The sequence below is a fragment of the Bactrocera oleae genome, chromosome 2 (assembly GCF_042242935.1).
Source record: "Bactrocera oleae isolate idBacOlea1 chromosome 2, idBacOlea1, whole genome shotgun sequence".
Lineage (NCBI taxonomy): Eukaryota > Metazoa > Arthropoda > Insecta > Diptera > Tephritidae > Bactrocera > Bactrocera oleae.
In genome coordinates this window covers 70,629,973-70,769,779 of record NC_091536.1, presented here as the reverse complement: position 1 = coordinate 70,769,779, position 139,807 = coordinate 70,629,973, and the positions used below count along the sequence as shown (strand labels likewise).

General features: G+C 34.5%; 20 protein-coding genes, 1 long non-coding RNA gene and 1 pseudogene across 31 annotated transcripts in view; 15 read left to right on the top strand and 7 right to left on the bottom strand.

The window, feature by feature from the left end:
* LOC106624833 (lysosomal acid glucosylceramidase) overlaps positions 1–4,636 on the bottom strand; it is a 6,317-nt gene extending 1,681 nt beyond the window's left edge. The window contains exons 1-9 of one of the 2 annotated variants that reach the window (XM_036368168.2): positions 4,431–4,636; positions 4,227–4,360; positions 3,934–4,096; positions 3,735–3,879; positions 3,331–3,651; positions 2,935–3,064; positions 2,746–2,859; positions 1,918–2,260; positions 1,685–1,850 (exon numbers count right to left, since the gene is read on the bottom strand). In XM_036368168.2, the coding sequence (XP_036224061.2) occupies positions 1,685–1,850; positions 1,918–2,260; positions 2,746–2,859; positions 2,935–3,064; positions 3,331–3,651; positions 3,735–3,879; positions 3,934–4,096; positions 4,227–4,360; positions 4,431–4,488 (1,574 nt within the window). In that variant the 5' untranslated portion in view covers positions 4,489–4,636. Of the gene's footprint in view, positions 1–1,684; positions 1,851–1,917; positions 2,261–2,745; positions 2,860–2,934; positions 3,065–3,330; positions 3,652–3,734; positions 3,880–3,933; positions 4,097–4,226; positions 4,378–4,430 lie in introns of both variants that reach the window. The other variant, XM_070105601.1, reaches the window with a different exon arrangement.
* A 1,459-nt stretch (positions 4,637–6,095) lies between these two features.
* Positions 6,096–10,178, bottom strand: LOC106626563 (lysosomal acid glucosylceramidase-like; annotated as a pseudogene).
* Positions 10,179–13,469: 3,291 nt separating this feature from the next.
* Positions 13,470–15,045, top strand: LOC106624832 (uncharacterized). The gene is given in 8 exon segments (XM_070105600.1): positions 13,470–13,629; positions 13,719–13,864; positions 13,944–14,043; positions 14,102–14,176; positions 14,179–14,239; positions 14,299–14,537; positions 14,604–14,769; positions 14,835–15,045. Coding segments are annotated over 8 exon segments (951 nt in total). The 5' UTR covers positions 13,470–13,565; the 3' UTR covers positions 14,935–15,045.
* Positions 15,046–17,780: 2,735 nt separating this feature from the next.
* prt (putative mushroom body vesicular transporter portabella) lies at positions 17,781–22,724 on the top strand. The gene is made up of 9 exons (XM_036368153.2): positions 17,781–18,328; positions 19,122–19,805; positions 19,879–19,982; positions 20,064–20,226; positions 21,300–21,340; positions 21,423–21,725; positions 21,790–22,012; positions 22,074–22,198; positions 22,529–22,724. Exons 1-9 carry the CDS (start codon positions 18,139–18,141, stop codon positions 22,619–22,621), a joined length of 1,926 nt encoding a protein of 641 aa, XP_036224046.2. The 5' UTR covers positions 17,781–18,138; the 3' UTR covers positions 22,622–22,724.
* A 154-nt stretch (positions 22,725–22,878) lies between these two features.
* Positions 22,879–23,990, top strand: LOC106622000 (ciliary microtubule associated protein 1B). The gene is made up of 4 exons (XM_014241039.3): positions 22,879–23,002; positions 23,058–23,276; positions 23,345–23,531; positions 23,603–23,990. Exons 1-4 carry the CDS (start codon positions 22,984–22,986, stop codon positions 23,865–23,867), a joined length of 690 nt encoding a protein of 229 aa, XP_014096514.1. The 5' UTR covers positions 22,879–22,983; the 3' UTR covers positions 23,868–23,990.
* Positions 23,991–24,713: 723 nt separating this feature from the next.
* LOC106622008 ((E3-independent) E2 ubiquitin-conjugating enzyme) lies at positions 24,714–31,083 on the top strand. Its single transcript, XM_014241048.3, has 13 exons — positions 24,714–25,513; positions 25,809–26,062; positions 26,118–26,331; positions 26,409–26,658; positions 26,709–27,346; positions 27,399–27,547; positions 27,605–28,031; positions 28,094–28,183; positions 28,252–28,884; positions 28,945–29,588; positions 29,658–29,995; positions 30,054–30,326; positions 30,391–31,083. The coding sequence occupies exons 1-13, from the start codon at positions 24,983–24,985 to the stop codon at positions 30,579–30,581; spliced, it is 4,632 nt and encodes a 1,543-aa protein (XP_014096523.3). The 5' UTR covers positions 24,714–24,982; the 3' UTR covers positions 30,582–31,083.
* A 914-nt stretch (positions 31,084–31,997) lies between these two features.
* Positions 31,998–42,545, bottom strand: SPE (Spatzle-Processing Enzyme). The gene is made up of 7 exons (XM_070108286.1): positions 42,342–42,545; positions 42,081–42,265; positions 40,672–40,858; positions 39,861–40,598; positions 34,751–34,938; positions 34,518–34,683; positions 31,998–32,942 (listed from the first exon to the last, which is right to left on the bottom strand). The coding sequence occupies exons 1-7, from the start codon at positions 42,406–42,408 to the stop codon at positions 32,212–32,214; spliced, it is 2,262 nt and encodes a 753-aa protein (XP_069964387.1). The 5' UTR covers positions 42,409–42,545; the 3' UTR covers positions 31,998–32,211.
* A 730-nt stretch (positions 42,546–43,275) lies between these two features.
* Positions 43,276–46,058, bottom strand: eIF3d1 (eukaryotic translation initiation factor 3 subunit d1). Its single transcript, XM_014241054.3, has 5 exons — positions 45,734–46,058; positions 45,119–45,266; positions 44,576–45,057; positions 44,212–44,504; positions 43,276–44,143 (listed from the first exon to the last, which is right to left on the bottom strand). Exons 1-5 carry the CDS (start codon positions 45,930–45,932, stop codon positions 43,583–43,585), a joined length of 1,683 nt encoding a protein of 560 aa, XP_014096529.1. The 5' UTR covers positions 45,933–46,058; the 3' UTR covers positions 43,276–43,582.
* Positions 46,059–50,419: 4,361 nt separating this feature from the next.
* LOC106622001 (organic cation transporter-like protein) lies at positions 50,420–53,803 on the top strand. 2 transcript variants are annotated; one of them, XM_036368162.2, is made up of 2 exons: positions 50,420–51,416; positions 51,484–53,803. In XM_036368162.2, the coding sequence occupies exon 2, from the start codon at positions 51,507–51,509 to the stop codon at positions 53,217–53,219; it is 1,713 nt and encodes a 570-aa protein (XP_036224055.1). In that variant the 5' UTR covers positions 50,420–51,416; positions 51,484–51,506; the 3' UTR covers positions 53,220–53,803. The 2 variants fall into 2 exon arrangements, with proteins under 2 accessions (XP_036224055.1, XP_014096515.1); XM_014241040.3 differs by having other exon boundaries at positions 50,420–53,803.
* A 6,500-nt stretch (positions 53,804–60,303) lies between these two features.
* On the top strand, positions 60,304–63,998 carry Orct (Organic cation transporter). The gene has a single exon (XM_014241037.3). It carries the CDS (start codon positions 61,479–61,481, stop codon positions 63,183–63,185), a length of 1,707 nt encoding a protein of 568 aa, XP_014096512.2. The 5' UTR covers positions 60,304–61,478; the 3' UTR covers positions 63,186–63,998.
* A 114-nt stretch (positions 63,999–64,112) lies between these two features.
* Positions 64,113–66,643, top strand: shps (sheepish). Its single transcript, XM_014241044.3, has 3 exons — positions 64,113–64,661; positions 65,423–65,605; positions 65,676–66,643. Exons 1-3 carry the CDS (start codon positions 64,249–64,251, stop codon positions 66,538–66,540), a joined length of 1,461 nt encoding a protein of 486 aa, XP_014096519.2. The 5' UTR covers positions 64,113–64,248; the 3' UTR covers positions 66,541–66,643.
* A 3,633-nt stretch (positions 66,644–70,276) lies between these two features.
* On the bottom strand, positions 70,277–78,487 carry Sur-8 (leucine-rich repeat protein shoc-2). Of its 3 annotated transcripts, none has more exons than XM_036368159.2 (4): positions 78,252–78,487; positions 75,941–76,457; positions 75,305–75,878; positions 70,277–75,249 (listed from the first exon to the last, which is right to left on the bottom strand). In XM_036368159.2, exons 2-4 carry the CDS (start codon positions 76,323–76,325, stop codon positions 74,379–74,381), a joined length of 1,830 nt encoding a protein of 609 aa, XP_036224052.1. In that variant the 5' UTR covers positions 76,326–76,457; positions 78,252–78,487; the 3' UTR covers positions 70,277–74,378. The 3 variants fall into 3 exon arrangements, with proteins under 3 accessions (XP_036224052.1, XP_069961700.1, XP_069961699.1); XM_070105599.1 differs by lacking the exon at positions 78,252–78,487 and adding an exon at positions 77,936–78,043; XM_070105598.1 differs by lacking the exon at positions 78,252–78,487 and adding an exon at positions 77,840–78,021.
* A 383-nt stretch (positions 78,488–78,870) lies between these two features.
* Positions 78,871–79,970, top strand: Lipt2 (Lipoyl(octanoyl) transferase 2). Its single transcript, XM_014241053.3, has one exon. The coding sequence runs from the start codon at positions 79,059–79,061 to the stop codon at positions 79,728–79,730; it is 672 nt and encodes a 223-aa protein (XP_014096528.2). The 5' UTR covers positions 78,871–79,058; the 3' UTR covers positions 79,731–79,970.
* Positions 79,971–82,235, bottom strand: LOC106622011 (tRNA (guanine(10)-N2)-methyltransferase homolog). Of its 2 annotated transcripts, XM_014241052.3 has the most exons (8): positions 82,123–82,232; positions 81,845–82,044; positions 81,724–81,786; positions 81,278–81,664; positions 81,030–81,219; positions 80,761–80,973; positions 80,375–80,573; positions 79,971–80,309 (listed from the first exon to the last, which is right to left on the bottom strand). In XM_014241052.3, the coding sequence occupies exons 2-8, from the start codon at positions 81,908–81,910 to the stop codon at positions 79,973–79,975; spliced, it is 1,455 nt and encodes a 484-aa protein (XP_014096527.2). In that variant the 5' UTR covers positions 81,911–82,044; positions 82,123–82,232; the 3' UTR covers positions 79,971–79,972. The 2 variants fall into 2 exon arrangements, with proteins under 2 accessions (XP_014096527.2, XP_014096526.2); XM_014241051.3 differs by having other exon boundaries at positions 81,845–82,235.
* Positions 82,236–82,532: 297 nt separating this feature from the next.
* eIF3a (eukaryotic translation initiation factor 3 subunit a) lies at positions 82,533–86,755 on the top strand. The gene is made up of 5 exons (XM_014241046.3): positions 82,533–82,734; positions 82,886–83,970; positions 84,039–84,827; positions 84,906–86,316; positions 86,371–86,755. Exons 1-5 carry the CDS (start codon positions 82,686–82,688, stop codon positions 86,418–86,420), a joined length of 3,384 nt encoding a protein of 1,127 aa, XP_014096521.2. The 5' UTR covers positions 82,533–82,685; the 3' UTR covers positions 86,421–86,755.
* A 695-nt stretch (positions 86,756–87,450) lies between these two features.
* On the top strand, positions 87,451–94,202 carry LOC106622010 (CUE domain-containing protein 2). The gene is made up of 4 exons (XM_014241050.3): positions 87,451–88,237; positions 88,303–88,540; positions 89,538–89,704; positions 89,779–94,202. Exons 1-4 carry the CDS (start codon positions 87,924–87,926, stop codon positions 89,963–89,965), a joined length of 906 nt encoding a protein of 301 aa, XP_014096525.1. The 5' UTR covers positions 87,451–87,923; the 3' UTR covers positions 89,966–94,202.
* Positions 94,203–96,811: 2,609 nt separating this feature from the next.
* On the top strand, positions 96,812–110,907 carry LOC106622009 (V-type proton ATPase 116 kDa subunit a 1). The gene is made up of 6 exons (XM_014241049.3): positions 96,812–97,017; positions 107,663–107,808; positions 107,911–109,797; positions 109,882–110,116; positions 110,196–110,367; positions 110,432–110,907. Exons 2-6 carry the CDS (start codon positions 107,692–107,694, stop codon positions 110,523–110,525), a joined length of 2,505 nt encoding a protein of 834 aa, XP_014096524.1. The 5' UTR covers positions 96,812–97,017; positions 107,663–107,691; the 3' UTR covers positions 110,526–110,907.
* On the bottom strand, positions 104,174–111,099 carry LOC118681828 (uncharacterized). Its single transcript, XR_004977577.2, has 3 exons — positions 110,960–111,099; positions 104,585–104,885; positions 104,174–104,526 (listed from the first exon to the last, which is right to left on the bottom strand). It is a non-coding gene; the product is annotated as an uncharacterized lncRNA (long non-coding RNA).
* Positions 111,100–111,150: 51 nt separating this feature from the next.
* On the top strand, positions 111,151–118,535 carry LOC106622005 (V-type proton ATPase 116 kDa subunit a 1). Of its 3 annotated transcripts, none has more exons than XM_014241043.3 (6): positions 111,151–111,696; positions 115,615–115,738; positions 115,801–117,663; positions 117,740–117,938; positions 118,004–118,175; positions 118,236–118,535. In XM_014241043.3, the coding sequence occupies exons 2-6, from the start codon at positions 115,622–115,624 to the stop codon at positions 118,327–118,329; spliced, it is 2,445 nt and encodes an 814-aa protein (XP_014096518.3). In that variant the 5' UTR covers positions 111,151–111,696; positions 115,615–115,621; the 3' UTR covers positions 118,330–118,535. The 3 variants fall into 3 exon arrangements, with proteins under 3 accessions (XP_014096518.3, XP_069961698.1, XP_036224018.2); XM_070105597.1 differs by having other exon boundaries at positions 115,610–115,738; XM_036368125.2 differs by having other exon boundaries at positions 115,583–115,738.
* Positions 118,536–120,575: 2,040 nt separating this feature from the next.
* LOC106622002 (V-type proton ATPase 116 kDa subunit a1) lies at positions 120,576–123,691 on the top strand. Its single transcript, XM_036368124.2, has 6 exons — positions 120,576–120,655; positions 120,748–120,881; positions 120,971–122,836; positions 122,914–123,157; positions 123,222–123,393; positions 123,459–123,691. Exons 2-6 carry the CDS (start codon positions 120,765–120,767, stop codon positions 123,550–123,552), a joined length of 2,493 nt encoding a protein of 830 aa, XP_036224017.2. The 5' UTR covers positions 120,576–120,655; positions 120,748–120,764; the 3' UTR covers positions 123,553–123,691.
* A 949-nt stretch (positions 123,692–124,640) lies between these two features.
* On the top strand, positions 124,641–128,091 carry LOC106621995 (uncharacterized). 2 transcript variants are annotated; one of them, XM_070105596.1, is made up of 5 exons: positions 124,641–124,892; positions 124,948–125,088; positions 125,140–125,270; positions 125,353–125,539; positions 125,602–128,091. In XM_070105596.1, exons 1-5 carry the CDS (start codon positions 124,705–124,707, stop codon positions 127,898–127,900), a joined length of 2,946 nt encoding a protein of 981 aa, XP_069961697.1. In that variant the 5' UTR covers positions 124,641–124,704; the 3' UTR covers positions 127,901–128,091. The 2 variants fall into 2 exon arrangements, with proteins under 2 accessions (XP_069961697.1, XP_014096507.2); XM_014241032.3 differs by having other exon boundaries at positions 125,350–125,539.
* Positions 128,092–130,240: 2,149 nt separating this feature from the next.
* On the top strand, positions 130,241–138,109 carry LOC118681824 (retinol dehydrogenase 14-like). Of its 3 annotated transcripts, XM_070105593.1 has the most exons (4): positions 130,270–130,386; positions 133,886–134,023; positions 136,994–137,132; positions 137,199–138,109. In XM_070105593.1, exons 2-4 carry the CDS (start codon positions 133,886–133,888, stop codon positions 137,927–137,929), a joined length of 1,008 nt encoding a protein of 335 aa, XP_069961694.1. In that variant the 5' UTR covers positions 130,270–130,386; the 3' UTR covers positions 137,930–138,109. The 3 variants fall into 3 exon arrangements, with proteins under 3 accessions (XP_069961695.1, XP_069961694.1, XP_069961696.1); XM_070105594.1 differs by lacking the exon at positions 133,886–134,023 and having other exon boundaries at positions 130,241–130,386; XM_070105595.1 differs by lacking the exons at positions 130,270–130,386; positions 133,886–134,023 and adding an exon at positions 135,247–135,390.
* The last annotated feature ends 1,698 nt before the right edge of the window (positions 138,110–139,807 follow it).

The following is a 139,807-nucleotide window of genomic DNA, read 5'->3' as shown; positions in this document are numbered from 1 at the left end:
TGTATACCAAATAACAGACTTGTATCTTATTGCGGAGCTTAGTTATGGCAATTTATTATTTTTTTGATTAATGGCGTTTTGTGGGCGTGGCAGTGGTCCGATTACGCCCATCTGCAATACCAACCGTCTTACGGTACCAAGATAAATGTCTACCAAGTTTTATAAAGATATCTCAATTTTTACTCAAGTTACAGCTTGCACAGACGGACGGACAAACAGGCACCCGGATTTCAACTCGTCTCTTCATACTGATCATTTATATATACATAATCCTATATCTAACTCGATTAGTTTTAAGAGATACAGACAACCGTTAGGTGAACAAAACTATTATAGTCTGTAGCAACATGTTCCGAGAGTATAAAAAGGATCGATAAAGAGGAATTTGGAAAGACTTCATCCAAAATTAGTAGCGGCGCTAGTTATGTGTCAATAAATTATGATGGATACCGTATAAGCTACTATTGAGGCACTTGGATACAATACTGATGAATTTTCTATAAGTAAGTCCTCAATTCCTGAAGCTATTATTGAGGCACTTGGATAAAATACTGATGAATTCCCTAGAAGTAAGTCCTCAATTCAAAGAATTCGCACAGAAAAGGACAAAGAACGTGCGGAACCCATTAAAACTGATTTTCATAATGGGATGTCACAGCTTGTGATGGTTCACTTTGATTGCCTACTTTAGGCTGTTCGCAAATCAAAAGAAGAACGTCTTCCGGTAGTTATTTCATATGGAAATAAAGAATAATTGAGAAAACTCATCAGAAAGAGAACAGGCAAACGCGGCTTCGAATACTATCGAGAACTAAGTGATCTCTCAGTGATAATTTTAGATGGAGATAAAAATCGAAAATTTAAAGGTCGATATCCACGTGCCATACGCTAAGTAAAGTAGATGGCTAGGGCGATTTATGCACTGAAAATAGCACTTCTTAGCGCTCAACTGAAAATTACAAACAATAATAATGCGACACTGTTTGATATTTGCTTGCCCTGGCTTCAATGTCTTTTTATTGTAAAAGCACTTTATCAGGATTTATGCCTTTTGAAATCAATGAAGACAAATGAAAAAGGTTTCGAAGGTGCATTACAGAAATTCAGTCACCATCTTTGGTAATTAACCATTGAAAAAGCTGTTTTATCATTATTTGATGACAACGCAGACCAAGAAATTAAAATAAAAATGGTTGTAAGCTTAAACAAAGAGAGTCCGTCAACCCATGAAAGAGCGGTCAAAATGATAATGAATTTCATGGTTTCATTGCAATCGATACATACATATAATATGTATATGTATATAAACAAAGCACTTTTAAGAAAATGTTGCAATTTAATGACAATGAAGTGGGTCGCACTTATAGATGCAGGCGTGCCAACATATCAAGGGCGCACGTAAGTACGCCAAATATTTAGAATGTATGTACATACATATGTGCATTGCATAAGTACAGAAGTGTGTTAGTGCCTTACATCTTAATTGCATTTTAATAAACTCGCCATAAAAGTGTGTTAACATTAAGTTAAGTAGCAATTCAACAACAAAAAATGAACAACAAATGCGTTTGAAGACGCATGGCAAACACTCCCACTGCTACATAAATTGACTTTTACGCACTTAATATTGTAGTACGAAGATATATATATACATATATAAATATGCAATGGCATATGTACATACCCATTGAGCAGTACTGCAGCGATGCGTTGATCGGGCCGCTTGAAAGCAACCACCTCCACGGCCAAACTCAACATTCTCGCCTCAATACGCACCGAACCCTCGGGCACGAATTTCGAAAAGTGGCCCATGCTATAAAATATTGGTTGCTTGTATATTTCCGCGCGATCTGTTACAAAAAAACATCGTACTTTATTACAAAAAAAACTTTCACTTACTTAAATATTCGCACTTACTTGTGGTATTCACAATCACCGCCGCGTCAACATAATTATTCACATAACTCGGCCCACCTTGCTCATCTAAAACGATATTCCAATCGATCCAGCCATTGTAGGAATGTTGCAGGTTGTGCAGAATATCACGTGCGTACTGTTCACCCCGTTCCCATGAACCAAGTTCGGGTCCATGGGTTTGCCATGGCTTGTCTCCTATGGAGGATTCAGTATTAAGCACGATTTTGCCTGGCAACTGCGTAACTGTCAAATCTATTAGATTGGGTGCAAACATTTCATCCCAATATGAGTGTACTGCGAAGCCGTCTAGGTAGTTAAGAACACCTGGGCGCGTGCGATTCATCTAAAAAAAAATAAATCAGTGAAAGTTTAGTTTAAAAATATGGGCAAAGTACTGTAGAGTTACAGGTCACATCTAATTATGGACTTGAAAAGGCAAGGAATTTCATTTAAATTTTTTAGGTCTAGATCCAATAAATTAACGTATTTGGTTTGAATTTATCATGGCCATATGGATTTCTCTTAATAAAAGGTCGAATTATTATTATTTTATACAGGAAAGATCAAGCGCCGTTGAAAATGTGACGATATTTATACCGTCCGATTTCTATTGATTCTAAACAAGTAAATGCCAGGTTTTAAACGAGTGGATAAGAAAAGATATGAATAATCTTTCAAGAGTAGAACACTTTTTTTACTTACAAAATAAATATACATTAAAAATTGGTTGGTGCATGTGTTGTACATATGCGTCGTTGTAGTCAGTTCATGAGAAGCTTGTTCAGTCTAGTTTTGATCGTAAACAACATTTTATATTCGCGTACTCACTTGAATAAACCACCAAGGATAAGAATATCGTTGATCGTCATTTCCGAATATCAGAACATTTTTATATTTGGATTTTCGGATTGTTGGTCCAAGGAAGTCATTCAGCCAAACTGCCTAAGAAAGTGTAATTTACAACAAATTGTATGTGTAAGATTTTGATATAAGTGTCATTATATTTTTAAAAAGTACCTGGTTCCTTGGTATCCAACCAAGGCTCATGAAGTGCACGAAAAAGAAAAAGGCGATTCCGTTAAGCGGCTCATTACCAGTTGATATAGCCCAGATCGGCATATTTTTAGCATCCATTAACTCTAAAAATCTGCAAAAAGAACAAATATTTAACCATGTTTAGATGTATGATTAATGTTTGTACATAGCAACCCTTTCTTCGATCATTTATAGGCTATATATTTATTTATATACGCATCTGAAACGTCGACACAGAATAGATGAACGCAATTTTGGGTACTTCTATGGATATTTTGAGATTAGGAACTAACTTTTATGACTACCATGACCCCGATTAGGGTAATTTATGCTTCTGAGATCTAAAATATATTATATGTATATAATCTTTCAACTCACCTCAGATGATAATCAGCCCAAGTCTTATAATATACAGTCTTCAACAATCCTATGCCTGTCCACTTTCCGTTTGTCTTCATCCAAGTTGGTGAACTCCAAGCCGCAGCCATGATTTTTAAGGTTTCCAAATCGGATACTGACTTTAAACGCTCCATTTGTTGCACTTTAATTTCATCGCGGGGATCTAACTTTTGGAAATTTGAAAGTTTGATATCATCACGAGGCTCCTCATTATAAGCCCAAGGGGCAAGATCAAAATCACAGCCCCCAATTGGGGTACGTAGCATATTGAAGCCGATACCATCTTTATGATAATATGACCTACAGTAACCAAATTGTAATAAAAAAATTATTTATTTCGAAGAGTTTCAGAGAAGTCAACTGTTCAATCAATTTACGCGTACTTGTAAATGTGATCTTGAAGCTTCTGATCCAATAGTCCCAACAAAAGTGAAACAGTACCGGTGAATGCACCACCAAAACCTGTAACTTTTTGATATTCCACTGAGCGATTCACTCGCAGTTTCGGTGTGAATCTGGAAGTTGAACCTGTGATGAACACTATTTAATAAAAAGTGAAAACCAATTTCTAAATAAACTTACGTTCGCTCGTATCAATCAAAAGCTGTACAAAATGTTGTCGATTATCGACGATCACCGCTGAATTTTTGAAATCGTCGTTGCTTTCATTTAAACTTATCTCTGTATTTGTTTTTGTATTAATTTCGCCAAAACTTAATTTACTTACAGCAAAGCGTAGGCCTTCCTACGCGTGGGGTTGGTAGGTGTGGAAAAGAAATAAGAAAGTTTTACAAAATATAACAGTGTGGAAGAGTAAAAAAGAGAGCAAATTTATTAAGATTTGCTTTTAATTTCACATAAACAATGACTGGTACCTTGCTTGAAGAAATTATTAAAAGCTCGTTTGAGCTTGGCTGGGGATTCTCCAAATAATCGCAGTGATCTGCCGTGCAAACACACACTAAGCCGTATTTTGTTTGTCGGGGCATACAATAACTGCTTGCGTTAGCTGAGATTACAAAATCGCTTTAATGATTATATTATCAAACCTTTTTTTTCATATTTCAAATATTTTTTACCAGTAAACTTATCGTAGTTGAAACTTAATGACAATAAGAAAATTATTTTATAAATCATTTTCACAATTGCTTTTGTATTTTGTATAATTTTTAAGTTTCGGAGCAAACACGACTTCAATCGAAAAACGTATATCTCTGAATAATAATGAACTTGCGATTCGTACAACCCACACTCGTTCGCAATTCAATACCTACTGGCGTGACAGCACTCTCAGGCGTTTATACTTTGGCTTATCAATTCATTATCTCTACGTTTGTTATTATTATTTTTTTACATACTTTCCGATTCGCTCAATTTTACATTTTTGTATTTATTTGCTTTAATGGTTTTTGTTTTGATAACCTTTTTCGTGCTGGAGAGTAAATATAGTTAGGATTCGTTTCATTACGCTGGCGATAATTTTTAAAATGAATGATTAAAATACTTATGGTGAATACTTTGATGGCGACAAGGTTAGAACACACCTTCTTTTGGAAATTTCCAAGCCTTAAAAATTATTTATTAGATTATATTTTGTATAATTTACTTACAAACAAAATTTGAGTTTATGTACTAACCGACTTGTTAAAATTTTGCTTTCAGTAGTTCTTTTATAATACTGTTACAAAAAATAGCTTGTTTAAAAAAAGTGAAAGAACAATTGTAGTACATCATCAATATCAAGCAAAAAGTATTCAAGAGGTTTTAATTAGACATATGTATTCTTAAATAGAGTAGTTAACGCATACAACTTCCCGGAAAGTATTCGAGCAGACTTCCGTTCAATTGTTATTCTCGGACAGTTTGATTCAATTTCCCCAGTTCGTTTTTTATGACCTTCTTTAACAATATTTTTAACCAACGATCCCATTGATTGCTTCGTTAAATATTTTTAAGCATTGAAACATCTTGAATTTTTATTTTTGAATACAGTTATCAGCTTTTTAAAAAATTTAGGTTGTTGCAAAAACAAAGCTTCTAAGAAAGTCTTCCGGAAAGTTTAAGAAAAATTTAGATATTCTAAAAATTAATTAAAAACAAGAAAAAACGGTAAATATAGTCGGTTTAGGTCCAACGGAAACGTTATAGTTCTTTCCAGGCAGTTCTAGTTGTTTGATATAGACAACCTTGAAGTCCAATTAAGTTTACTTAGTAAGGAAAAAGATCTATTTTTAAAATCTTTATCTCGATTTTGATCGGTCAGTTTTGAATGGCAGCTATGTGCTATGGTGGTCCGATCTAAGCAATTTGTTCGGAGATTGTACTGCTACTTTGGAATATATATTATATAAGTATTGTAAGCCTCTTCGTGAGGGAGCAAAGAGCCCGTACCATTAGACAAGAATTTATGCCAAATTTCGTGAAGATATCTCGCCAAATAAAAGAGTTCTCCACATAAGAACTTGAATTTTATCGTTCAATTTTTATGGCGGCTACCATATAACTTGTAGCGCTCAGATATACATTGGCGGTTCGGAAAAGTGAACCGTTTCTTAGAGAGAAAATGACTATCTCAAAAACGGAGACACTAATTCGCATATATATAGACAGATGACATGACTAAATCGAATCAATTATAAATATACTTAATTTAGAATCTAATATCTATGAGACAATATTGCTCTGAGTAACATTAATTAAAAACTATTATACTCTGTAGCAACAGGTTGCGAGAGTATAATTATGGAAATTCTCAAACTCTGTAAGGCGAAGGATCTTCCCGTTACAATTAAGATATCATATTTGGGGAGTTTCTCAGAGTACGAAGCGAAATATCTATGTGTGTATATATCAGCAATCTTTAGTTAATAACTTGTTAATTTATAAAAAATTGGATATATTAAATGATTAATTATAAAGAACAGTATGAATTGATTTCAGAGGTATATTAATCTTAATCGAGCCTTGGTTTTTATCCCTAACTTCAACGTTGTCGCTGGCGTAACCATTGAAAGTTAAAAAGTACGCCATTAATTACCACATTAATGTATGCATTCCACAAACCGCCACGCTGCCATCCGGTCTTAAAAAGGCAACTTTATCCACATTGACGTTTGTACGCTCTGCAGCAATACGAGTTGAACCTCCTGATATGAACTTTGAAAAATGACCCATTGTATAAAACATCGGTTGTTTGAAAAACTCATTAAGATCTACAAGTGAAGCATACTCGTACTTAATAAAAACCACCATTTGGGAAAACTTTAGTATATCGTCCCAGGCCGAAGGAAACTTATAGTTTTTGTTGCAAAATGTCAAATAACCAGTGTTACCTTATCGACATCTTTTGTAATTAAACTGAAAGAATTTATAACAGATAATACCCCAAATACAGGAATCCAAAACATAGAGAAATAAACTATTACAGAGCATTGATGTTAAGTATTACGTTATACCCTCTATGACAATCTTACTTTTTCCTAAACTTCTTTATGCGTTGGGGGCCTTCGGCCGCGCTTCAAAAAAAATAGCCCTGGTCGGTCCAACACCGAGGTGTATCAAAATATTTTTCGCGCAGAACTTCTTTTTGCGTTGGCGGCCTTCGGTCGCGCTTCAAAAATATAACCCTGGTCGGTCCAACACCGGGGTGTATTGAGGTTTTTTTGCGCAGAACTTCTTTTTGCGTTGTTTCCTGTATCTAGGGTATAATCTCTCTGTTTATTTTATTTTTCTTCGTTTACAAAATATATTAGTATGGCAACACTGGTGTTTTGACATTCACAACCATTTTGTTATTGTCAAAATTAATAAAATTGAAGAATGATTTAAATATTGAAATAAAGCTATTTTTGCAGCATCTTGTATAAAAAAAAAATTTCTAAAAACGAATTAGTCAAGTGGATATAAAAGTGAAAAATATAAGTGTATAATTCATTTTAAATCGCAAAAATACGTACTTTAAATAGTTGAAATTTTCAACTTTAAACGTAAATATCTCGAAAACTATAAGTTTCTCGCGGCTATATTTATATATATTCTTGATCTGGAGGATCTTCTCTATCCGTCCATACCCATTTTGTCCCCGAAAGCCTATGACGGTATACTTAAGCCGACCCCACCATTCACCAAAAGTAATACAAAAATACATTTTACTTGTCATATTGGCAACTGACGGAGCATTGACGAAATTGCTCACATAATTCGGTCCGCCCTCTTCATCCGAAACTATGTTCCAATCGATTCACCCTTTGAAATCGTGCTGAAGATTTTGCTGAAATTGCTTGCAAACTTCTCACCACGTTTCCAGGAACCCAAGAGAGGTACAGCTGACTGCCATGGCTTATCACCGATACAGGATTAACAATTTTGTCTGGCATCTCTTTGCGAGCGACGTCAATGAAAACAGGCTCGAAAATATCATCTCAATACCAATGCATCGACAGCCCTGATCGACAGATAACCATACGGCCTATTATAAAATATATATTAATAAATATTTTCTAAATTCTGAGCAAAGTTTCAGAGCTTGAGTTTTCAAAATTTAAAAATTTTCAATTAAACGTGTAACAAAGTTTTTATTCGAGTTACGACAACTTTTTCTATTTACCTGCTGACTTGGGGTCCAACCTAAACTTAAGAATTTTATAAATATATTTAAAAATACACCGTTTGTTGGCTTATTTTCGGTCGATATGGCCCAAATCGGTATTCCGGCCTTTTCATAAAGCTCAAGCCAACGTAAATGATAATCAGCCCACGTCTGATAGTATTCTTTTTTCAAGCGACTTATTCCAGTCCATTTATTGTTGGTTTTCATCTATCGTGGCGAACTCCATACGGTGGCTTTTATACACAAATTTTCCACGTTCGATACGAGCTTCAAGCGTTTAATTTGTTCAATTCGCTGTTCATAACGTGGATCAAATTGTGTGAAATTGCTGAGGGTAGTATCGTTTTCGGCCAGTTCATTATGCGCCCAGGCTGCCAGTTCAAAGTCAGAACCACCGATTGACGTGCGCATTAAATTGAAGCCAATACCGTGTTGGGAGTAAAATGATCTAATAACTAAATTGTGCCATAATTTTAGAACTCATTTAAAAACATTAGGCGTAAGTTCATACTTATATATGTATATGATCTTGTATATCTTGGGATAATTTATCCAAAATACAGCTAACGGCGCCGGTAAGCGAACCACCAAGGCCGGTGATGTTTTGAAAATGCTGCTCACGATCCACTTGAATGGTCACCTTACGAGGCAGGGCTGAGAGAATATTAAGTAAATGCGAATTAATATGCAAGGTTCTGTATTTTGTATAACTCTGATCCACAAATTTTATAAAATGTCTATTCGACTCCAATATTGGTTATTTATCAAAAAATGCACTTTAATTTTCAACACTAAATTATTTGGGTAAATTTTTATTTTAATTACCTTTCTTAAACACAATTTCACCTTGTGTGCCATTCTTCAGATTCTCATTGTAGTCAATAACTTGAGTAAAGGCGGATGCATTGGTTGCACCGCTTGTAGTGTCAAAACGTTGACCGCACTAACAATTAGATTTACATTGTAAAAATATATTTATACATTTACATGTATCTAGAATATTGTTATTTTGTTTAATTAGCCTAAGTCTGTATAGAATAATAGTAACAGTCTGATTTTTATTTCGATTTACAGAAAAAACAAATGAAGCTTATGACAGTTATTTGCAACTACCGATTTTCGGCCGATGTCTTCAGAGAAATAAATATTTCAAAAATGCTTTTAACTAATTTTTCAAACGGCTGAAATCGATAAAAAAAAAGATCCGAGCAGCCTTATTATATATCAAATTTATTAATATTAATCATTTTCCCACTTATTATAAGAACCCTTAAGAACCTATAAGTACATTGGATTTTGTTTTGGAATGGAATTAGTCCAACTGAGGTCCAGAGAAAATTGTATGGTATATATAAACGAAAAGTAAAAAATAAAATCAGAAAACATAAGCTTGTTTATCACTGGGATGTAAAATAATTGTTGAATCTTTAATTGGAGAATTTATAAAATTGAAATTTCTGAAGTTTACCTGTGACTAGGAGACAATGACAAATTCATTTCATTCTCCGGTGATGGATTATCTAAATACTAGACCTGTTGGATATTCTCTCAATGCACATGAAGTACTTACTTGACTTGATAGTGCTGAAATTAGTAGAGGACAAGATAATCTTAACAAAATTAATTCATAATTTAATTAAAAGTCAATCAACAGAGAGAGTAGGGTTTAGTACTACAAAAAATATTAAATATTTCAAAAGAAATCTAACTCTTTTGATTAGAAAATCAGCTATTTCGACCTGTAGCACGACAACTCATATATCCAGTAGGGCCAAATCACCCAGCAATTGATCTTGCTTTGGTGAAAAGCTTTCGATTTTTGAATATCCATTCCGACGTTTTTTTTTGAAATATTCCTCACGGTCGAGTTACCATCTCCCGATTTCAGAGGTTCTTTCAGGTTCTACATCTTCACCAGGCCATTATATTTCCAGTTAGAAGTGTTCAAACGATTTTTCTTAAATTAAGTACATTCTGAAAATCAGTTAATTTTTTTCAATTTGTTTAGTTTTTTTTTAAAGTTTTACAATCTTCTGTAAGTTCTGGTACTTACTTGTATTGGATGAATTTTCAACCACTCTTAACGTCGTCTAATATCTTGAAGCTCTCACTTCACTTACTTGACTCGAATAGAGAAAATATAAAAATACTCACCTACAAAACCTGCTAAAAAGCATAGAGCAATTAAGTTCTTTAAAGAACCTTTTGGATCCACCATTTCGATATTACTTTTATTAAGTGGACGTTGACTTGTTACCCCAATGCCTTTAACACACCAATAATCAAATAGTAGCGAAAATTCAATGCTTAACCCCTTAAAATTACTATCATCTTAATACCATGTTATCAAAAAATCGAAGTAATCATTACTATGTACTTTATTCCACTGAATCATGTGTACCCATAATGTACTAATGTTCACATGTATGTCTATTGATCATCATATTGCATTATACTTGTAGGTTTATTACATTCTGAAAAGGTGTGCAAAAACTTGCAATTGAATATTAACTAACTGTAAACTTGATATTTACCTTTATACCCAATGACCAATCACAATTCCATATTCCCTGATTAATTGGGTGCCCACTTTAATGGGAAGCACATATTTAAGGTTTTGTGAATCACTTACACTCCCGGTTAATGTTACAAGTGAAAATACATAATATTTATAATAAATATAAAATATGCGAAAATTTATTTTTTACACAAGTTTATGTTACACGTAATCTAAAATATAATAAAATGAATCACTTCATCCAAAAGAGTGCGGAACGTAGTCGAAGAAGATGGTCGAAATAAATCCGTCGATTGATGTGGTAAACCAATGGTTTGACGGATTAAAAAATGTTTGTAGCGAGCTGGATTGTACAAGTATATTACGCAGTGTCAAATCGCATTGAGGTGCGCGCAGGATCGCTATTACTTCGAATGAGGTGAAAAAGCTGCGCTGATCATCCCTTTTGTTAGCTGGTGATGTAAACGCGCGGTGTTGTGGTGTGTTGTACTGTCCTGTGTGGTGTCATCTGGTGTGGTGTATTGGTGAGAATGTGGTGGGCATTATTAGGGTGCGCCAGTTTTTACCGAATAGAGTGGTGTGGTCATTTACTGAGGCTTAGCTCATTTAAACATTCCCTTTAATTAAAATCTGTATATGTATACGAATTTGAAATATGAATAAATAAACTAGTTTAAGCATATCCAATTTATCCGCTCTTTGGTGTCGTTCAATGCATTCACACGAGTGACTCGAGTCCGACAACTTGAGACAGACAATTTTCTGCATTTTTTCATAGCGCATTCCCAAATTTTTAGTTAGTTTTTATTCTTATTCAACCTTTTCTATAATATTACCAAATACATTGTAAATATTAATTTGAAACCGAGCGTAATTGCAACCATGCATTGCAGCAAACTGTTACCAGCCTCTGTGCCAGCCGAGCACGAGCGGCAGGATTCCTTCGCCTCGTTGTATCTTCGCCTTCCAAAAATCGGTTTGAACGACAAATGACTCCATGTGTGAACGCAGTCTAAGAATAAAATACAAACCGGAGATAATGAACATAGATAAGATTTGCATTTAAGAAATACCAAAATATATATAAACTCCAGTAGACTATAAGTATTAACTACTACACAAATGTACTTTCATTATAAGGCGACCCCAGCAAACAAAATTTATTATACTAGCCGCCTTCCATGCTGCTAATCTCTTGATTAATAATAAGATTTTTACCAGATGTTTGTGCGAATCACTACTCTCCAAGGTTAGGCAATCCGAAGAAAACCGCTGGATTTATATTATAACCAATATTTTAATGTTGAAAGTATTATATTTACTCACATATTTAGTAAACTTTAAAAAATTTCACCGTTTCAAATTGAAGAGAAAAGTGGGGTAAGTTTAGTACGTTAATCATAAGCCAATAAGAACAAGAGTATAAAAAACAAACAACATGTGTTCCATACATTTAATCAAATCAATTAAACTTCTGTGCAGCCTCAGGTAACTGATCGCTATGCCTGCACGCAAATTTCCAATTATTCATAAAGCTCTAGAAATGTATTAAAATATATAAATGCAGACATACCATATAGACATGGCTTCATAATATTGTATTATAGATCTGTTCTAGTTCCAAAGTGACACATTTGACCACCTCAGACACTTGAGAATTTGATTATCGGGTTGAGGATTACAAGATGTAGAACCGATACACTTTTAAATTCAAAAGTTCACATAAATTACTTCCTTTTGTACAATTTAATACTCTTTTATTTTTATATTTAGAAAATCGTAAATCAAATGCTTCAGTCATTAAGAAGGTAATAAAGTTACGCGTGTGTCTCCCATGAATACGGCAATGCTAAACTATAAATAGAAGTAACTACTAGAAACTTGTTAACATTTAAATAATAATTTAAGTACAATATAAAAAGCTTATCTTTTGATTAAAAAGATTGACAATAAAAAACACAAGTTGCTGATAACTTAAGCACTTTTATGACATCAACACTGCGAATAGACTTCACCGATTTTACTAATGAAATCTTTTTTACCGGGTATTTTTATCGAATTTTATTAATTATGCATTGAAGACTTTTGAGCAGTTACGATTGAATGAATAAATCTATCGCTTAATTTTGATACTTGGTGAATCGAACAAAAAAAATAAGAGATAATATAGAACAGGATTATGCCACTTTAATGAGATATCCATTTCGTTTCATGTATTTATTACGCTGAATAACTTTGGTTGTTGCTTTTTTGAAACCAGGGCTCAAATATGGTGAGCAAAGAAATGGCTAACGAGCAGGGATTTGAACCACCGCCACTAGTAAGCTGGTGTAACACCAATTCAATCGGTACTACGTCCGTAGTAAAAATACAATAGTTAGGTACGTCTACTGTTATCAATATATTATTTATTTATTAATTTATAACAATCATTTGAAGGAAATTCGAGGGTAGTTGCACTTTTATTATTTGGTTCATGTAGACAAGCATTCTAGTTTTCACTTTCAGAAATAATAATGCAATAATGGTAAGAACTCCGTGTGTTATGGAGAAATTAGGGCGATTGAAACAATAAGCGAGATCATGACTAAGAAATTTGTTGTATTTTCAAAGTTTGTCTGCCAAAGACTTAATAAATCAATCGTTTTTATTATTTGATAGTTGGTGGCTCATTTGATATAATAATTAACGTAGACTTACTAGTATTTCTTTATATTGTTTATGTTCAAGACTATTAAAGAATCTTATTTAAAGACCTACCTGCATTTATAACACATATAATATATTTTACGCTACTTCAAACAATCGAGAGGTCCATAAAGTTCTAATAAATCCGTGCATATACAATACTTGTGCTCGTATATTTAAAAACGAAAACAATACACTCATATAAGCTTTTTAATTTCTTACTTATCTCAGTCGAGTACAAAAGGCACAAAAAAAATTATAAGACATATCTAAGAACAAGCCATGCATTAACCAATTTGTTCAAAACAAATCATTTTTAATCTTTTTCCATTGGCAGTTGGGGGGCGATAGCCATATATAAATAGCAACTCAAACGCCACAACGGGAATTATTTAACAAATGGCGCAGAATACAAATTCTATTGGGGTTTTCTTGGCTATCAGCTTAATTGGTATCCTTGTATGTGAGTATCTAAAATGTATAGTTCAAGGATATATAATTACATTTATTGCTAAATTGATACTGAATAAACAAATGTTATTGTCACCTTAGCGCATTCTAATCAAGAGACTCTGCCATGCGCGCTGAAAGAGTATAGCACTGGTCTCGTATGTGTTTGCAATTCTAAGTATTGTGACTATTTGGATGATCCGACGCCAAGCGAAGAATATGTTTTTGCTGTTGTCTCTTCGTCAAAGGTAATTAGATCACTATTGGGTTTAAGTGAAACTTTAAAATATTTAACTCTGAACTATTATTATTATTTTTGGTTCTTAGTCGGGCCTGCGCTTCGAGACGACACGTGGCCAGTTTAATCTCTACAAGAAATATTATATTTTCGATTACGATCAGCTCACCGTCAGATCTATGCAAGCTCGTAAGTTGCTTTTATTTGTGATTATTTTCCTCTTTCATATCAATTATTTAACATTTAGCGGCTACTGAAAGTATTGAGATAGAAGTTGATAGAGAGAAACAATGGCAGAAGGCTCAAGGTTTTATTGGTTCGATACCGAATCAATTGAAAATACTTTAAAAATCTTCCCAAAAACATTGCGAAAGCATATCTATCAGTGAGGAAAAAGCAACATTTAAGTGTTCGACAGTTTATGAAATGCTTCTCAATTTGTAGATCCTTCTTTACGCAACACGGTATTGGCGTCGATTTCATGCGTGATCTGGTATTTGGTGTTAGCGAGAAGTATATACAGGATTTGGATCCTATTTTTGGATCATGGGAGCGTGGTGAGGATTTCGCACAAACCTTATTAACACACCTTAAACACGATACCAATGAATCGGAACGGATAAGCTGTAACATTTTGTTGGACCATGAGGGCGGCGATGCGCCAATGATTGCCAACACCACAAGTAATATACATACATATACTTATATTTTACGAATACACATTTTAACCAAACGTATACCTTGATCAGATCACCTTGAGGTTTACAAACAACCGCTGTTCTATACAATGGGGCATTTCACGAAATTCATAGCTGGAGGTTCGGTTCGTATTGCTGCTGAAAATAAAAATAATAATGTGAATGTGGTGGCCTCTTTGAGAGCAGATAAAAGTGTGGCCGTCATCATCTTAAACCGGTATTCATATATCAACAATAATTTTGAACAGTTAAATTTACTTTACTTTTCATTTCTTACACTAGTAATCCCGTTAGTGTTGATGTTGGCATACAAGACACCTATCGCGGAGCTGTTTTATTCAAAATCCCTCCACAGTCGATTCACACTGTCCTATATATTTAAATATATACCACATTTTTAATATAATATATATATTAATATGTACTTAGTTTTTATACTTTCAAACTGTAAATATTAAAAGGAACCAACAAAGCATCCGTTTCAGAATTTAAATCATCTACATTTAGTATATTCTTATCGGTATATACTCATAAAAATAAGAGGGTTGCTTTTTATATTTCAGGATTCGAAAACAAAAACAAATATTTATTATCGAAATTGCTTTATTGTTCTTTAAAATATTCTCCATTAAGATCTACATCGTATCTTTAGTTGTCGAAAAACGTTGACCTCTTAGTTAACGTCTTTACGTACGTAAAGAAATTACCAACGAGTAATAAGTAAACACACTAGTTAGTATACATTTGATAGCAGTTAGATCTATGTAACAAGTTAGTCTTAAGAATATCAATAAATAGTACACATTTCGGTGCAGCTCAAAAGTATATTTTTAATGTTTCATATCGTTTAAATGATATTAACTTGCGCGAACAACTTTTTTTGGATTTGTCTCATCTCCCATACAGGCTGCTGTTAACTTTCATGCTAATATTCATAAATCTACGATCTATCATCTGTCACGATATCATAGACGTGTTTCAAAGCACCGCTATCGAATTTTTTAACATTTCTATCGACCAAACGACACGAGCTTTTTTTTGAGTGATTGACAAGCTGTGTGGCATCTAACGTGAACAAATTTTTTTACAGTCAAATGTTCGTGAAATATTGACTATATGCTGGTCCCACTAATGCCTATAGTTGTCTCAATCTCACGATAGGTCACAAGACGATCTTGCAATATCAGTTTGCCCACAGCATCAATAGTTTCCGAAACAACAACTGATTTTGGACGACCTTGACGATTTTTCTTTGTGTGATTTACGACCCCAATTAAATTCACCATACCATCGATAAACACTAGTCCTTGATTTAATATGTTCATCGACGTACTGTTGCTGCGTTAATCCACCTCGACAGTTGCAAAAAATGATCGCGCGAAAATGTTCGCGATTTAAATCCTTTTTTTTTGGTCGACATGAATATTTTAAGTTACTGTTAGCAACACAAATAACGCTCGTATAACAAAATGTTCTGAATATGTATAACATCAAAAATGTTGTGAGTTGCCAGATTGCTACACTAGGGTTGCCAAGTCCCGAAATATCAAAGGCAACCTACATACATAAGTCTAGCTTAAATCTATCTTCAAACGGTAAGCCAAAATGGTGTATATTTTAAGCACAATTTAATCTGTAAAGATATCCACACTCCAGTTTATTAATTTTTTTCCGATGTTCCATGTTGTTGGGTTTGAATATGCTTTGATTACAGACATAACTCTTATGCATTCAACAACAATAAAGTGAAACATTTTCGACATGCTCAATACTTTGATCTATTTTTAGGCGTACATTCTCCAATGACGTCAGTTCTAACGCAGATCGATATGTTTGTGTATACATTAACAAGCCTCGAGTTTAGGTTAATTAAAAATTTAATTTGATTTTACCAACACACATGCATGCCTGTACACACGCACATCCAGCTCACACTGAATGAAAAAGGCAGTTAATCCTTTGTAGACATCCTGTTTGAGACATTGTTATGTTTTTATGAAGTGTTCAAGAGCACCCAATATGTGTATATATGTTTAGTTAAAATAGTTCAGGCATTGATTGTTTCTGTAATATATATCTATGTATATAAAAGTGGAAAATACATATATATGTATGTGTGTATGAATAAGCATATACGTATTTAGTGCTACGACATATATATATGTACATAGTATATTATTATTTAAGTTGAGTTTGGCTACAAAATATTCCATATTCCTTTGCATTTAAAGCACTGGCTCTGCCACAAAATAGAACTTTCTTTTCAACATTATTTGCTTCCACAGCGATGATAAAGCGCTTTAAAATTAAATGAACTGAAAAATTGCTTTCGGAAAAAGAAGACAAGGAATCCATAACCAGCTGTGATCCATTGCGCGCAGAAGGAAATTTACACATAACTTCTCACACACACATTTATATGCACACATGTATGTTTGGCATAGTGTGTATGTGGGTCAAAGGCGTCTGGCGGCATGCAAGTTATCTGCCCTGTTAGCCGACACAGATATGAAAAGTGCTCTACAGTATTTATAGGCAGCTAATTTTTTTTACTCCAGCCTCAACAATGGCAAAAAATAATAAAACTCGGAACTTCAGGATACACAATAAGGCAGTGTTGCTATTAACAAAGTACTCGCTTCAGTAATAAGGGCCTAGTGCAAGGTTGTGATATACCGTAGTCCTCAGATTATTGTTGTCTATTTAATGTGAAACTCGATACAAGAGCAAATATAGCTATGTATGTATGAAAAATAGGTGAATTCCAAAGCAAGAGGGCGTGCTTTTATTCAAACAGAAAGCAACAGAGCAACCAAAGTAATAATTCTTTATGTATTACGACTTTTTACTAAACAAAGCTGCATCAATTGTCGATCTCTGAAATTTACATCATAAGCTTGTCCAAAGAAATAACAGGCTTCATATGTAACTTTCACCCACTGGTGCCAAGGAATAATAATTTTCAGAAATTCTAACATCATCACTCTTTTTGGCATGCCTAATGTGTATGTACATCACGGTCACTTTTTCCGGCTGAATATATTTTGCTGAAAAACTCCTTCCACGCCACGGGTCGTTTTGTTGCCACCTCAACGTAACATGTCAATGGATAAAAGCCATAAAAAGCACACCCGAGTGAGCACTGTAATGAATGGTAGCATGCAACAGGCTGTCGCTTGCGCCTTGCCGCCTGCTTGTGACTATAAAATGGCTCGGCGAAGTGTCAAAGCTTTTCAATTGTTCGTCCACTGCCGGAGCGGTGACACCTGTTGAGTTGCGAAAATAGAAGGACAAACGCGCGTTTTCCCACCACATCCATGCCGCCGATTTGTTACAATAAATGGAAGTGAATTGCTTTTGTTGTTAGTGGTTGTGATTTTGTTCGTGAAACAATTACCGTTTATTGAATTTTTTCAACCAGCATATGGCAGCAATCAAAAAAGCTATAAAAACCAATTAACAGGCGCGAGCGCAATTAATGTGTGTGTATACAAAATTATATACATATGTGTGTGTATTGAAATCGGCATATCATTAAATTCCTGAAAATTAAGCTGATTCCAACTAAGTGGGTTGCAAAACTAAAATGTTTGAAGAACGATCTGCCGAAGCGGATGACGATCGCAAAAATGTTGCTCGCACAGCATCGGCTCTGAACACATCGGAAGCTGAGAGACGCTCATCGACACCGAAATTCGGAAATACAAATCGATGTATAATTGCCGTTATCGTCTATCTGGCATTATTACTGGATAACGTTCTGTTAACTGTGATTGGTAGGCCATCAATTTCGTTGTGCTTATCAATTTCTTTTACAATTGGACAAACTTATTTTTTATATTATTCTTGTAAGCCAAAAAGTTCGTATCGAATATTATAGTTTTATTAGTATAATGAATCAAAGGCAATACCATACATTAAATTATAATATTTTAGTTTAATTAAAATCGATTTCTAAGTTTTACTAAAAACCATAATCATTGTGAACAATGTTTACTGAAAAACTTGTAATCCCACATATACTCTTCATTTGAGATAAACTGTTTTACAAAACTATAATAGCTCGAGTATATAAATTATAATATGTTCTCAGAAGGAAGCTTTGGTTTGTTAAATTCCGATCCATATTACTATAAAAAAGGTACGATAAAGACATTTTTAATATAACAGAAATTACTGTTATGGAGCTTGTGATATACTCCAGATAGACAAGACGACACCTTAAGGAGAAAAATTATGGCACACTGCCTCATATTCACGAATAAATTTCTGGATTGCAAATGTTTTCCTCCGATATTTGAACCAATAATAATCCGTAGTTCGGGTAAAATGCGAACGATATTCAGTTCCGTTCTTCTTTCATATTAGATTTTTGATATATATAGTAAAGCTCGGTTTTTAAGTAAATCAACTTTTCTCGCTCTTTTAAACATCAACGAATTCATTTATGATATATATGTATGTATGTGTTTAAAATCGGGTTTTCCACATTTACTTTTCGTTTACCCAATTACGAACATCTTATCTTTATACAAAATGCACTCATATTCGCATACAATCCACACGCAGTGCCCATATTGCCCGATTATCTGGCGACTATAAATAACCGGGCACATCACACTCCATTGGAGATGTTCAACAGCCACAACCACACAAGCGATGCTGCCAGCCTTGGTATCGCCAGTCCTTTTATGGCACCACCCAGTTTGGCTCATCGATATATCGATGGCGCACATCAATCCATACAAACAGTTATGACGAAGCATCCGATACCCGGCAAATCGATGGTGAACTTTACGCTGCCGCATGGCGATGATAAAGCGACGTTTTTGTCTGCGGAACATAAGCAATTGCGCTACATAAACGCGGGTGCGGGGGTTGACACAACAGCTGGTACATTGACAAAAAGCTCAACCACCGGAAATACCATAGGCGCCGGTGATAAACCGGTAGAAAACCAGATCGATGAGACAAATTTTAATGAGTACAGGGCTCGTAGTGACGCCAATCCCGCCCTGGGTACCACTACAGCAACCACTGTCACCGACAGCAACCCTGACGGCAAGGACACGAAGGCACATACAGATTCAAATGATAGCTTGACCAGCGAAAATAGCTCCATTGGCATGCTGTTGTCCATGAAGGCGCTAGTGCAGTTAATATTCAATCCGATCGTCGGTAATCTAACTGCCAAATTTGGTTACCGTTTGCCGATTGTGGCCGGCACATTTTTGCTGCTCCTCTCCTCATTAGGTATGTGTGTGTATATTGGTATTTTAATTTCGGCTGTAAAACTAAAAATTTTGGATTTACACTTCGCGCATAGTGTTTTCGGTGGGTGAGACTTACGTAGAACTGTTGATAGCGCGCGCAATTCAAGGAATTGGTTCGGCTTGCATTGGTGTGTGCGGAATGAGTCTGGTGGCTCAGGTAAATAGATGTTCAATTATATTATACATGCCAGAAAATGTACGAGTGTGTCAACACATTTTTCGATATTTCATGTTGCAGCACTATCCGGAGGAAGACCGTCGTTCAAAAGTGATGGGCATAATTTTAGGTAGCATTGCCTTGGGTGTGTTGTTGGGATATCCTTTCGGGAGCATACTTTATGATTTGATCGGAAAGTCAGCACCTTTTATAATACTGTCTACAGTGATATTTCTGAATTTGGGTAAGTGAAAAATATATAATTTAAATTATAGTAGTTTTAAGAATAAATGATCGGCCACGTCGAAATCTAGAAGCGTAAAAACCTTATGTTTTTAAAAGCTGTCGGTAATAGACCGCTCTAAATCTCAGACAGTATTTTTAAACTGAACGGTTTGAAGATGAATGTAATTATGAGATTTTGATGATGAAATAAATATGACAATGTTAATGGTGACATGAACTGTGAGTTAAAAGGTACGACTGATCCACTACTACTAAGAATTTAGAGATCCGTATATTACTAAAACACTTTTTACAACTTTGGTTAGACCTATATTGGAATATGGCTAAGTTGTCTTCAAACCTAGCTACCAAATCCATTCTGACAAGTTAGAGTCTGTTCAAAAACATTTTTTTCTTTTCGCCTTAGGGCATTTCCGATGGGATTCTAGGGTAAGTCTAGCTCCATACACTAGTCGTTTAAAACTTATAAATCTACCTACACTTTCTAGTGGTAAGGAAATGCTTGGCATAATACTCTGAAAATCTTGAATGGAGCAGTTTACAGTTCTTTTCTCCTGTCTGAAATTAAATTTAATATCCCGGTTCGCTTTTCGAGGCAGTTTATGACATGACATATACAAGATTTTAATTCTCATTCCAGCACATTTGACTTATCTGACTCACTTTTCAAAATTAAAAAGACTTTATTGTTTTCTCTTAATAAATAAAAATGTAACAATTTATTATATCGTAACTAATCTTGGCTGTTGAAGTTTTTGTTTCTGTAGCTGAGCAGTTTTAGATTTCAACACTGAAAAAACTCTATTGTATTGTAATTTTCTGACTCGGCTAACTCCGCACGTATGCGGATTGCCCCCTCGCGTTGGTTGGGCGGGAGGAGGGTAATCGTTGGGTTATTATTATTATTATCCAGTAGTTATTTCGAATCACCACGACAGTCGGTCATACGAAACAGACCCTGATTTCACTGTTTTCTTTGTTGAAAATTAGTTGGGTTACAAAAATATTAATCAATAAATCATGGCGCCGACGTATGTATAATGTTCTTTTTTTTTAATACTTACCATATAGGAATGCAGCTCCTAACTATGGATCTCTCCATTCAACCCGAGGTAATACATTTTTTTTTATAAACGAATGTCAATATTTAGCATTTGAGTTTTTTAAAATTTACACGTGTTCTCCACAACTCAGGTTACAATTGACAATGATGAACAGCGGCCAAAATGGCGTCCTTTGCTCGAAACTAAAATGATACTTGCAATTGTTGTGGCAATATGGTTTTCCACCTCTACAATGGCTATATTGGAGCCCTGCTTGCCCATTTGGTTGATACAACATCTTCACCCCACCAAATGGCAATTAGGTACGGTGTTCATACCGGATTCCGTAGGGTATTTTATTGGTACCAATTTCTTCGGCACATTCGCTTATGAATATGGACAAGTAAAAATTTCATGCATTGCCCTGCTGTTGGTGGGCATTTCATCGATCTTGGTAAGTAATTACCTATGAATCGGCGAAATGCAATACTAAAATATATAAAGTTGTGTATTCGCAGATCCCTAGCGCCATAACAGTCAGCCAACTACTGTTGCCACACTTTGGGTTAGGACTTGGTATTGGTATAATTGACGCTGCCTTAGTGCCGCTGTTGGCCACTTTCGTTGATGCCACTTTAGCGCAGGAGGAGCAAGACGGCACTGGTAGCGGCAATTCCATGTCAAGCTATGGTACTGTTTATGCCATCCAACAGACTTCTGTCAGCTTAGCTTACTGCCTGGGTAAGTATATACTTTTCGGAATACACAATATATTCTTTCTACTAGTGCTTTATCCGCGTAGCTCCTTTACTGGGCGGTGAGTTGGCACAAACTTTTGGTTTCTCTTGGCTAATGCGCATCGTCGGTTTCTTCAATATATGTTATGGTCCAGTTTTGGTGTTTCTACATCAAAATTATAATCCGAAGGTAAATAAAAACTGGTAAATTCTGTAATAAATAGTTGAGCTACAATACCAGGTGGTTCAAATTCAAGCTTCTTTAGGTTTTAGGTATTTAAAAAGAAAATAAAGGAGAATATAACAGAAGTGACAGTCCATTCTATTACTTGTGTTATAAGAATTTTCAACTGGAGATATTGTGATTTCATGGACGATTTCTACGTTTTTCCTAAGAAAAATAAAATATAAAATTTCCGTAAAATCAGAAAATTTTTATCACCATATGTATTACATACCTACATTTATATACGAGTATGTATATAATGATTGTACATTTCGTTATCTTTTTTTATACCAGACTATACGTGAAAAGCATAACGAGCTGTTGCTAAGGAACAGCGGACGGGACTCTCAATACAAACAGCTTTACAATTCGATCGACATTGAGTAAAAACGCAGCGAAGGATCACTTACATTAGAAATCATTTAATCTTTTATATCATTTATTTAGAAAATATTGTAAATATGCAAATAACCTTAGATGTAAATCATTTAAATGTCGATTAAAATCAAATTAATATAATAGTTGGATCCGATCTGGCCGCATTCCCTAATGTATATCCACCTGTGAAATTATTTTGATTATGTCGTGTTTGCCAGCGTCGGCGGTTAAAAAAGTGTCAAAAAATGTAGAAAAAAGATTTAGATAAGTTTTCGACACTTTGAAAAACATATATAAAAATCTTTTCTTTTCTAAATTCAAAATTCTAAATTTTTCAACTGATTTCCTTTTGACATTGCAAAAACAGTAACATGAGTAAAAGGCCTTTAGGTGAGTATTTGAATTGCACATTGTTAATTTTGTTACCGGTTTTTCCTCTCCATAGGTCCCGGACCCGGCGCTTACATGCTGCCGCCGAATGTCGGCTATGACAACCATGATGCTCGTAAGCAACGTATGCCACAGTACTCGTTTGGCACGCGCTCATACAAGCACGAAAAATTAATTGGCCCAGGACCGGGAGCCTATAAGGTGGATACCTTGACGCGTTATGGCATTAGTCGTGGAAATCAATTTACGATCCAAGGCAGAACATATGTGAAAGGTATTTTTTCCATCCATTTTTTGGCATGTGCCTTCAATTATTTATGCATGTTACTATTGTGTTTGCAGAAAAACGATTTGGCCCAGGACCTGGTGCACATGATGTACATCTAAAGCCGTTCTTTAAGGGCACTGATGCGCCAGCATATTCTATGTCTTGGCGCAATGCCTATAACTTCAAGAGCTCTACACCTGGTCCCAATGCATATGGTGTGGATGTGTCACCAATTAAACCGGGATTTCCAGCATACAGCATGTAAGATATACACATTTATAAATCTCTGAACATACTTTGTAATTTCATATATTGTCTCGTATTAAATACAGGGGCATGCGATGTGGTATATCGGGTAAACAACATTCTCCCGGACCAGCTGCTTATGGTGCTGGAAATCTCTCGGTGAAACTACCACGAAGTCCTGAGTATTCAATTGCCGGACGAAATCCCTACTATTACAAAAAAATTGGACCTGGTCCAAACTATTATGATCTAATGTACTATCGTCCCGGTAAATCGGGACAGGCTTACTCGTTCGGTATACGACACAACGAGTTTGCGCCACCAATGATTGTTAAGTGTGATAATATGTGATTGCAATATTAAGAAGAAATCATATTTCTTATATTTGGGTTCTTATTTTGAAGATAAAAGTTATGCAAGTTTTACTAGATTATACAATTGATTATATGGCAATAATAAATTAAATCGAAATCAGTTCGCTAACTTTTTCAATGCAGTGACAACCTTTATTTACTAGACAGGTTTTCGAACGTCTTTTATACGCTTAAGAAGCTTTTACACTTAATTTAAAACTGGGAATTACATTTTAAACTGGGAAGGCAAAGAAAAGGAAGGGTTTCAATTGGAGAATATCTAGTACTCGGAAGTATGTATGTATATTTATCGTGTAACAACCGGAAATACTGGTGTTACCCAAAGCAAATGTTGGGATATTAAGATAATTTCTTCAGAATACTAAAATTAATAATTTATAGATAAGACCGTAATTACGTTATAGCAGAATTTAGGAGTGAAAAATTGATAAAATTCGAAGCTCTAGTGTAATTGATGAGGCCAATGTAATTATAATTTAATTACGCGAATAACTTTGGTCCGCTATACAACACTAAGTTTGTTCTGAACAGCTGATTATCAATTTCTCTACCGAAATGAACAGAAACAAAACAAAATGTATACCACTAATAACAAATGTCATGCTCTAAACTCTTGCCAAGGCAATTTCTATCACAAAAGAATCTATTTACTTATAAGAATATTAAGGGCAAACTAAATATATTTTAAAGTAAATTCATAAAATTTACATTTAAGACATTATCCTGTTATTAATATATTAATTGCTGTTCATATAAAAAACTAGAATTTATGGTGTTGAAGTTATATCATTTGTGTTACCCTTTGCTGCTAATTGCATTCGCTTTCAATTTTCGTTCGTTTGTGAAGGCAGAAAAATTAATTCCGTTAATTTTGGCACAAAAAATCGAACAAAACAACAAAAAAAAATTAGCAAATAGGGGAAAAAATAGTATAATTATAAAATCTTTTTTAGCAAAAAAACGGTAAACACATTATTAAAAAGTGCCCATGTGCATATTTGTCCGAAAACGAAAGTTAACACTAAAGAGAGTAAAGTGGGTGTAGAGTGAGTTATAATTAAGGATCAAGACACGTAAAAACGAAGTTGTTTTATGATGGCAACGAATGCAGATAGTGACCACAATCAGCAGCAGTTGAGAAGCGGTGAACACGAGCTACAACCCAATGATTCGGAAAAATTTCTTCAGGATAAAGGGGCAGCAACTACTAATAAATCAATAGAAGTAAACTCAAACAATTGTTGTGTAAATTCCATTGGATGCACATATGTTCAAGAAGACGAGTCTGTAGAGTCCGAATTTTTGCCTGTAAAACTTGGAACACCTATTACTCGAGAACAAATGCCAACCGACATATCAACTGATAGCGATGCTAAAGGACAAAAGAGTCCTGCTTTGGGGCGTGGTGTTGGCGGCGACTTGCCTGCGGACAATCAATACTTCTTTGAAGATGAAGTTTTCCGCGTTGATAAGAAGGGTCGTGTCAAATTTGGTCTTGTAATTGAGACGTCTGAAACATATTCCGGTGATGAAGATGACGATTTCGATGACGTGCTTCTAAAAGGTGAAGTACGAGTAGCATGGTATCCTGATGGCAAAGAGGAGGTGCAGCCTGAAGGGGCGGTAAGTGGATTAATTTTTCCGAAGACAACCATTTCAAATACTTATTCACATTTTGTTAAGTAAAAAGCATGAAAATAAGCTACAAATACTACGCAATTGATTATGGGTATTATACTCACACATATTCTTTACATTACAAAATAATGATGAGGTTATGGCCACATAAATAAATTTTGACTTGTGTAACCGTTATATAAAGTTAGTGCCTGATTTACATATTGCTGTTACAAATACTTTACCCCTATCAATTAATTATACATTAAAAGAAGTTTTGGTTTCTATTTCATCCAAAAAGATTGCATTAGCTGATCGCACTTTAATGCCAGGTGATGTTGTGCGACGATTGGTGCCGGGCAAGGACACTCAACGCGGTTACTGTCGTGACATTAGCATGCATGCCGATGTCAAAGTGCTGGGAACAAAGTATGTTATTAAAAACGTAATGACAGAAAGACTGCGTCCGATCAATAATTGGCAACGAGATAGCGCCGTTTGCTTAGATTCATGGGTGGGAAGCACCAAGGATGTAGAAGAAAAAGCTGTATTAAGGTTACCGGCAAAACAAATGTAAAACTCAAAAGACTTACATTGATTTATTTTACAGGTCAACTGCCGGCGCTCGCATGGAAATCTCATCCCACAATTTTTTTGGTTTTACTGATTATAATTCCCGCAATACACACGGCATATTTAATCCTCATGTATTTTATCCCGGGAACACTGTGGTCGGACGATTGCCATCTTTAGATGATGTCAAACTATTAACACCTAATATACCGATACATAAAAACAAAAAAGGCAAACCTTTCAAAGCAAAAGTGAGTAGAACTACAGAAAAGATATTGTGTTTTAGAACGAAAGTTTTGAAAATATATATAATAATTGAATTTCATAGTATACTATTGAATCAGTTGAGACCGATTCGGTTTGGGTTCACTGGCAATGTAAGGCTCTCTCTGAAGAAAATGCTATTGACACCAGCGTGTTAGAGCAACCAAATCCTTGTGTGAGCGGTGAAGACTTGTTGCGCCTAAAACGCCTGAATCTCTTCGAATCATGTATGGTACAAATAAGTGATCGCAACTACTTAAAATTCTCTAACCTTGATAACTTTATAAAAAAATCACAATGGGAGAAAGAGCAAGGTTTGTCTTATTGTCTTTTATAGAGTATATTTGATTTCTATTATTTTCAGCTAGTAAATTTAAAGTAGCGTTAGCGCAAATCCAAAAAACCGAAAATCAGTATGGTGGTTTAGTCAATTCCGTCGGTCAAACTAATGCCGGCAGTAATAGTTCACATCATATGGAGAAAACCAAAAAGAAGTCAAGTTTAATAGATGCTGATACTAAAAGCGCGAAGCCCAAAAAATCTACATTAAAAACTGATAAGCTAGGCAGTTCAAATAGCAGAGACAAAACATCAAACGAAACTTCTGTCGATCATAGTGCATCCAATTTTCCATCGAGAAAAGCTTCAAAAACCAGTGGAGAACCAGAATGGGTAACAGACGATGATGACGAGGACGACGATGAAGACGTTTACTTCAACGATGATTTCTGTGAGGATCGCGTCAGTACTACAACCTGCTCAAGTCCTTCTCCTCATCATAGCCCGAAACATAGCAAAAGACATCTATTAAAAAAGAAAAGTAAAGTACCTACCAAACGTTCCTCTTTGATGGTTCCAGAATTTCAACCGAAAGACGGCGATGAATTAGTTACCGAAGCTCTTTTAGTATACAGTACTGCCACAGTGGTTTGGCAGGATGGTACCGTGGAGGCTGGCATATCTTCTACACAGTTGTACCCCATACATCATTTAGATAATCATGTATGCTGGCACAATGTAGTACTTTAGATAAATTCTAATAATTTATTGTTAGGAGTTTTTCCCTGGTGACTTCGTTGTATGCGGCAAGGAAGATGGTGATATAACTTATCGCGACTATGGCGTTATACAAATGGTGGATCATCAGGGGCGCACAGCACGCGTCAAATGGTATACAACATATACATCTGCTGATGAACCGAGGTAAGGGTTTATTTGCGTGCCTGGGTTAACTTAATACGAATATGAAAATTTTTACAGGCCGAAATACAATGGCGAGACAGAAGTTAGCGTGTATGATTTAAAAGATCATCCTGATTTTCAATATCGTCCTGGAACTATGGTTATACGCGTTGCAAACTTTGTGGGTGCGGATGCCACATGTACCGCAGGTCAAATCATAGATAATTTCATTGACGGACGAGCGAAAGTGTGGTGGGTTGACGGACATATAAGTATGTGCTGGCCGCAAGATTTATTTGAAGTTGGCCAATACGACCACGCTGATTGGGGACACGAATCGGATGACTCGTGGGAGACTGAGTCTGAAAATAGTGAACTAGGAGGAAGCACGCCAATAATAGCGCTGGAAGAATCCCACATCATAACAAACATTGAGCGTACACGCATTGCTATTGCACGCCTTGAGGAAATTTTCAATATGAGTCCGAATTTGCAGAATGCCGAAGTAAGTCCGATTAGTAATTGTTGAGGTGGTCAGTGACAGTTTCATGTTGTGTGCATATTTAGGTTATGCGTAATTTGTTAAATGTTTACAAAGGTTGTCGCTACTTGGATCGCTTATTAAACACCAGCTTCTTTCACGAAGACAATTTCCAGGTAATAGTTTTCTATTTACGTGTAATAAAACTAACGAAATATTTAAATAAAAACATTTTCACTGTAAGGGTCTAATTGAACGTGTACGCAAAGGCGGAACTCAATCGATTGCGGAGCGCGCACAAGACCGAAAAAATCGTCTATTTAGTTATGTGCAAGCTACCTCACCAAATGTCAAGCATCAAGCTATTGCGCCTCTGGATAGTGTAGAAAAGACGCCGCCAAAACAACTTACCGATGATAAATACGCCGGCGGTGCGCACGAAATCGCCACCATCACTAATACACCTAAGGAATATGCGCCGAAGATACTCTTCAACATCTCCCCAACACCGTTTAAATCCCCATCGTCCGGCACAGGTGGTGGACCATCGAGTACTATCACTTCTCCGTTGGTACTACCTGTGCTGAGGTTAAAATCAACCACATCGATTTCTACTGTAACACAAGCACAATCCACACATAATTTGTTCGAAAACGCTGGGGTAAAGAAAGCCACTTCAAGTACTACTGAGGCACAGTCAAGTGTTCATAATAGCGGAAATGCAGATATTAAGACCTACACTGGTGGCGCCAATATATCCACGCATCAAAAAAATATTCTGGCACAGAATAATCAATTGCTTAACTCTGCAATGCTCAACATTGAAAGAGCATTTGAGAAAACTTGTCAATTAAAATCAGCAATAGGATCATCACAGGTAAGCTGTTTATAAGTATTGAACATATATATACATATAATTTGTATATGGTAATTACAGGATGACTCTGGCAACTGTTCACGCAATGAGAACTGTGATGGCAGTTCCACCAGTTACTCGGATCTCACTAACGGTTCGGTGAAAGTTAATGACGATCAAAACTCGATGTCCTGCAGCAGCATTGAATTTAATGAAGACGCTGCACCTGAAATGGATTGTGTGCGCCTTTGTGCTCTACTAAAGGAACAATTGGTTAAATGCATACAACAGATTCGGGAAAAATACTACAAAGGCGAGAATATTAACTTAAGTGAAGTATTCAGTTTTGACGGAATTGAGGAAACACAAATTGAGGACCCTATGGAGGTAGATGATGAAGAGTCAACGGAAGGCCAGGATCCTGAAACGTCCACAATAGAATATAAGCAACAAATAAACCTCACCAAATGCGACCCAGTTGCTATGAGTACACCATCGGAAGCCAATGCATGCATATCGCTGGATTCTGTTCTAAGTTCACCCATTGAGGCAATTTCCACTCCAATCGCGAACTCTGAATATTTTCAAGTTTTACCTCAAGCACCGCCCGGTCACAAGTTTCAATTGACTATTTTTCATCCGAATAATACCCAACAATATTATAGAGCTGTACAACGTGAGCATCGCATGCTAAAGACTTCACTGCCGCCCGGCGTATGGGTTAAGTAAGCATATAATTTTTTAAATAAATACGATATATATATTTACATAAATTATTTGTCTTAACTGCGTAGAGTTTTTGAAGATCGTATGGATTTACTAAGTGTCATGATTGAGGGCCCGAAGAAAACACCGTATGAAGATGGCTTATTTTTCTTTGATATACAACTTGGTCGCGAATATCCGAAGAGTCCGCCATTGTGCCATTACATCAGCTATTGCTCCGATCGCCTAAATCCGAACCTATACGAAGACGGCAAAGTTTGTGTATCTTTGCTAGGCACATGGGCTGGACGCGACTCGGAGGTTTGGGGCGCAAATAGCACTCTCCTACAAGTGATCGTGTCTATACAGGGTCTCATATTGGTGCCCGAACCGTACTTCAACGAGGCTGGTTACGAAAAACAAAAAGGCATGTGTATTCACATAAGTAAGGCACACATGTAAATCTTTAATTATCTATTACATAGGCACTCAGCAAGGTAGTGAAAACTCTCGTATGTACAATGAAATGGTTATTATAAAAATGGTGCAGTCATCCACGAAACTGCTGCAACAGCCACCAGAACTCTTTCGACAAGAAATATGCGAACATTGGAATCAACGCGGCCTTTCAATGTATGAACGCATTAATGGTTGGATGGAATTATCCAAGGCCACGACAAATAACCAAAACGAAGAGGCTACAGCGAAAACTGTATCGGAAGAGATGCACCAGCCGAAGCAAACAAATACAAATGAAGGTAGGCAAAAGCGCTTATTTAAGCTCATATCGGTAGATAAATCATTTACAACTTGACATTTCAGTCAACGCTGAAGAACCCAAAGTTACGTTCGCTTCACCCGATTTTCCACTTGTACCTGCAAGCCGTGGCTTTTGTCTGACATTAGCTGGCCTCTTAGAAACTTTTAATTCAAAATTAGTAGCGTTAAAAGCGGAACGTAAACTACTAGTGGGGAAAAGTGACGCAACAGCGACTGAACGCCACCTTGAATAGAACGCGATATCGGCGCCGTTCATGATAACTTTGAGCCTATTGCTGGCTTAACGGCTTTAGATTTTCAATACTACAATTGAAAATTGTAAAAAAAGGAATAATTTATTTTGTATTATTATTATTATTATTTTTTAAATAATTTTGCCTTTTTATGGTGCTTATGTCCGTTTACTAAACATTAGTGTGAAAATCACAATTGCATTGCTGTTTAAATGCGCTTAAACGTTGTCATATTTATATACATACACATAGTATATCGCTAGTTTTTGTATTAATGCAAAGTATTAAATGATAAATTTAAGTCACACACTGAAACTCACAAATAAGCATGTTAATTTATAATCATGAAAATTTGTTTATCAAAATTGTAACAAGATAAAATACTTTAGCACTAAGCGAATACAAAATCATTATCACGAGTTTGTTAAATTCTTGGAATCTCAAAAATGCTCTTCTATGTATTTGTAATGGAAAATAAATTGCTAGCAATTCTAATAAACAACTGTATATAACTAAGTATATGCGTGGTGCGTAAATTATGGCACAATTTCAGCAGCAATGTTCGAAAAAGCCTAAAATTTTTGTTAACGATTCAAAATTATTATCAATTATAAATAACTCATAAAGGAAGTAGATTACATATGGATTACTGCACCGTTTCTAGTATTCTTTGTTTATTATTGTATTTATAAAATATGGTATACCGTTGGTGTTGAATATTTCAAATTGTGATCTTCATTATTTATAATTTATGCGAAATTAGTTTACATCCACCTGATATTTTAATATTAGTTGTTCTGCCAAAGTAATGGTTTGAGATTCAATTACACTTATAATTAATACTAACATTATATCTTAAATACCATTGGCAATTTTTAGTTATTTACACAGTCTTCAGCACTATTACTAATTAGAAAATTTTGTTTCATATAAAAGTAACTGTAACTAATGTTAAGTGTAATAGTGGCATTACACAGATATATGCATGTATTGTATGTTAATATTTATGAACACCATAGATAAGTATATATATTTATTCGAGTATGTTCTCTCCACTTTGCAGAGAACTGAAGTTTCTGGAGAAACCTAATACATTTGCAACAGAAAGTTGTAGACTTAATTTGCAATCCTTAAGAAAACGTTAAAAATAAAAGTAAAACCAAAAAGAAATAATAATAAAGCGCGAAGTGAAGCTAAGAAATGAAAAATATACCAAAGAATGTTGCCTTCTAAAAAACTCTTAAATGAAATTTTATTAACCAACCGGTAATTCACAGCTAAATATGCCACTAAAAGAATGTTTTCCTTATTCAAGTAATTGAAAATAAGCGTAAATGGTGGAACACTGTAATTATAAACAATTAAACAAAGAATTAAAAAATAAATAAGAAATTTATAAATTAAAAAGGCGTTCAGTCCATACTACAAAGTTTACACAAATAGTTTAATTTATTTTTATTTAGCTACAGACGTATAATGCAAAATAAATACAATATTTTCGTCAAACAATAATATATTGTTCATACTCGTACACAACACAAGCAAACACAAACATCACATACATACATACATACATACATACACACATACACATGCTCCGAGCTGTCTTCACAGATAGCACCAACAAGTGTTAATCCTCCAGATTGTTCAAAATCCAGTCTACATAGTAGGTGACGCGCGTGTAAATGCCTGGCCAAGAAGCCATACCACAAGGCTGAATACCGAACGATACAATACCTACTACAAAGTGTGGTGAATTTATCAGACGCCCACGCATCGTCAGCGGCGCCCCGGAATCGCCCTGACATGTGTCCTGCATCGGCTGTCCACCTGCACACAACTGCAGTGTCTTATTCACTGGAGTTTGTATGGTTTGGAACTTTTGCGCACACACATCCGTATCCCAAATTAGCAGTGAGATGGTCCTTTTCACAGCACTATAGGAGCTCACCTCCGTGCGGCCCCAACCAGCCACATCGGCATATTCATTTTCAAATGTCATTTGTCGTAATACGTTGGAAAGTGGCAGACAAATGGGTCGTATGGTCTCTGAATAGTTAACATTGTCCGCCATGCGTATTAGTGCAATGTCATAGAATTCCGATTGTGAATGTGGTATATACTTATCATGGACGATGATACGTTCGATCTTCACCTCCACATATGGAGGCCAACAGTTTTTATTGCCGTCGGCAGTTTCATAGCAATCAGGATCTGTTCTGGTATCCCACTCACCGAGACGTACACTGTCGAGCTTCCATGTGATCGGTATACTAGGATTCCTGAGACAGTGCGCGGCGCTGAGCACGTAGCGTTGGTTGATGAGCACGCCGGCACAGTTTAGTGCTGTGGCATTGTATGCTAAACAGATATATATACAGAGATTAGGTGGTATTTCGTGAAACTAGTATAAATTTAACATATCTTAATCTGATACCAGAAATTGCCTTTTAGCTATTTTATACGCAACATTAAAAAAAAAAATACTTCGAAATATTTCACAATTATTGCACTTTAATTATTTAAAACTGTACCACACTTGCCATACTACGTAGTATAATAAGTAATTGTAAGTAAGTAACATGTTGCAGCAGCGAATAATAGTTTAGTTCACGTAATGGTTGTTTGTAACACCTAAATCTAATTGTGAAAAATTTTGAGTTAGGTATAAATGATTAGGATGTTCCTTGGCACCATTGCCACACCCACGAAATGCCATTACACGAAAAATTGTAGAAGGCTATAACTGAGCCCCATATTAAGATAGGAAACTGTAATTTGGTAGAGGATAGACACCACATTCGTGGTGTGAAAATTTGTAAAAAAGTGGGCATGTCCCGCTCTCCAATAAGTTTACACAAACCTCACTAAATAAATACACCAGAAGCAATTAATTTCAAAGTCAAGAAGACAGGAATTAGAATAAAAATTACACAATAGACGTGGCATCAAATAATGAAACGCCTAAAAAACAGTGGCAATCGGATTAAAACTTTTCAAGACCACAGGTATCAGTTATATGGACTTTACAATATGTGAGTTATCTTTCTTCTGTTAATAATATGTCGTGATGCCAAAAATGAATAAAATCGACAAAAGCTCCCATTTACTTAATACGTAAGATATCTTAGCAAAGATAAGTCTACATATAATATCTGATATACTACAGTTCAATTCTGAAAATGTGTGAAATCAGTCCACGAATGACTTCAGCATTATATTGCATATAATGATTTTCTTTATTTTAGCAGACTTTATGGTATACCTAATATAATATATCGATCTACATGTGTGTGAATTATCTTCATAAAATTATGTGGAAACATGTTCTCGAGTACACTTGAGTAATGCCAAACGTTGTTGAGATAAGTTGAGACCTTCCATTATACTCCTAACTTCAATATACCCGTTATAGTGATTTCCAATTTTCCAACTACCGTTAAACCGTTTATGTCGGTCAATATGTGTGATATTGTAATTAAGTAAAGTTTTCTAAAAATGATGTAGCACTAAATATGAATGATGATTCGTCTAGATCTTAGCCTAAGCCTCATAGCCTTAATAAAATGATTTCGGATCCTCTGGTTATTTCCTTATATACATAACTTATGTACATAAATACCTCGGACTCGAAGCAAAATGTAGTAATAAAAGTTAGTGAGTCTATGACCTATAACTATAAGTTAATAAGATATCCAATATGATTGTAATCCATTCAAAGTTTCTTCGGATAATTAAAGTTGAATGTTTATGCAATATGTTTTAATATAAAGTTTTGCAACAGCTAAAAGTATTTCCCCGGCTTGGATATCAGGTTACAAAATGGTTATACCCGAACTTAGCGCTTCCTTACTACTATAGAGGTATTAAATATTTGTAATGACTTTATTGATCTCTCATAACTACAGAAATGAGCTATTTTTATACAGAACTTACGTCTCTGGTACTTTATCAGTGCCGACCACGGATACTCATCCACCTGGGATTCTACGCCGCCAAAAATTCGCATACTGAAAGTGATTCCGCAAGTGCCTGGTGGTGGTAACATTTTACCCGATTCCCTATCGTTATTTTCCGCATTTGGATTATCTGGACAGCAGACCTAAGCAGAAGTAAAGCCCCGTTTATTTACATAGTTTTTTTATTCACATCATAGCAGATGGGCTTACACGTGTCTTATCCGCTCCTGATGTGGCATTGACGTCAGAGCCACAGAAACTATTACGCAAATGATTTAGTATATTATTGTCTTTAAGAACAAAATCGACTAAATTAAGTAAACTTGGGCAGTCGGACAACGGTACGCAATGACCTGGAACTCCGACAGGTGTGTTGCAAACGCCATAACTCACAAACACTAAAAGAAGATACGAAATTATATTAGTCAAAGAAGCGCTATTTTTTTTTTTTGTTTTTTTAACAAAAACGCTCTAGCATATTATTTACAGTATGTAACATTTAACTTTCATAAGAGAATTTTAAAATCAACCGTTCTCGAGTGTTTCGCTCAGAAAAAACGGTTCTTAATTATATATTAGTATAGCTTGGAGGAGAACCGCTTACAGAAAAATGTCTAAATAAATTTTAGCTCTGATAAGGGATTTTCCTATTTTTTAGCTAAGTTTCCACCTTTCGTTCTTAACTATTTGGTCTATAACTATAAGTCTTGTATATTTGTGCTGTTAACCAAGAGATAGCGTAACTTGATTATTATTACATTGTTCTAATATTCCGAACATGCTTTGGAAAGCTACGGCCTTTGCGTGTCTGACATATACTGAGTCAACCATTTAAAGTTTAAACAACAATAACTTATTTACTCAAATATGTCGAACTTTGTGCTTGAAAAAGGTCTTTTGCGGGGAGTTTTTCTTCTTTACTTTAATATGAAGAAAACCTCAACTGAAAGTCATCGTATTTTCGTAAAAGTTTATGCTCGAACTGAGCAAACGTGCTAAAATGTGGTTTGCACGATTTAAAATTGTGATTTTGGCTTGGAAGACGGAGAACGTCTTGGGTGACCAGAAGAAGTTTGAAAATGAGTAACCGGAAGCATTACTCGATGAAGATTATTCCCAAAAACAAAATGTTTAAAAGCAGCCGAATATATTCATAAGCCAAGAAATTGGGTGTCATATGAATTGAAATCAAAAGACCAAAAGAGAAATACCAGGGAAAATGCTATTGCTTCAAATGGACAATACTTTGCATAACTACTATACATATTAGAGAATAAACGCACGAATCTGTATAGTTATAGTAGTCAGTTTATTATGTAATAAATTTATACACAAATATGTAGCACAGTAATTAAATTGCAATAATAATAAATTTATTTTCATAGTGCTAGTGTTTAGCTATTTAGTCGAAGAGGTCGAAACCGCTATATAGCTGTGGAAGTGTTATTGTATTCCAATAAATTTTGAGCTGGATTTAAAAAATAGCTTCTAAAAAAATAATATTGACAATTTCCCTTTATTTTTAGATCGACTAAAATAAGCTACATATTTAATATAAGTACGCTGGTTGAATCCAACGTCCGATTAATTTAAGAGTGATTCATATTAAAATCTGGGTATTTATTTTATTGATCAACTTTGTACATCATTAGCGTGCTAATTACGTACATAAATACATGTTATTATTCAGCATAAAAAATAAAGAATTGTAAATAACTAGACAACTTGTTCATGCAGTGCGAAACATTCAATTCAATTGTAGAGAAAAATGAAAGCCCCATTGTAATAAAGGGGTTTTAAATTACAACTGGTTAATGGGCAATGCGAATATTTTTCAGAAAGTGAGGGAATAAAAATTTAAAAACTAATATAAAGTCGATTGCAACATAAAAAATCTGAAAAGTAAATTCTAAGGATTTCTGCTGAGTATAATGATTGAAACATTATACATTTATGAAATGATAAACATTATATCAATACCAATACCCTACATTCGATATAAGCTACTTGTATACTTATATATACGAGTATGTATAACCGCAGTAATAATTGCCAGTTTATAACTCCATATTTTAATGAGGTTTTTTGAGGTTAGACATTTATTAATTAAACTGTTTTGTGGTTTCTAAGGGTGTTAGTGATATTTTTGACCACATACCCGAAATCTGCGTAGAACACGCGTTTGCGATGATAACCTCACAATACCGTGTATTCCATAGCATTAATTTTTAACACAGCGATAATAAAAATCTAGTAAATTTATTCGAAAAACAGGGATCAATACTGTCGACATTTTAAGAAAAACATTACAATTGGAAGAAAAACGAAAAAAAAACATGGCAAAAGTTAATTATTTGGTTTCTTAAATTAACTGGATTCTTATTTTAAAGAATACCGTTGGGTGAAGAAAATAATTAGAATGGATAAGCCTATTTACATTAATGTTCAATTCAAATTTTGGTGAAGATTTAATATTATGGGATAATTTAACGTGAATACAGTTATTGGTAAGCACTTCAGGGTTTGTAATCACGAAAAATGTATAAAAGCACAAGCACACAACTACACAGAGGCTGGGAAACCCCATTCGCATTGTGGTTTGACTGGATACCTACCAGTGTTTACGGCCAGTATGTAGACAGCGACGAAGAGACAAAACAATAATTCGATTGCCCTTAGCATCATTGCTACCGAGAAATCACATACAATTTATTAATTATATTATTGCATATAAAAAATAAAAATGCGCTCTTGGAAAAATCAAATCCGTAAGTGGATGTGTCAATGCGTCAACTTAATAATAATCGCTAATTTTACGACACTTTGGCTGATACTAATCAAGTATTCCGAGACTAATTACCGACACGTCCGAATCACCCTATAGCACTGCCGCCGTCTACTAACTAGCAGCAACCCAGCTCAAGCTCGAACTGAACAATAATATTTACTGGCAGTTTTAAAAGCTTACGCTCTGTATTTTTTACAAATAATCTATAAATATACGTGCATATGCATCTAACCTATACATAAGTGCATACTCGTACATACGTGTACCATATACCTACATATATGTATGTACGAGTAAGCGATAAGCTAGGGCGCTTAATCAGATACTCTTAACATTTTAAGACCCTTTGCTTCTCATTCAAGGAGTTTTATCAGTAATATTCAACTTATATCAGATATGCTCAGCCAGCATCTGGGCTATATGCAAATGTAGTATATTATATATACATTGGTGGGTACAACAGCTGTTGAGGTAATTTTGGAAGTTACTTATGGGTATGTTGGAATTTTATCGGTAGGGGTTTTCAGTTTGAACCCATATTAAAGAGAAATTTTTCGAATGTATGAGTACATATAGATTAAGATTTAAGCAGAAATAATGGTTTGCTTGCACAATTATTTTGATAACGTGTTTTATTTTTCAATCGATATATGTATGTTCATACATATACATATATGTGCATTCGTGCCTAGGAAATATTATAATGATTAATATTACTATAAATAAATTGAAGTTGCTAAGATTTCTCGGAAACTCTATATAGTCTTCGAAATCTAATGAAATTCTAACTAAAATTTTAGTTATTGATTTAAACGGGGTTAAATAAAATGCTGATACCATAATCACCACCATCAAATATATGTATATAATATTGTATATGTTATATGCAGCGAATATACCATATGTATTTGAATATATTATATATGTATATATACATATATTGTATAAATCTTAAAAGCGTTTTCTTAATAATCATAAATGGTGAGCTTAGTTTGTTAAGTTTCTCAGTTAAGATTTTCTATAATACCTGGAGCAATCTTGCTCTCAAACATAGACCTCCACTTTAGAACATACATACATATCGGTATTTTATACATTATCTACCTCAAATTTTAAACTTAAAGATGTGCCACATATTGCCATGGCCTTTTAGATACAAAAAGGTTGGGTAAGAAAGTTTGACCGTTTTAAGCTGGTATACAAATAAGTTTTGTCCGCTAATACTACAAGTATTACCTCAATGAATCAATATTTATTTTGACGTTTAATATAACCGTTTCATCTTGTTAACAATTTGTTTACATTTTAAGTTCATTATGCCACTGCAAAATACAAAGTAATTTTATAATGAACATTATGCTTTTAAATGTTTTAATGTATTCAACTTGGCAATTATAGAACTCTTTCCATTATCCGGATAGAGGGATAACACACGTTCCATATTAAGATTGAAAATTTCTGTTAGTGAATTCAATTTGATCTGTAATACATTTTTTCTGAACCAGTAGTCCAAAAGTAAATTTATTTTAAAAAAGTTCGATTTTGTTATCGATTTTTATACCTCGAACGAGTTTGGCATGACATTTGTAACACCCAAAGGGAAACGTCGAAGACCCTATAAAATTTATAGTTATCTACGGCAACTAGTGCCACAGTTTTTGAGATATCTTTTTAAAATTTTGCACACAACATTTTCTCCCCAAGAATCTGCGCAAATTGCCCATATTGGAACACTATAGCATATAGATGCCATACAAACTGAACTATCGGAATCAAGTACTTGTATGCAGAACTGACCGATCAAAATCAAATTCTGTAAAATATTCCTACATTTGTGAAGGGTATTGTAGCTTTTGTACCACCTAAGTTAACGTTTTTTCGATATTTTTTTTCTTCTTTTTTTAATTTTGTGTCGTGATCAACGCTTAAATTGTGATAGTTGGAAATAAATTATCGTGCGACATGTTTAATAAAGTGTGAACAAATTATTTATTGAACACGTCTACAGTCTAAGAGATTGATCGAATTCGATTAACTTCCATCTCAGTTTAAAACAGGAGTGTCTCCTTACTGTTATTATTAACGGAAGTCACTGATATAACCATTGCGCCCAACAATAGTCTCTCTTTTTAAGTTTATGTTTGTATTGAACTGATGTGAAAGTACACAATTTACACATTAAGTTCGATATCTTGGTATAAAAGGCCTCCTAATAGGGGATATTCTGTGCCACAAAATATATTGTAAGTAATGGTTCCGTCCTTATTTAAAATCCGGTAAAGTTACTAATTCATATCCACTTGTACTACATATTGAATGGATGTATATATCATGTAATGTGAAGAGTCTCTATGCGCGTACATGAAATGAAAATCTTCATAAATTCTACACCAATCACACATTTTAATTAAAACTTCAAGTACAATAATACAATAGCAATGAAATGTCTCAATTATAAAATATACTTATGTATATTTCTTTTCATAATTAAAAATATTCAATCTTTTTACAATAACTGTTATTACTGTTGTTAGGGCTCCATTGCACCTTTTATCCATTCCACGTAGTTACCCACGCGCGCGTAAACACCTGGCCAACCGTTATAACCACATGGTTTTGGACCAAAGGAAATAACGCCTGCCACAAAATAAATAAAGCGATTATTTATTAACTCAGGCATCATCAGTGGTCCACCAGAATCACCACGACACGAATCAATTCCACTCATGCCACCAGCGCACAATTGGTGCGTGCCATCGATAAAGCGATTCGACGATTTATAAATGATTTTACACTTATCCGTTTCCCAGATCCCCACATTAATAGCCATTTTTACTGGCGATGAGGCAGCTTTGGGTTTGTTTGTGGCTCCCCAGCCAGCCACTTCCATTGTGCTGTTCACGAACATGCTGTCACACAAGTCGGTAGATGCCGGTAAACAAATCGGACGTATAAAATCGGTATATGACACACTCTGCTCCAGACGCAGTAAAGCTATGTCGTAGAACTGTTCATTTGAGTTGCTTATGTAGTTGGGATGTGCTATTGCCTTTTCTATGCCCAACTCAGTGAACGGCGGTGCGCAAGACTTCTTGCCGTTTATGTCCACCTCACAGTCAGGATCCGTCCTAATATCCCATTCACCCAATCGAACACTATGCAAAACTCTTTCGTTGTTCGAATTGCTTCGACTTATGCAATGCGCAGCCGTGAGCACATAACGGGAATTGATTAAACTGCCACCGCAGAGAAATTCCAGTTCATTACTACCTGTATTAAAGGGCAATATACAAGTAGCCTTGATTAAGTAATATTAAGTGAGTTAGTATTTAATGCCACATACGTGTTTTATATCGAAGTAAGGCCATCCATGGATAGTCTAAAATTCTTGTCTTATTACCGCCATATATAAAGTCTGAAATCGTACTACCGCATTCACCGGCAAAGGGTAAAACATTTCCAAGGCCCTCTTGCCTCCCGATCCTTATATGTGAAGTTGGGTCTTTCAAGTGTTTTTCTGGACAACAAACCTGCATCCAAAGAAAGATCAGAAAGTCTAATATATTTGAAATATTTGATATTAGTTCAATATAACTAGAAATAAGTAATAAAACTCATCAAGCATATTGCCATAGTAAATAAAGTTGTTGCAGTTTGCAGTGCGACACATTCGTTTTTCATCTCACGAACAAAATCTTCAGTAGCTCTTTTCAAATGAAAGAGAACTAAATTACAACCCCTGCGTATGAAGAGTCGGAGTTTTCACGAGAAATAAATGAAACCCTTTTATCAATATGCAGGGGATTTTGTAGGCGAAACTTATACGCTTGACTATAACCACCCGTGTATTTGCCCCCTCGCACCTTCGTAGATATGATCTACCTTTCCCTATAATCAAAACAGCTCTTTTCTAAAAAGTTAGAAATTTCGGGATTTCTAATGACCATATTAGTCAAAACAAATTAGCATTTTCTGTGTTTTTTTTTATGTAATATTGATCTAGCAATGCATCAACGACTTTCTTTTAATTAATTGGATAACTGTTTTGTTTATGTACCATAAACCTCAGTGAAGTGACATATTTTGCTATTTGCTTGTATATATGTATATTTATATCTACATAATTGACGGTTCAACTTTCCCGAGATTCTCTTATTCGGAGTTTGCGCCTTGATGCCATCCGACAAATGGAATGAACTATAAGTTTTAAGACTACTCTACTAATGGATTTCATTGAATAAATTTTAAACATAGGATATTTGGCATTGCCTGTCTAGGGGCTACCACTATCAGAACAAAGCCGGAACTGGGATCGAAGCAGCTCGTTGTTGTTTTTCGTATAGCAGGGAAATGTAAGTCATGGAAGTCATTTAACGGTAGGTCCAGGAAATGAACGAGTTCAGCTGATCAAGCAGAATAGTTGTTGTTGGTATATCGACAGCAAGTCATGTTTTGTTGTCTGAATTCACTCAGATTTATTCAGGTTGTCATTAGCGCTAATTACCGTCAGGTTGTAGTCAAGTCGATTTTGAGTAGGAAGGTGCCATACGAGTGAGTGTAAAGGATATATAAAGATGCTGTTAGTTGTAAGTTGGGTTGTAATCTACTAAAGTGTCTACAAAGCAGAAACCTGAGGGTTGCTCTTGTTATTTTGACAATCGAACCTAATAACATATGTAAGATCGAAAGCAAACCCAGCGCAGCGATAGTACATGCAGCACAGAATGCTCTCTCAATGCTAAGTTTACTCACCACAATTCGGTGTGAATTATCTTTGAAAGTGTTGTCATAGCCACATTGACTTTTTCGGAGTTTTTCCTCATTTTCGGCATTCAAAGGCCCAGAAATGATGTCCACAATAAATTGACACTCGATTAACTGCACACAGGTACCGTTGCCATTGAAAGGTGAGACGCAACGGCCATAAGTAATCGCGGCTGTTGTAATACAAAATCAAATGGTCAATGTGGAAAAAGTAAACCGACATCAGCGCCTGCTTTGTGATGCACTTACAAATGTTAGGCACAGTGTAAAAAAACATAAGCAATGCAATGACACATGCGTTGATTAAATGCAACATTTTGCTAAATATTTAAACAGCAATAACAACTGCAATCAATTAAAATACTAAACGAGTTCTTTAACTACAGCTAGTTGAGAACTTAAACACGTCTACGTCCAGTACCTATCACAGGCATAACTAAACTCTAGCAATGACTTGAATGCAGCTGAGCTTGGAAAATAAGACAACCAAACAGCGACTCTCATTCGCTATCTACACACGCTTGCTTATTGATTTCGTCGAAACGCTCGTTATATGCATTGTATGCCGTCTTGATGACGATAAGACGCCTACTATGAGAGTGGGGTTCTCCGAGTTACCTAATGCCTCTTATAAACATTACTCACGGCGCTTAGCTCTTCTAACTGCATAATGATGGACAACGAAAGTGTTCAGAAATCATGGCAAAAACTTTTTCTATTTGAATTGAAAGAATACACCCGCAGCGCCCAGTTTAATTCAAGAATGAAATACGTTTTTTACTCTCTGGTCGACATGGTTTTCGACCCAATACATGTGCTACACTTATTTATTTATGTATATTCATGTTGATTTAAACATGCGTATTTTAAACACCGTGCGCTACACTCGCGCGCTTTTTTTATTGATTGCTGAACGAAGCTTAATCGGTCATTTCCATTACTTCCGAAATAAATGTGTACTTACAAAATACAAATAAAAATTTCCTACGGATTGGATTTGCAGTGATGAATAGTATTTCGGAAATTCCCAATATGAGTAAAACGGCCAATTTATTTCGTTATTGGTTCGAACCCGAATGCGACTTTGAAACTTCTTTTGTTTTTGAAATTAAGAATAAAACTCCTTTTTTTTGTTTTTTGATGCCCACCTTTTGCGTTGTTCATTGGTTTTATTCCAAATATCTAATAGCACTAAGGATAGGCCGTTATTTTTATTATATTGTGGAATAATCATTATAGTTGTTTAAGATACTTTGAATGTATTTTGAGTCTGTGCTGCTTGAATTATCGATTATACAAATATGTACGAGTTGTCTGTCTTTAATCTCTACAAATAACTACGATTAACAATTCAATTTAAATATTTTTGTATATAAAAAATGTTTTTTTGCAATCTAGATGCTGGCTTTTCTCTTATCAAAAAATAAACAATCGAATAGCAGATTCCAATTTCATACACATAAAATTAATTTACTTTTGCTGTTTTAAATTTAAATTCTCTTGTTATTGCCGTATGTGTAAACTGGTTGGAAAGCTTCACCATCATCTCCCTCGCCATTATCGGAATCTTCGCTATCGAAAGTGTTGTCTGGAATATCGTACAAACGGATCATGGGCTTGTTGGGATCCTTCATAATCAGATATTTGCCATCCTTCTGTTTCATTACAATATCGATAATGCACCGTAGAACACCCCAGGCATTATCCATGCTCAAATTGATTTGCGTAGCAAATTCATGTGGTTTAAATTGTTGGGTTCCCAATATGACATGTCGTGAGGGATCTCGTGGATTACTACGGGAAACATAACCTAGCTTCAATTGATCGGAACCGGCAAGCACAGCTTGTACGGTCCATTTGGCTAGTTTGCAGGCATTATTACGCAATTCGTTTGCCAACACAGCGCCGCGTTGGGTATCCAATTTCTGACGCCATTCAACTCCATTCGCCAATTTTGAGTCCCATTCGTTTAATGCTTTGATCGATAAGAATTGAGGTTCTCCATTTGGTGATTGCAATACACCATCGTGTTCACAGCGAGCAACTAAAACCTATAGTGATATAAGTAAATATTAAATTCCGCACTTTAAACGAAGTATTCTATATTTGTTATACTTACAATGTCACTGCCCAAGTTCCACTTCTTATAACGGTAGCCAACACTAGCAACTTCAACATCTTCATCCTCAGTTATGAATGGATTGGCTTCTTGGAACTTATACTTAGGTTCCTTGTCGCCGGTTTTCAGCACTTGCTGACTGAAATTGTGGTTTATGAATGTTGCTTCGATTGCCAAATTTCGTGGTGAATTGGGAGAACTATCGTCGTCAGTTGGTGGTTCAACAGATGTTTCATTGACGGTCAACAAATCAAACTCAGTGTTGTCTCGCTTATCCATGAAGATTTTATCACCTGGAATTATAGAGATCATGCCATAAAATCAGTACCTTAAATAAATTAATAAGGTTGACAATAAAACTCACCAAACTTTTCAATAACAATATCCCAAGAGTAATTAGATCGTGTGGAACACATAATGGTGGCCAAAATAGCATCGGTAGCAAAAACGTTGCCCACAGTTTTGGAAAGACGACGAATAACGGGATCATCGGTAGTAGTGACAGTATGTACAATGCGATCAATTTTCTGTAGCGCCTTCTCATTCTTCACATTAATGCGGTCATAAGTTTTGTCATAGTATTCAAGAGTACCGCACGTTATTATGTCCTCACCCTCTTTGATATTTGGCAGCGAAAGTTTAGTCAGACGTGGGAAGTCCATTTCTTCAATTGAGGTCCAGTCTGAACGGACAGCAACAGACGATTCCCGAATCTTAGGTGGCACACCACGCGATCCAAACTTTTTACCCATACCGCGGCGAGGATCACGGGCTTTGACATTTTTCCCACCCAAAGTAGTCATACCAGAATTCAATCCTCCACGTTGATTGCGACCACGGGCGGACCTGTAGCGAGTGACAATACGTTACAAATATACTTTATTAGGAAAATAATGTGGAAACATACCTGTTGTTGCGCATGTTTGAACGGAAGCGTCCACGTTGATGAGGTGGCTTCTGTATGCGAGCCGTATCAACGAGATGGAAAGTAGTCTCATCTTCCTCATGATAATAAGCATATTGATTGCCAGTACCGAATGACGAGGCGTACTTATCTGTAATAGTTAATCAAAATCAAGATTTATGATAAAAATGTTTTCGCCTCGGTTGTGGGGAATCATTAAGCAAAATATAAACTTATTTAAAATATACTGATTTTTTATGATTTTACAAAAATGTTAACAAGCATTAGCGGAAAACTACCGTATAAGTAATAATAAATGATTTTTTATATATTTAAGGAATTACGAAATATTGCAAACACGAAATTGCTGCTCGCCTCTGTAAATGTCGTTATAAATGATATGTAAACAAAACAGCGACACGCTTTTTTTATTTTTGCTATTTTACAGATTTGCAGTCAAGATACGTTTGACATTTCTCTTTCAAGGGAAATTTTAAGCTTGCAAAGGTGAATATGGCTGCCACGATTCACCAGCCAGACAACATAACCTCACAATTTAAAAAAAAATCGACCAATCCCTGTTCCACAATTTATACAACACTTTAATACAAAACTCACTTTGGTATTTCTTGTCGTTATTAGAACTGCTGGTCCAATCACAAATCTTCCCTAGGCGATCGCTTTTGCTGAACGGCTGGTATGGCATATCGCGAAAAGTCTCCGGCAATTCACATGGCCCCCAGCCATTTTCATTAAATTGCACTGTCGGCTTTTCAAAGTGCGGAAACTGTTGACTAGTATTTATAGTCTCACTCATTGTTGCTATTTTTACTTAATTTCGCGTAATAAATCAACCTTTTCTATTAATTTTAGCACTTTTTCTTGCTCCACCGTTCAATTGATGACAAACGAAATGAAAGAAAAAGAATAGACCAATACGTCAATATCATGGTATAAGGGAGTAGCGAATGTGCCCATTCACAGTACTTTTCCCTCTGAGGCGTACGTTCACAATATAAACAACATGGCTGAGAACGGGTTGCGCATAAAAAAACCAAACAAGCAACACTGTTACGCAATGCTCAAGTTTGGTAATACTGGCAACACATTTGAATATTTTTGACATGAACAGACTTATTTTGTTTTTAATATAATTATTATTTTTGTATAAATTTATAAAACTTGTCTCCAGGGTCGTTGAATAAGCATTTTGTGTATCCCGTTATTTGACAGCTTGCTAATTGCACTTACATTTTTCGGTGGTGAACACTTATTAATTTACTACAGTTAAAAAGAGGCATAATATATATCTTAATTATGCTGGAATTTTCCAATAATAGTCGCTCATTTAAGAATATATATTAAAATCAATCAAGAATATATATATTAAATCTGACTGATAAAATACTAAAATTTTACATAAAACTAATATTTTTGGGACAACTTTTTCATAAATTAAAAGAAAATATCAATATGCAACCATTTTCCGGTCAAAAGTCGGCCATCTTGGATGTTAATAGAAACTCAACCCTTAAGCAGACTTTACGTATCTCGATTGAGACTCAGAGAATGTATCTTTGTTTACATCTGATCAGCTGATAGTTTCTCTTCTCCCTTTTTACGATGAATACTATTTTGCAATTTTGCTTCTTCTTCCCATAAATGACAATCCAAATGGATAACTGATTTAGCCAGATATTTAGAAATAACCATGATAGAATAGGGTAGCAAGTAATAAAGAAAGTTACAGTCGGCAAATCTGTTAAATATTGTTCTTTAGTTACTTGAAATTAAGTTGTGAAATTATTGACTATCAACTTTCTAAGTGAATATTAATTTTGTTGTTGCAGTTATTGAGCTATGCAAAGCTTGTTTTAGTTTAATGGTATCATTTAAGAAAAGTTACAACACCAAGTCCTTTTAACGGGGTTGGCCCATGGAAAGAGGTAAGCTATCAAACTCTCCATTTATAGATAAGTTTGATATGTCGAGATAATTCTACCTTAATTTTGAAGGGTTTTACCTGCAACAAGTAAAAGAGAAAATGAAGATTTTATTTATCTTTCTGTGAAAGACGTCGATTGGGTTTGTAGGTTTATAAGGGTCATGCAGGTATTGTTGTAAGGTGGTGTTTATCAGACATGAATAGCCATCTTAACACTGTCCAACGTAGAGTCCTCGTAGTCCATATCGGTGTAGCGTAGTTCATTATTATGTGGAGTGCAATTCGCTGAAAGGGCTGTCCAATAAGTACTTAGCCTAACCGCCCTATGGGGACACTATCGCAAAAGATCGTCAAAAATTGGTTTGACAAATTTCATGTCGGTTTTTATGAACCTGTAATTTTTTAAGATGAAAACTATTTTAGAAATAATTCGCCAATTCCAAAAATTTTTCCGGCTGTCGTGGGAACCGTATAAAATTATGTTCCCAATACCAGCTACGCTCTGCTCTATTAGATATCAAACGTTAAGTCTCCCCCGAAGGAAACTGAATTGTTCCGTCTGCTTCCAATCAACATATGTATCTTTTTTTATATAAACATTGATATCAATTGAATTGATTTGATGACAATTGAATCGAATTTTTATTGCATATTTAATAATATTGATGTGGTTGTTTAAGTATTGGTGGCGAATAAGCTTTATTCTGAATTATACCTTATTCTCTTAGTACATTGAAGCCTGAGCCATTCGACTAGTTAGAACACGAATTTCTCAACTATTTGTAGTTTAAGCTGAATAAGCGGATAAGCAATTGACTATCTGAATATCAATAATATATAATGAAAGATGTTGCCAAGAGTTTTAATTTAAGTTTCAATGCCAATTTAGATGAAAACATATTGCACACAATTTTGAACCATTCCATTGTCCAATTGAAATCATTAGTTAAGTGACGTACACTATATAACGAAGGGCTAACTTAGTTCAAGAATGGAGTCTGGAATTTCTTTTTCAAAGTATAAGTATATGTATGTAAGTAAGTATACCTACCTCGATGCAAACATTTTATAGCATAGAGTTATAACGCTTGTTGCGTTTTTGAAAACACATACAAGTATAAGTATGATTAAAATATATTTTTCTATCTATAATCCTACATCTATTCAGAATATACATACATAACTATTATACTCATAGAAAATTATTGCTACTAGTACCTTAGTATTACTAATAAAAAATTTATTCGCAAAAATTCAGTGATCAAACGATATGTTCCACGATTGCAATGCTTACAATTTTGTAGAGAAATTTATTTTTTTTAAATTACGCAATTATTTATTCATAATTCCCAAAATTGTTGATCTAGGTGAATATTCATTAACTTTGTTTAGAGTTGTTAATAAATTGTGTTGTTCGTTGATTTACAAATATTTTGATTAATATTATAATTATTTATCTTTAATGATTCACATAATGATATTATTCTTATTATTTATTGTTTCATACTTTGTTTGCTAGTTTCAATGATTACGGTAGTTTTCCGTTAACGAACAATATTTTTACGTTAATTGAGAAAGCATTTTATGTAAACATTTTTTATACATGTGCATATTTTAAATATTAAACGGTTTTATGTATATTTGTAGTTTGTTATTGTATTGCTCATTTCATATTTCCACAAAAAATTTATATACATATGTATACCCATATACTTGTATGTACTTACATACCTCTTTCTTCTTCCATCTCTGATATTTTCATTAGCAATAGTATTTCAATATTAAAAAAAAAAAGTATTTATTTAATGTAGAAATTGCATGAATGAACGCTTTTAGAACACATATAATCTGATACAATTTGACTCAGACTGGCCCATATTAACTGCGCACGCAAGTAGAATCGATTGATAAAACTTCTTATATGTTTGTATGAAGTTTTATCTGCGTGAAAAATTTTTCTGTCTATTTTTATCATGAAAAATAAATCGATCAACGAGTTTGCATGAACCTATTTGTTTCCATTCGAATCACGACTTCGAAATCGTTTAGAAAGTTGTAGAAGACTTAGGAGAGTTTACTTTATCACGAGCACATGTATTTGAGTGTCACAAAGCATTCCGTGAAGATCGTGAAGTCATCGAAAATTTGCTTCTTGCGAATCGTTCAAACGTCAGCGTTAATGGCGATAACTTTTGGTGTCGACAAATTTATAGAAATAGTGCTTGAAAACGGTCGAATTGGTAACAGAAAGATAACAGTGGATCTCAACACAACTTACAGACCGACTCAACATACCTATTTAGGGTATGAAGAGTGTCAATGCTAGATTTGTATCAAAAAGCTTGAATTTTTTTCAAAAATGACATGGAGTAGAGATCGCAATAGAAATGCTTGACAACGTAGCTGAAGATCATAAATTCATCAAACGCATATTTGCATTTAGGAATATGACGTTGAAAATGTTGAGCAATCTAGCGAATGGCACTCTAAAAATGAGCCGAAACCGAAAAAACCTAAATTCGCTGAGGGCCATTCCAGCCGAGCCTTGTAACAAGTCTATGAAAAATGGATTAAGCGTTGGCATGCTTGTTTTGGATCAGGATCATATTTTAAAGGCGGTAATTAAGTTTTGTATTAAGATACGTGAAAATCTTGGTTTTGTTTATTAGTCCGGGCCAAATTTGATCATATGGTATCCACATATTTACGTTGGTTGGTATGTATATATTCAAAATATCTAAATACTCGTATAACTATGTCGTTATTGAGGGTGGTTTTAGTCTTTGAGTTTCACTCTACATAATTAGGGGTGCCTATCACATTTACTCAAATGGTTACAACTCCATTTCACATATTTTTATGCAAGCTTGAGTCACTCGATTAAGTGCGTCGCTCTCAGCGTGATTTATAAGGTAATAACATATTTATATATATATATTATATATCCTATATATATTAATGTCACTATTGGGAACATAAAGTTTTTCCAAGCATTTCACAAACGAATTTACCATTTACTTACATACTTATAAACAAATATTGATAACGAAAGCGTACACATACCATAGTCTGCTCATAAGGAGTTACGCGGCTTGTAAACAGATACAATACGTACTCGCACTTACGCATTTACTCCATAAGTACATATCTAACGTATTTGAGTGCACAAGTTAAGCAGCGTTAAGCTTATTTTGGCAAGTGCTCATCGTTCTATCGGCAACGTCTACGTTCATTTGTAAAATGAAAGTAGAAATATATGTACAAATGTAAACTTCTGTATGTGTACATATTTATGTACATACACATGTATATATTATAGAATATGTATAACCGTTCTACGCCAACTCGAAAACCAACGAAAGTTCAGTCAGTCACATTTTCGAGTTCTAACCATTCAGATCTCTTTGGCGAAACACCCGCATAATTAAAAACTTCGAAAATTACACAGTCTATATTTGAAACATCAAATTAGCAATACTTTAATGAAATTACAAAAGGGGTTTAGAATTGTTGGGCATAATGAGCGGTGTAGTGGTTATTTTTAGCAATATTTTAATAGAATTGTATGTATAAACGCATACATACCTAGTATATTTGAATTTCGTCGCATATGTGCAGTTATAGTATGAACAAGCTGATGAAAACACAGTGCGAAGTACAGAAGTGACGCATGAACTCGTAAAAATATTTAAGTAACATGCATATATACACCAATAAAAAGAAAAACAGTAAACAAATATGTATCTAGTTGCTCAACTGATTGTTTGTCGCTATCAATAGTATCAGCCAGTTCTGTGCACATTTACCGCTTCGAGAAAATTAATTCACATTCCAATTATATGCGAAATCGCTATTGGAAACGGGTCGCACGTGAATATCTACCATTGAGCCGAACGTTCTTAGCCGGCCAGCGCACACCCGCCGGGCTACGAGTACAACATATATTTATATATATATATATATATATGTATGTATATATGAATTTCAAATGCCGGCAGCATATACAGATAAACGAGTAAGCGAACGTGTTTATGAATAAGCATGAGTTTGCATCGGTACATACCGAAAATAAGGTGATTCGTCTGCGTAGCGTCTCACGCTCAACAGTTCGCCAGTGACGTGGTTGTTGCGCCACTTTCCGGAGAGTGTAATACCTACAATAATTTGTGAGTGCTGAGAGCTTTACGCAATACAAATCGCAAAGAGCACAGGTAGCGGTTTTTATAAGTTTATACCTTTAACCAATAAGACGAAATCTCGCTAGCAGATATTCAAACTAAACATTAAAGCCAGTATACGCAAATCAACAGCAGCCGCTTTTGCACATAAACAGTTGCAAAAATGGGTTACGATGAGGTGCTTGTGCCCTTGGGAGATTTCGGCAAATATCAACGTCTTATATTTTTTTTACTCTGTCTTACAGCTATTTCTTGTGCCTTTCATAAAATGTCGCGTACATTTATTTTTGCCAAACCGAACTTCCGTTGCCAACTTCCTTTTGAGCACCAGGCAAATGACACTCATCTTAACGACAGCAAAGCAAACGATTTCGAATTGCCGGCTCACCTGTGGCGCTTAGCGTATCCAGCAGATACAGCTGATCCGAATATAGGACGTTATGAGGCTTGTAGCTACTTTAATATTGAAGATAAATACTATCAGTTGTTGGGTAGTAGTGTGCTGGCGTATAATGACAGCAACTCGCTACTGCATCAAAATATTACATTGAGTAATGAAACGGTGCCTTGTAACGGCTACATTTATGATCGGTCCAAAATTACAAACAGCGCCGTCACAGAATGGAATATGATTTGTGATCACAGTTTCTTGGTAGCCACTAGTGATGCGATATTTATGTTTGGCGTTTTAGTTGGTAGTATCGGTTTCGGACAATTGTCGGATAAGTGTGGCCGAAAGCCGGTCTTCTTTGTATCGCTGCTGATTCAAGTGTCGTTTGGCATACTGGCCGGTATTGCACCAGACTATCTTACCTATATAATTGTACGCTTCATAATTGGCGCCACAACTTCGGGAGTGTTCCTCGTTGCTTATGTCATTGCTATGGAGATGGTGGGTCCAAAGAAACGTTTATATGCCGGCATATTCTTGATGATGTTCTTCTCCGTTGGTTTCATGCTTACAGCGGTATTCGCCTACTTTATAAACGAATGGCGCACACTACAAATAGCAATTTCATTACCGGGTCTTTTATTTATCGGCTATTATTGGATAATACCAGAGTCTGCTCGTTGGCTGATTTCGAATAACCGTAAAGAGGCCGCGATCGCCAATATTCAAAAAGCCGCTCGTTTCAACAAAGTACACTTAGACGCGGCTGAAATTAATCGATTACTAAGCGATGAGGAAAACGTAGAAAAATTGAAAACCAAGGAAACACAAGAGGAAACTGCTACGACTACTAACAGAGCAGTATCCGTTTTTGATTTACTACGCTATCCGAATTTACGTCGAAAAACGTTGTTAATTTTTTTCGATTGGTTTGTGAATAGTGGTACTTATTATGGACTTTCGTGGAACACAAACGCTTTGGGTAACAATATACTGTTGAATTTTGTTATTTCCGGCGCGGTTGAAATTCCAGCATTCACCTTTTTGCTTTTTACACTCAATCGGTGGGGACGACGCACCATACTCTGCGGCTGTATGTTGGTAGCCGGATTCGCGCTGCTGCTCACCATTGCCGTGCCGAAAGAATGGAATTGGCTGATAATTGTACTGGCAATGATTGGTAAACTCGCTATCACCGCTTCTTATGGCACAGTTTACATCTTCTCAGCTGAGCAATTCCCCACGGTAGTGAGAAATGTGGGTTTGGGCGCGTCTTCGATGATGGCACGCATTGGCGGAATTTTAGCGCCCTTCATCAATATGCTGAGCAATGTATGGCGTCCATTACCGCTAATCCTTTTCGGAAGCGCTGCATTCATCGGTGGACTACTGTCGTTGCTGCTGCCTGAGACACACAATAAGCCGACGCTGGAGACCATAGAGGAAGGTGAACATTTTGGTAGAAGGGTAAATACGAAGATTGAGCGATCTAATAAAGACATATTTATTGTGGATAACATGGAAAATGTGCCTTTGAACAGTAATGGTAATCATCCTGACAAAATACCAATAAAAAATTTGACTAGTTGAAAAGTTAAGGATATACTTGTATACTCAAATTTTAGTTTAAAAAATTTGATTTCATTTTGCGCCCAGCTGTGCAGATATGTAGAAACCCAAGAGCTTATAATAACATTCTCGTAAACCTTTCGATTTAATCTAAATATATATTATTTTCATATATTAATTTGGAAAAAAAAAGTTTCAACTTTTATACATTGTGTTCCGGCTATTTAAATTATATAACCAAACTTTTGGGAACTTCAACCAAATATGTTATACGATGTATATGTATGTATATATTAATTTAGACTATCGTACTAGTTATCATAATTTTCACATTTATCAAAAAGTATTTAAAGTATTTAACTGCTTTCAAGAATTACCCTGCTGTATAACTCAACTGTCGTAATTTTGCATTTACTTGCAGTACACTCTATCTGCTTAAATATTATCAAATTGTGATGAGTTATAAATATGAATTCTACAAACTAGCAACAATAATCTATATTATTTTATGAATTGTTAATTATAAATGGACATTTATGTAGTGGATGTACTAAATAAATGAAAATCGATTAATATATATAAATATAATTCTTAGATCTCAAAAATATGATTTTTATATTGATTCAGGCGAAAAAAATGCATGGCGCTCAAACTACAATAGATTGAATGTGGTTTTTCGAAATATAATTGAATTGAAAAATTTTATAATCTTGAAGTTGTTACCATTTACTAGAAAACTAATTTTTTTTTGTAAATATTCAGGCAGTAAATTGTATCTACCTATTTGTATTGCATTTTTTAATTGGTTCTTCTGTAATTTAAATGTTCTTGTTGTCAAGCTGTCTCGATTTTTGCACCAGACCAATTACAGCTACGAAGTCACATCCATCAATCCCTCATCCATTTGAAATTTGTGTCTTCCTCTGTTGCCACCAGCATGTACCGCATCGGAAAGCTTCAGGTCATAGCATTTGGAAATATTGGAACAAAAAACCTGCTACAGTAAAGGGTATTATACTCGTAGTTTCGGTGCAGCCGAAGTTAACGTTTCTTTATTTTAAATTATCCTCTAATCAAAATATCGGCCCAATGAAGTCAAAGTCTTTCGCACTGTATATGTATCGGACAATAACTTAAAAATAACTTCCACGATTTTTGCTTTTTTTCTTAAACTCAAGGAGCGTCTTTTTCTGGTAACAATATGTCTTCATACCAAAACTGTGTAAAATTGGGTCAATACCTCCCCGTGTCCCTATGTACCTAATGCAAATATATGAGTTATCCTATTGAAACTCAGGGTGCATCTGTTCCTAATAACAGTGTTCCCTTGTGCTTAAAATAGATCAAAGCGGGTGAAGGGCCCTCATATACCTAATATAACGATTTTCCAATATCCGTTTGACTTTGTACTGGTATGCAGATTGGTTATTCTGTGAGTTATCTTACTTATATAACGATATGTCGTAATGCCAAAATTGGACAAAATCGGGTAGTTTAAGCAATATTAGAATTTTAAATTTCAGGATGGCATATACCGTACATAATGGTCAATATGTAAGATATCTTAGAAGCATTAAGTGAACGTATAACACTGGATATACTCGTATGTATGTACATTAGTTTAATGGCAAAAATATGTGTAATCGTTACCGAACTATCCCAGTTCCCATACATATATTATATCTAAAGATTTTCCCAGACTCTATACAGAATATGTACATATATCGATCAATAGTAAGGTCAATTAAAACATTTGAAGTGACATAAATTAACAACAAGAAGAAAATTGGTGAGATAATTATACATAAAATTTCAAAGTTACCCATCTTTCCCTTGTATAGAAAAAATTATATTCAAGGTCAAAAGTCAAAAATTATCAAAACATAAGCTTAATTGTTTGCTTGTTTTACCAAGATATTGATTTTCAGCAGTAAACTTTTCTTTTAACATTGAAATAAACCTAGACTTATTGTGGATCGAATACGACAGTAACTCTGGAACAAAAATGTCGACGTATGTACCCAACGTATTTATCTAAAATAACGTTGAACGTTTCTTCGCTATCCCACACAATAGTAAGTATCCTCCGTCAATGATGTATGCCGAATCATATCAGTATTGCTAATATCATTATTAACTTTTTGATAATTATCTATTAGACATATGAATGGTGATGCTCCGGATATCTTAGTGATAATAAGTTTCTCACCATACTTTAGTTTCAGTCGTAGCTTAATCGTTCTGTCTACATACTAAACAGGAGACAGATGTTCCCTGAGGGTCACAATGGCGTATAACATAAAATTGTTTATCAATGAGTAATTTTGAAAGAGTGTGCAAAACAAAAGATTTCGGTATTAATTGCTTGCACGTGTTCACTAGTTAAATTGTTAACATCAACAATACATACATATGTATGTCACCTATTGTTTGCTTTTTCGAAATTCTTTAAGGCTTTGCGGTGGTTAGCCTTAAGGTAACAACTAACTTGGCTCATAATCATAAGTTTTTAATCCTTGTCCTGGAAAATCACAAAAAATCGCAAAAAAATCATATTTTGACCCTTGACCTTGAATAGAATTCTTGCCATATAGGGGATTTTCAGCTTGTTGTGAATTTATGTAACTTCACTCTCATTTTTTTGGTCTAATTTGACCGGACTTCAATATGTCAGTAATTTTATATGTTTATATCGGTCAATATGTGGTATTTTTTAATTAAATTAAGTGGACAATTTCTCTAAAAAATAAAGTAGTTTAACGCTGAATATGGTCTAGACCAAGGTTAATAATAGAAAATAATAACAGCTGAAAGTATTTCCTCGCTTTTGACTTTTACAAATTGCGAGAGTATAAAATGTTCGGTTAATCCCGAACATAGCCCCTCCTTATTTGTTTTTGAGTAGCGTTTTATGAATTTTTTTTCAGGTTTCTTGGTTCATAAAATAATGTTATTTGTAGTATTCAAGAATGAGTCATTATTTTATTTATGAAATGACCACAAGGATAGAAATTGTGACGACGAGAACTCGGCATTTTATCCCCTCTACTTAAAGGTGCATAACTTAATGAATTTTTATTTTGAACTTTGTTTTGAAAATTTTTGTTTTCTTGAAACATGAAAAAACAACTGATAAGAAATGAATAGTTTACTCCTACGTAATTTAAATCCCGAAGGCCAATGTATACTTTTATTATAAAAGAAGTACCCAGGACTGCATCATTCATGTAACCCTTATACTAAGTTCAAATTCAAAATGAACAAGTAAGGAAGGGCTAAGTTCGGATGTAACCGAACATTTTATACTCTCGCAAAGTCAAATAGTATACTCGTTTGAGATTTCTTTGTGGATTGGCTGATATTTTCGGTAGAAGGTCAACTATAGGCACTGGGGTCCACATATTTAGTACTTAGGGGCTTAAACAGTTTTGATTCGATTTAGACAATTTTTGGCCACAAGGTGGCATACTTTAATCGCATTATTCACGCAAAGTTTTATCCCGATACAGTCATTGTTGCCTGATTTGCATAGTGGAAAGTGAAATAATCAGATGGAATTTAAAATGGTGTTATATGGAAAGTAGGCGTGGTTGTAGTCCGATTTCGCCCATTTTTGCACTGTGACATAGAAACATGAAAAGAACGTTATGCACCGAATTTGGTTGAAATCGGTTAAGCAGATCTCAAGATATGGGTTTTCACCTAAAAGTGGGCTGTGCCACGCCCACTGTCTAATTTTGAACGCGGTTCCTATAAGGTCATCTCATACCATCCCAGAGATAAAATTTAATGACTCTGGCGTGTTTAGTGCTTGATTTATCGCGCTTTTAGTAGTTTTTAACAGTACCGTTATATGGGGAGTGGGCGGAGTTGCAACCCGATTTCAACTATTTTCACACTGTCAATAGAAGTGCTAAAAATATTTGCTTCCAGTGAATTTTGTTATTATAGCATTAGCGGTTTAGGAGATATGCACATTAAACCTATTAGAGGCGGGACCACGCCCACTTTTTTTAAAAAAATTTTAACTGCAGATGCCCCTCCCTAATGTGATCCTGTGTACCAAATAACAGTCTTGTATCTTATTGCGGAGCTTAGTTATGGCAAGTTATTTGTTTTTGATTAATGGCGTTTTGTGGGCGTGGCAGTGGTCCGATTACGCCCATCTGCAATACCAACCGTCTCACGGTACCATGAAACATGTCTACCAAGTTTCATAAAGATATCTCAATTTTTACTCAAGTTAGAGCTTGCACGGACGGACGGACAGACGGACAGACGGACAGACGGACGGACAGACGGACGGACGGACAGACAGTCACCCGGATTTCAACTCGTCTCTTCATCCTGATCATTTATATATATATAACCCTATATCTAACTCGATTAGTTCGGACGTGCACGGACGGACGGACAGACGGACAGACGGACAGACGGACGGACAGACAGTCACCCGGATTTCAACTCGTCTCTTCATCCTGATCATTTATATATATATAACCCTATATCTAACTCGATTAGTTCGGACGTCCGTCCGTGCAAGCTCTAACTTGAGTAAAAATTGAGATATCTTTATGAAACTTGGTAGTCATGTTTCTTGGTACCGTGAGACGGTTGGTATTGCAGATGGGCGTAATCGGACCATTGCCACGCCCTCAAAACGCCATTAATCAAAAACAAATAAATTGCCATAACTAAGCTCCGCAATAAGATACCAGACTGTTATTTGGTACACAGAATCACATTAGAGAGGGGCATCTGCAGTTAAATTTTTTTTAAGTGGGCGTGGTCCCGCCCCTAATAGATTTAATGTGGAAGTCACTGGAAGCAAATGTTTTTAGAACCTCTACCTACAGTGTGAAAATAGTTGAAATCGGGTGGCAACTTCGCCCCCTCCCCATATAACGGTACTGTTAAAAACTACTAAAAGCGCGATAAATCAAGCACTAAACAAGCCAGAGACATTAAATTTTATCTCTGGGATGGTATGAGATGACTTTATAGCAACCGGGTTCAAAATTAGACAGCGGGCGTGGCACAGCCCACTTTTAGGTGAAAACCCATATCTTGGGATCTGCTTAACCGATTTCAACCAAATTCGGTGCATAACGTTCTTTTCATATTTCTATGCCATAGTGCGAATCCACAAAGAAATCTCAAACGAGTATACCATTTGACTTTGGGAGAGTATAAAATGTGCGGTTACATCCGAACTTAGCCCTTCCTTACTTGTTTAAACTCGTATTTTTATAAAATAATAAAAACAAATTTAATTCAAATGTTAATTCAATTATTATTTTTAATACATTATTCAAGTTACAAATACACTCGAAGTTTTGATATTATTTTCCATAGTATGACCGTTATTAAAAAATCTTTTAACAGAAGGAAACATCGAACACCATATAAAATACAATATATACAAATATGGGTAAGTGTATATATGTATACTTATATGATCAGCATAACTAGTTGAGTTGGTGTAGCCATGTCCATCTGTCCGTCTGTCTGTATATATGTGAAGACTAGCTCGACCGCAGTTTTGAGATATACTTGTAGGTCTGAAATTATTTTATTTTTTATTATAGAAAATATTTTCACGAAATTTGGCATTAATTATTGTCTAAAGTAACGCTGAAGAAATTGTTCAGATCAAACCACCACAACATATATGTATGTAGCTGCCATACAAATTGACCGATCAAAATCATTTGTGTACTATAGCTTCGGTGCAACCGAAGTACACTTTGCTTTGGCAAAATCATGGTTTTTATATAATGAAAGTGAATTTCTCAATATTTTTGGAGAAAACATATTTTATAAATTTGTGCTAATGCCACACTTTTTTGTTGAATTTTCTAGAGATAACAGATGATTGCCATTTAGTGGCAAATAAAAAATTTTTATTTTATCTCGAAAATTGTGTTCTTATTTATATTAAAATTTGTTATTTGTTAGTATTTGCATATATGATTCGAATATACTTGCTATATATAAGCAGGTCTTTGTTGTTTAGTTAATTAATTTAAATGAAATAGATAAACCATTCGATTACGAATTTGATATGTTAATTCCTTAACGCTTTAATATGAACACTAAACTAGCAATGTGGTTTCTAAAAATGTATTCAAAATCATCACAGCGCTTCATTTGGGAGTTGTCTCAACATATTTATATTTAAGGTAACAAAATATACACGTGCCAGGGTATAAAAAACGATTTTAGGCGCCAAAACCAACCCTTAAAGTGCTCTCTGTGGATTTACTATACTCAAAATCAAGTATAGGCTGAAATATATTTGCACATATGTATGTCTACGAATATAGATATAAAAGTATTAGAGAGCGCATAAACTAGAAAAAACTCCGCAATCAGCTGTTTTATCTAGCAAATCACTAAGTTCGCTTAGTAGTTCTCTGTTTATATGCATTTGAAGGCCATGTGAGTGACTGAGTGAGATTACTTATAAATACTATAGTACATATTGTATATACCATAGTTTGATAGATGAGTAAGTATAAAGCTTTGTATGCACAGAGTTGAAGTGTGTGTACGGTAATTGGCAGCAACCCCGCTCATTTGGCTTGACTGCCACAACTACCGGCCTTTTTAGACAATGAAACTACTAGTTGACGCTGTTATACCTTCTATGAAAAAGTCGGATTTTTTCAGTTGCTGAAATTAAATTTTTAAAAAGCCTTAACTGTACTTACTCAAAAGTTGTGCGTGAAATATGTGTATACACTTGTGTGTATATTCGTAACATATTTAGTATAGTCTGACTAGTCGGACTAATTGCATTAGCTAAACTTCAAAATATCGATTTTTTAGTTTTTATGAAACGATAATTTTGGAAACCAAACCATTTCTAAACTATATTGACGTCTTAAAATAATTATTGTCACAGATTATTAAACATTTTTTTAATTTCATGAAGGGTATTTTGAATTCGGTATAACTGAACGGAATTGACGTTCCGTTGATTGTTTGATTTTTGATTGAATGAGAAATAAATACTATGGTCAATAAAGCAATTTTGAGTAGATCGCCAGTTGTTTGTTGGCGTTGAGCAAATGAGAGCATTTAGCGTCGCATTGTAAATTAAAAATCAACAACTGTGTAATTTAGATTTCTGTTGCGAATATTGACTATAGATGTTTGTATGTGTATGCCTTTCTGGCTATGACTTTAATGACGGCATCAGATGGCAATTGGAGATACGCTTTAAGTATTTGCTGTTAGTCGTCTATTGGTAGAGATCGTGAACGGTTTAACTCGAATCGTTCCGTGGCGCGCGAATAAATAAAGTCATACAATTGAAACCCTGCACCTTATAAACAGAATACTTAGCCGGTAGTTTCATGTGGTATCTACATAAACACAGACGCCAAGTGAATTGAAATATTAATTTATTACGAAAACCAAATGCTTGTACAGTTGTGATTAATTTATTTGCGCAAATTACTTGAGTACATATGTATGTATGTACATACAAATACTCTGAAGTATGTACTTATGTGTCTTTTGTGGGGCATAGACTTTGAACGTGTCAGTAGGTGACGTATACGCAACGTATGATAACCATAAATGCGTGCACATAAATATGTATGTGTGTATGCGCTCTATACAAAAAAAAAATTGCATATACAGAGTAAGAGCCGTCATTATCAACTACATTGTAAAACTAGTTACTTTACAGTTATATCGAAAAACGTTCTTGACATACATATGAATTTGGAAGTACTGAAACTTTGACTGTGACAAAAAAGACAACAAATTAACCAAAAGCTGTATCAGCAAAATAACAAAGTTTATTGCCATAGCTGCGGCAGCACATCATGCCACCAACGGAAACCACAAATTAAAGTCATAGTGAAAACTTCGCATTTTGTGCACAAGTTGAAACATAGTTGTAGCAAAGACTACAAAGAGTGATCAATCTAGCACGCGTTGTGCGAAATTCTAGTGAAGTTGTTAACAATTTGGCAAAGTCATCAGCAGGTATAGTTAAGGCAAGCGAACTTTCTGAAGGCCTTTCACACAAAGCGAACATACGATTTGCTCGTTTGGCGCACATGTGGACACGCACACTGCAGTAACACATACACACACACATCAAGTGTATTTATGTACATCTAGACATAATAAACAGAGCAAAGAATTTAGTTGTTTTGGTCGACTTTTAATGGTGTGATTATTCGGCTGCTACCTGCTCGCAGTTTGGAAAGATAGTATATTTGCGAAAAATTCGACAATTTCTTCTGTATAACAGCCGCCACAATGAGTTATGATGACGTCATTAATTATTTGGGCGATTTCGGCAAATATCAGAAACAAATTTATTTTTTACTCTGCCTACCGGCTATTTCCTGCGCTTTCCACAAGTTAGCTGGTGTATTCCTTTTGGCGCGCCCAGAATTTCGTTGCTTACTGCCGTTTGAGAATCCGTTAAATGCAACATATGACTCTTTTCCACCCGAACATTGGAATCTGAGTTATCCTATAGACGATCTAACCGGTAAATATCAGAGGTGCGAATATTATAATACTGACTATACAACGGACTATTTGGAGACGGCGACCATGCCGGCCACAGGCAATGGCACTGTCAAATGCAGTCACTACGTTTACGATCGTTCAAAGTACGAAAATAGCGCGGTTACCGAGTGGGATATGGTGTGTGCACGCGGCTTATTGACCGCCACAAGTGACAGTCTATTTATGCTTGGCGTATTGTTGGGCAGTATTGTATTTGGACAGATGTCGGATAAATATGGACGCAAACCCATTTTCTTTGCCTCTCTGGTTATACAAGTTATCTTCGGCGTATTGGCTGGTATTGCTCCTGAGTACTTCACCTATACCATATCACGCATGGTTGTGGGCGCTACAACGTCCGGTGTCTTTTTGGTCGCATATGTCATCGCTATGGAAATGGTGGGCTCGACATATCGACTTTTTGCCGGCGTGACCGTACAAATGTTCTTCTCAGTTGGTTTCATGTTAACAGCCGGTTTTGCATATTTCATACATGACTGGCGTTGGCTGCAAATCGCTCTCAGTTTGCCCGGATTATTATTCATGTGCTATCATTGGGTCATACCGGAATCGGCCAGATGGTTACTCTCTAAAGGTAGGAAAGAGGAGGCAATCGTAGTTATTGAGAAGGCGGCACGCATAAACCGTGTGACCATACCGAGTGAAGTATATGACAATCTAATCGATGAAGCAGCTGAGCGTGAGAAAAAAGAGGACACTGTATCTGAAGGCGCAGATGAAAAGGCACCCACCGTATTCGATCTTCTGAAATATCCGAATTTGCGTAAAAAAACACTTGTTATTCTCTTTGATTGGTTTGTCAACAGCGGCGTGTACTACGGGCTATCGTGGAACACAAATAATCTTGGTGGCAATGTTTTACTAAATTTCATGATTTCTGGTGCAGTTGAAATTCCTGGTTACACATTTCTGCTATTTACGCTTAACCGTTGGGGTCGCCGCACAATACTTTGTGGTTGTATGCTGGTCGCTGGTGGTGCCCTGTTGCTAACCATAATTGTACCTGCAAGCAATAATTGGCTTATAATATTGTTTGCCATGATTGGCAAGTTGGCCATTACTGCATCGTATGGTACTATATACATTTTCTCGGCGGAACAATTTCCTACAGTGGTGCGTAACGTTGGGCTAGGCGCAGCGTCAATGGTAGCTCGTGTCGGAGGCATCTTGGCGCCATATTTAAATTTATTGGGTGAAATATGGCGTCCTCTGCCATTGATCGTGTGTGGCTCCTTGGCATTCTTTGCGGGGCTCTTGTCTTTGATGCTGCCGGAGACGCTTAATAAACCGATGCCCGAAACGATTGCCGACGCCGAACAGTTCGGAAAACGTACACGCAATGCTAAGTTCGCCGAAGCAGGCGGTGAGGAGTTAGCCAGAATTGTTACACCGGAGGAGAAAAATCACGTTGCGGATGGAAATACATGATAATATTGCCTAAGTTTTTTAAGCGAATTTATTTTAATATCAGTAAACCGTTATCTTAATATGGAAACTTCTTAACTGATACAACATGTTAATTCAATGCGAATTATTATGTTAAGCAAAAAGATAAATACAATAATTTAGGAAAAGGATAATGCAAGCACAAACCGTACTTTTAATCTTTTCTCGTTAAGGTAACGGTATACATACCATACATTTATCATTAGGATTACTATTGTATAACTCTGGGAAAACGTTTAAAATAACCAAAGAATCTTCAAAAATGTATTGTTTTATGTGTTATGTGAATATTATCGTCGTCGATAAAAAATATGGTTACATGCAATTGTACTTTTATCTATAAATTTTCATAATTAGATTTCTAACTAATGCATTATTTTACATAAATTACATTAATTAGTAATTACATTAATGTTAACTTAATATTGCTCTCCAAAATAAAGAGTTCTCTCTAAAATTATTTATTTTAATAAAGACATAACAATTATGTTATCTACTAAACCCCCCGGTTCACTTACAAATAATATAAGTACCATTTACTGTAACTAACCTCAATATTTGCAGTTCTCTCAGAACAATTTCTATATACTTATGTACATTTATGTGTATGTATGTCTCTGCACAGACAATTTCTTTCACTTGCATTTATTATATTCTATATTAGATTAAAACATTCTTAAGTGCATAATATTTAAAATCTTATATAAATTTATTCAAGTACCAGAGTAATACGACACATATTTTTAATAAAATTAAGTGAAGTTCGAAACTTCGCATTGAAAAGTTTATGAAAAACACTGTTATAACTTGACCATAATTAGGAAAACACTTCGGTCAAAAAAACCCTTAACATAGGCTTTTAACTTAACCATTACTTCACCTGCTTTTATAGTATTCTTAACTCTGTACACTGTATATTATATATTCGAAAAATGTGTCTGTTTTTTGATTCTTTCTGAAAATTTGACCTTTCATTTCTTATGAAAATTCTGACATCGCCTTAGATTAAAAAAAAAAATTACGAGTATAATTCTAAACCTTTAATATGGAAAAAGATTGCGAACTGAGACTCGGACCACCTGAGCGGTCACAAAGGATTGATGTTATAATCGTGGGGGCGGGCATATCAGGATTAGTGACAGCCTATAGGCTTTTGGAAAAAGAACCCTCATTACAAATAAGAATATTAGAAGCAAGTGATACTATTGGTGGCAGTTTGCAGCAAACACCTCAGGGTGAAATCGGTGCCAAATGGTTCGAAGAGTCGCAAGCTCATGTCTATCAATTGCTGCAGCGTATGGAAATACCAATACAGCAGCGTTCTATTGTGGATACAACATTGCCACGTTGTTGGGAACTCGATCAAACTGTATCTTCAAATTTGGCAAAATACGAGTTGCAACGTTATATAAACGAATTACAAATAAAAGCACCTTTCTTTAGACCGGGCCGATTCAGGTTGGTCCCAAATTTTTGTTATATTATATTATATAACCCTGCAGTAATTCGAATCATTCTAGAATTCATAGTACAGTTTTTCATATACAGGTCATTTGACAGTGACCTAAGCTGTACCAGTAGCATGTTAATTTCAATGAGTTTTCCGACGTTTAAAATTAAAGATGGTTGGAAAAAGTTCCTAAAATAGTTGTAAGCTATGTATATGGTTTTAGACGAGATAAAGTCCTAACAGCTGATAAAATACTGGTTCCAGAAAAATATATAAAAATATAAAATGTTTGATAAATGGTTATATATTTCTCAACATAGTTTATTTTAGCTCACACTGTCTTAAACACTTCCAATTAACGATTTATCAATACAAGATTGTGAACTTTTGTCACGTTATTCTCCAAGGTAGTCATTTTTGGTTCTCCGATGCTTTGAAAAACCAACGTACTCCCACGTGTTAACCAATATTTGACAGTCGCGTTGAAAGGCAGAGTAAAAAACCAAAACCGAATCATCGAACAATATGATTCTTTTTGCATTTTTTCAAAATCCGCAGACATTAACTCATTCACTCGCGGTCAAACCAAAATCACAACTCCAATTCGGTTGAAGTTTTGTTAGCAGTAGTCTACAAGAATCTAGGCCACGATAGTGTTGGGGCCATCGAGAGTACTTTTCGGGTCACCTTCGCATTACTGCAGGCTAATAGCAGTTCAAAAAGTATAATAATTGCTCTCAATTGCAATGACTACCATGATTTCTTGCAGCATTAGAAAAAACTCAACAAAAATGGATAAACATATACACAACCGATTATTTTTCAATGAATCGCGCAAGTTTATGACCAATTTAGTGGAGTTGGTTTGTGGTTCGAAAGCCTCCGATATTACTTACAAAGAATTCATGAGCCTTTGCTACGGTTGCGGTAGCTTACAAAACATAATAAATATGTAAGTTCAAATAAGCTACCATCTTTAAAATATATTCTTAAGGAGAAATGTTTAATAACTCACATTTCAGCTACTTGGACTGTCCGAACACTTTACTGGAGTTCGATAGTGCTCATCTACTCAATGTGCTTACACAGCGGTTGCAAGGCACGGAATTTCTAGTCTCGCGACAAGTGAAATCCATTTGCCATTATAAAGACTATATTGAAGTGCATGATTCAACGCAGAAGGTACACACAACGGATGTGCTCATTTTGGCAATACCATTGAACTCTCTCCAACAGATCAACTTCTTACCGCCAGTGCCCATGGAGTTACGTAAAGTAATGAACAACAAACTGAAGTTGCGCTTAATGTTAACAAGCTTTATAGCTGGCTACGGCGATGCTCATTGGCGGAATGCTGGCTATTCGGGTAGTTTTCTTAAGAATGAACCATTTATAGTGGGTTACGAATACCGACCCAATGTTTATGGCGGTATGATGATACATGATAGCGGTTCGGAATCTTTGGTACGTTCCATTGCGCTAAAAGCATTCGCAGAAAATTTTGGTGATGCTATGGAAACACCGCACACCTATAACCAACATACATTTGAGTTGAGTTCATTAGCACATGTGCCACTCACTACACCGTGGCATCGTATTGTATGGTCATCATCGGCCGCTGCATCCACCTGCTATCGCGGCTTCTTAGGTGGTGCGGTGCAAAGTGGGCTGCGTGCGGCATTGAATGCTTTACTATTGGTGCGACCACAGGTGGTGACATGGACCGATGTGGCCGATGTACATTGTCAAAATTGTCCGAATATTAAAGATGTGGGCGCATTGCAATTATGGATGAGTGGACTGAACCTATATAATGTCGGCTATTATACCCTTTACGCTTCGAGTGTAATTTTAGCACTACAGTTTGCCTTTAAGAAGTTTGGTTGAGACTTAATATGAACATATGGTGTATACATATTTTTGAAATAAATAAATATACGAATGGAGGTGTGTATATACTATTGTACCTCTACGTAACTAAAGTCAGAAACCTAATCGTGTTGTATTTTGATTAAGTATTTATTTATTTGTCTTATAGTTATATGTTCACGTGTCAGAATTTGCAATTTTATATACTCCTCGTTTATTATTGTATTTTTGCAATACGTAAATGTCACGTATTCTATTAATTTAGTATTTATGAATAGTCTAATGCTGCAAACAGTCACCGACATTACGCCCGTACTTACCGCCCGTATCAAACGAAATTTGTCTAAAGCTATGTCCGTAGTGGCACCGTAGAAATCAAGTGTACCCTTTTGTTTTCATTTCACCAATAACGCAATTGCTCAATTTGTATACATGAGCTTGCATACATTTAGTTTTTTAGTTACAATTTTTCATAATGTAAAAGCTCAAAACTGAAATCCAAATATTAACAAGTAAGGATGGGCTAAGTTCGGACGTAACCGAACATTTTATACTCACGCAAAGTCAAATGGTATACTCGTTTTAGATTTCTTTGTGGATCTTGCCGCCTTGTTCTATGTTGATCGATATTTTCGGTAAAAAGTCAACTATAGGCACTGGGGTCCACATATTCAGTTCCTAGGGGCTTGGACAGTTTTGGTTCAATTTAGATAATTTTTGGTCACAAGGTGGCATACTTTAAACGTAAACGCAAAGTTTTACGCCGATATAATCATTGTTGCTTGATTTGCATACTGGAAAGCGAAAAAATCAGATGGAATTGAAAATGGTGTTATATGGGAAATAGGCGTGTGTTTCGCCCATTTTCGCACTGTAACATAGAAATATGAAAAAAACGTTATGCACCGAATTTGGTTGGAATCGGTTAAGCAGATCCCAAGATATGGGTTTTCACCTAAAAGTGGGCGGTGCCACGCCCACTATCTAATTTTGAACGTGGTTCCTATAAAATCATCTTATACCATCCCAGACATAAAATTTAATGTCTCTGGCTTGTTTAGTGCTTGATTTATCGCGCTTTTAGTAGTTTTTAACAGTACCGTTATATGGGGAGTGGGCGGAGTTGCCACCCGATTTCAACTATTTTCACTATTAGGGGCGGGACCAAGCCCACTTAAAAAAAAATTTAACTGCAGATGCCCCTTCTTAATGTGATTCTGTGTACTAAATAACAGTCTGGTATCTTATTGTGGAGCTTAGTTATGGCAATTTATTTGTTTTTGATTAGTGGCGTTTTGTGGGAGTGGCAGTGGTCCGATTACGCCCATCTGCAATACCAACCGTCTCACCGTACCAAGAAACATGTCTACCAAGTTTCATAAAGATATCTCAATTTTCCCGGATTTCAACTTGTCTCTTCATCCTGATCATTTATATATAGACCTATATCTAACTTGATTAGTTTTAGGTGATACAAACAACCGTTAAACGAACAAAACTATTATAGTCTGTAGCAACAAGTTGTGAGAGTATAAAAATTACGATTTTTTATTACATTGTAAATGCATATTTCATTCTAAAAGGTATAGAGAACACTGTTTCTTAAAATATACATAAAATTTTGTTTTAAAAAACCATTTCACAAAATTTCAAAAAAAATTATATAGATGAATGAATCATAGTTAATTGTTTTTATAAGATTTAAATAACTTTTTCCTCTTTTTACTTAAAATATGAATCGGAAGTGCAAGATTCTTCTTATCAATGAAAAAATACATATATCAAAATACATGTATGTACATATGCATATGTGTATATGTAAGAGTCATTAGATATTGTAAAAAAATGAACATGCTACGAGCCTTTTTAGAGCGCACATTTTTCTCTGGGTGTTAATGTAGCATTTCTAACCGATCTGAAATTTGCAAACGTCGTTTTTTCGCCAAGAAGCTGCTTGTCGGAACCGCCGATTTTGGATCACTATTAGATATAGCAAGTTGATCGATCAAAATCAAGTCCTTGTAAGGAAAACTTCTATATTTGACAAGATATCTTCACGGGATTTCGCATAGATTTTTACCAAAGGCGACGATACAATTTTCGAAAAAATTGTTCAGATCGGAAGACTCTACTACCTATACTCTCTCAACATGTTGAAACAGATAGCATATTAGTTATATTCCCCTAACGGTGGTTTGTATCATCTCTATAATATATAATGATCAGGATGACGAGGCGAGTAGCATTTTGAGTGACTTTCCGACTGTCCGTCACTCCGTTCAAGCGATAACTTGAGTAAAAATGAAGATATCTTGTGAAACTTCGTACAGGTGTTCCTTGGCCCCCAATGAGGGTTGATTTTAAGGATGAGCGGAATCGGTTCATTGCCACGCCCATTAAAAGCCGTTAAGCGAAAACATATAAAGTGCCATAACTAAGCACTAAATTAAAATACAAAACTGTAATTTGGTATAACGGGTCAAAGTAGCAAGAGACAGCTGTAGGCTAAAAATGTTTTAAAAGTGGGCGTTGAAAATAATTTAATTTCCATATCTTCCATACCGCGAAGTTAATGCAAGGAAACTTTCAGAGAGAAAATCTTTTTAGCACTTGCACTATAGTGTGAAAATGTATAAAATTAGATAATATCAACGTCTACGCCCCATATACTGATTATGTTGAAAACTTTTAAAAGTGCGATAACTCACTGAATAAATGCGCCACAAGCATTAAATTTGACACCTAAGATGGTATAGAATGGCTTTATACTATGCGAAAATGGGCGAAATCCAATGACAACCACGCCTAATCCACATTAAACTAATTTTTAAATTCCATCTCATTCTTTCACTTTGCAATATAAAATTCAAACATCAAAAACTTTGCACAAATAGTGCCCTCAAAGTATTCTTACACCCAAAAATGTCGAAATCGGACTATAACTTTTCAAGGAATTTTGGTTTTTTGTTTTTATACTGCACTATGGGAAGGGCGCTCTTGAAACGGACGCTAGAACTCGAAGCGGATCTTACCAGACGCAGAGCGTTGTTAACAGGACTTAAATAAAACGAAAAGATCCAAATCAATCTCAACATGGCCCAAAAATTCTTTTAAGTGTTTTTCATGTGCTAATACAATACTATAATATATTTTATATTTATGACCTTGCTTATTTGTTTCACACAGCAAACACATTCACCATTTTTGTAAATCGTTGTCGAGTTAACTGTTATCGTTCGGATATAGACTTGATACCGATTTTCAGTGTCCTTCTGAAACCTTCATTGCTTTCGTAATTTTCATCTGGTTTTTTGCAACAAAAAATAATATAAGCAGAAGAAATAATAAAAATAAAAATTGAAAACCTATTATATTCAACACTTTTCAAATAATTATAGATAGATGTTTCAAATCCATATTGTTATTAATTTCGTAGCGGATTGCCTTCATTTTGCATCAATATACAAGTATTTTAAAAAGTTAGTTTGAATTACCATATATGCTTTTTGTAATTTGTGTAAAACTTAATTTTTTTGGCAATTACATGAAGGTGTATGGACCTTCACTAGGAGATGGTTTTTAAGGAAACAACTGCTCCTATTAGGTTAATTAATTTTCTTGTTCATATTTATTTATTTAATTTAAATTTCAAATATTATAGTTTACTCCAAAAGAAAGAATAGTGGTTCACTCATAACGGATCTTGACGGAGTCATTGGTTAAATCGAGCTTAAAATAAAGAAAAAATGTGCTGTTCTTCATTTAAATTACTTTATTGATTTCAAGATGCATTATGCCAACAATTACGGCTATAACAAATTCTGCATTTGCAATAACACATACCAAAATATGTGAATATAAGCCTATATTTTTCAATAGAACCTCTAACCACTACTTCTTCGTAGTGATTTTCAAAAATTGTTAAAATATACTTTCGTTTACTAACTTATCCATCAAGGTGTTGAAGTTTCCATCGGTAAATAATTTTCAAATATCCTATGCTCAGATCTCGCTAGCCTACTAGTGCTGTTGACCCAGCACTGTATAATAGTAATAGCAAAGTGTGTAATATTATTATTATTTTGTGCTAACGCTGTGAACAGACTTTTGAGCCAGTTGCCTCTGTCATTTCTAGTAATCATTTTTAAACCGTTTTTAAAAAAGGAAACTATATATACTTGTATTCAATTTTAATACTGCTTATTACTATTGTTGTATTTTGTATAATGTATGCACATGAATATATGGTACATATATACCTACATACATATATGTTCCGTTGCAAAAATACATACTTATGTATGTGCATATATATTTTTTATTTTTCTGTGCGTATCGTTCTTACTATTTGTGTGGCCTTTAAAAAATGATTGTAGTGAATACAAGTAAATCGGAAAGCAGATATTTATTTGTACATCAAATATTCATAATTTTTTATCGTTTTCAGCATATACATACATATGTTGATACAAACATGATATATCATTAGTTGCATACCAGGTTTAACTCTAATGCTTATTTAATGAATAAAATATGTACATATGTGCAAACATTCTTGTATCTGTAAAAGGACATGCATAAATATATATTGTATGTATGTACATAGGTATACATATAAACAGCTCTTCCGCCTTTATTAGTTGTTTGAGTTTTGATGTGATCCAAGAAATAAGGTTCATAAATATAATATATGCCGTTGTTCTAACAGCTTCTGAAATATTATATGAATATACCTAAGTAAAAAACAAAAAGCAGAAAACTGTGATTTTAAAATTAAATAATTATAGGGTTGACAGTTAATTTTTAGTTATAAGATTACCTCAGTAAACGTTTTAAATTAAATTTAATTAAAAATATAAAATAAGAAAGTTAGTCAGAATATTAATTTTCCCCCCTTTTCAATATTTCTAGAATTTAAAAAAAAAATACATACATATATTTATAATAAAATATATAAAAATAATGTAAATAAATTGTCATATAATAATCACATATCACAAAAGTTAAAACAAATTAATTTAAATTTCTCTTCAATAAGTATCAACATTTTGGAATACAATAATAAAGGCTTGTGTAATCGATTTTCGTAGTCAACAAGTCTCAACATGTGATATTATTTCCGTATTTATCAGTATATAAACAAATAAACAAATATAACTACTCCTTAGCCATCTCCAAATAAAATGAATTTAACACGTTGGCTGCTGGTGTATCTCTGGTGATTACATATTAAATATACCAACCAATTTTCGTAAGTGTTTTACCTTTTTGATTATTAATTTCGAATATTTTGGTTTTATAAATTATGAATTAATAGCTTTTTCTATAGAAAAATATGTTTTCTTAAAAAAAAATATATGTATATGTATAGAAATATCATTTTACAATAGCCACTTTCCACTTTCGTGGGCTTCAGATGTCTAAAGGTGTATTGTTGCATTGGCACCTGTGGAAAATTTTCCGATGTGATCACAAATTTGGTTATGTGGATTGATTTTGGCTGTGGCCACCAATGACGCACTGATAGCCAAGGTATTAATGAAATGAATGGGTGTTAAACTTGCATAGTTGGTATACCGTTAGTGTGTCAAAAGGTATCATCAACAAAACTCTGACACCCACATTAATTTAGATAAAGTTACGTTGGGGGGAAGCAAACAACTATTTAAGTATTTATAGGAAGTTTTTTATGAAAGAAATACGTATAATCTGAAATTTGACATATATGACAGGTAGTATTAAAATTTGGGTTTTCAGCATGAATAATTGGTTATGTTTTGTTTATTAATTACGCATATACAGATTTACTTTCAATAAAATACTTTTTGTTGCATTTTTCATCACTTAGAACGTTACTACTCCACCCTTGCGGTGGCACTGAAATCTAACGTTTGCACAGCAAATGTATATACACTTGTATATACAAACAATATTATTATATTTTAACTTACACTCACTTATACAAAATACAAATAACTTTTAAACATATTATTAGACAATTCCTTGGCGGTTGTGTTTACATTTTTTATGCTTTTTATTTATTACATTTTAATTTTATTTTTATTTTTCGATTCCACTTCACTTTTTTGTCTATCTGTTTAGTCGTAAGTTTTTGTTCAAAGATGCACAACGATTTCCCAGTTTAAATATTAGCAAAAAATATTTATGTACAACAAACAAGTGCATAAGCGGAGAGATTCAATATGTTCTTAGGTTAACAATTCCCCATTCTATATCTCAATCTCAATACATTCGAAAAATATCTAATGAATTTATTGAATTTGCAGTTCAACACACCTATTTTGTTCATAATCGTAGATAACATGGACATTTTACACTTATTTGGAATATATGTATGTATATCTTTACAATATCATTGGATTAATAGGGATTAATATTTATGTATGTGCTCATTCATGTACGTACACATTTATTTATATTTAAGCATTTGTAAATGCTTTCAAAACAATATAAACGTGGATATACAATTTTATGTCATACAACATATCAGGCGCGGCAATGTATTTGAGATTATATTATGGGTTAGTGAAAAAACGGCTCAATGCATATTAGTATAAGACTTCCACAATAAATTTTAATATATCTTTTTTTGAATAACAACATGAATTTTTATAAAAAAAAAAAAAAAAAAGGATTGCAAAATACTATATTTAGTGATTTATAAAAATTTTACAACTGAACATAAAATTTTGCTAAAAATTACCGTTGTCTATCGCGCAAGTACAAATATTTTCGATGGATTTCACATTTGATTGAAAATAACATTGATACTTTGGGTAGCGTTCAAGATGTGATCACTTTTAATAGCAATAGAAATGACTAATTTGATTCAAATGAAATCTTTATTATGTATATAAAATACTTGTGGTACAGAACACAACACACATCAATACATTCTTAATTATACACATTTAAATGGTTTACTTCAATTTTGTATGCATATAATACATAAATTTGACTGCATAACAGCTATAGCTATAGTACTTGTTCGTTGAAATAAATGCATGTGTAGCTTACACTTGCTTTATTAAAAAAAAAATCTTAAAATTTTTTTGGGATCAATACCTTTGAATACACTCATTCAACATAAAATTTCAAAACATAGATTCCTGTTCCAACACACCGGAAAAGTATACATTTTGCCAAATTTTTCTCGAATCTTTAATTTCAATGTGTAACACAATTTAGGCAGTAATTTTTTACTTCTTAAATAAACAGCAACACATTTTTTTATAACATTCACAAGCATATGTATGTTACTTCGTTTTTCAGATTTACAATATATATGAATTTATAGAACTTTATTTGTTTAAATTTAAAGTTGTTGATTCGTTAGTAGTTATACAAATAGTTTATATTTGTTTACAACTACACAATCCACTAAGCAATCAATTTCTGAAGCATTTTTAAAGCTATATTTTGTTTCACCATCACACAATTTTTACAACAAAAAATATTGTTTACAATTCGTTTTCATAATTACTGCGAGTGAGTTGCGCGTAGTAGTTGCAAGACTCCACTCGACATATTCGTCGTTTTTAAGTTTCGTTTTAAGGAAATTATTATTTATTATTAATAATAATTGGTATTATGTTGTTATAAATTTTATATTTTTCTTTTTCATTAATTTAGCGATGGCAACAATTGTCGGAGATGCACCACAATATTTGTAAGTAATAATCTCAAATGATAGTGCATTTCCAAGCACGACGTTGTTAGCGTCGCTGTGTCTCCACCTCTGCTTCTAACTGAAATTCCAAATAGCAATCGTTACTTGTATAAAATGTACGCCATTGAGTACTCCCATCAACGCTGACATATCCCAAACCGCTAACTCACATCTGCCTATAGGGCGAATGCATTTTCAACCATTGAAGTACTAGCGATGGGCCGCCGGCTTGTATTTCAGGTGGTATTGTGCTCAAAGGACATTTGTCAATATTTAGGTATTTCAAATTTTGACAAAGTGCCAACTCGTAAGGTAGCTTTTCTAAGCAGGGATTTTGATTGATATAAAGATTTTCAAGATTTTCCAGCGAGCCAATCTCTTCTGGCAGGTACTGTAAATTATTTTCGCTAACTGACAAATGCGTCAAATTGCTGAGATGACCAATACTGCGTGGCAGTATAGAGATCTGATTTGTTTGCAAAATTAATTTTTGTAATTCGTGTAATAAACCGATTTCGTTGGGCAGTACTTCAATGCGATTCTCCTCCAGGTCGAGAATACGCAGTTTGCGCAGATTACCAATGGTACTAGGAATTTTTTTGAGCATGTTATTGGATAGCACCAAAATTTCTAAATTTTGCAAATTCATTATGTCATCGGGTAATTTTTGTAAAGCATTTGTGGCTAAATTCAATTCGACCATATTAATCCAAGTTCCTACGTCAAGAGGTAAAGCAGTAAGCACATTTTCCTTCATATTGAGTTTTGTTAGGCCTTTGGCTCGTGAAAATATTCCATATGGTATTTTGTCGATACGATTATGTTCTAGGTTAATGCTGTAGACGTTGGTAAATTGAGCAGGCCCACCAGTCGGGTAACTGGTAAAAGAGTTGCGCGATAGTGTAATATTTGTAAGTGCATTAAGACTAGCTAAAAGACCATCTGGTAATTGCGTTATACCATTGCCTTCGACATTAAATTCATCCATGAATTTGCAACTTTTCAGTGATGCCGGAATACTTGATAGACGATTGTATCTGTAAAGACAATGTTATGTGCATACATATCATTAAATTAACTATGTCCACTTACCTCAAGCCTAATCGTACTAAGCTCTTCAAGTTGCCAATGGATTCCGGTATGTCCAATAGTTCGTTGTGCTGCAAATCAAGTGCATTCAAAGTTACACATTTCCCTATTTCTTCGGGCAAATGTTCTAAGTGATTATGAGAGACATCCAGTGTTGTTAAATTTACCAATGCACCAATGGAAGAACCCAATTCGCGAATTTTATTTTCACGCAGACTCAACATAGTTAAATTAGTTAAATTCCGTATATCAGCGGCCACAGCGATGATGCGATTAAAACGTAAGTAGAGGGTGGTAAGAGAACGCAGGCGATAAATCACCGAAGGAATTTCCGCAAGCTTATTGTGTCTTAAATCAAGAACTTTAAGCTGTCTACAATTCTGTAATGACTCTGGTAAAGAAGTTAGCGAGTTTTCGTTTAAAGCAAGTGTCTTTAAATGCACGAGACACCCTATTTCAGTCGGCAGTTGACTAATCTTGTTGCTGTATAAATAAAGTTCCGTAAGATGGACGCAGTCCCTTACTGAAGTTGGTATAACTGTGACAGAGGACTTGCTTAGATCCAAACGTTTTATACCTTTAATATTAATTAAAGAAATAAGAAAGGAAATTATATATTATATTACACATTATATTTACCTTCTTCCCGACAACGCTGAAGCGCTTTAACAACATCTTGATCAGCTTGTATTGGTTTACTTTTTTTTGTCGTTGGCTTGGGTTTGTTAGATTCCGGGTGTTTTACCGTTACCATCTTCGGACGTGTTTCCGGTGGCATTTCGTTGTTATTTCCAAAATTACTACCGCTGGCACCGCTGCCACTGTGTGTTGGATTGTTTGAAAGATTCGTCGTTAAAGCTGCGGCGCAGCTACTGCTGCTATTGCTGCTTCCAAAACAATGTGTGGTTAATACGCCACCCCCACCGTTTTTTCCACTAACGTTCGTGCTTTCCACTGCTGTTGCGTCTTCTGATGCTAAAGAGGATGATGATGCTGTAGCGCCGGCAGACGAACACAGGTTCATAATTTTACCCAGCGTTACGTTCGATGCCTACAGTTTGTTGCCCAAATTCGTAAGCAACAAGCCTTCGCGATGATTTCCTTTCGTAATTTCGAGTTATAGTGGCAATAATTAATGACTCAGTGATATGATGGGCTACCCAGAAAAAAAAATAATATATTTAGTCAATCTTTGATAACGATAAATAACTACTCTAAGGATTGAAATTTTATATTTCTCAAACTAAATCGTTTATGAGGACTTTCTAAGTAAATAAATTAACCAGTTGTGATCTATAAAGACTATTCTTTACGGTTTTTTCGAATGTTAACGGCGAGTAGAATGAGACACCAAACTTTATAGTATTCAATTCAGCTAAAAATAAACACAACGAAAAATTTAAATGTAAATTGTCTAAATATACATATAAATTTCAAATCAAAAGGGCATTACAAATGCATATTTAAGATAATTAGAATCTACACAAAGTTGAATGCTAAGGTTTATGCTTTCATTACTAATTCATGCATTTAGGAAAGTCAACTCGGCACCATCCCTCAAAATTACTTCACGAATGTGTTCTGCCGCTACAACAATAACAACAAGACATGTATTTTTCAAACGTGATTTGCGTATCTACATACATATGTATTTACTTTCATACTTTTATCTATTCTCAGAAATGTATTTGTTGATTTAGAAAAACTTGTGGTAAATGTATAGTTTAGGTTCCCCAACTAAGGATGCCTCAAAAATTAATTTTTTTTATGAAATCGTACTTTTTTGATGCGAAGATTACAAATCCGTAAACGGAAAGGGAATTTTTTCGATAATTTATGTATACACATACATATATAAAAATATATTAAACACACTTTAGACATATTTTTCGAGTAACTTATTTTTTGTTGTTGTTGTTATAGTGGCATCAGAATTCTGAAAAATTCAAATCACTTAACTGTAATTACTTCAACGAGTGAAAAAATAATACTAAAGAAATGTAGTGGATTCCGGCCGGGCCTTAAAAAAAATTATGCTGGTCGGTACAACACCGGGGTGTCCATAGTTCTTTTGCGTGCTGAGTTAGACCGACCAGTGTTATTTTAAAATAGAATTATTGAAAAAATCGACTTTTCCCTCAAGGATTTGTATTGTTCGCCTCCTTCGTTGGGGGACCTAAACTATACATTTAACCAATTTTTTTATTTCGAATTTATAGCTTCGACAATGCCATTGCTGTTTCATATTTGGGAGACTTCCGCCGGGTAAGACTGCATTGTATTATGAATCAATAAGTGTGTATGTGTATAAATATGTATGTATGGTTGTGCCTGAGTTAAGCCCATTTAAAATTATTTTTCAATCAATATCGACAATCACAGGCATTAAGTTTAAAGTAGAAACAAACCCTATCACAGGATGGTATACAAATCAGAAATGAAAGTTGGCAGTTTTTTACTTGATACACAAATTCTAACAAAGCACTTCAAACAAAAATGGAAAATGCTTGATATGTAAATTATTCATAATCAACACACCAGTTTACACAAGGTTTAGGCATTTACTAATATAGAACTTAATCACACCGCAGTTCTAACAATTTAATAGATTTATCGGTGGATAGATTTCTCTACCTTTTTTAAATAAAATTCTTTAAACTTTATTAGTATTCTTTAAGCCTTGCAGAATGGTTATTCTTCCATATTTTGACATTTCTCTCTTTCATTCTTTTCGAAGGGTTGCTGCTTGCCTGATAAGAAAACAACAATTGTCAAATGAAAATTATACCACTTTACAATGATAAAAGAAAATCAAGTGTTAAAGCAACTATTAATTTTATCATAGCAATTTTCTTTTCATAATTTATGGAAGCCATCTGGGTTTAGTGGTGCTTAGCTTGTTGATTACACAAACATACGTCAAGTTTTCAAAAACAAATGGAATGTATACCTTTTAAAGTTGATTTTTCGTGCCAATATAGTCTTGTATTATTTTATAAAAATTGCCCACATTGATTTTTCATACGCAATCGTCGAGTAGAAGTTTTTTTTCGCGACAGTCTCAAAAAACTAGAAATTATAATGTATTTAATTCATAATTGAAATTTCGGATAAATTTTACCAATTAAGCTAAATTTTATTTGAATATTTTGATCCTTCACTTTAAATATCACTGAATTACTTTCACTTGTCTGCAATCAAATGTCCTGTCTATTGAATAATTAGAGAATGTGAATATGAAATTTTTCGCACAAGATTTTGAGAGTTTCAAGAAATGAGATTCGCAAAACGCATGCGCTGTGAGAAGACAAGCTTTAAACCCTATAATAAGACTGCCACAAACTTTAAAATATTTTCTTTCTTTAACATTTTAAATGAGATTCGTCACTTCTTCGTTCGTAGAATTATAACCTGATCACCCAAAATACTTAAAATTGCGGGGATGAAATTAAAGTATTGTTTAAACTTTTTAGTCAGAATCTGTAAGTATAAGCACCTTATTACTATCAAAGTGTAGTTCTTTTTTGATTGATTAAAAACAGATGTGAACCGTGCTATCAGCTGTTCGTTGAGTAAAAGAATGCCAACCGATACTTAAATAAAAGAAAAGGTACCACCATAAGTAAAAGATAACTAAAGCACCAATATGAAAGTGTTTACTGTACCACTAGTAACAAACAAATAAATTGATAGAAAAAAATCAAAAGGCAGGAGCAAATTAAATATTTAAAAGAATGTAGTTATAATTCAACAAACCATGAAAAAAACAATTCCTTTAGTTACCATTGTAAATGCGGGCCATCACAGTTACGAGTCGGGATTAAAGCTGCAAAAGCAACTGAGTAATCAGAAAGCTGAAAATTGGGCCAATTTCCGTAATTATCTAATTTTACAGCAACATGATCCAGTGTATACCATAGGTATACGAACGAAGAATTATTCGGATGCAGATGAACAACGTTTACGTAAATTGGGAGCTGAATTTTATCGTACAAATCGTGGCGGATTGATAACCTTTCATGGACCAGGTCAATTAGTTGCATATCCCATATTACATTTGCATCAATTCCAACCGAAAATGAGATGGTATGTTGCTACATTGGAGATGACAGTTATTGAAACTTGTCGCAAAATGGGTATACCACAAGCTACTACTACATCAGATACTGGCATATGGGTAGGAAATAACAAGATTTGTGCAATTGGTGTACATGGCTCTAGATATGTTACAACACACGGCATTGGTCTTAATTGTTGTACCGATTTACGTTGGTTCGAACACATTGTTCCATGTGGTATTGAGGGAAAAGGTGTTACCTCATTGAGTCATGAGCTACAACGCAATGTATGTGTAGAAGAAGCAGCGAAAGTCTTTGTACGATGCTTTGTCGAACATTTTAAATGCCAAATACAAGAAAATTTGCAATAATTTTATACATATTTTTCATATTAGTGATACATTTATAATTCATATGCTAAGCTTAACAATTACAATTGGACCATAGTTACACAATCTGTCTTTTTAGTCTAAGCGAAGTAATAATTTTATATAATACTGGTCTGAAAATTTAACTAAATACAGAACCATTGTCATACAAATCTACTTACGTGATTACAACTTTCAAGTAGATATTACAGACATATCGGCGAATAAAAAATTTCAAAAGAATCTTATTGAAAACGAGATTTATTTAAATTGTTTTTTGCCATTTTGTTATCAATAATAACTTTTCCCCTTTTTTGAGCTTCTATTCGACCAAGTTCACGTTGCTCTGCTTTTCGCAAGCGCCTTTCGGTGCGCGATTCTGGGGCATTATTAAAATATCGGTCGCGAAAATCATACGAATTCGAAAGTTTGCATGAAGCTTGGGAACTGTCTGGTACACTAATATCACGCTTTTCATAAGTAAGTAATCTGCGAGAAGTGAGCCCTGAAAGTGGCTGTTCTGAATTGCCTACCAATACTAGGCTACTGTGTTGGGGTATCATTTCGTCCGTGTAGTCATCTCTATAAGAAAAAAATACTTCAATAAAATCAATGACATTATTTGTAGCATAACCAATAGACAGTACCTATGGTACGGTAACCAGCACACCAAGCGTCCACCTACTTTTAAGTGATGTGCGGAAAAATGGAGTAGATCGACATAAAGTTGCTGTAATGAATAATGCGAGGTAGATGGATAGTGGGGCATATCTTTAGATCGCGTATTTTTCTTTGAAATCGTCTTTGATTCTACTTTTTCAGTCGACTCCCGAATGCCATACGGCGCTGAATATGTAAATATACATAAGTACATCATAAATATTATGTAACCAAATTACTTTATTCCATTTCCAAAATGTATTTGTTTTTTTGTACTTCGAATGTATTTTTCGATGAAATTATTTGAATTGTCCTTTTCTTCAAAAATTATAAATTGCTATAGATAATTTTGAAACTCGTGAAACGTACTTACGATCTGTTATAATGGAATCAAATACGACTCCTTCTCGCCAAAGGGGGTTGGAGAAATCTGATATGATAACATCTATATATCGGTCGCCACATCCATATTGTTCTAAATTGGCACGCACTCTTTCGTCTATTTCTCGAACTTTTTGTGTAATACGACTTGGGCGCGAACGACCATGGAGCATCATAAAATCTATGTCCGCTCCAATGACATAACCTGTAACATAAACGTAAATGTTAAAAGCTCTTGTAAATAACTTTCATTCTACTTACCACCAAACTTTGCTGCACTCACCAGAAGAGATCCCGTTCCTACGAACGGATCCAGAACTAAGTCACCATTCTTAACAAGAGCTTGATTTACCATTAGTAAACTTAGCTGGGCATCCATACTAGTGTTTCCAATAAATTTACGTTTTTTCAGTGAAAGTTCCTTTATGAGATCACGTTGACCATTGGCAATCTTTAGTAAACAAACAATTAACAGATTAAAAATAAAAAATAATAATAAACAAAGTTACCAGTCGCCCAAAAAGTATATCATCTGGTTCAGAAGGAACTGCAGTTGGATCAAGGCCATAAAATTCGATGTAACACCACTCTGTTTGAGGTGTTTTCAAATCGACTTCACCTTGAAATGGTAAGTACTCTAGTGTCTCAATTTTTTCCACTTTTTCCTTCTGCGAAATGTGCTTGTTATAAGTCTCAACTACAATTTTGAATGATTTTTGACTATATGGATCTATAACGTTTTCCTTGGCCTTTATACTATTTTGTAATATATCATGGAAACTTTTTAGGTTATTTGAGTGCCCCCATAGTTCATATATACTGCGCAGACTAACAGAACGCGAGGCAAATTTAATAGCTGATTCTTCGTTGGCAAATTCGACAATCCAAAACGGTTTCTGTTTAATAAAAGAAGAATTTAAAAACAAATAAGTTATGTTTATAAACAGTTCCTTACCAGTGTATTTTCATTTAATAATCGATGCTTCAATCCAAATAACTTAATGATTGAGTTGAATTCCTGCGCAAGTGTTCATATAAGAAAAGAATATTATACAAAAATAAATGCAACCACTTACGGCAATGCGGAAATCTAAATGTTCTTGTGCAAACCACAAAATATATTTCTTCCAATTGTTTGTCATCTTTTATATTTAATAAATTATCTAGTAAATATTGGAGCTTTGCTTTATTTCTGGTTTTATGTTTACTAGCGATGTATCGATAATTAATATTCAAAATCGGTCTTCCTATAGAAACTGTGTTGTCGATTTATTCACTATGTAGTAATAAATAACAAACGTTATATTCAAGTGTTAAGGCAGTATAACAGTATTTATTATGTCTATATTTTTACATTAAACAAAACCAAAGGGAGCTGTAAGGACTATTAATAATTGATAAGGACTGCTTTTATATCCTTGTTCCATTTGATTCGTGGTTTGAGACCACCAAATAAAATCAAGTAGTACTAAATACAATCTACTCCAAATAAACCGAACCCTGTCCACGTGGTAATTTTACGTTCCACAAGTTGCATCTTCTTAAAGCGTTGCTATTCAAAATAATATATGTTTATTTAATTTTCAACCCGAATAACAATATTTTGTGAATCCACAGACATATTTTTCTAAAAATTTCAAGTTACATACTAAAAAAATACGAAGAGATACTCTGTACTATTTCATTTGTCGGTATACTCCGAGGAATTAATTTTAAATATAAAAGTGGCCAAAGATGCGTGATCCATTGCAACTCTGAGCAAATGTCAACTCGGCCATTTTGCTGAAATTTCGACGGTGCATAGAGACAGGCCGACGAACTTCACAAATATTTTGCTTCAAAAACGCATTTTGTTTGCGAAAATATTTGAAAATTAGCAGTTTAAGAGATTGGTTCTAAAGATTTAATAAAACAATCATGGCGCGATATACTCAACGTCCAGAAAATGCTCTGAAAAGAGCGAATGGTAAGTGCATACAAATGTGTATAAGACCATGCTGCCGAAGACTCAGTTTTTGCAGTCGTGGTAGACAGATGACGATGCGCTGAAATGTCACATTTACAAGTATATATACAGATTTATCCAAAATGATTTTATATTATACCTATCTATATAGAATTCATTGAAGTTGGAAAGCCTTTGCGTGCTTTGGACACCCTACAGGAGGTATTCCGTAACAAGCGCTGGAACTATGCCTACTCTGAGACTATTATTGAACCACTTATGTTTAAGTATTTATACTTATGTGTGGAGTTGAAAAAATCACACATCGCTAAGGAGGGTTTGTTCCAATACCGCAATATGTTTCAGCTGGTGAATGTGAACTCTTTGGAAAATGTTATTCGAGGATATTTGCGTATGGCCGAAGAACACACTGAAGCCGCACAGGCTCAGTCCTCGGCAGCAGTCGCTGTTTTGGAGTTGGACGATCTGGACAACATTGCTACACCTGAAAGCATTTTAATGAGTGCTGTATGTGGCGAAGATGCACAAGATCGATCCGATCGCACAATCCTATTGCCATGGGTGAAATTTTTATGGGAATCTTATTGCCAGTGCTTAGAATTGTTGCGTGTGAATACGCACTGTGAAGCCCTGTACCACGATATCGCTCGCATGGCATTTCAGTTCTGTTTGAAGTACAATCGCAAGAGTGAGTTTAGACGTTTGTGCGATAAGTTGCGAAAGCATTTAGAAGATATTTGTAAAAGTACTACCCAAACTACTGGTGTCTCAATAACAAAACTTGAAACACAACAGTTGTGTTTGGATACAAGGCTTTATCAATTAGATTCGGCTATACAGATGGAATTATGGCAGGAGGCGTATAAAGCCATTGAAGACATACACGGTTTGATGGCATTGTCAAAAAAAACACCAGTGCCAAAAACTATGGCAAATTATTACCAGAAATTAGCAATGGTTTTTTCGAAGGCTGGAAATCAGCTTTTCCATGCTGCAGCATTGTTGAAGCTGTTCCAATTGACACGCGAATTGAAGAAAAATTTAACAAAGGATGACATGCAACGTATGGCTTCTCATGTCCTTATAGCAACTGTTTCGATCCCACTGCCCTCGGCTCATCCGGAATTCGATCGTTTCATTGAGGCCGATAAGAGTCCACTAGAAAAAGCTCAAAAATTAGCTGTGCTTCTAGGTCTACAACAGCCTCCAACGAGGGCATCATTAATTAAGGAAGTTGTGAGTATAAGAAATATATATTTAGTTTTGAATCCACTATTATTTCCGATTATAAATTTATATTATAGGTTAGGCTGAATGTACCGCAGTTAGCTTCTGAAGAATTCAGAAACTTATATAACTGGTTAGAAGTGGATTTCAATCCTTTGACTTTATGCAAGCGTGTGCAAACTATTATCGATGTGATTGAAAGCGCTCCCCCAGAGAACAATTTGCTGGCGCCTTATATAAAATCATTGAAAGATGTTACAATTATGCGATTGATTAGAGAAATTTCTCAAGTTTATCAGAGTATTGAATTCAGCCGTTTGTTACAATTAGCATCGTTCTGCAATATTTTCGAACTCGAAAAGTTGTTGGTTGAGTCAGTGCGTCATAATGATATGCAAATTCGAATTGATCATCAAAAGAAATGTATTTACTTTGGAACTGATCTAACCGAGAGCCAGAGGGAAGATCACCCCGATGGACCAACGCTACAGTCAATGCCTTCTGAGCAAATTCGGTCTCAATTGGTTAACATGGCAACTGTTTTAAATCGTGCTGTATCGGTTGTGTATCCTAACCGTGAAAAAGATCAGCGTGCCAAACTGCGGGCTCAAATGGTATACCACTATCACGAGATCAAAGATCGTGAACATCAACGCATTTTGCAACGTCAAAAGATTATCGAAGATCGTAAAGAATTTATTGAAAAGCAGAATAATGCACGTGAAGAGGAAGAAGCCCGTCGTTTGGAAGAAGAAAGTCGCAAGGCTAAATTGGCCGAGCTAAAGCGACTGGAGCAGGAGAACGAAGAGCGCGAGAGAAAGCGTCATCAAAATGAAATTGAAGCGATTAAGGTCAAGAGTCTAAAGGTAATGTGAATACAAATTAATAATTACAATTAATTTTAATCATATAATAAATACTGACTAACATATTGTTATAAATAGGATAAAATGCAACAAATATCGCAAACTGCGCACGGTAAAAAGATGCTTTCTAAATTGGATGAAGAAAGCATTAAGAAGTTGGATGCGGAACAAATCGCAGCTAAGGAATCTGAAGAATTGCAACGCGAACGTAAAGAATTGCAGTCGAAACTCAAGTCTCAAGAGAAAAAGATCGATTACTTTGAGCGAGCTAAGAGAACGGAGGAAATACCTCTTTTCGAAAAATATTTGGCCGAAAAACAAGTTAAAGACAAAGAGTTTTGGGAAGCACAAGAACAACAACGTATTGAGAACGCTATTACAGAACGTAAAGACGCTGTCGCACAACAGGAGCGTTTGAAACGCATGTATGAGGATCGTGATGTCTTCCTAGAGGCGTTGAAGAAGGAACGTGCATCATTGTATGTTGAAAAACTAAAGAAATTCGAAGTTGCTTTGGCCGAAGAACGTAAGCGTTTGTTAGCACATCGTTGCGAAATGCGTCGTCAAGAACGTCGTCGTCAATGGCTTCGTGAAAAGGAAGAGGAACGTATGCGCAGAGAAGAGGAAATTCGAAGAGTACAGGAGGAGGAAGAAAGAACTATTGCCGAAGCTTTACGCAAGGAGCGTGAAGCAGAAGAGGAGAAAAGACGTATTCAATATGAGAAACAACGTGCTAAGGAAGAGGAAGCTGAGCGCCGTATACAAGAAGAACGTGAACGGTTATCTCGCGAATTTGCTGCTGAGAATCGTGAAAAGGGCGGTGATAAGGATCGCGACCAATGGCGACGAGGTGATCGTGGCGAACGTAGCGAGAGAATAGAACGTAGTGATCGCATCGAACGTGGTGATCGTGTCGAACGTGGCGATCGCACCGAACGCAGCGAACGCGGGGAACGTATTAACGCTTCTAATACAGAATGGCGCCGTGAGCGCCCAGAACGTGTCGAACGAGGCGAACGGATCGAGCGTTCTGAACGTCCAGAGCGTGGAGACCGTTTTGAACGTAAAGAAGGTGAAAGTGGTGCATCCGACTCATGGCGTGTACGTCGTGATCCCGATCCAGCTGCTCCCCGTGCAGGTGGTCCCGGGGCTGGGCGCGATAATCGTGAAGCACGAGACGGTCGGGACGCCGGAGATAAGTGGCGCCGTGGTGGCACTGGTGCTGGTGCTGTTGGAGGCGCTCCCAGACGTGATGATCGGGAAAGTCGTGAAGGCGGTGGAAATTGGCGAGATGCGCCACGTAATGATCGTGAACGCGATAATCGAGAAATACGCGACAACCGCCGCCGGGATGAACGAGGTGATAGACGTGATCGGGACCGCGGAGCTGGCGGTGGTGGCAAAGATTCCGGAAGTTGGAGAATGGAACGTCCTTCTGGTCGCGATGACAAGGAAAGAAGTGCTCCCAAACGCGAACCTCAAGAAAAAGGTTAGAAATTAAAATTTTTCTTATTTCAATTATTTTTATTCATGTCCTTTGTAGAGAACAAAAGTGCAGATGATGGCGAATGGACTAATGTACGGCGCCGTTAAGTGTGGATGCACAAGTAAATATGAAGTAATAGGCCAGAATTAAAACAAATATTTCGATGCAAGCGAGCAGAAATTACATGTTGCGAAAATTGTTTGCTGAAATCCTAAATTACTATTACTATTTTAATAATTGCCGATTGATTGTACTTGGTGCAGTTGTCATTTATATACGAGTACACATATTCTTACATGCTTCGCTTAGTCTATTGTTCAATAATGGAAATTAACTCGTAGTATTTCAACTAATACATACATGCTATGAGTGCATAGAAAGGCACATTTGCAATTTCTTCAATTATCAATAAATATATATATACATTAAAATAAAATGAAAATTTTCGGCATTTTTTTAATTTTAGCTTTCAATTGTAGGATAGATATTCCATATAGCGTCAAGTGCGGCATAATACCAGTGTAATTTGAAAAAAAAAAAACAATTTAAAAACATGATACATCTCTTAAAACCGACTTATTAAAAACATGTAAATTCCCTAAAACTCGATAAACAGTCTGTTAAACAAATGTTACCATATTGAGAAAATTCAGAACGAGCTGAAATATAAGAATTAAATGAGAACATCACTACATAATAACTTTTGCGTTTGATCCAGGATATCCTAACATTCTTGAGTGGATCTATATGTTGGAATAACTTTTGGGAATTTTAGAAGGCGTCTGGCAGAAAAACTTATAGGTACATGGCGTCTTGAACGAAAGGAAAGGAAGGATTTCTTATTGCAATTGTAGTAACTTAAAAGTTGTTTCATTTATCACACTGCAATAACTATTCACTTTTGACATAGACAACAACTGATTTAAAATCGGGAACATTTTTAATAGTAGTAAATTGTTTATATGGAAATCGATGAGGAAAATATATTCTTACTTAATTGGTATTTGACTGTTAAAATTAAATATACTTTATGATATCTAATTTTGTTATCTTCTTTCTCTTCTTTCGTAAATACTAGTGGCAACACCTTATACTTGCTTCATTATTTACATATATTTTCACGGTTTGACAATTTTATTATCGATTGTGTTTAGTCGTGTAAAGTGCATATAAAAGGAATTTAATTCATAAAATTGTCCGGAAGCAGTAAAATATATTTAAACAAGCTTTTTTGTTTTTCTTGTGCATTTGGGTTAATTTTGAGATAAAGTTAAAATCTAAGTATTGAAGTTAAATTATTATACCAAAAAAGGTGGACTAAAAAGCGGCGATAATATAGAATGGTGAGAATATCCAAGCAAGGTATACCAGCGGAAAGGCAAAGCGACCAAAAACGCATATAAAAAAATAAAAAACTTAAAGGAAAGGGACCTTTCAGGCGTCGTCGTCGTTTTCTTGGTATACAGATTTGTATTGCAAGCGGTACAACAACTTTGAATACATTACTAAAATTTTGGATTAGAAAATTTTTTATTACATTGATACATATAATACAGAAGTAAATTGAACTGTGTACAAGTTTTCCCACAAATTAAATTAAAAATTTCACTATGACCAACATGGAGAAGCAACATGAAATGGTAAAACGCAGTCTGGTGCAATTCATTAGTGCCCACATTCCAGGAGCAGATTTTAGTGTTGTGGACGAAATAGTTTTGCAGTATATTATTTCCATTTTGGAGGAAGCTTCACAAGATCCATGCTTCGATGTTGAGGACTTCGTCGAAATGATGGGCGCCTATTTTGCCGAGTTTTCCTCAATTGACCAGGGTATTATTTGCGAATGGATATATAAATTGGCAAATGAGTTGAACGAAATGGAAAAGAATCAAGGAAACCAAAGTTCCACAAATTTATCTTTGAAGTATGCTATATCTATATATAGTTAAGAAACACTTACATTAATAAAATGTATATATTAATTTTTAGTTCTTTGAGTCTCTCTGATATTATACCCGAATCAAAGTTACGTGCACGTAATGCTTCCATTTCTGAAAAGGATGAACACGCCATAAATGGCAGCGGTGCAGGTGGTGCCGGTCCCAAGCGTGCACAGCATTTATCAGAAACAAGTGATGGTGGTTCTACTGATAGCTCAACATGCGATTATTATTTAGACGAAGCCGAAGTTTTGCAAGAAATGTTTCCAGACACAGCCTATGTAGAGGTGGGTATGAGTATGTATAAACAAAACACATACTTATTATACAATTGCTTTTATTTGGCCTATTGTAGACAATTGAGATACAGAAGTATTCATATAACTAGGCTCTCTATTCCTCTCTTGTTTGTTTAATTAAATATAAACAATTTAATGCATATTTAAAATTTTTGAATGCGCTTCTTCGGTATAAATTTTGCGGAATAAAAGTACCACTTTTCAAAGTCTAGATTTCATATATAATATCTTTTAATTGAATATTGATACAATCTGTTGCTTCTGCGTAAAATTTGAAGTAAATTTTCCTGCATCACGTGAAATAGATCGTTTGTCGTACTTTATTCATAATGTTTGACACGAAGTTTGCAACACCCAGAAAGAAAGGTCGGAGAATTTATAATGTATGTATATAATGAACTTTCGCACTTGTCGTTTTCTTCCCAAGAAGCTGCTCATTTGTCGGATCCGCCGATATAAGACCACTACAGTATATATTTTTTTATTTGACAAGGTATCTTCACGAGTTTTGGCATGAATTCTTGTCTATCGAACGCAACTATATAAACTGATTGATCAAACTCCCGTTCCCAAGACAGCTGGGTCTACGTAAACGGAAGGGAGCCGGATTTTATCCCGGCCAAGCACTGTCAACTCGGCAGAATTCTGCCGCTACAACAAGAATATTGCTGCCATAACAATTGACCGATCAATCTCAAGTCCATTAGATACCTTCACGAAATTTAACACACATTATTGTTCAAAGACATACTATAATATCTGCTGTCATTGAAGCTGATCTAACAAAATCAAGACAAATATATTTTATTAACCCTTTTATGTTGCCTAAGTTGTCACTTGTTTATTATTGTGTTCGTTTCTTGTTTGTTGCCACAAGTAATTACATTGCTGAATTCTATCTCACATCATAATCAAAAATAAATTAAAATCCTGAAAACACGTATACTTGTATCTCATATATTACATTGAAATTCTCTTTATTTAGGTCAAACATTGCATTGCTATAGCTAAAGGGGATATTGACAGTGCAACTCAAATTCTATTGCATCGCCAAGAGACTGGACAAAGCTTGACCGACAAGTCGATTTCAATTACTGGACGTAAAAATATTGTTGTAGATGATGCCGAACTAAAAAATCGTATTATTGAGAGGTTCATTGACCGACATTTACATTTTTTGAGGTAACATTTATAGCTAATACTCCATTTTTTGTACCTACCTGCAGATACTCATACGTTGATAAAAATGCCACTCAGCGTGAATACAAGCCAATGGTACCGAAATTCGAACCAAAGAAATTGGTTCGCTATAGAGATAACAAGATTGTTTCATTGAAAGGCGAACGCTATACTGAAGTTAAGCGCGACGAGGAAGCTGAGTTAAAAAAACCCAAAAAGCAACTTCAACCGTAACTAAAGTTTTTGAAATCCTGCTATAAGTATTTTATAAAAAAGTTAAAACAGCTAAAACAACAACAAAAGCAACCACATCGCGAATATAACAAGCAACCGCTTCAACATTTAAATCACCATTTGATATTAAAAAATTTGAAACAAATTATCACTACTATATCAATGATAATTGCACATACAAGTGAACCCATACTACCAATAACACTAAAAAAACTACATACTCTAAAAAGAACTAAACTATTGGTTGAAATACTTGAAATCTCAACGACGGTTTACGAAAACCAACAAGTTACAAATATTGGCGTTAAAGCAACAATTCCAATATTAAGGTCATTATTCTCCAAAAATACAATGCTCCCTAAGCGATTTGCAATGTGCAAAGCGCTCGAATACCAACATAAAACAAATTCCAATTTCGTATTCTCAAACATTTATAACACGACAGCGAAGTGCATTTCTAATTTAGACTCTAGATGTGAAACTTTTGTGATTTCCAATACTATTACTAGGATAATTGAATATTTATTATACACTAAATCTCACGGCCATACGAATTTTGTGTATCGCTGCATCTATTTATCCAATATTTTACAGCGTAAAAGTCAAAATAGTTTTATTATATTTATTTGTAATATTACGTTTATTTTTTATTTAATTTTTATTTTATTTATTGAATTAGCGTGGAACGTTTTTCAAATATCCTATAATTATTTAGTAATATTTATCGTTTTTGGCAAGCTACAACAAGAACATAAATTTAGTGTTAATTTAAAATTTTTATGAGTTAATATTTTTTTACGAGAAATAAGTTGATTTTACAACTGTCGATATTTGCTACTACTATTTAATAGGAAATTATGACAATGTTGGTACGCTGATGGCTTTGCATTGAGCTAGCATTGTGATAAATGCATAAGTAAAAAAGAGCAAACCATCCGCAACAAAACGATATGTATACATATGTAAAGCTTGAGTCTGCTACACGAAATTAGAATTTATTTCATACGCCTGCGGTGCCTAAGTTCAATTAAATTGCGGTTTTTAAGTGCAATAGCGTGCTATTAGTGTATATAAGTTACAAAATATATGATTTAATTTAAAATGTGTTGAAAAAAAAGTTATTTATATCGTATATTTACATAAAAAAAACAAACAAAAATTTTGAAATAATAGTTTTTGTTCACGAATTTCGGTTAAACTTCTCGCTAGCTATTGTCTGAAGCCAACAATTAATTTCTTTTGCACTAATCGGTTGAAGCGGCACTTACATACATATGTAGATAGAAAATACGATCGATACACATGTCTTTAAGACGCACGAGCTCAAATAGACTTATGAATTTACCTATAGCTATGTTTATAATGCAAATATAGTAATTTTTCAAGATGATGTTTTATACTGTATTTTAATGTGTAATTGAATTGAATGATCGAAGTGTTAACAAAATATGGATGAAAGAGCGAAGTGCGAAAAGAGATGAAATACGAACGATTTAAAAAAGACATGCCATACATATACAATACATTAATTAACATTCGTAAATCTACGCTTAAACTCAGTTTTTTTATATTTATTTCAATTTATTTTATTGTTAATATTATTTATTTTTTTGTTCTATGTTATTGCAACAAAATTTTTAGCTTAACATATAGAAGTTATTACTGTTGGAAAGGCACATGCTAAATAACTCTTTTTTTGTGTGCTGGTGCATATAAAAAGCGTTATTTTTTAAGCTAACACAGTTGACATATTCAGATAGCGTTTAAAATTGATGTCACTTAGAGCCTTTCTGAAAAATAACCAATATATGTAAGGTGAACTGAATTGATTGATTTGAACTTATTTTACTATATACAATTAAGAAAAAAAACCTTAATACCGAAAGCTAAAACTCAGTTATTAAAGCAAAAGTTGCCAAAAAGTTGAAATGAAAAGAAAATAAATGGAGAAATCAATAAATCCTAATAATACTAGTCTCACATCTAGATGTAAATAAATGCGATTTGCCATTTTTGCTGGATGAATAAATGTATGAATACGCGAAATTGGGAGCACATTGGTTTTAAGACACAGCATTTGCTACCATAATACACCAAACACTCACATAAACACACATAATACAGCAATACACAAGAATCTTGCATAAACAATGTGTTGTGCAGTGCAAACGCCAATGCATTTTGCAAGCGTTATACGAAAATTTAAACTCACTAAAATTAATATGTTGTAACTTAGTGTGCTTCAATGTAATTCCTAGTAAGCTACATAAAATGCGAACTTACCTACATACATACAATACATACATATTACATGTTTAACTAAAATTCAAGTCAAGAAAAGTAGTGAAATGATCATAAAAAGTCCTAACTTACGCACATAAAAGTGTATTAAAAAGAAAAACGAAAAAAGCGTTTAAACTTGCTGCTGCTAAATATATTACACAGTTGCACAAGTTATGTATCCCTTTCTTTGATTACTACTTACCTTTTGATTGTTAAAAATTAAATTTTTAATTTCGATTTATGTTTTATATAAATCAAAAATTTTGAAAATATATATTTCATACTAAGTTATATTGCCGTAAATATTTACAGTATATTTTAGATTAGTTTCATTATTCATTAAAATATAATATAATTTTTTTGAGTTGTTATAATGGTGTTAGGTGTGGTCGGTGACATAAAAAAATGACAATTTGAAATATTTTTTTTTTGCTAGAAAATTATTGTATTTTATAAAAGTAAAAACATACCAGCGTTAAATACGGCTTCGACTTGACTTGACAGAAATTTGGAAATAAAATTAATAATTTTTAAAGCAATGGCTTTTTGTGTTGATCCAGTTCCAAGACAAACAGAGATTCAACTAAAATCAACCGGACAAAAAAAATTATGTTTATTAATAAACAATCTAGCGTCTGATCGATAAATTCTTTATAAAAAAATTGAATCTAAAAAAAAACCCTTCGATCAGGCATTAGTTCTTCATATTTTCAAAAAGCTGTATAAATATATTCCTTTGCAATCTACCAAGCGGCTTTCGAGCTACAGTGGTCACCAGTTCAAAAAACATAGTTTTGGGAGAATCGCATTTAAAGTTTTACGCGAACGTTCCAGTGCGCCCGAGAATCCTTTGCATATTATCGAATAACTCGAAAAATATTTGTCGAATTCACTATAATTTTAAATAAATTAGATATTATAAAATACTTTAAGACAATTAAAAAAATATCGATTTTTTGAAATATCTGACTACCCCAAACAACTTATAGACACGAAATACTTTGAATTGTATGCAATTTACTAAACTGTTCTTGTATTTTAGCTGCAAACTGAATAGTAAACCGCTTTTTTTATGTTTTCTTGCTTACAAAATTAAATTGCCAGATGGCAAATACAATTAAAGAAATTTGATGGCAATATTTAATAAGTGTATTAATATTAATATACATATATATGTTTTTCATATTTTGCATCACATATTTGTATTTATAAATTATTATATTTATAAATTATTATATTTATAAATTATTATTATACATTTAAAGAAAAAATAGCAGCTATCTTCATTTAAATTGCCGCAAACATCGCAATTAGTTCGTTATATAATTCGCTAACGTATTATTTATTCCATTTAAATAATAATTTGCATTTTTACTACTTTAGATATTAAACAATTTAGTAGTGTCTATAATTTATTTTAATTATCTTATTATTTTAATATTTTTTCTTTTAAATCGAAACAAAGTCGCAGATGACTTGAAGCCTTAATTTTACATATATCTTTATTAAAATGCAAATGAAAAATAGCTCTAGATATACATACTGATATTCGAATTACAAATATATATATATATATAATATAGGTATGTTTTATCCGTGCACAATTGTCATCTATTTATATGAATTATTATTATCCTTATAATGCATAGCTCTTGCCCAAATTCACCAAATTGAATTGTGTTGACACTTTCTTTTATTTTTGTTTATGTTTTTGTTTAATAAGTTTCTTTATATTTATTGTGATATTAGTATAATTTCATCACAATTGAAAATTAATACGCTATAACCTTAAACAGATATTAAAAGAAGCATATGTATGTATATATATTATATGTATACATACCATAGATATTATCCACTCGCTGAAGAGGCGGCAAAAAGTTTGAAAAAGTTCATTAAGAAAATAAATTCACTATCTACAATAAAATGAATATAAAATATATAAAAATTAAAAGCTCCAAAAGTTTTTTTCAAAATCATAAAAAATAAAATACATTGGTTTGCAAATGGTAGTAAGAAAGTTTGAATGTGATCTTTTGTATAGCATTTCAAATACCATGTATGTAGGTATAGTATTTTATTTATTATGATTTTGGAAAAAAATACATCTTTTGTTTTTATTTTTTCGAGTGAGAAATGGTAAGTAAGTGACGAAAGAAACAATTATATATATAATTACAATAATTTTTAATTATTATTTATTTATATGTGTTACCTATATTTTTCAAAACATTTATTTCAGTGATAATCTTTATATGGACAAAAATATTTACAATTATATTTTAGTTATTCGTTTTCCAAGACGTTGTTGTTGTTGTAGTCGCAGCAGAAAACATTCTTGTAGTAATTTGGAGGAATGGTTCCTTGGCCGGATAAAAATGCGGGTCCGTTCCGGTTACTTAGAACCGGCTGTCGAGGGAACGGCGTAGCCTTCATTCGTTAGCCAGGTAGCAGAAACAATTTTAAATGCAAAAGTGTTTCGATAACGTAAAAACACCTCTAACAAAATCAAGTCCACGTTAAGTCCTTTGTCCACATCGTCCGGGATTCTTAAAACAATATTTTTAAAAAATATACGAGGCAAAGTAAAATATTTATATATAAATCGCTTACGCGAAAGCGTATTTAGTTCATCAAAAACTTTTCTCTTTTTCTTTATTACAATGCCAAAATAACACTTAAGCTAAAGTAATCCTTACCGGCTTTTTAATGTAGTATAGTTTGTAATCAAAAATAATCTAACCTGACAAAAATTATGCATATTAATTCACAGACAATTGTATCATTCATATTAATTCACAGACAATTGTATCATTCATCATCATTTTCGGTATCACCCACTAGAGCACTGGGCCTCACAGTCGTATCATTGTCGTTTTATATACATGCATCGATCAAAAGATAGTGAAGCTTTCCGGTAATTAAATTTTATATCGGAAATATAATTGATTGCAGTTATGAATAGCATTGTTGTTAGCTGTACATACATACTTACATAGATATATGTATGTACAAATAAACGTTTGATTTATATAAACAAGTACATACGTACATACTTGTATATATATATATATATTCTAAAAACCACTTTTTTATTTTTTTCGAAGATCAAACTTTGGTGTGATATAAAAATAATTATGTTAGTAGATTATGTCTATATTTTTAGTTTTTTAGTAACTTATATTCTATAACTAATAATGGCTTTTGAAATAAGCTGAACTTTGAACTACGAAGACAATTATTTCGGTTTTTGAAACACTGAGAAATTTTTTTTTTACTTATAAGTCAATAAAATTAGTTTGATCCAATACCCAGAACAAAAGTCGTTTTTGCCGTATAACGTATTTTCCAGGTTGCTTTAGCAGTGTTTCCCAGATACCAAAATTTCACTGGATGTACTTCCGCGTCTGTTTCGACGAAGAATCGACTGTTGTGGCGATTAAAATCGCTTCTGTATTTTAATTCGGTCTCAAAAGTAAAGTTATGCAATTCCTAGAGCTTTTAGCATAAATATAGAACTTTCCGAAGCTAAGAAAGCTTTACAAAAAAAAAAAAACTTTAAAATAAAAAGAAAAATGGAACCCATCTAAATTAAGAATATGAATATTTAGGTCAAATGCAGATTTTTCCATAACAATTATTTAAGATTACTTAGAGTCAAGTTTTTGATATATAAGTATACGATCGAAAACAATTTAACGCAAACTAGAATATAAATAAAAATAGAAAAAAAATAGAAAAAAAATTATACAAAAAGGACTGTATCTTGATTTTGATCGGTCAGTTTGAATGGCAGATATGGACCGATCTGAACAATATGTTTGGAGATCTCCCTATATATTCAAAGCCAATATCCATTTTGTGAAGATATTTGTTAAATAAATAAATTTTCCACACAAAAAGTTAGTCAGTTTTATGACAACTATATGCTATGGTGGTCCAGTGTCGGTGGTTCTGACAAATCAACAGCTCTTTGAAGAGAAAAGGACGTGGTAAAATTTCAGATCAATACCTTTATAACTAAGGGACTAGTTTGCGTATATACAGACAGACGGACTTGGCTAAACCGACTGAGGTCGTCACTTTGATCGTTTATATTTGTACTTATATATATATATATACGATATTTCCTTCTGGGTGCTACAAACTTCATGGCAAACTTAATATATCCTGTTCAAGGTATAAAAAATAAAATAGTAACGCTATATAAAATACATATACCTAATTGTATGTATACCATAAAATACTATCTAGAATAGAGAACAGTTAGTAAATGACATTGTTTTGAGTATTGGATGAGTTGTGTGCAAAATAAATATTTTCTTGCGCTAAATTGTATTTTTGTTTTTGTATGCAAATTGTTAAATATTATACCATATTCTCTATATCATCACGCCTAACTAAATTGTTCTACTTTGCCAGTCCAATAAGATAATATAAGTAACATATTTCTAGTTAGACAACTACTAAAGATTGCAACTCTGTATTTAGTTAGTGCTAAGTAAGCATGATAACATCAGATAGCCACATTTTAGTAGCCTCTGCACTTCAACTGGCTGTGATGATTGTATTGAGCGATTATACATGCTGGTACATAATTATTGTATAGTGGGGCAAAGCGTTCGAGAGCTCCAATCGAACGAGCAGACGTCTTTGTATTGCCGACGAGACAAGTTCTAAAATTAACATCGTCGGAAACAGAATTTGTGTAACGAAAATCAAAAGAAAAATTACTTTTGTTGTTTCTGTACGTTGAATAATTTAAAGCGGTAAGCAAGGTGGACCAGACCAGTATATAAATTATTACGAATATATGTACGAATGCACATTTGTATAGCGTATATAATATACATGTGTATGTGTTTGTATTTGCATACACGTGTACTAAAGAGAGTTGATCGCCAAACCAGAATATTATCTAGTATATTTGAATACATATGCATATGTATAAACATGTATGTATGTATATGAATACATAAAGTATTGTGTTAAAGCGTGTAGTGAATTTTTTAGAAATAAAAACAAAAATATGAAATAAACGGAGCCAAAAGAAAGAAATAAAATAAAAACAATGCAAAACAAGTGAGCAAATGAATAAACAAACCAATAACAATCGACCTGCTCTGGCGAGGCCACGGACCAGGCGTCGTCTCACCGCTGGCCACAACTCAAATATTAACATCAACAAACTGAGTGCACTATATACATACATATGTAGATATATCCTTTTGTACACATTTATATGCACATATGTATGTGTCCATTTGTACTTACATCATATATGTATGTTTATTTACAAAGTTTTTACACACCTATGCCACCTCTGTAGAGTTGTGCGTGTATGAGGGAAATTATTTTTGTTTTACTATTTACAATTTCTTAATGAGTTAAAAAGTTATAGCGGTAAAAAGTGTGAAAAACAAAGTTTAGGGCGCGAAATCACTTAGAGCAAGCTAAAAAAAAGTGATAAGAGTAGCGAGATATGTATATAGTAAAACGATCAGTTATGTGATACTTATTTTTTCCCTCGATTTTTAAAACTAACGAAAGTTGATTTATTTTTTTATTTTTAATTATTATTATTCATATTTTTATTAGCAAATGAGCTTTGTGCTTCGCCGTTTTCTTTGAAAGCGACCGCCTTCTTCTTATTTTCCTTTTTTTCACACATTTTTCACACCAAAAAAATTATTACAACGTAAATGTCATAATTTTTTATTTCTTAGCCGTTATTTTTAGAACTGAGCATAATTTTGCGAGACATAGATATTTTAGTTGCAATTCGTTGTAAATGTTAAGGTGATTTTGCTTAGAATCAAAATTAGCAGAACACAAAAGCGCAGTTTTGATAGCAAATTTTCCAAAGAAAGATAACTCGTGACAGTTAAGCATTATAATTGGCTTTGCTAACTTCGTGTTTTGACATATGCAAAGCAAATACGCACACTTCCACATATGTATTTGACTACAAACACACAAATTAACATACATATGTATGTGTGTCAGCAAGTAGCGTGATCCCTGTAATCGCCTAAAATTACACTTATCTTGCAGCTCTGTCATTACTTTGTAATTAAATGACAGAAATTTCCACAGAATTACCTTGGCTGCAAGTCATGTGATTAAAGCAGATATAAAAATATAGACGTATGTATGTACAAATGTGCCGCTGATAAGGGATAATTAGCTAATTTGCCGAAAAATTATGAGCACGTGATTTAAATTCGCCAACGCATGCTTGTAGTTGTAAGTGAGGCAAATGTGCCGTCCGAAACTAGTAAAAGTAAAGTTTGCGATATACTAAATATATGTACGTATGTATACATATGTACATACATAAGTAAAGAAGTTTATAGAAATGTTTCCAGTTTATATTGCCTCCAATGCAGTCACTTATGACAGCGCTACAGTCACATGAGGTCGCAGACTGTCGTCGCTTAACTGACTAATGCACACACACACACATGCGAATTATAAAAGTATACATACATAATTTTAAGTAAACAATATAGTATATAATGCTGCCATCCCTAACTCCATTCCAGCAGGAGGCCTCTCATATCAATCGAATCATTGAGTCTCGTATTTATCATATTCATAGCCAACTGACATTTCACGACAAGCAGAAGCTCGTTCGTTACCGTTACGTGCTCTTATAAATATATATGCGAGTATGTATGTATATACTTCTAATATAATATTATATCAAAATAATACATATGTATGTTGTTTGTGTTGTGTTGTGTGCTGGGATTGACGTTGGAAGCATTCTTGAGTTTTTGAGCATTCTACTAGCTGTTAGCTTTCTGTTGTTAGCGCTTGGCTTTTCAACAGCTGCCTAATGCAAGTTCTCGGTAGGTGTTGGTAATCTGGCAAATAAATACATAACTATGTATATATTTTGCAAATTTTTTCGCTCAAAAATACATATGTATATACATACATACATACATACTTCTTATATATACCGTTAATCACTAGCAAATAAATGCAATTAACTACTGACAGATTACTTGGCAAGTACACTAGCTAACTCCTACGGGTTCGACATTCCAAGTGTATATACATAAGTATGTATGTATGCAAATGGAACTGGTTCGAATGAGATTAAAAAATGATTAGTTGTGCATATGGTTACAAAATAACTAGTTATAATTGGATTATAAGCTGCAGTTTTGAATATTGTTTGAATATAAACACTACCACATACATATATATCATACTCACATACAGACGACGAGATTTGTAGCTACATAATTATTTTACCCTGAACAGGGTAAATTAAACTTACTATGAAGTTTGTAACACCCAGAAGGCAACATCGGAAACCCTATTACAAATATATATACATAAATATATATATATATATACATATAAAAACGCTCATCACGCTGAGCTTGTCGAATAAGCTTTGTACGTCTGCCTGTCTGTATATACGAGAACTAGTCCTTTCATTTTTGAGATATCGATCTGAAATTCGGCTCATATCCTCTTCTCCCCAAGAAGCTGGTCATTTGTCGGAAGCGCCGATGGCGGATCACTATAGGATGTATGTGCCATACAAACTGATCGATCAAAATTAAGTCCTTGTATAGAAAGCTTATTTATTTGACGATATATTTATTGATCTTCACAAACTTTGGTATGGATTATTGCTCAATTTAACAAACATATTGTTACCCGCCCGCCAATACATCTCAGCGGCAGGGTGGGATGTTTGATATTACGCTACAACATTTCAATTTCGTTTATTTGCCATTTGCTACAACTTTTCTATTTTCATTGCTGTGTTTTTGCGCTCTGTCTTAGAACGTTTTTGCATTTTGGCACGCTGTCCGTGGTGTTTGTCTGGCCATGCAGCAGGTGTGGGTGTAATTGACTGATTGCGTTTGTATTATGCTCAAGTAAATATATACATACGTACATCCCATGGAGCCATGTACGACACAACAAACTAGCGCCGAAAGGTTAACGTTCGCTGCAAGGGCAGTCTGCTAAGCATTAGTCAGCTGACGCGAAATGCTTTAAGGTCGTAATTTAATAAGCATGCATAATTCTTATGACCGACCATGCATACATACATACATAGGTTAAAAATTTACAACACACTTTACATCAATATTACAAAAAAATACGCATCGATAAGTAGTTTTTGCCACAAGAATTGTAATTTAAAAAGAAAAAAATAAAATGAAAAATATGTGAATGAACCCAGTTTTGTAATGCAATTTTTCATTGAACAAAACACTGCTCGTTGCCGGGAGACTGAAACTTGCAGTGGTTTGAGGTTTGGAGCTTGATAACTGTAAAATAATGAAATAAATAATGAGTTTATGAATAAAAAAACAAAACATTCTGGTAAATAATAAATTTTAAAATTTTTCGGCCTCATCATATAGGAAGAAATTAAAATAAAATACAACAGCTATTGCTTCATTATATGAATAGTAATTGTGGGCAGCAGGAAAGTATTGAATACAGTGTATATATATAGTATATATATGTACATATGGTCCGCAAATACAAACATGTTCTCAATTAAGACAAGCATTGCCAATAAAAAGGCTTTTAAAATGGAAGAAAGTTGTGGTTTATTGTTAATTCATATGCATATACGCACACATACATATATAATTTAATACACACGTATATGCAAATATGTAAATTAGAACTTAAGCAGGGTAATTTATCAGAAAGCTTTTTTGTTTTACTTTATACTGCGAGTCATTAATGATTTGCAACCAGCCTCACCGATATGTTCTCAAATGGTCAAATGGTTGGATGTGCACGTTTGAACAAATATCAATACACATGCATACATATTTATATAATATGCAATATGTGTAAATAAGTCTGTATTTCTATCCGTTGGCAAGTGAAAAGTAATGAAATATGTTGGTGATAACTAAACTGGCCTCGATTTTAATTAGGGAGTAGTAGGCTGATTCATATGTACATACAAATATACAAACATACATATATACATTCAAACCTGCAATATAGTATGTTATGTATGTATGTATTTATGTAAACTTATTGCTACCAGTTTGCTTCAGCGGAATTTTTTCTTCTATTTCAATTAATATCTACATCTATTATTAGAAACTACAGCAAACTTTTTTACCATGCTTTAATAGCACACATGTCCAGATGTACACAAAAAATTTGTTTAACTTTTTTAGTATTTTTAATTATTGCTATCTCGTATCGTATGTGTATCCTAATAGAAATTCAACTCTGTGGGCTTTGCTTCACATGTTTTTCCAGAAAAAATAATGCATATTCTGTCTTACTACCTACGAATGTTGAAAAGCCATAATAAATGCAGTTTACGTGCAAGGAGCATTAGTTGGCATCTGCTTAAGTTTTGTAAATTTTTGAAAAGTTTTTGCTTCAACCTTTAGATAAATGGTTATTTAAGATAATATCTATTGGTTGAACAGTTATATTATACTTTATAGTACATATTCCATCTCAATTCAATATCCCCGACACATGATTTTATTTAGATATTCCATATAGTTACGAGAGTTTATATTTAGAATAAGAAGGAAGGTAATTTAAGCGGTACAACTATGGTGAAATTTCGTAGAAAAACAATAATTTTTTTATTCTTACATTTTTTAATCGTCTTAGCTTAAAAAATATCTAACTAAAATTGTAAATGAATATTTAAAATATTTTTTTAGTTACAGTTAGGTCAATAGTCGATGTAGGCCATTGGTTGGCTCGAAACAGCACCTAAAATCGAATTTTGGCAGTCCAAAAACCACTGTATCAGTGGATGATCATTTTTTAGTGTCTTCGTAAATCGCATGTAAAATCAAAGAATTTACTGTGTTTCGTAAAATATGTACCCAAAAATCGCTCTTTTATAGGCTGTCACACTAGGCATAAGGTGTCACACCAGAGAACGTAAAATAACGTTGTTTATAATTTATATTATTATTAATTAGGTGTACATACATACATACATCTCAATTTTTTAAAATTTGTTATTATTTCTTTTATACTTGAAACTTTTTCCAATCAAATAATTCTATATGTACATATAAATACATATATCATCAACCTTTCGCAACCTTTCTTTTAATTCGTGTCACGTGGCCCGCGGGTGTGGTAAGCATGTTTCACATATTTCTTTGAATTTTGTTTTGTTTTTGTTTCGCCGCACCCCAATTGAGTCGGCCTAATGCTTTTTTATAAGTGTGATGGCTAACATTTGAAAGCCACTGGATCCGCGCATGCAAACCTAAAATGTTTGAATTCAGAAAACGCACACATATGTATTTGTATTTGTGTGTGTATCTAAAGAAATAACTATTTATAATGCATTTAAAACAAAAACAAACACAGATAAAATAGTTTAAAAAATTCACTGAAGTTTGAAAAAAGAAAAATAATTGAAATATAACTCAGTATATGCATATGTTAGCCTAAGTCTTAAAAGCGTTTGTGCCCCAATATATTGTACATGCAAGGTAAAATTGCTTGGAATATTTCTTAAGGACTGCCATGCAGCATATATTGCGATTTTTGTTTTGCCTGACACGCATTTAGCTAGTTGAATATTGAGCTAAAATCTGTAGAAGCAGGCAAGCGATAAATTTGCGTAGTTTGGCGAACGAACACTTTTGGCGTTTAGTCGCGTTGACGCTGTGAAGTTGAACTGGCTTACAATTAATTATTTGCATATAAAACTGAATACCAACGGGCTAACGGTGTCTATTTGTTGCTTTCAGCTCTTTGTTTGGTATTGATGTCGAATAAAATTTTTTTGAAAAAATATGCAAAATTATGTTATTTATTTTTACTAAATTTGAGAAACAATAGGGGTTTAAAGCAACAAACAATTTTCATATGTTTTTTTGCACAGTGGCGTCCCACTAAGCGCACAAGGCAAATTAAGTGCTAAATAATTGCAGCTAGTGTGACTCTTGCAATATAAACAATAAACGGATGTTATAACAGTTTTGTTATATAATTTTAGTAAGAAGAATTATTGAGCGAATAAATGCTGAAAAAAATTGCTTCATTATAAAAAGCCGGAAATTACATACATTACTTACATATGTATAAAGCTATACGAATATATGTGCGATCACACATACATACAGCCATACTCGTATGTACACTTCCATTAAATTAACTTAAAGATATTTGTCGTTTAGCATGACAATGTCGAACGTCGATCATGTAATTAATATTGAGTAAAAGTAGAAACGTATGTGTATATATGGTACATATGAACACAAATAACTGCACCTATTTCCATGCCTTTATACAAATGCAAAGCTACCTCGAGGACTTTATATTCTGAAACGTTATTTTGCCATGCAGTGACTTAATTATGTGAGCACAAATATATATTGTATACTCCTAAATATTTCAATTATACGTATATAATCAATAGTAACAGAATTGATAAATAATAATACTGGAATGTGTTATATATACATGTACTTATCAATGTGTATATATTGCAGAGGGCGTATAAAAATATAATAAGTATTTCGTATATCTACCATATCCATATAGGTATACTCGCATTTTTGTTCTGTTGCAAACTTCTAATCCTCCATTGCCGTGCCTCTGTGTGCGCTCAATTTGCCTAAATGTGGCATACCGGCACTTTTATCGCTATAAATTCCGCCTAAAACACTCAACTATACTAAATTGTATGTATATAGATATGGATGTGTGCTAGCAAATTAATTTATAATCGACATTGCTCTCTGTGGTATGTCCAATGGATCTCTTATGTATGGAAATAAATTAAAATTTCGATTTCAGATATATAAAAATGGCATGTGCTAGTAAATATACCCATTTCGGTATATTAAAGTTATATTAGTTAATAATAAACGTTATTTTTTTTCCCTCATATACCGTGAAAATATCATCCGAAATGACAAAAAAAAAATCCTGGTGAAGTTGGTGTTCTTAATATGTATTAATATTAACAGGTGGCGCATTGTGATTTATGTACAAAAAAGGTCTACTTTGATTTTTTGCTAAGTCGACTCGTTCAAAAATTATTCGAGGTAAAAGTCCCACCTTAAATCGTGAGAGATAATTTAAAAAATTTTTTTTTTTTTTCATACAAAATAATGTTACAAAATCATAAAATATCCTATTATTTTATGGGTGTTTTCTTCCTGTGCTGACTATTTTCGTAAACTTATAATGATCGCAGGTACCTGTAAAATATAATCCTAAACGTCTGCCGTTTGACTCATCCATTTGGAGCACTCTTAAACACCCTCTTGGAGCCTAGCCTTTAAAGTGCGTGGACTAATGATTATTACATTTCGAAAATACCAATTATATACGTACCTACATACATACATACTCGTATACATATCCATCTGTACAAAAAGGTGCTGTCGCTAAATTTTCATGGCGCGTGATCGCGTCATCAGCGACACATACAGTCGTCGGCTTTTTCACGCAAACGTCAGCAATTTGGCACCATCACAGACGCGGTCAAGTACGAGTATTTATGTAAGCAGGCGAGTACATGCATACATAAACACAAATGCATATAGCAAACGCAGGAAATACACATACATACATAAATACATGTATGTATATCTCAGTGTTTGTATTGGCTTTTGCGTGTGCAACTGTTCAAAGCCTGAAAAATTAAAAAACTATAAAAATAAATATACAAAAAAATTAAATAAATAAGTTCTCAGTAAACAAAATTTGAGACGATATAAGTACTCGTATATCTGGCAATCAATTTTAAATAGCATTAACACAAATACTTTTGGAGTAAAAGCAAACGAATGGCATAAAGTGGAAATATATAGGAGTATGTGCATATATACTTACATATATGCGACACACGTACGCACACACATACATACGTATGCACTTGTATATGTGCGAAAGTTAACTGCTTGACTAAGGCGTTGCCTTAGGAGTATATTTGATCGACGAAGCTTCTTCATAAGCTTCACATGATAGCTCACATGATTGTTGAATATCTCTAGCGTTCTGCGATATCAGCTGACTGTAAAGCTCTGCTAATTGACTATGTACATACATACAATATCATATTTTTCCAACCCGGTTAATAGACAAATACATATGTATATGAACTGGCAACAAGCAAACTGGAACTTTTAGAATATGATACAAATACGTATGTATGTATATAAATGTGTGTGCTAATTTCAAAAATCAACAGAATTAAATAAATATTTATATACATGCATATGCGCATATATATAAATGATTTAAAGCAGTTGCGTAATACTCCAGTGGTGTTCACCGCTATGGCGATAATTTTGACGTTTTTAAATTTGATTCTTTTGTACATGTGTATGTATTAATTTTTATATGCTTTCAAATTCCATTATATACATATAAAAAACAATTGCTAGCGATAAGCCCAGAAGCTATTATTTATTAGAACTGTAGCACCTAATCTTGTCGAAAATGTGTTTTGGTAGTGCTGACATTTTTAAAAAGGTTTGAAGCTTTTGCAGTTAGTTACAGTAATTTTAAGTTTTTTTTAAACATTTCTTCTTATCGGACGGACATTCATATAAAATATTGTATTTCGTAAAATCACTTATAAATTCACTAATATGTATAAACGAAATAAGAAACCAGCCCGGGGGATGAGTTCGTCATTAGTCATAAAGTAATATGTTTGCATATTTTTATATCCTGAACAGGGTATATTAATTTTGCCATGAAGTTTATAACGCCCAGTAGGAAACGCCAGAGACCCAATAAAATGAATATACATAAATATATAAATAATCAGCATGAACAGCTAATTCGATTTATCCTTGTCTGTCTGTATAGAGACGTCAGTTTTTGGGATATCGATCTGAAATTTTGCACACGTTCTTTTCTTTCCAAGAAGTTGCTCATCTGTCGGTATCGGACCACTATATCATATAGCTGTCATACAAACTGAGCGATCAAAATTATGTTGTTGTATTTCCCTTAAATACTTTACAACTAATCGATCTCCAATTATACCCCAAAGATATTCGTTTGGGACTAAATAACATCTAATGGTATCTTTAAGATATGTGTTGGAGAATATTCCCAATATTACCGCATAGTGAGTAATTCGGATATAATCTCTTTTGAAGATTACTCGCAGGGATGTCTATTATTAGATTCTAAAGTCGCTTTACTTTATTTATTTTAAGAACAGTTAATCTCTTTTGATGTTATATCAGCGTTAAACATTTCCCAAATAGTTTTGAAGAACGCTGTTGAGGGGACCGGATATAATTCTGGGTCTGTTGCGATCCGGCTGCGAAGAAACGATTGTCGTGAGAACACGTTGTATGTAAAAATTAGAAGAGGTTCGGTTTAGTTTTTATGTCATAAAAAACCGGCCTTACTTATTAATTTTATACATTAAGTAAATCTATCTATCTATTGATTTTCGATTTTCCATACGGATATACATATATAAAAAATCTAGGGGCTCTAAGTCCCACGTTCTAGCTTTTAAAAAACTATACGATGTTTGTTTCTCGACAATAGAATCTATGCAAAATTTACCCCGTTTTATATCCGGCCAAGGACTGTTAACTCGGCGGCATTCAAATATAAGTCAAAATTAATTAGGGAATGCTTTTCGCAGCTGTAATAACAAAAATAAGTTTTTTTATGTCACAAATTATGGATTTAGGACCTGAGTTTGGATGTTTGCTTGAATTTTGATAGAGATTTTCACCAAATTCGTGATTTTCTTCACCGAATAGAGAAGTTTTAGGCCGACTCCGAATGTAAAATAGAATTTACATATGGGAACCTTTTTCAAGATTAGCATTCAGATATTTGGCATAGCTAGCCGAATGTATAATCTAATAGTAAAATAGATTTTCTACAAATTTTAAGTCTGACCCGATTTCAGCCCACCCGGTTGACTGGTAACCAAGCTATAAACGCACTTAGCTACAGCGATAGTCATCTTTCATTTATATTGTCTAGAAGAAAGGCCTTTTAAATATTGAGAGACTAAAAATGTGTTTGTTTTGTTTTATTATGCATGCTATATGTGTTGGGTAAACAAAATATACTATAATATTAATTAGATGCGAAGATATTTAAAATTTATAGTGTTCCAGACACAGTCGTATTTCATAAAATACATAAAATTATTTATCTATTTGTATAAATAAAACATATATGTATGTTAATTGTATTTATTTGCACTCAGAAAAATGCGACAGTCAATTTGACCAGCCAACATTTTTTACGACATTTCTTTGTTTTGGTCTAGGTCTGCAAAATAAATTTTTTCTAACATTCAATATGAATATACATATGTACAAAATATTTGTGCGAAATATACGATTATAAAAATAGCATAAAGTAGTCGAGACGTGTCTTAATTTGTTCATTTATGATTCTTTTTACCCTTTCTACTTACAGTGGAATAGCGGCGAGACGTCTTCATCAAGATGGGGGACATGTTTCGCAGTGAGGAAATGGCATTATGCCAAATGTTCATACAACCGGAGGCTGCCTACACCTCTGTCTCGGAATTGGGCGAGACTGGTTGTGTACAATTTCGTGATGTAAGTACCGAACTTTAAGGCGATCAAGGTTTGTGCGTCATAGTTATGCCTGAACAAATAGTTGCTATATGAATATTTAATATTTTGGTTAATTTTTTTTAGTTGAACAGCAACGTCAACGCTTTCCAGCGAAAGTTCGTCACCGAAGTGCGCCGCTGCGATGAGCTCGAACGCAAAATACGCTACATTGAGGCGGAAATCAAGAAGGATGGCATTGTGTTGCAAGACATTCTAGACGACATCCCCCGCGCTCCCAATCCACGTGAGATCATCGATCTGGAGGCACATTTGGAGAAAACCGAAAATGAAATTCTCGAGTTGGCCCAAAATGAGGTCAACCTCAAGTCGAATTACTTGGAATTGACCGAATTGCGTAAGGTGCTCGAGAATACGCAAGGTTTCTTCTCCGACCAGGAAGTGCTCAATTTAGATTCTAGCAATCGTGGTCCAAATGCCGTTGAGGAAGTCGGCCCACAGAATCGTGGTCGCCTGGGTTTTGTTGCGGGCGTGATCAATCGCGAGCGTGTATTTGCGTTCGAGCGCATGCTTTGGCGTATTTCACGTGGCAACGTGTTTCTGAAACGTTCCGACTTGGATGATCCACTTAAGGATCCTGCAACCGGTCATCCAATTTACAAGACCGTCTTCGTTGCCTTCTTCCAAGGTGAACAGCTCAAGAATCGCATTAAGAAGGTTTGCACCGGTTTCCATGCGTCCATGTATCCATGCCCAAGCTCCCATACTGAGCGCGAGGAAATGGTTAAGGGTGTACGCACACGCTTGGAAGATTTGAAATTAGTTTTGAGTCAAACTGAAGATCATCGAAGTCGTGTGTTGGCTACTGTTTCGAAGAATTTACCATCCTGGTCGATTATGGTGAAGAAGATGAAGGCGATCTATCACACATTGAACTTATTTAACATGGACGTCACAAAGAAGTGCCTAATCGGCGAGTGCTGGGTACCAACCAAAGATCTACCTGTTGTACAGAAGGCTCTATCGGATGGCTCAGCTGCTGTTGGCAGCACTATTCCATCGTTCTTGAATGTGATTGACACAAACGAACAACCACCAACATTCAATCGCACAAACAAGTTTACACGTGGTTTCCAGAATTTGATTGATGCCTATGGTGTAGCCTCCTATCGCGAGGCTAACCCCGCCTTATATACATGCATCACTTTCCCATTCCTGTTCGCTGTGATGTTCGGTGATTTGGGTCACGGTATCATTTTGGCATTGTTCGGCGGCTGGATGGTGCTGTACGAAAAGGGCTTACAAAGGAAAAAGGCTGGTGAAATTTGGAATATTTTCTTCGGTGGTCGTTACATTATACTTTTGATGGGTATCTTCTCTTGCTACACCGGTTTCATCTACAATGATATATTCTCAAAATCAATGAACGTCTTCGGCTCAACTTGGAAGATACGTTACAATACCTCCACCGTTCTGGATAACGCCGCATTGCAGTTGTCACCCAACCACAGCACATACGGTGTATATCCTTTGGGCTTGGATCCCGTTTGGCAATTAGCCGGAAATAAGATCATCTTCCTCAATACCTACAAGATGAAGTTATCCATTATTGTGGGTGTAACACATATGATCTTTGGTGTATGCATGTCAGTTGTAAACTTTGTGCACTTCAAGCGTTATGCCAGCATATTCTTGGAATTCCTCCCACAAATTCTTTTCTTGCTATTACTATTCGGATACATGGTGTTTATGATGTTCTTCAAATGGATTAAATACAACCCGAAGACCGCATTCCAACCAGACACACCTGGTTGTGCGCCATCTGTTCTAATTATGTTCATCAACATGATGTTGTTCAAGAGCTCGCCTGTATTGGACGGTTGTGATGAGTACATGTTCTCAGCGCAACCTGCCGTGCAGCAATTATTAGTATATATCGCTTTGCTTTGCATACCCTGGATGTTGTTGGGCAAGCCTTTGTATATTAAATTCACACGTAAAAACAAAGTGCATGTAAGTAAAAGTCCTCAAAGCAAAAATATTTTCTATAAACACAGTTATCTAAACTTTTCACCGCTTTGGGTGCTTTTGTTGTAGGTTAAGCATAATGGCGATTTAACCGGCAATATCGAACTTGCCGAAGGCGAAACACCAATACCAACTAGCCTTGATGAAGCCGATCACAGCGGCGGTGGACACGGTGGTCACGACGACGAACCCATGAGTGAAATCTATATTCACCAAGCCATTCACACCATTGAGTATGTGCTCAGTACAATTTCGCATACGGCCTCCTATTTACGTTTGTGGGCTTTGTCTTTGGCTCATGCACGTAAGTAATCGTAAATCCGTCTATTGTTTGGGCCCTGAAAACAACTTAGCCTAATATGGATTTAATTATGTATTTGCAGAATTGTCTGAGGTCTTGTGGAACATGGTGTTATCAATGGGTCTAAAGAGTGAGAACTATACTGGTGCAATTGCTTTGTATTTCATTTTCGGCGCCTGGTGTCTCTTTACGCTGGCCATCTTGGTAATGATGGAAGGTCTCTCAGCCTTCTTGCACACACTGCGTTTGCATTGGTAAGTTAGAAACACTAGTAAATGCTTTGCTTTTCTCCTAATTGTTTTTCCGTTCTTTTTTTAGGGTCGAATTCATGAGCAAATTCTACGAAGGTTTGGGCTATGCCTTCCAACCGTTCAGCTTCAAAGCAATATTAGATGGCGAAGAGGAGGAATAAACGTTGTCCTCTATGTATAATTGTTATATATTCGCTTGTTCATATGCGTTATCAGTATTGTGGTACTCTTCCCACATTTTAAAGTGCTTCCAATTATAATTTATCTTTTGTGAATTTCACGTCCGTCTGTATGATAAATGTCTATTACTACTGTTTTTATTACTAATTTGTTTTTGTTAAAATAGTTTTGAATGTCATATGTCTAATTATGTTTACATTATGAATTGTTTGAGTTTGTCAGCATATATTGAATAACTGTTGAAAAACTATGTGCGAATTATGCAAGTTGTAGCACCAAAATGTTATACAAGCAATTTATCTATGTATGACTATAAGCATGATGATATTGTTTAATAAAGTTTATAGAAGAGAGCAAAGCAAAGTTTTGATTGTTCTGTTTATTTTTTTATTTTGCTGTAATTTTTGGCACTCACCGAAGCATTATTCAGGTACAGGTTTTTTAATTTAGCACTCAGTTAAAAAATATTAGTTTTAAAAATACAACAAAATGGAACAACTACACTCAAGTATCTCATTTGTATCTTACTGACTATAGTTCACACCACAAACTGAAAATTATGTTCCTATTTTGCCTTTGACATTTTTTGTTTACCGTAACATGCTAGTGATTCCTTATCAAGCAACCAATCAATCAAAGCTATCACGGTCGAACGTTTGTCATACATATATATATATATATAGTATATATGGAAAAAAAATCAGTATACCTATAAACACATATATCTAAGTACCCGATATCTATAACGTAATATATAAGATATGATGAACTGCTTTCAAACAATCTTCTATTGACAAATCATAATCACGTAAAAATACACAATACATCACTCATCTAACAATCATATTCCATTAATTAGATTTAAAGCCAATGGCGCCTTAAAAATGTCTAGTTATATAAATCTCTAAGTTTTCTTGTAATATCTACTGAAGTGTGTTCATATGTACGCAGCGATCCAAACGTCAACGCGACCATTTCCAATACTCATCGGTCTGCATGATTGAATGCACTGGAAATATGATTGCGTGAATGGTAATTTGAGATTCGAAGTTAAGTCCATAAAATAAATTCAGTGTCTATTAGCCATTCTGGCGAGGTGTTTGTAACAAGTCTTTATTTGAAAATTACAAATCGGAGTTATTGTGTTCCAGAGTAAGTTTTTTGATGAATTGTGGTAATATTGAAATCGTTTTTATATGAAGTAATTAAACTATTTCGTGGTTAATAATAATTATATTTTTGAAAATAGTTTCATGTCTGTTCTGTGTTTAATCCATGTATAATAAAAAATTGGAAATTATAGTTTGGCTGTAAGTTGAGGCTATTTCGAAATAGTTAGGCAAATATATGCATTTTTTATAAACATTTCTTAATTAGTATCATAAAACACAAGTTGAAAGCTTGAGAATTCTCAGTATATTAAAGAGATTAAAGCAAATTTATTTTATAAATTGTTATATTAGTTTTAGTCTGGGTTTTTTGAGCTTTAGAATTTCAAAACAGCTTTTTGAGAACTCCTGAAACTTGAACATAGCCCCTACAAAGATAAACATTATAGTATAGAAAAATAAAAAGATTTAATAATTACATATAATCATTAATTTTTAAAGAATGCCAACAAAAACAGAATATGCCCAATTTCGAAATAATCATACTTTTTTGATTATTAGGTAGGATTTTTGAAATTCTTGGCTGCGGAGAAGTCATAAATATTCAGAAAATTTTTGATCAACAAATTTAATTGCGAAGCCAATATTACATGTCCCGTTGCTGTCAGTTTTTGTCTTAAAAATCAATTTCATACATAATAGCAGCAAAGTTGTAATTTGATTTTTATACCCTGATATACATCCTTTTAACTATTTTAGCTACTTGTATAACAACAACTCTTGAACAATTACACGTTATAAGCATAAGTTGAGTTATAATATATTATGCTATAAAATATGTGCACGATTAAAAAATATTTATAATTTAAAAATATTTATAAAAGTTATAGTTTACATATATGTATATAGGCATTAAAAAAAAACAATTTGTTCTGTTATAGGCGAATAATCGCGATTTTTCCTTAACATCCTTCATAACTGCTTGCATAGAATCTTTACTGAAGTCTTTGGTTATGTTTTGCCATTTATTTATATACTGCCTTGTATTTTTTTACATCTGGTTGGTTCTTTAAAAGTTTTATTGTACTTGTAATAAGGTCTTGGTAATTGGCATGAGTTCTGGGCAATTGGAGGATTCGCCTCTTTACGAACCACAGGCACTCTATTGGCTTGGTACCACTTTAAAATTAATATTGGCTTAATGACATGTCGCGAGATCAAGCCAAAAGAATACTAAGGATCCAGTTAATTAAAGACAAAAGACGCTTCTGTAAACACTCAGTAACATACATTTCTTGATTTATACTTTCATAGCCAATAAATGGTTCGCTTTTAAAACCGCCCTGGCTAATAGCTGCCAAATAAGAAATATTTTTGGGAATTGGTCGAGCTTTTAATTGTTAAATTTGCTGGCAATATTGTCCTTTTTGTGAGCTGTGTAAAACTGATGCGAATTTGTTCAAAATTCGCTTTTACGTAAGACTCATCGTCCAGTACAAAGCAAGCTTTTACGTAAGACTCATCGTCCAGTACAAAGCAATTAAAGTTAGGCATCAACTTTTCATATAATTTTTAACACGTTGAAATGCCATAACTATGCTCTACAATTAAATACAAGACTGTTATTTGGTATAACGAATCACATTAGAGAGGGGCAGTTAAAATTTAAACAAAAAAAGGTTTAATATTTGGGTGATCCATATCAAGGCTCCATACTTTTTAACAGAAAAAAGTACAGAAAATTCAAATTTAATGGGGAATGTTTATTACCATTCGAAAGAACATTGTTTGGCATTTATATTTTAAAGATTATCCCTTTCAAATATTGGCCGCGGCTACATCTCAATTGGCCCATTCACTCGTTCGAATATTTCGACTGGTAATTGGCCATTCGTCAATGTGTGTCGTTTAGCTCCAAGGCCTGAATCGAAACGAGATTATCCACATAGACTTTAGACTCTACATATCCCACAGGAAAAAGTCTAACGTTATGATATCACACAATCTTGATGGCCAATCGACCGGCCCAAAACGTGAAATTATCTGTTTACCGAAGTGTTCTCTTAATAAATACATTGATTGATGCGATGTGTTGGAAGTGGCGCCGTCTTGTTGACATCAAATGTCACCGAGATCACGAGCTTCAATTTCAGGAATCAAATAGTCGGTTATCACGGTGCGATAACGGTCGCCATTGACGGTTACGTTCCCATTGGCATCTTTTTTTGAAAAAATATGGACAGAGGATTCCACCGGCCCAGAAATCACGCAAACAGTTGTTTTTTCTGGATGAAATGGCAGCTCTTGAATCTCTTCAGGTCTGCAGCAATTTTGCTTGTTTACATACCCATTGAGTCTTCTTGGAACTTTTAAAGAGCCCATAAAGCAAAGCGATGTCGCTTGGGAAAGGCGAGCACAAGCAATATTTTGTACACTTTCAATTTAATATCTCGACGTAAAATTGATCAAGTCGTTCCCCACGTCAGTCCGAGTTGTGGCGAACGCCGCCGAATTCACTGCATACTGGACGTGGTCTATCCGGTCGAATATTATCCAATAATGAATGCTGGGTCTCAAAATGGGTGATACTAGTATGCTCAGTAGGCCGATAATCTAGACAATAAGTTGAGCGAAGCGCGCGAAATACATTCTTTACAGAACGTGAATTTTCATAAAAAGGTTGAAAAATTTGTAAATGTTGTTAAGGCGTAAGTGATCCATGATGAAATACCAAACAATAGTAAACAAAAATAATATAACAACTTGACATCGCTTATGGGTGATCTGTTAAAAGAGGCTATTGAAAAAAGTACCTCTGCTTGGATCACCCGTTACATATCTCCTAAACCGCTAAAACTATAATAACGAAATTCCCTCAGAATTTTTATAAGGATATTTTTAGCACCCCTATCGACAGTGTGAAAATGGGTGAAATCGGGGGATAACCCCGTCCACTCTCCATATAACGGTTTTGATTCAAACTACTAAAAGTGCGATAACTTATTTAATAAACAAGACAGAGACTTCGAATTTTACACATAGGATGATACGTTAAAGTTTTATAGAAGTCATTACAAAAATTGTAAAATCGCCCACCTTTAAGGGAAACCCCTTAGCTCGGGATCTCCCCGCCCGATTTCAAGCAAATTCGGTGCGTAACAACCACGCCTACCTCCCATATAACACAATTTTAAATTCCATAAGGTTCCCTTACTTTATAGTATGCAAATCAACCAAAAATAATGTATCGGGATAAAACTTTGCTTGAATAATGCATTTTAGGTATACCACTTTATGAAAAAAATCGAACCAAAACTGTTCAAGCCCTTAGGTACCAAATGTGTGAAATCCAGTTCATATTTGTATTTGACTATATACCGAAAATATCGGTCAAAGTGTGAGATATATAACTGAAATTCAGAGGGGATCCTTTCTTGAAAATAGTAAGTATGTAATTCAAAAATGGGTCAATACTTCCCTTAGCCTCCATACACCTAATATATAGATTTTTGAGCTTCCGGGTGACTTTATACCGCATACATCGGCCAATATGTGACTTCATATGATTGATAACGGTTTGTGAGGTACCTTATTGAAACCCTGAGAATATTTAAATAGCCTGTTAGCAGTATGTGGTAGCGGCAAAAATAGATAAAATGGGGTCAATACGACCCCAACTCCCATATACTACTTACAATGATTTTCGTTATTCTAACAAGTTATACAGGTAAAATTTTGAAAAGTAGTTTTGCTGTATATACTTTTCTAAAAATATGAATAGCCAAAGATAGCAGAAAATTTTAATATAATATTATTGAAATTAGACCACAAGTCAGGATTACCGGAGTAGGGATAGGTAAATAGACCTATGCAGTTTTATATTACTTGGTTCCATACGAACTTTATTTCTCAATACACACTTTCCACAGTTTTCAATTTTCCTCGCTCAAACCTAGCACAGCTTCATCATGGGGGATATGTTTCGCAGCGAAAAAATGGCTCTGTGCCAATTGTTCATACAACAGGAAGCTGGCTATAGCACTATTTCTGAGTTGGGCGAGATCGGATGTGTGCAATTTCGTGATGTGAGTTTAATATTGCATGCATAGTAGTTTTTGCACAGACTAATTTCACATTGCTATTTTAGCTAAATGCTAATGTTAATTCTTTTCAACGTTATTACGTAACCGAAGTGCGTCGTTGCGATGAGCTAGAGCGTCAATTGCATTACATTGAAAGTGAATTGAAGAAGGATGGTATTGAGCTGAAAGAATTGACTGATGATCTGCCACTAGCCCCAAATCAGCGTGATATTAGTGACCTTGAGCTTACGCTAGATAAAGTGGAAACGGAAATAAGTGAACTCGCACAAAATAATGTCAACATCAAGACCAACTACACTGAGTTAAACGAGTTGTGTATGGTGTTGGAGAAGACGCAAACGTTCTTTAGTGATGTCATGGATACACCGTCGCACTTTGGTAGCGATGATACAAACGCACAATCACGTGGGCAGTTGGGATTTGTGGCCGGCATACTGAATCGTGAGCGTTCTTACGCTTTCGAGCGCATGCTTTGGCGTATATCGCGTGGTAACATTTATGTGAAGCGTGCTGATTTGGAAGAACCCCTGATAGATCCACAAACCGGTCTTGGGGTTTACAAAACCGTCTTTGTGGTGTTTTATCAGGGTGAGCAGTTGAATATGCGTATCAAGAAAGTTTGCAACGGGTTTCGTTCATCATTATACTCTTGTCCTGCGGCGCATGCTGAACGCGAAGATATGTTGCGTGGTGTTAAGACCCGTTTGGAAGACTTAAAATCGGTAATAAGTCAAACGGTGGATCATAGACGTTTAGTGCTGTCGAACACTATCAAAAACTTACCCAGATGGATGGTAATGGTACAAAAAATGAAAGCCGTTTATCACACATTGAATATGTTCAATATAGATGTGACCAAAAAGTGTCTAATTGGTGAAGGTTGGGTGCCGAGAAACGACTTGGAAAATGTTAAGCAAGCGCTCGCAGCTGGTTCGGCTGCTGTCGGCAGCACGCTACCGTCGTTTATGAATGAGCTCGAGACCGAGCAATCACCACCAACCTTTAATCGTGTCAATAAATTTACGAATGGCTTTCAACATCTAATCGACGCTTACGGTATGGCAAATTATCGCGAGGTGAATCCGGCGCTTTACAGTTGTATAACATTTCCCTTTCTGTTTGCCGTTATGTTTGGTGATTTGGGACACGGATTTTGTATATTCTTATTTGCACTCTGGATGGTGTTGGATGAGGAGCGTTTGAGTAGGAAACGTGGCGGTGAAATCTGGAATATATTTTTTGGCGGCCGTTATATTATACTACTTCTGGGACTTTTTTCTATGTACACTGGGTTTCTGTATAATGATATATTTTCAAAGTCACTCAACATTTTCGGTTCTGGTTGGAAGATACGCTATAATGTCAGCACTGTATTGACAAATAACAACCTACAATTAGATCCTGCCGTGGCTTCTTTCAAAACTTACCCACTGGGTGTGGATCCCATTTGGCAATTGGCTGATAATAAAATTATTTTTCTCAACACCTTAAAAATGAAGATGTCAATTATTATCGGTGTGGCTCATATGATTTTCGGCGTTTGCTTGTCTGTAGTGAATTTTATGTACTTTAGGAAGTATGCGCTGATATTCCTGGAATTCATACCGCAAGTACTTTTCCTCATCCTACTCTTCGGCTACATGTGCTTTATGATGTTTTATAAGTGGGTTAAATATTCGCCGAAGACAGATTATTTGCCCGATTCACCCGGTTGTGCGCCATCCGTTCTCATTTATTTCATCAACATGATGCTGTTTAGCGATTCACCACAGCTAGCAGGTTGCGATGAGTACATGTTCGTGGCACAGCCCTCTTTGGAGAAGATCTTTGTAGTCTTGGCTATAATTTGCATACCTTGGATTTTGTTGGGCAAACCGCTGTATATCATGGCTAAGCGAAAACTTCATGTAAGTTTACGATCATAAAATTCAAAATAACTGTTAAAGAAGATTTAAAATATATAATATAACGTGCTCTCTGCAGGCTAAGCGACAGTCGATTTCAACTTTAGGTAAATTGGCAGAGGAAGGCGGCAGTCACGATGCTCACGACGAAGAGGACGAGGAACCAATTAGCGAAATATGGATACATCAAGCCATACACATGATCGAATATATACTGAGTACTATATCGCACACCGCTTCCTATTTGCGTTTGTGGGCTTTGTCATTGGCTCATGCAGGTTTGTTCGCCAGATCGTGTTATTTGAAAATCGTAGTTATTTTATTTACATTATACATTCAATAGAACTTTCTGAAGTACTCTGGAATATGGTACTTTCGGAGGCCCTTAAATTTAAAGGTTATCCGGCAGCCATTGCTTTATTCTTTATTTTCGGCGCTTGGGCTTTGCTTACAATAGCTATTATGATTTTGATGGAGGGCTTGTCAGCCTTTTTGCATACCTTACGTTTGCATTGGTAAGTTTCTCTATTTCTGGTGTGGTATAATATTTAATTTTAATGGGTGCGTACTTTCAGGGTTGAATTTATGAGCAAATTCTTTAGTGGCGCGGGATATGCATTTCTGCCTTTCAGTTTCAAAGTATTATTGCGCAAAGATGGAGATGACTGAGTTCTTTAAAGAATATACGAAATAATCTTATCAAACAGATATGTTTGTTTCTAATTTCAAAGTTTATTAAACACTATATTTCCATACATATAATCTGATTTTGCTTTTCTTTTATATGTAATTAACTTTCAATCCAACATTACATATAGTATTTGTTATATATTTTTTTGAAGAAGTTTCTTTAATATATCATCATACAAAATCTATCAACTTTTTGTTCCTTTCCTTCGTTGTCAGGTTGCACTTATGGTACTGTCTTTGCTTAGGTAAATTCGGTATTATAAATGAAAAACCTTCACAAAAATATAGGAAAAAAATTTATGGAAAAATACTCTCTTGATTAAAACGTACCGTTTTCCATGAAATTCGAGCAAAACTTTGCATTATTTTAATTGTAACAAAAATTTAAAAATTTAATTTTACAAAATAATTATAATTATAATTTCTTTAGTAATTTCAAATAAAAAGGTATGGAAATTTTCACTTTGTTTCAATTACTTTCGTTCTTGTTGGGGAACTTATGCTTTTTGGACTAAATATTTTTTAATAGTACATAAACATTTCTTTAGATAATCATATGCATATAACTCTTATTTATTGTTACTTATATCGTTTTTTATATAATATAATTTTTTATTTTCAAAATTAGTTAAATAAAAAACTACTGTTCTTTTCAATTCAATTTACTGTTTCAAAATATGCAATTTTTCTAAGTGTTAACCCCTAAGTCCGTTATTTATACAAAACCCACCTTGTATTCCTTGGAAGTAATACTTTTTTAATACTATATTAAAACTGTATGTGCTAGTCAGTATTGAACGAAAACTTAAACGAAACTACCAAATGATTGAAAGATGTCACTTAGCTCTGCGTAATGAGCCGTCTTATCACTCGGCGCTAATAACTGTGGCGCTCGTCAATCAACAGGATTAGTTTTATGTTTAGATCAAAGGGAAATTGGGAAATATTTATTCTATAATTCAGTCAGATGCCTTAATTAGGTTTCTAATGAGTATTTCGGTGAAACACGAATCGTAAGAATTTAAAAAACGTTTGGTTGGATTAAAATTATATTTAAGAAGATATGAAAAAAAACTTTTTAGAAACTCTACAATTAGTATTGTGGCACTGACTAGTTTTTGAAAATATATTCGTATATATTTGAACATTAGCTTCTTAAGTGTCACAAAATTGTCAATTAAGAAATGTTGTAAGTAAGAAAATATAATATAATATATGCCCGATTTTATATGTACATGTAATTATTCGGTTCACGTATTTTATTAAAAGAAAGAGAGATTGGAAGAGCGATAAAGCTGTATTTGTTTGTAAATTAGTTAAATTATTGTTTATTTTTCATCCAATTGTATTTTACCATACTTTTTTAACTACTGTAGCGTAGCTAAGATTGTTAGCGAAGAGGGTAATTGTGGGGGTAAGAGCAACCCTTCTAAAGTAATCACTGAATTTATTGTACTTTTGTTTGAATAGAACAATTTTATTTTATTCTCTATATTAATAATTGTATATATTCGGTTAAAAAAAAATATTTTGTTTCTGTCCGTTTTTACAGAACAAATGTATTTAAATTTTGGATCATATATGGTCGCCTGAATAGAATCCTTCTTAAGAAACGAATACCGTGCAGAAATAAATATGTTCTAAACTATATGGATATATGTGTTGATATGTGGGGTCCGGCGGTAAAAATCAAACTTCCGATAGCTTGAAAACGGTAGATAATGAAATTAACACTATGGCAAAAAGTTGCCCCGTACTCAACGGACCGGATATGTTACTAGTTACAGCCTTATTATAGTCATTACAGGAAATTAGCCACAGAAAATGTCTTCCTTTTTCCGCGGTTACATTTCGATAATTCCAATTGAAACTTTTGGAATTTTATATGTTCTTTTATGAAAGTAAGATTTTCTGCTTCTGGCTCATGTTCCTTTCATTTCTCTTGATATCTCGAGATATATGGGTTGAGCTAAACATTTGTACAGATATTAATGGATTGCTGCACATTTATATATATTTCTTAAATGAGTAATCTCTTTGAGTATGCAAGACCCAAACGCTGCTAAACCAAATTCTCTTGCATACACGTTCAATTCAATGCTGATCTCATAGACCGTATGTAGGGTGTGAAATTCCCCATTAGTGATTATTTGATTGATTGTAAACTCAGATTACTACTGAAGACCCATGTTTTACTAATATTCATTTAACAACGGAGTAAAAAATAAGGAAGAATTTTCAGTGTTGCCCTGGCAGTGGCAGTGGACGAAGTCTTCCGAAAAATTACGCACGGTGCTGAACTGAGGTGAGTAAAGAGTTGGCAGTTGTAGTAGAGTACATTTTTCTTCCTGAAGGAGTGGGTTAAAAAGATTTTGTATATTATATCGCTGTCCTTAGATAAAAAAGACACAAACATGGGTAGCATGTTCCGCAGCGAAAAGATGACGCTGTGTCAGGTGTTTTTGGCTCCAGAGGCGGCTTACAATAATATGGCGGATCTGGGTGAACTTGGCTGTGTGCAGTTTCGTGATGTAGGTTGCAAAATGCAATTATTCTATATTTCCACTTTTCTCCACATGGAAGACAATTATTAAATTGCCTTCCGATCTTTTCATTGCAGCTAAATCAGGATGTCACTAATTTTCAGCGTAAGTTTGTGAACGAGGTGCGTCGTTGTGACGAAATGGAACGCCAGGTACGTTATATAACCAGAGAGCTGGAGGCAGATGGCATTAAGCTGGAAGATGTGTATGACGACATACCAGGTGCACCGAATCCACGTGAGGTGTATGAACTGGAGGCTAATTTAGAGAAGGCCGAGTGTGAAATTCGCGAAATGGCAGAGAATAATGTTAACTTGCAATCCAATTTGTTGGAACTCACAGAACTGAGCAAAGTGCTGGAAAAAACGCAAATATTTTTCACTGAACAAACCGTTATCAATATGGAGGAGCATGCGAACAGCGGGAAATTCATCGGCGAGCATCGCGGCCATTTGGGTTTCATCGCTGGTGTGCTGAGCCGTCATCGTCTGTTTGCTTTCGAGCGTATGCTCTGGCGTATATCACGTGGTAATATGTTGGTGAAATATGCCGACATCGAAGAGCCACTGCCAGACCCACGTACGGGTACTATGACTTATAAGTCAGCTTTTGTTGTGTTCTATCAGGGTGAGCAATTGAATACACGTATAAAGAAGGTATGCACCGGTTTCCATGCCGCTCTGTACCCCTGCCCGAATGTGCACGATGAACGCGAGAATATGCTGAAGGGTGTACAAACTCGTTTGGAGGACTTAAAATTGGTGATGAAACGTACGAAGGATCAGCGCAATATAATATTGGCAGGTATAGCTAAGCACCTGCCCTATTGGTCCATTAAAATTACCAAAATGAAAGCCATCTATCATACATTGAACTACTTTAATATCGATGTGACCAGCAAGTGTTTGATTGGTGAGGCTTGGGTGCCGACTTTGGATCTGGAAGTGGTGCAACAAACGATCGCAAATGGTTCAGCCACAGCGGGTAGCACAAGCTCATTTCTAACGGTAATGGAAACAAAGAAAAGTCCACCCACCTATTATCGTACGAATAAGTTTACGCGTGGCTTCCAAACACTAATCAATTCGTACGGGATGGCCTCTTATCGCGAGGTGAACCCGGCACTTTATACTTGCATCACCTTCCCTTTCCTTTTTGCCGTGATGTTTGGTGATTTGGGTCACGGTTTTATAATGTTCTTGATTGGTTTCTGGATGGTGATAGATGAAAAACGGCTGATGCGTATGAAGGGTGGTGAAATTTGGCGTATCATGTTCGGAGGTCGTTATATAATTATGCTACTCGGACTCTTCTCCATGTACACGGGCTTCACTTACAATGACACCTTTTCGAAATCCTTCAATGTATTTGGTTCCAAATGGCGCATAAATTATAATACCAGCACTGTGTTGTCCAATGACAACTTGGCACTTAATCCTACAACGTCCACAATTGGCACTTATCCTTGGGGTATGGATCCCATCTGGCAGTTGGCGGCCAATAAAATTATCTTCTACAATTCGTACAAGATGAAATTGTCCATCATTTTCGGTGTTTTACACATGGTTTTCGGTGTTTGTCTGTCGGTGGAGAATATGGTGTATTTTAAGAAGTATGCATACATATTCCTAGAGTTCGTGCCACAGGTACTCTTCTTGATTCTACTGTTCGGCTACATGGCATTTATGATGTTCTACAAATGGGTACAATATTCGGCCACAACCGATTACGAGCCAAATCAGCCGGCATGCGCACCTTCCGTTTTGATCTATTTCATCAATATGGTTCTATTTAAAGCATCACCGCAACTTGCTGGTTGTAAGATGTACATGTTTAGCTCTCAGGTGATGGTTGAGCGAGTTTTCTGGATAGTCGCCTTAATTTGCATACCATGGATGTTGATTGGCAAGCCTCTGTACATACAGTGCAAACGAATGTTTGAGGTATGATTCCATTTAATAGAAAATAAAATACAGTTAAGCAGCGAATAAGCATAAGAAAAAAAACAACATTTAAATAGGTAAAGACTGAACCGTTGGAAATTGTCGATAAGATAGAGATCCAAAAGGGTGACATTGTTATTGAGGCCACTCTTACGGATCCCGTACCCCATGCGCATCAAGAGGAGGAAGATGATGAGGAGGAGGAGCCAATGAGTGAAGTTTGGATTCACCAGGCCATTCACACCATTGAGTATGTGTTGAGTACCATTTCTCATACAGCCTCCTATCTGCGGTTGTGGGCACTATCTTTGGCACATGCGGGTAATTTCAAGCTGTCAAAATGTTCATTATTTTGTATAAATCCGTTATTTTTGTTCTCCGATAGAATTATCGTATGTGCTATGGCTTATGGTTATGCAGAAAGGTCTCCATATTGGCGGCTATGGTGGCGCAATCGGCTTGTACTTTATTTTCTGGGCTTGGGCATTACTGACCATAGCCATTATGATATTTATGGAAGGCCTTTCAGCTTTTCTGCATACGCTGCGTTTGCATTGGTAAGTGAAATAAAGATATTATATGACTTCATTTTACATACATATTTGTGTTACCAATATTTCAGGGTCGAGTTCATGTCGAAATTCTACACCGGCACAGGTTATGCATTCGAGCCATTCAGCTTCAAGGCCATTATGGAAGCCACTGAAGACGATTAATTTTTTTCCTTAATAATAATTTAAAATCCTTGTTTACGGCTTATGATTAAATAATTAATATTGTAATTTGCAAGGTGCAGTGAAAAAATTAAATTATAATAAATTTCATGACATTTTTGGCTATTAATGAGCAGAGTAACCCAACCGTAGTAAACTTGAGAGTCATCCATCCAGCTATGTTAACAAAGAAGTGAAGTGCAGGAAATTCTGCCCGAAAATGAATTTTTAAACACTAATCGACGGCAAAGAAGTTTCTTTTGTTCAAATAGAATCATAAGTAAGCATTACTGTCGATAAGGATACATAATAGGCATGTGGCCCGAAAATTAAAAAGTGGAGAAGTTTCTCTCAATATGAGTTTTAGCTCGATTTTAAAAAATACGTTTTTGGTTGATAGCAGACACACAGCAGATTTGCCACTTGAGGCCCATTGTTTCGACTGTTCAATATGCGCTACCCATCGTATGCCGATAGCCGTTTTCGAGACTACTAGGCTTGGCTCATCAAAAACCTACGTGCGATTGGGTTAAAACGCGTTTAATTCCTTTTTTACGGTCACCATATATTTCAAAAACAAGGACCATTGACGAACCAATATTGTTCTTTATGTACTCACTTATGTATTCAAAAGAAAACTACTTGTTCTATTCAGGTGAGATTTTTACAGTCGTCGACTACGAGAATAGGTAGTACTATCCTAATGTTCAGCTCTATTTATAGCTTTTGATAAATGTTTGGGAAACCCATATAAACTCGTCTGTTCCAAAACTATTTTGAATTACTGAAGTTCTTTCGAATATTTTGTAATTCTTTTTGTTTAATAAAAGATGTATGTATGTATATTTATAGAATTTCACATTCTTTGGAAACTGCAATGAACTTCCATATGCGACTGCAAAAGTCAGCAAATTATGTTTTTCTAAAAGCCCCAACTTTTTAATTCAATAAAAGAGCTGACGCAAACGCCAACATCTGGTCTAGGTCGAAGTATATATATATACATATATATACTCATATTTAATAATTATAATAATAACAATGAGAAGGTGAAATATTTTAAAAATAATTATTTATTTAGCGACGCGAGCGTCAAGATTTAGAGTTAGTCGGAATTCACACCTCTCAGCGCACGGTTAAGAATATTGCAGAAAGATGTCCCTACTTATGGCATCAATAGTGAAAATGTTAGCTTTAATAATCGTAATATGTGTATCCTCGGTGTATGCGGATTTGTTAGTGCAGTTGAACGTGAATCGGCCTTTGAACGATGTGAATGAGAAATTTGTTAGTTTTACTGTGGAGCCGTCGGACTTATATCATGCGCTCGATGGCTTAAATAGGTCAGCTTGTTATCACTTTATTTAAGTTGAAATATTACTTTATATTTATTTTTAGAAAAACTCTTACTCAAATGGCCACAATGCTGGGCACTTCTTACATAAAATTTTCGGATGATTATAATTTCATACCGGATACCGATACGAAATATCGAAATCCAACAAAAACTATATGGAAAGGATTCAATCGCTGGACGAGGTGAGTGTACAAGCATATGAGAGTGTACTTATATTAAAAATGTTTTGACAGTGCCGTCAACTGGACCATGATTATGCCACTTCCATATGAAGCTGGCGAATGGGACCCCATGGAATCGCTAAGAATATTGAACAGTTCTTATTCAACGGGTATAACCGATTGCATATGGCAGCTGGGTACAGGTAGGAGGCAAGCAATAGCTGGAAAATATTTTCCACAAGTTTAAGAACTATAGGCTTTCTAAAATACTCTACATTTTAGAAGGTGGCTCTAGTATTTCGGAGTACTTCAACGACTTAAATACATTAAGTTTGATGGTGAACACATTTAGTCCTTATGTTGATGATTGGGAAGTTATCGGTGCTGAAATGCCATCAGGCAGCACAAATGAAGATATACGACGTTACATCGAGTATAGTAAGGATATGAATGCGGCCTTCAATTGGTTACAGTAAGTTTTAAAAATATGAAATACTCATGTATTTATACTTAGGACACTTTGCATACTCACAGACCCGCAGATGCTTCGACTTCAAACAGTATGGTTGGCTCGGTCTACGAAAATGATCGAGTTTTGCGCGCCATGTTCAATGAGAAAGTTCCTGTTTGGTTAAACTTCATGCCCAAAGATCGAACGAATAAATCAAAGAGGGGAAGCATCGGTAGTAGTAGTAGTAAATCAACGGAGGATATTACCGAAGTTCTACGTTGGGCGCAGACACTTGGCGAAGCGGCAAGCTCAGGTTTTGATGCGGTATTTCGACGCATGGATCTAGATGATTTGGAACGCCCTAGTCAAAGTTTCTTTGTAACATTGGTATTCAAGAAGGTAATGGGTTCGCGCGTGTTTCCTGCACGCCCCTTCACCATATTCTTGCGCAGTAACAAGCTTTACACTCATTGCGCAAATACAGTATCAGGCGGCATAGCCTTTATGATTGTCAATCCCGATGATGAAGCCAAACAAATATCCATTAGGTCCGCTACAAAGCTGTCGGGCGATGAGTACTGGCAATATATCTTAACATTTAAGAAAAATTATGCCTATTTGAACAATGAGAAGTTGACTCTAAACTCAACACTGCCACCTCAAGTTAAGACGAAGAGTCCAACTAAGTCGATACAATTGAATTCACCTGGGAAATCGATTGGCTTTTGGGTACTGCCAAATGCTGAGCTGGAGCATTGCCAGTTTACAGAGATTGATGTTGACGATTTGGAACGAGATTCGGAGGAGGAAAAAGTATTGCATAAACAAATTTCATCTTCGGACAAATTGCTGCAGCAACTTATACAGGAAACAGCGCTACCCGACGATGCTATGATAAAAAATAATCACCGCGGACGCCGTTATGCTACTCGTGCCCGTCATGTTGTGTTGAAAGATAAAGACGAACATATGGAGTCTTTGGCCAAACTCTTTGAGCCTCTCTCTCTCGAAGAGAAGTCGCCGAAAAAGCGTGAGGAAGCAATCGAGGATCGACGAACAGCTACATTGAAATGGATTAAAGATTTGTTGGATACTGCTATGCAGGATGGTGACGATTTGTTTTCATTGAAACGAAATACTCGTAGCGTCGATGATTACTTTGGCGCCATCTTTGGTACGAAGGGTGCCCAAAAGAGATCACCTGTAGTTAAGAAAATTACCGAAATTCGCAAACCAGAAAAGAAATCCATTACACCAGCTTACGATCCAGAGCATTTCAATGAGGAGGAGTTTTTTAAGAAAATGGGTACAGAAAACGAACCCGAATTGCCACGTGTGCCCGAAGGTGATGTACACCTGACGCATATTACCAAATTGGAGAGTGAAGATGATGATGAATCCAAAGAGCGTGGGAAGAAGAAACTAGCTACTATGAAAATACAAGGCACAATTGGTAAAGAAATACGAAATGAAATGAAACCGGTACGCCTATTACCCACCGAGTTCTACGAGGCAATGCCATTATCGAATTCGAACCAAATGCACTTAAAGAAGCCGCATAAATGGAACGCATTATTATTTCCCGAGCCTTTTACGAAAAAAACAATTATCAATAATAGGAAATTGAAAAGTAACACCCTCGGGGAATCTACAGCATTGCATGATGCCGATACTGATGTGGAAAAAGTGGACACGGCACAATTTCAAACCGGTGGTCAACTAGCTGAAGACTTTCTACGCGCACAAGAAGAATTGGCACGCACTTTCCTGCGCGATCACGATGATAAAGAGCACATCGAGAAGAGCAACAAAAAAGAGCTGAGCGAAAGGCATATCGAAAATGAGGACGAAATGCTGGAAAAAATCAAATCATTACGTACGAAATACATCGACTATTTGGCGGAGAATTTGGAAAACTACTTCAATGAGCGTGGTGTCGTCGGCAATTTGGATATGCAAAAAAGTATAGAGCGCACCACTGCTACCTCGACGACAGAGGCACCTTGGTGGAATTTGAGTTCGCTGCGTAAACGAAGATCGCCACGCGCTTTGCGCTATAAAATACCTGATGATGAATGGCTTACGAATATGATCACCAAAGACGAGGAACTGTTGCCATTGGGGAGCATAATGCCAGAACGTTTAGTGGACAATGCACGAGTTTCGAGACTTTCAAACCATTTACAAATGGATGATGAAGTTAGTAACAAGAAATACAATGGTTATTTACGAACAGTTAAAGATAAAGTTAATAAGGTCGTAGATATAGTGACGAAACATGTAAACGATTGGTATAATACATTCACGAAGCCTGTGGAGGATGTAAATGATGAGTCGAATGGAAACCGCCTAAAAATTACAAAAGGAAAGAGAAGGTTTTGAACAAAAAGCAAAAAAGAGTATTCACAAAGAGATGTAGGCAATGATTAAAATAACTAATTTAAAATAACTATGGCTAGGAGAGGCCAAATTTGTAATTACTGTTGCAAGTCGCGCTGAAGCCCGCAATATATTTTTGAGGTTGTTTTTGATAAATGAATAAAAAAAATGTAAATTAATTGCAGAAAACCAAACAAAAAAAAATATGTTACATTGTTTTTCAGTCTTGGTAAGTTATGGTGGGAAATGCTTTTGATTTATTAGACTACCACATGTTTCAAAAAAAAATAACTTTATTTATGCATTTATTTATGACATAAACTTTTCAAGTCTAATTTTTTTGGAATTTATCACAAAAGTAATTAAAATGCTGTGCAATTAACATAAAAATTAGATAACGATTAAAATGGTATAAATATATTTTTAGTTGAGTCGGTCGATATAAATTTGGAATCATCGTAGAAAGAAGAATGAGCTTGGTGAGGCGTAGAGCTGATTTAAAGATCCAAATAATTAAAATAATAAAAATGGATACTTTCACACTACTTGATGTTTGATAAAATTTTAATACCCTAAACAAGTTAGACCATATGATTAAATTTGACTCGGACTGGTCCGTTTAAATTGCACGAAAACCGAATCGATCTTCTTTTTTTTATTTTTTGGTTCAACCTTTTTTGGTTCATGTGAAATCTGATCACTATAACTTAATTAGTGTGTGTTTGAATATGTTTTTAATGGAATCCCGAATACATAATCGTTCAAGTGTTGCTGCAAGTTTTTAGGGAGTCTACGTTAACACGAACCCAAGTAACAGAATTGTTATGTCGTCATGTTGGCATCAGAGAGATAGCAAATTTTGGTTAAAGTTTTGGATATGGAAACTGTTAATGCTAAATACCAACCAAAATACCTGAGTCCTTTGTAAAAGAGATTATTGACATCGTAGCTAAGGACCCTACATTCATTAAACGCATCATAACTGGTGACAAGATGTGGGTTTATAAATATGACGTTAAGAGTGTCCAACAATCTAGTAAATAGCGCTCCTAAAATGAAAATTAAAAACGCCAAAATTCGCTGAAGGTCATCCCAACCGAGGCTTGTAACAAGTGTTTGGAAAATCGGATAAAACATTAGCATGCTTGTATTGGCTCAAGAGGAGCCTATTGTGAAGGCGATAATAAAGAATTGTATAAAAAAGATGAAAATGTTGTTTTTTTGTCAGCCTTTTTGGTTTTGTCAACTTGTGGAAGCGGGCGTGTCTGGTGATTTTAGAAAATTGGAAATAGAGCAATATTGGTCGCAGATTTGGTTTTGGTTTTTGGAAAGGAAATTTTCAAAGAAAATCAAAGGACACTGTTAAAGAAAGAAACAGTGGACTTCACCTTTCGAACATGGACTGCCATATCGGTCGCAAAGGTAATGGCATTCACAAGGTGTGACCTACATCTAATATTTGAAGAAGGGTTACACTGTATGCTTGGAATCTAGAACGCTATATTTACGATGAAAAGCCTATATAAATTTGTCAAATACAACAAAAATTAGCATTCGAGTTATTTTTATTTTCTGGAAAACTTTAATGTAGACTACTCAAAAATTGCATTTAGAAAAAAAATGAAATTACTTTTTAAAATATTCTTAAACTTTAATTTACTCTTGATCTTTTCTTTTCTTTCTATACAAATATAAAATATTAACTTTTTTGCATGGAAAACTCTTTCCTGTCTCTCTTAAACAATGTTTCTGACGGTAGAGTATACACTTTGCTATACTCAATTAGATCATAAATATGACTACATAAATGTAACAAGATACATGTAAGTAAAGCTTCACATATGCTTTTGTGCTATAATAATGAGAAATTATAATAAAATAAAAGTTTACAATGATGAGTAGGGTATAAAGTTCTATATAATATATAGCTACAAACTTAATTTTTAAATACCAAACAAACCAACAATGACTAAACGTTTGCTTTTTTTGACTCTACGGTCCTACAATACAAAAGATTTAAGCCACGAACTTCCAACTGCAGCAAACACTCTCAACGCATAACTGTGATTACCAAACTCTCCTACCTATGTGATCAACACATCAGATAACTTTTTTTCATTATTCTACCACATCATTTTTACACATTTTAAATGCCGATTCCAACAAGTGCTGCAGAAGAAAGTAGTAACAAAACAGAGAGTGCACAATGAAATCTCCGAGCGCCCCTGCTGCACTGAGGAGTACCGAATAATCAAAGCTTGCGAAGCGCTTTAAACATTTAATGCTGTGTATAATTATGGCCAACAAAGCAAACGTACAAACTACCAAACAGTAAATTCGATCACAATCCATGTCAGACGATCACAACCGTACCCGCGAGCAGTCTCAAGTTAAGCGTCCAAGGCGAAGGTTGTGCGCGAGCGGTATTTCAACAAAGTAATTCAAAACAAAAAATTTATAAAGACATTTTTTATAGGTTTAAATAAAAGGTAGGTGCATGCAAGCAAAGCGAATATTTTTTTAAAATATAAACAATACTTTTTCCCTCTTTTTAATTCCAATTCGAGTGAATGTAAAAAGTGCTGATTGGGCAAGAAAGTTTGTGCAACTTAATATGTGTGCGAGTTTCTCAACTAACTGAAAGTTATTTATTATTAATACGGAGATATATATTTATATATATGATATATATATATATGTATATTACACATTTTATATACCAGAGATGACGCTGTAGAGACTATTTTTTGATAAATGTAATGATTTTCAGTTGACTCTCTGTGAAGCGGCAACAACAAATATGTAATTTTTACAAAAGCAACAGGTTAAGGCAACAAAGAGCTGAACCTACAAATAAATATGATAGCGATGGGTACAAACAAACACTGGATGATGTACAAACTAAAATATAGATATATATGTGAGGCTTGTGTGTGCCAGTCGCTTAGGAAAGACAATGCGGAGAATGTAGAATTGCTCGCCTTGATGACGTGGTTAGTGCAAAGTAGCAAGTGTACACAAATAATTTTTTTTTCTTTTCACTACAAATTCTTCATTTATATACAATACATATATACATATGTTTGTAGGTATTCGGTTGAACTTCAAATTTGTGTGCACAATTGTTTTATTTTTTATTTTTTTATTTCGGCAATTATATTGTATAATATCAGTGCTCGCATTGCGTAAAGCAGTGAAAGTTATTTTTGAAGCAGAATAATGCAAACACGATTACTGAATCTAAGTTCGGGTTTCCGTTGTCTTTCCTCAAAATTTTGATTAATTAAAGTAGTTACTGTAGAGTGGGGAAACTAAAGCAATCACCAATTACTAAAATTATGAACTTTCACCTCAAAAACTTAACTGTCAAATATTAGTTTCAGGCTTCGAACTTCGGTTAATTGATTTTTTCCTAACATACATTTATTTAAACTTTTATATTTTTATTTAAGGACATCTGATTTAACTTGAGATATTGTTGTGATATAAAAAATGCACAAGAAAAGATCAGAAAGGTCAAAAAAAAAATAAGAAATATAAATGAAAATTCATGTTAATAAATATTTCAATATTATATAGTAGTCACTATTTTTTGTCAAAAGTAACCATTTGCCTCCCAATGCTGAAGTAGCCTCAATTTGGTCGCTTCTTAATCCAAATAACTTGGCTGAACCAAAGCTATATTACCTTTCTAGGTGTATTTCTTATAACATAAAAGGTCATAGAAAGATTTTTATCTTGATTTTGACTTGTTCGGAGATTATATCGTTGCCTTGAATAATAGTCTATGTTAAATTTCATACAGATATCAAATAAAATGAGCCGCTTTTTGAGAAGAAAAAGACATGTGAAAAATTTCAGATCGATATCTCAAAAACACATATACAGTTACAGCTAAATTGACTCAGCTTATCGCACTGCTCGTTTATACATATACTGGTATATATACTTTATAGGGTCTTCGACGTTTCCGTCTGGGTGTTACAAACGTCTTGGCAAACTTATTAAACCCTGTTCAGTAAAATGCTAACAATTTCGCTGTGATTTAAACAAGAATATCAAGTATCACTAAAATTTGTAAATATTCCTATTCATATATCTTTCTCTTCCATAGAATCTCAGTGATCTTCTCTATTAAAGTTATTTAATTAAAACAACACTGAATAGAGCAAACCATAAAAAAAAAGCAAATTTTATTATAACTCGTTGCGAAGTATTATATAATAATGTATACATCCATATTTATGCGTATTAAAAATTACTAATGCACTGTCCGCATTGTTTTGTAGCAAAACTTATTTAAATGGTATTAAATTGCTGACATAGATTAGCAGGCAGCACCATGACATAGAAACATACTTACGGACGATTTGCCTTGGTAAAAGATACACATAGCCAACCATATGTGTATGTCACTCTTGATTAATACTAACGCAAGATTGTTAAATCACGAAATAGTTGCGCGCTCTAGACGAATTAATTTATTGCATTTTTTAATCTGAATATTTCCGTTAAATATTTGTGTTGCATTTATACCTGGCATATAAATTTTGACCAGATATTTTTGTGCTAACTTTGATTTGCAAAGGTTTTGTATTACTATCTTTCCTTGCCTTAGCTGACTGATTGTTCCATACAAAACCCCAACGTTTTTTAAAGGTGATTTCATACTAGATGTCAATTGTCAGAATTCTGTCAGAAAAAAGCTGCTCACTTGTCGTAATCGCCGATATCGGGCAACTATAGCATATAGCTATCATGCAAACTGAATGATCTGAATCAAGCGCTTTTATGGAAAACTTTTTCATTTGCCGAGATATCTTTATAAAATTCGGCGTGGAATGCAATCTCTTAAGAAATACAAGTAGTTCAGATCGAATCACTATAGCATATAGCTTCCATACAAACTGAACGATCGGTATCAAGTTCTTGTAAGGAGTCTTTTATATTTGTTGAGGGTATTATAGCGTCGGTGCAGCTAAAGTAATATGTTTTTTCTTGTTGATATTAAACTAATATATATTTTTAAACTGAAGTGAAATATGTCGATGATAAATCGTTGTGTAACATAATTGGTACAAGACGAGTTCACATACAATCCTGCAATTCTAATTGTAAATTAATAATATCTTGACTAGTTCGATTTTCAGTCAGAAGTTTCTAGTTGACAGCTGCTATGTTTCTAACTACTTGATATGAATTTCACTGCAGGTGAAACCCTTGGTCACTTGGAAACGATATGTTAATTAAGCCAAAATCAATGACAATCCTAGTCAAACCAAAAAAAATTAATTGGCAATACGATACGAGCCAATTGCGAACCCATTTAGTGCTTACGTTTATCAAAAAAGAAGTTTGTTCGTTTAAGTTATTATTTCTTTACGATGTACAATAGATTTTTTCGTAATTACATGTGACATAGTATAAACGCACACTACTTATACAAATTTTGTATTAATATGCCTCTAATTGTGTTGATATCCGCTCTTACGCTTTTCACACAGAAAGTACAATTCAAACGAAGGTTCACCCTTGCGAAGGTATACATCAAGTTATGACAACTTTTAACTGACAGTTCTTAACGCGGCATTCGCAAAAAAAATCGTTAAAATTTATTCCAACAAGAAATAAAATCAACAGTTCGACTTCGTTTGAGTCACTTAGATAGGATTGAAAAAAAATTAATATTTGTTAAAAGCTGATAAACTCAAACAATTATTATATTTACTTTCCATTATAAAGGTACTAATATGTCATCCAATTCCTTGAGCAATTAGACAACTGAAAGAAAATTTTAACTGTTGGGTATAACAAATGGTTGCACTCAAATGTTTACTGCCTTACTTATTTTGCTATGGTTTTTTTGGTTTTGCATAAATCTGCATATTATGGTGTCCTCTCTTCATTGCATAACAATCAAATATTTGTACACATATTTTTATTCATAATATTTGCTTTAGTACACACCCATACATCTGTCTATTATAGATGGGTTTACTGAATGTGTTACCGAGTGCTGACTATCTGCGCGATATTTTGCTTTTAGCCTTGTTTTCGGCCATCGTTGCCACACTTCTGAGCATACGCTTCTATTTGCGCATTACAGCCGGAAGATGCTTCACAGAGGTAAACGCTTAAATTTCTCCACACACCTCTTACCTCTCACCTGTCACCCATGAACCAACCAAAGTGCTTTCCAATTACATATTAAATTTGCTTATGTATTTCCCTATCAAATCGCCACAATACAAACAACACACACTAATTACATAAACGTACTATTAAAATTAAAAATATGAGCACGGTTTTAATTACCTACTTACAAATGTTTTGAAAACTTGTAGTTAGTGAGCTGAGGTTAGTACTGTGCACTCTAAGTGGCCTTATGTAAGTATTTATGATATGTTAACTGTCAAGATGAAAAATATACTGGTAAGTCACGCGTTTAACTCATACTGTGACATTAATACTCCACCAACCTATGTTACCTAGTACTTTCAGGTACATACATACATACGTATAAATGTATATGCTTTAGGTTAGTTCACACCAACCAAGAATTAAGACCAGGCACGCTTCTAGTAGCAAATCTTATGAAAATAATGAAAAAAAAGCTTAAAGCGGCAGAAATTGTAATAAAAATATATATTGTAATAGCAAAGAGAGATCAATTTATCTATAAAATATTTGACCCGAAGTAAACTATTGTATAAATAATTACTCTGCATTATTATTGTCATTTATTGTTCAAGGGTATTGCTCCCATTGTCCATTGTCGCACAGTAAAACAGGTATAGGTATTATTAATTGCGGTAATAATACCTATACCTGTTTTACTGTGCGACAATCCATGAATTATAAATAATAACTTGAAATTATATATGAAAGCTATAGATTTAGGTTACAAAACTTTCCTATGATTTCTTTATTAGTATGACAGATAAATACGAGTCACATTCATCTGTAAATTTGTATAATGTATAATTTCAAATATAACTGCACAAGACAAGGTCTTAGTCATAGTTTAGTCTAATAAATTCACCTCCATATTAAAAACAACTCTATAAGTCGATGCATTTTATACTCCACATATCTACATATTAAAACGGAATGATGAGAAACTTCCGACTGTGATATCCGAGAGAGTATTTCGCTTATAAATTACCTACTAACTAAGGCCAAGGCAGATGTCAACGTCAAAATGTACGTGACTATATTATTAAGAGCATATGAAAAACATACCAGTAAGAAAATTAACTTAAACGGTGGTGTACCGTGCAACCGTGAAATCGGTGTATTTTTTAAGGACATTTGATGCTTTATAAGTATGGTTATTTTAATAAACTCAAAGTAGTGTAGAATAATATTGGTATTCTATAAGAAGATAACAATATATAGAATTGAGGAAAGCTAAATATTTTTGAGTACAAAAAAAAAAGTAATAATAATAAGAAAACAATCTGTCGAATTGTGTAAAGTGAGTAAAAAAGCGAGTAAGTATTAAAAATTGTGCTCATACTTTTAAGAGTTACTCATAGTTTAACTTAAAAAAAGGTGTTGTATACTAAATTGTGCTTTGTGTAATTTTCGATCTCGCCTATTTTGAGTTATTTCTTAATCTTCGAAATTTTTACATGATACTTCTATTTTAAAATTTACTTTAACCTTAAAATCTTTTATTTCAATCAAACACAATTTTATTATTCTCAAAATCAATATATTTTTTATAATATTATATTAATATTTGCCATGAAAAGTTGTGAAACATAATTTCTCCAAACTGATTCAAAATGTGTATAGCTTTGCTACCAGCAAAATGTATTCGTTGCTATCTCCCATTGATTAAAGGGTAGAATTGGTGTTGGTATAGGTAAATGGTTAATTGTGAGTTTATTTTGAACATTCGTGCAATAAAATACAGACCCGTGGCCTAAACTAATTGTTGGTAGGAGAAACTTCAAATTAACCTCATCTGGTCAAAAATCTGCAACATGTTGGTGCATCCTCTCCCCATATAACGGTTTTGTTAAAAACTACTAAAAGCGCAATAAATTAATAGCTAAATGCTTCACAGATAAAAAAAATGTAACATCCAAAATGCCACGAGAAGGTTTTATAGGAGCCGGTGTCAAATTTGGACGATGGGCGAGGCACCGCTTAATATAAGAGAAAATCCATATCTCGAGACGTACTCTACCGATTTTAACCAAATTCGATATGTAACATTACACTGATTTTCTATGTTACAGTATAAAAGTGGACCAAATCGGACTACAACCACGCCTATTTCCCATATAACACAGTTTGAAATTGCTTCTGATTCCTTCACTTTCCATTATACAAATTAAGAACTAATCAATGTATCTGGATAAAACTTTGCAGAAAAAATTGTCAAAATCGGACCATAACTTTTGAAGAACCCAGACGCCAAATATGTAGACCCCAGTTTGTATGGATGACTTTTTGCCGAAAGTATTGGTCAATTTGTGATATATATTATTGAAATTCGAGGAAAATGTTTCTTTAATAATAATCTACACTTGTGGCAAAAATGTGTTGAATTGAGTCAATACTTCCCTTAGCTCCCATATACCTTATATAAAGATTTTCAAACTTCCAGTTGACTTTATACCACATATATCGACCAATGTGCTAATTATTTCAATGGAATTGAGGTGTTTTTCTACTAACAGTGTATCTTTGTGCCGAAAATGGATAAAATGAGGCGGAAACTTGCCTTAGCCCCATACGTATTTGATATACACGATTTGGTGTTGGCTAACTTTACTCCATATATATTTTTCTATTTTTCTATTTATAAATTTACTTGAAAATAAGTTCTCAAGCATACCTAAGCAATGCCAATGACTTTAGTATGATTTTCGCTGACGGGAAGTAAAATATCGTCATAAAACTAAGGGAGGCTATAACCATCCAAATAAGTTAATATGATACCAAATTTGATTGCAACCCATTCACGATTTCATCGAGTAATGTAGTTGTACCCTTAGCCCTTCCTTACATGGTCTTATATAAGTTTATTTGTGAACTCCTTTATATAAAATTTGTAACAGTAATTATTTCAACTAATTGCAGAACAAAATGGAAGGCAAAACAGTTATCATTACAGGCGCCAACAGCGGCATTGGCAAGGAGACAGCACGCGACTTGGCCAAGCGCGGAGCTCGCATCATTATGGCGTGCCGAAATCTGGAGACGGCGAATGCCGTTAAAGGTAAATACAATCATTAATAATGAAAGTAATTTTATAACACAAAAATGCATCATTACATGATTCCAGAGGAAATCACAAAGGAGACTGGCAACAGCAAATTGATTGTTAAGAAATTGGATTTGGGCTTACAGAAGTCGGTACGCGAATTTGCTGCCGATATTGTAAAGAATGAACCGAAAATTGATGTACTCATACACAATGCTGGCATGGCGCTGGCATTCCGTGGACAAACAAGTGAAGACGGCATTGAATTGACAATGGCCACCAATCATTATGGTCCATTTTTGCTTACTCATTTGCTGATTGATGTTTTGAAGCGTAGCGCACCATCGCGCATTGTTATTGTTGCTTCCGAACTATATCGCTTCGCTTCAGTGAATTTGGATAAACTCAATCCGATTGGTACATTCCCAGCTGCATATCTGTACTACGTGTCCAAATTCGCCAACATTTATTTTGCACGCGAATTGGCCAAACGCCTGGAAGGTAGCGGTGTGACGGTGAATTTCTTGCATCCAGGCATGATTGATTCGGGTATCTGGCGTAATGTACCCTTCCCACTCAACTTGCCGATGATGGCTATAACAAAGGGATTTTTCAAGACAACAAAAGCAGGTGCACAAACTACCATCTATTTGGCCACTTCCGATGACGTGGCCAATGTCTCGGGCAAATATTTTATGGACTGCAAAGAGACAACTTTGAGTGCTGCTGCGATGGATGAGGAGAAGGGTCGCAAGTTGTGGGAGGAGTCACTTAAGTTGGTCAAGTTGACTGCACAAGACCCAAAGATCTAATCATATTGAACTTCCAGCCTTAAATGATAAAAATTTTTTATAAGAAATAATTACAAGTAATTTAAGTTTCAGAGCGTGCAATATTGCATTTTTAATGGAATTATAAAATAAATTGTATTTCTAGTTTTTGCTATATTTGTTTAAGTATGTATGGAAAAAATCTCTATTACCAACCTATTATATACGACTTTTAATGAAATGAAAGGAGAAAAGGCATCCGATGGAGCGAGACGCACATAAGTCGTCAATTTGGCTTACTGAGTTAGGGTTGTGACCACAATATCTTTTTATATGACATTATGAGGTTGAATTAAAATTGATTATCTCGGCCAAGCCCCCAAAATGCTGTTAAGCGAAAGCCTATAAAGTATTATAACTATGTCATAAATTAAGATAAACAAGCAAGGAAGGGCTAACCGAACATTTTATACTCTCGCAAAGTCAAATGGTATACTCGTTTGAGATTTCTGGATTGGCTGATATTTTCGGTAGAAGGTCAACTATAGGCACTGGGGTCTATATATTTAGTATTTAGGGGCTTGAACAGTTTTAGTTCGATTTAGACAATTTTTGGTCACAAGATGGTAAACGTATTATTCATGCAAAGTTTTACCCCGATATAATCATTTTTGCTTCATATGCATAGTGGATAATGAAAGAATCAGATGGAATTGAAAATGGTGTTATATGGGAAATAGGCTTGGTTGTAATCCGATTTCGCCCATTTTCGCACTATAACATAGAAATATGAAAAGAACGTTATGTATCGAATTTGGTTGAAATCGGTTAAGCAGATCTCAAGATATGGGTTTTCACCTGAAAGTGGGCTGTGCCACGCCCACTGTCTAATTTTGAACGCGGTTCCTATAAAGTCATCTCATACCATCCCAGAGATAAAATTTAATGTCTCTGGCGTGTTTAGTGCTTGATTTATCGCGCTTTTAGTAGTTTTTAACAGTACCGTTATATGGGGAGTGGGCGGAGTTGCCACCCGATTTCAACTATTTTCACATTGTAGGTAGAGGTTCTAAAGACATTTGTCTTCAGTTAATTTTGTTGTTATAGCATGAGCGGCTTCGGAGATATGCACATTAAACCTATTAAAGGGTGGGACCACACCCACTTAAAAAAAAAGTTTTAACTGCAGATGCCCCTCCCTAATGTGATCCTGTGTACCAAATAACAGTCTTGTATCTTATTGTGGAGCATAGTTACGGCAATTTATTTGTTTTTGATTAATGGCGTTTTGTGGGCGTGGCAGTGGTCCGATTACGCCCATCTGCTATACCAACCGTCTCACGGTACCAAGAAACATGTCTACCAAGTTTCATAAAGATATCTCAATTTTTACTCAAGTTATCACTTGCACAGACGGACGGGCAGATATCCTGATCATCTATATATATATAACCCTTTATTTAACTCGATTAGTTTTAGGTGATACAATTAACCGTTAGGTGAACAAAACTATTACATTCTGTAGCAACAGGTTGCGAGAGTATAAAAACTGTAATTTGATACAAGGTATCGAAGTAAGTCTTTGGTTTAAAAATTTTTAAAAAGGGAACCTCGTTCCTTATTTAAAGTATGTACCTCACAAACTACTAAAGAAAAATTACCTAAAGAAACAAGGTAATCAAATGATAACTCTCCATATAATGGTCATATTGAAAACAATTAACAAATTTACCTCAGAAGTATTAAATTTCACGCACGCGATGGTAAAAAATGGTTGCATAGGACTGATTTTGAAAATTGGCCGACATTCTTATGCTAAGTGGTGAAAATGGGCGAAATCGAACTACAATCACGCCTACATTTCATATAGCACAATTTTAAATTACATCTGATTCTTTCAGTTCCCAGTATACAAACGAA

Excerpts from the sequence above, each read along its gene's own strand:
- prt (XM_036368153.2), top strand. The coding sequence starts at position 18,139 with ATGTTTGAAGAACGATCTGCCGAAGCGGATGACGATCGCAAAAATGTT. Across the intron at positions 18,329-19,121 it reads CGTTCTGTTAACTGTGATTG|TGCCCATATTGCCCGATTAT; the intron begins GTAGGCCATCAA and ends ATCCACACGCAG. Across the intron at positions 19,806-19,878 it reads GCTGCTCCTCTCCTCATTAG|TGTTTTCGGTGGGTGAGACT; the intron begins GTATGTGTGTGT and ends CTTCGCGCATAG.
- LOC106622000 (XM_014241039.3), top strand. Across the intron at positions 23,277-23,344 it reads AGGCAGAACATATGTGAAAG|AAAAACGATTTGGCCCAGGA; the intron begins GTATTTTTTCCA and ends TTGTGTTTGCAG. Across the intron at positions 23,532-23,602 it reads GGATTTCCAGCATACAGCAT|GGGCATGCGATGTGGTATAT; the intron begins GTAAGATATACA and ends TATTAAATACAG.
- LOC106622008 (XM_014241048.3), top strand. The coding sequence starts at position 24,983 with ATGATGGCAACGAATGCAGATAGTGACCACAATCAGCAGCAGTTGAGA. Across the intron at positions 27,347-27,398 it reads TACATCATTTAGATAATCAT|GAGTTTTTCCCTGGTGACTT; the intron begins GTATGCTGGCAC and ends ATTTATTGTTAG. Across the intron at positions 28,184-28,251 it reads TTCACGAAGACAATTTCCAG|GGTCTAATTGAACGTGTACG; the intron begins GTAATAGTTTTC and ends TTTCACTGTAAG.
- SPE (XM_070108286.1), bottom strand. The coding sequence starts at position 42,408 with ATGTTGCATTTAATCAACGCATGTGTCATTGCATTGCTTATGTTTTTT. Across the intron at positions 40,599-40,671 it reads CTTACTTCGATATAAAACAC|GTAGTAATGAACTGGAATTT; the intron begins GTATGTGGCATT and ends CCTTTAATACAG. Across the intron at positions 34,939-39,860 it reads AAAAGGTGCAATGGAGCCCT|TGTTTGTGAGTTATGGCGTT; the intron begins AACAACAGTAAT and ends ATCTTCTTTTAG.
- eIF3d1 (XM_014241054.3), bottom strand. The coding sequence starts at position 45,932 with ATGAGTGAGACTATAAATACTAGTCAACAGTTTCCGCACTTTGAAAAG. Across the intron at positions 45,267-45,733 it reads TAACGACAAGAAATACCAAA|ATAAGTACGCCTCGTCATTC; the intron begins GTGAGTTTTGTA and ends TAACTATTACAG. Across the intron at positions 45,058-45,118 it reads TCAAACATGCGCAACAACAG|GTCCGCCCGTGGTCGCAATC; the intron begins GTATGTTTCCAC and ends CACTCGCTACAG.
- LOC106622001 (XM_014241040.3), top strand. The coding sequence starts at position 51,402 with ATGGGTTACGATGAGGTGCTTGTGCCCTTGGGAGATTTCGGCAAATAT.
- Orct (XM_014241037.3), top strand. The coding sequence starts at position 61,479 with ATGAGTTATGATGACGTCATTAATTATTTGGGCGATTTCGGCAAATAT.
- shps (XM_014241044.3), top strand. The coding sequence starts at position 64,249 with ATGGAAAAAGATTGCGAACTGAGACTCGGACCACCTGAGCGGTCACAA. Across the intron at positions 64,662-65,422 it reads TTTAGACCGGGCCGATTCAG|CATTAGAAAAAACTCAACAA; the intron begins GTTGGTCCCAAA and ends GATTTCTTGCAG. Across the intron at positions 65,606-65,675 it reads TTACAAAACATAATAAATAT|CTACTTGGACTGTCCGAACA; the intron begins GTAAGTTCAAAT and ends CTCACATTTCAG.
- Sur-8 (XM_036368159.2), bottom strand. The coding sequence starts at position 76,325 with ATGAACCTGTGTTCGTCTGCCGGCGCTACAGCATCATCATCCTCTTTA. Across the intron at positions 75,879-75,940 it reads TCAGCGTTGTCGGGAAGAAG|GTATAAAACGTTTGGATCTA; the intron begins GTAAATATAATG and ends TTAATATTAAAG. Across the intron at positions 75,250-75,304 it reads TTAGTACGATTAGGCTTGAG|ATACAATCGTCTATCAAGTA; the intron begins GTAAGTGGACAT and ends TTGTCTTTACAG.
- Lipt2 (XM_014241053.3), top strand. The coding sequence starts at position 79,059 with ATGAAAAAAACAATTCCTTTAGTTACCATTGTAAATGCGGGCCATCAC.
- LOC106622011 (XM_014241051.3), bottom strand. The coding sequence starts at position 81,910 with ATGACAAACAATTGGAAGAAATATATTTTGTGGTTTGCACAAGAACAT. Across the intron at positions 81,220-81,277 it reads ATATACTTTTTGGGCGACTG|ATTGCCAATGGTCAACGTGA; the intron begins GTAACTTTGTTT and ends TGTTTACTAAAG. Across the intron at positions 80,310-80,374 it reads TGCTGGTTACCGTACCATAG|AGATGACTACACGGACGAAA; the intron begins GTACTGTCTATT and ends TTTTTCTTATAG.
- eIF3a (XM_014241046.3), top strand. The coding sequence starts at position 82,686 with ATGGCGCGATATACTCAACGTCCAGAAAATGCTCTGAAAAGAGCGAAT. Across the intron at positions 83,971-84,038 it reads CATCATTAATTAAGGAAGTT|GTTAGGCTGAATGTACCGCA; the intron begins GTGAGTATAAGA and ends TTTATATTATAG. Across the intron at positions 84,828-84,905 it reads TTAAGGTCAAGAGTCTAAAG|GATAAAATGCAACAAATATC; the intron begins GTAATGTGAATA and ends TGTTATAAATAG.
- LOC106622010 (XM_014241050.3), top strand. The coding sequence starts at position 87,924 with ATGACCAACATGGAGAAGCAACATGAAATGGTAAAACGCAGTCTGGTG. Across the intron at positions 88,541-89,537 it reads CAGACACAGCCTATGTAGAG|GTCAAACATTGCATTGCTAT; the intron begins GTGGGTATGAGT and ends CTCTTTATTTAG. Across the intron at positions 89,705-89,778 it reads AAAAATCGTATTATTGAGAG|ATACTCATACGTTGATAAAA; the intron begins GTTCATTGACCG and ends ACCTACCTGCAG.
- LOC106622009 (XM_014241049.3), top strand. The coding sequence starts at position 107,692 with ATGGGGGACATGTTTCGCAGTGAGGAAATGGCATTATGCCAAATGTTC. Across the intron at positions 110,117-110,195 it reads TTTGTCTTTGGCTCATGCAC|AATTGTCTGAGGTCTTGTGG; the intron begins GTAAGTAATCGT and ends ATGTATTTGCAG. Across the intron at positions 110,368-110,431 it reads CACACACTGCGTTTGCATTG|GGTCGAATTCATGAGCAAAT; the intron begins GTAAGTTAGAAA and ends TTCTTTTTTTAG.
- LOC106622005 (XM_014241043.3), top strand. The coding sequence starts at position 115,622 with ATGGGGGATATGTTTCGCAGCGAAAAAATGGCTCTGTGCCAATTGTTC. Across the intron at positions 117,939-118,003 it reads TTTGTCATTGGCTCATGCAG|AACTTTCTGAAGTACTCTGG; the intron begins GTTTGTTCGCCA and ends TACATTCAATAG. Across the intron at positions 118,176-118,235 it reads CATACCTTACGTTTGCATTG|GGTTGAATTTATGAGCAAAT; the intron begins GTAAGTTTCTCT and ends GCGTACTTTCAG.
- LOC106622002 (XM_036368124.2), top strand. The coding sequence starts at position 120,765 with ATGGGTAGCATGTTCCGCAGCGAAAAGATGACGCTGTGTCAGGTGTTT. Across the intron at positions 120,882-120,970 it reads GCTGTGTGCAGTTTCGTGAT|CTAAATCAGGATGTCACTAA; the intron begins GTAGGTTGCAAA and ends TTTTCATTGCAG. Across the intron at positions 122,837-122,913 it reads AGTGCAAACGAATGTTTGAG|GTAAAGACTGAACCGTTGGA; the intron begins GTATGATTCCAT and ends ACATTTAAATAG.
- LOC106621995 (XM_014241032.3), top strand. The coding sequence starts at position 124,705 with ATGTCCCTACTTATGGCATCAATAGTGAAAATGTTAGCTTTAATAATC. Across the intron at positions 125,271-125,349 it reads CATATGGCAGCTGGGTACAG|AAGGTGGCTCTAGTATTTCG; the intron begins GTAGGAGGCAAG and ends TCTACATTTTAG. Across the intron at positions 125,540-125,601 it reads GCGGCCTTCAATTGGTTACA|ACCCGCAGATGCTTCGACTT; the intron begins GTAAGTTTTAAA and ends GCATACTCACAG.
- LOC118681824 (XM_070105593.1), top strand. The coding sequence starts at position 133,886 with ATGGGTTTACTGAATGTGTTACCGAGTGCTGACTATCTGCGCGATATT. Across the intron at positions 134,024-136,993 it reads CCGGAAGATGCTTCACAGAG|AACAAAATGGAAGGCAAAAC; the intron begins GTAAACGCTTAA and ends AACTAATTGCAG. Across the intron at positions 137,133-137,198 it reads GACGGCGAATGCCGTTAAAG|AGGAAATCACAAAGGAGACT; the intron begins GTAAATACAATC and ends ACATGATTCCAG.